Source organism: Dromiciops gliroides, chromosome 2, assembly GCF_019393635.1.
Source record: "Dromiciops gliroides isolate mDroGli1 chromosome 2, mDroGli1.pri, whole genome shotgun sequence".
NCBI lineage: Eukaryota > Metazoa > Chordata > Mammalia > Microbiotheria > Microbiotheriidae > Dromiciops > Dromiciops gliroides.
In genome coordinates, this window is record NC_057862.1 from 103,197,489 (window position 1) to 103,341,667 (window position 144,179).

The window sequence follows — 144,179 nt, forward strand, 5'->3', positions numbered from 1 at the left end:
TGTCTGAGGCCGGATTTGAACTCAGGTACTCCTGATTCCAGGGCCAGTGCTCTATCCACTGTGCCACCTAGCTGCCCCATAGTCGTAATTCTCATAGCTAAGCACCATAAATAGATTCCATGGATAGACTATTGTAACATTTTTGTTCTCTTTACCAAAAATACTTGCCCCATTTCTTACTTATTGAACACCTTTTCTATTAAAGTTATACTCCAATGTCTCATTGTGATGAGGAATTGACCTTCGGTTATTAATGGTTATGCTAGAAAAGCACAGGCTCCGATCAGTGAAAACTGGAAAGCGTTTTGAACATAGGCCCAGTGATACACTCTCTGCTTTAGAAGACCCACCGAACTCAGAAATGTATCACTTGACTGGTATGTTCTGCATTCCATTGAAGCCCCAAAACCTTGAAATGCTAAACAGTTACTATATATGTGGGATTATTTTTTAAATTTAAAAATTATTTTTAAAGAATTCTAGACTTAAAAAGGATATTGAGAAAGAACCTAAAATGACAAAAATAAAGCTCTATCTGCATGCAAGCAAGTCATGAAAAAAATGCCTTGGAGATAAAATTAGTATGAGGGCTTTTCTGAAAGTTTGGTCTGGCAATCTATATTGGTATTACCCTAGAAGGAAAAAAGACATTCTCAAACTGACCTTTTACTATTTTTATGACTATATTGTTAATCTGATCAATTCCCTCTTTTTGGCAGGGCAATGAGAATTAAGTGACTTGCCCAGGGTTACACAGCTAGTAAGTGTCAAGTGTCTGAGGCCAAATTTGAACTCAGGTCCTCCTGAGTGCTTTATCTACTGTGCCACCTAGTTGCCCCAACTCTGATCAATTCTTTAAGGGACTCAATAACTAGGTGGGTTGTATTATATATGTATATAACATTATGAAATCACTAATTAGTATAAATATATTTTCAAGTTCAACTCTAAAGGTAAACATTGTTGGTTGGCATCCAGTGGTTTTCTTGTAAATTAAGCTGAATTTTTATTACAAAGAGATTAAGAGAATGGCATGTGGAATATGAAATACTGTGGTTCTAAGACTAAATCCAGTCGGTTAATCCCCTAATCTAACATTTTAAAAAATTTAAATACCTTTTTAAAGGACACCCCTTCCCCCATCCCCCAACTCTTCTGTTCTGAGAGGTTCAGCAGTTTTAGAGTAAGGACATTTTATGGAATTTCTTGGTCTTAAGGCAAGGACTGTTTCATTTGTCTTTGCATCACCAGCACATAGCTCAGTGCCTAGCACACAGTAGGTATTAATAACAGTTTATTGATTGCTAAGACCCAAGCAATGAAAGGAAGAATAGATATAATGAGGGCTGAGCAATTAATCTGGAGTTCTTGTATTCATCTTTTGTACTGTATCTTCCTTCTGCATAAGAAAGTTGATATTTGTAGTTATCAATGGTAAAGTAATTCTTAGCACTGGTGCTAGGCTTGTTTATCACAAGTGCTGGCAAGGATTCCCACAAAAGCATCTATCTCATTTTGTGATCAAGGTGAATGTCAAGAATAGTGTTAAAGCAGCTAGAAGATCAGATATTTGCTTCTTTCATTTTTCACTTTTCAGTTCCTTGGCAATCTACCTTCACTAACCACATCAACTTGGTGCTTTTTAAAGACCATAACAAACTTGGTAAGTCCTGGGAAATTCATAACTTGTAATCAGTTTCCTTATCAGTGACAGGAAAGGGCCAGTGTAAAAGAAGCCACTGTTCAACTCAGGGAGGAGGCAGGTTCTTTATTTCAAAGGCTACTTATCTAAGCTCCTTGACCTAATGACCTCTCCATCCCTTTCTCCTCTACTTGTTAAAGGTGATATATTCCTTGTCTTCCTTCTCTCTCCAATACCTCCATCTTCCCCTCCTCCTCCAGCCATAAGACCTGGAGAACTCATCAGGACAATGAATTTCTGACCAGAGAAAGAAGCAAGCCAGGCTTGGAAGGGCCAGTTTCCACATACTATAAGATCGGCAGCCAGATTAGTCTCAGAGACAGTAATAATTGCATTGTCCATTGCTCAGAAGCAGAAGGCAGCAGCAGGTACTTCTTCAGTCTCCTTGCCTGGAGTGGTTTTCTTTTTTTTTTCCAGAAGGGCTGTCAGATTTATTTGACCTACCTTTCACTTGGCAGGATGGATGAAGCTACCACAGATGTCACAAAGGAGCCTCCGTGAAGCTGCTGACTTAGAAACAAGCCAACCCTCAAGATAGCTATCTTCAGATATAGCTTTAATCATCACTGCTGTATTTTAAGGAATTTTAAAGTGACAAGTAGGCTAAAATAATGTATTCACAAAAGGTGTAATTGAAAAATGTAAGAAAATAAATCCAACAGGCAGAAGTTGTCCTGGAAATGAAGCTTTGTTTAGGCTCCCCCATGGAGACTAACAGCCTGAAATGAAGAAATAACAGAAAGCTAGCTGTCAATACTTTAAAGAGCCCTTTTCCAAGATTATTTCACCTAAGAAATCCAAGAGTGACAATGCAATTATACTATGGCTTTCAAGTCTAAAGTATACAAACAGCACAATACATAATTTAAAAATGAAACCACCCAATTTAAAAATAACTGTCACAAGAAATTAGTAATCAGAATCTCATTATTGCAGACTAGAGCTGAACCAGTAATATTATTTCATCAAGAACTCATATCCATGTGCTGTACTTCACATTTAATAGAAGTCAGACACCTGGACCCACGCCTTATATTTAAAAGGAGTCAATACCCAGTTCCATAAGAAATCCCATTCCTTAGTAGCCCATCTTTATGGCCATACTCCAAGGAAGCTAATTTTTTCCTTGGCAATTGAAATTTATTCTGATAAAATCTCAAGAATCCTCAAAAGCCCTGATACAATCTCAGGACTCCATGGTACTTCCTATGTATTCTTCATTCAAAATTCCACTCATTTGGTAGCCAATGTCCCTCTACTGGAGGGTGCAACCATTCAGAAGATTAACAGCTTCTATTATGAAATAATATATTGAGACTTGACATTGAATTTGTAGGCCAATGCCAGAAATATTTAACAAGCACACTTGGTTAATGGCAAAATCTTCTTGTGGCTTCAGCTTTGGCCTTTCACAGAAAATGAGAAATGAAATCACCATTGTGGCTCATCTGCCAGAAGGCATTAAAAGTATTGTTGTTATTGTTTTTTTAAAGGAATCAACTTGTCATAAAATTTTTGTTAAAATGAATTTGTCTTGATACCTGTGATGTGAAAATGCTATAGCACCTAAGCACATCCTTTATTAGGCAAGTCAGCAGACTGGTAAAATGTTGAGAGTGGGGCCAGCAGCAGAATGTATCTGTTGTCTAAAGCCAGCCTAACTAAATTCAGAGAGGCTTATTATGGAAGGTTGGCCACCAGGTGATATGTGGGTTGGGGGGAAGAGGATATTGGCCAAGACTCACCTACTTAAAGTATTTGAGAAGGTGATGAACACTATCAGTAAAGGAAGTACCACTGATAAAGTAACAGATTTTTTGAAGAATTCATGGATAGAAACAACAATTTACTGTGCCCAAGACCTGGAACTGATGTAGAGCTGAAGCCTATTTTCTGAAGTGCAACAGCAGGAAGGGGATGGTAAGAGAAATATTTGGAATCTAGGAGGTATTTTGCATCTGCCACCTTCCAACATTCTGTTTTGCAAACTCCTGGATCTGCTTATGCTCTGTTTTGGTGGATTCTTTTGGAATTTAGGGATGCCTAAGGTGACATACGGGCTATAACAGATAAGCATTTGCTACTTACTTGCAAGAGAAAAGCCTTAATTGGTTAAGGGATAATTGCTTTGCATCCAGGAAGAAATAACCCAGAAATGTTTTCTCCTTTTTATTAAATTTCAGTGATGAAAAATACAAACGATCATATTGGCTATTAGTTTCATGGACAGGGACCAAGGAAAGCACTTCCACATAAGGAAGCCTTGCATAGAACTGGCATAAGTGGATCAACACCACATTGTTTCTATCTGTGGAAATTTGTTACAAAATACCATTCTTTCATGTTATCATAATGGGACATTACCTATATACCACTGGGATATGTCATTTTGCAGAAATGAGGGATGGCCTGAGTCAGGTCACTAGGGTAGAGTAGGAACTGGGAGATTTGGAAAGGCTATAGATAAGGTCATTATTCAAGGGCTCCCTAGGAAGCAAGTTGGAAAACAGATAATGAGCATGACAGATGGGTTTGTGTTTGACCTGCAGAAGTTAAGGTTATCGGACACATTAAACCATTTCATGTCTGGTTGTATGGTGTTCTACTATCAGTTGGTCGGTCTAGGTACCTGTTTAAAACCCCAGGTCTGGAAACAACAATGATAATTCAAACTGCCATTAACTCCTGTCTTCTATATATAATATCAGCACATGCACATTTGGGAGGTGAGTGAACAAGAGGAGGAAGCAATCTGTCAATGTCTATCAAAGAAAAGAGTGCTTTCCAGAGTTTTATCTTCACAGAGAAACATGGTACAAAAAGCACTCGGATATTCTTCATTAACAATTTTATTTCTTACAATTAATTTCATTTTTGAATCTTCAAAGTTGATTTGTCTTTTTAAAAAATTAATACTTTTTTCTCATCATACAATTTCCCCCCTAAAAGGGAAATAACCCAGGGAGGGGAGTCGTCTAGGGGCAGTTGAAATCCGTAGTGTACCTTCCAAACAAACACCTTCCAGGCTGGCTTACCATTTTGTGACTGCAACTGAAGAAGATGCAGCAAGATGGTGGCATCTCAAGCTCACCTGAATAATGTCACAAATGTCAAACCTGGGCTAAGTGACTCATCTCAGGGCCATAGAAATAGATATGGAAGTTTAGTCAATGGCTCCAGTTGGATTTCTATGCTAATGAACACAGCCATCAAATTATGCCTCTCAGAAAAGACAGAAATAAGCAAATATAGAGCAGTAATTTGGCCCAGGCATGAAAGAGATTAATAATAAAACCAGAAATACTTCATCTCGGCCACGGCAACATTATTTGTTTTGTCACATTTTCCTTGAGTCCCTAGTGCCTGAAGTTGCATATTATTATAATGGAATTCTAGTTTTCAAAACATGCACTTTTTTAAGTATTCAAACAAAAATCTACTTTAAGAATTTTGCAATAATTTTTTCCACTCAGATATATCACATAATCAAGGTAAGATATTTTTTGAGGCACAGAAGAGTACAAGAAGAACAAGTGTATCCTAAGGCCTTATGTATGACCAAGATGGCAGAACACAATACATTTCATACAAAGGAGTGGTGAATGTTGTTAAAGTGCTACTTATACAGGATAATCTAACATTAACACACAACTCAACTGCACTGCTAAATAAGGTTGTCTTTATTTCTTTTTTTTTTTCTTGCCCAGCCCTACCTAAAACATAAAATAAATCTACAGGACTGAAATTAACAACCCATTAAAATCAGCAATAAGTTATGAAAATCATAAAGTAATTCTTTTAGTAATTAGGGGTAGTTAAATTACTTAAGGTATACAAAGTTCAAACAATGTCAGGGTTGAGGTTGCCACAAAGGCTTCAAGGGGAGATGGAGGGAGGGGCAGAGAAGAAGTAGGGGAGAGAGAGGAAGACGACAGGGTAACTTTTGTAGTCTGCAAGACAAGGGGAACACGAGACATCAAAGTGCAGGCTAAAAATTTCTCCTCGAAGAAAATAACATTGCTGATAATATTTGATACGAGCAATAGCACCTGCACAATGGGACTGTGAGGACGGGGAGGGAGAGAGACTGCCCGGAGGAAGTGGAGGCAAAATTTTACATGAGACAAGTGCTGAACTTAACTATGTTAACTATGATAGTGTAAGGTACCGGTGGTTAAAAGCTGGTCAAGGGGAATGATTCTAAAAAGAAACTAAAAACATTAGCTCTGACCTTTTTCCTACCTAGCCCCGACCTCATTCATTTTGTGCACTATAAAGAGTGAGGTGTGAGGTGTTTGATCATTATCAAATGCTGCATCAAAATAGATGATTTTTTTCCCATGTGTTTTTCCACTATAAAAGACATCTATGTTTCTTATGGACAAGCTTTAAAAAGATGTCGGTTTGGTTTTTCAACACATACAAACATTTATCAAAATTGGAAATAAAAACGCTGCCGTGGCTCAGACCGGGGCCCGTTTCTGCTGTGGGCACAACTCTTCAGGCCCATGCAGACATGGAGGCATGTGGAGTGCAAGCCTTCCTATCCCCAGTGCAGACCCAAATGGGCTCTGGCCCCTTCGGTGCCCTAGTGCTAATAATGCGGGAAGAGGAGAACTTGCTTTAGCATGGAGTCCAACAGAAAGCGGAGCTGCATGATGATCCCTTTCAATAGGCTTCACGGGAGTCTCTCCTTTTGCAGGGCATGAAATGAGCTTTAAAAAAAAGAATTGATCATCCACAGGCTTCATGATAAGCTGTCCCGGGCTGAGCTACAATAGCTCTCAGTTACACAAAATTAATGCCTGATTGTTTTACTGTTTCATTACTAAGGGTTGGTTTGATTTTTTTTTTTTGTAGGATCATAAAGCTCAAGAAGGGCCCAAAGCCCAGTCCTTAAATGTGTCCATTCAATGCAGTGTGAGCAAACTGGAAAAGAAGAGAGAGGGTTGAATCTCCAATGTCCTCTTTCAAATCAACCATATCAAATCAAGGACATTTCACATGAATTCTCTGCTGCCATTAGAAATTATGATTTTTGCAATAGGAATAACAACTAATATGTTGGTTCTCCTGGGGGAGGTCTACTTATACATAGGCCTGTTGGACCCTTTTGTTCAAGTATAATTTTTGAAAGAGGAAACTGCATGATGAACCCAATTTAAGAAACTGGGTTGGCTTGGCCCAGTGAATAATTTGCCCTGCACTGTTTTGTCATGCTGGATTCTAGGAGGTAAATGAGAGTTTGACACTGGCACTGGAATAACCTTCATCGCTCCCAATACTCTGCAGGCTGCTGTGATCGTCAATGTCACTGATGCTGGTGGTGCTGATATTGTCCACTTCTCCATGGGAGAACTCTGTGCTTTCAACATCCACTTCAATCTCCTCTGGCAAAGAGAAAAGTAAAGAAGACAAGAAGACCATGAGCATTTGTTTCTGTGTGTATATACCTTTAAGAAGGAATGCGGCTGAGGAGAAAAGCAATTGCTTTTTTGGGCACTAAACAATTGTTACATAATAAGCTTATTATCAGTGATCTCTCTGGAAAGCAGAAGGGGGTGAGGGTGGAGTGACATAGGGATATTTTTACAAAGGGGAATGTCCGGGATACAGTGGTGGTCTCAATTTAGGGAGCAAGTTACTAAATCCTTTGACGCCAGAACGTCTGGACCTCCCACCAAAAGTACTCAGTCTATTTGGGAATTAGTGCTTAATATTAAAAAATCCCAACCCCAACTGGTTAAACGACATCTGTTTTGCATCACACTAGAAACTAATTCTCAGTGTTGTTTATTAATCAGTGTTGCCTTGAGGGGAAAAAAAAGTATAAACTTAAGTAAACATAAGCTAATGGGAAAATATATTCAACCAGACTACTGGTGGCAGCAGTCCTAAAGGGGAGGAGGTACTACTAACTACCAAGATTTAACATAATGATGTTTGTGTCTAGGCAAGAGCCTATGTTCAATTCAATTCAACAAGGCATGGGCTAAATCTATCATATAATTAATATGGATTACATTAATCATATAATAAACTTTGAGTGACAGATGTCCAAAATATGACATAGTTGAAAAAACAAAAACAAAACACTAGACTTTGAAAAGACTTGGGTTCAAATTACAGCTGTGCTGCTTACTAGCTCTGTAATGACAGTAAGCTCTATGAGCCTCAGTTAGTGCTTGTGTTAAATGGGGAAAATTATTCATGCCCTCATCACTGAGAGATGCTTTGAGGATCAAATGAGATAATATATACAAAACACTTTGAGATATTGTTACTAAAATTTAATTGTATCAACTATTACTTGAAATTAAGTGCCTAAGGATTTAGAGATCATTTGTATTATGGTAAAATATTCATTTTTAATGGTATTTCCTGCAGTGGTATGGAAACCTCTACCCAAACAAATACTTGTGACAAGAAAGCCTATGTCCATGCATACGCATCATCAATTCAAAAGCTAAATATACATGCGCTTGCATAAATAAGCAAACACAGAAAAAAATGGGTTTGAAAATAAAAGCTACTTTAAATTTTAGAAAAAGGCTATGCCAGGCCAAAGTCAATTTAGCATTTTACATTTCTCCTCCAACAAATAAACCCGAGCACTGAAGTCTTGTATTTGGCACCAATTCCATAGATTACAAGAGTGAACCACTGAAGGGAAAACGGAATTCTGACTGCTGAGCCCCGGGGGGTTAGGATGAAATTCATTTCACAAGGATTTGTTGCTTTAAAAGTCTTGAAGGTTTACTTCTAAAATGCAGCCAGCTGTCTAAACAAGCTACACAGCATAACTCTTTGCCACATCCATAAGACTTCTGATGCTGCTTACTTAACATTCTCTGATCCAACCCAATCCAACAAGCAGCATATGTTAAGTACCTACATGTGCATGTCATTGTACTGGTACTGGGGAAACAAAGACAAAGGAAGAAACCACAGTAGGAGTCCTTTCCCTCAAGGAGCTTATAACTTATTAGCTGTAAGATTCTGAAGAACAGGGTGCACACTGAGCTTATGCTCTGTACAAAGGACTGACTCTGAGGACACTGTCCAGGAGGTTAAGTTGAACAGAACCAAGTCAAAAATGAATTCATCCCTCAAATGAGGCTTAAATGAGATAACTTCATAAAGCGTTTAGCCTAATGCTTGGCACACAGTAAGTACATAATAAATGATTCATCCTTTCCTCTTTCCCTATGAAGTCAATAAAAGCTCCTCTTAGGAAGAAAGAAGGCATTTGAATAAGAACAGGGTGCACACATGCAGCAACATTAGAAGATGAAGATAAGGATGAAGAACATAGATACAGTACCTTTTCTTGACTTTTTAAGGAAATCACTAAGATTTACACCTTTGCTTGGGAAACAGCTCTGGACTGTCCCAGATTTTACTTGAGAGTAAAGAAGGCAATGTCATCGTTTTGGGGGAGATGCAGTTTGCCTACCTCGCTCTGAATCAGAACGATCTGAAGAAATGGTGGAGCCAATGCTGTCCATTCGTATTCGTTCCATCTCCTGAGGACCTTGCAGCTGTTCTAGTCGTCGCTTTAAAAACCTCTGTTCTCGTTCCAGGTTTTCAAGCTGGTGCTGGCTCTTTCTCTCAGCTTCTTCAAGTTTCTAAAATGATAACACATTGTTTATTTAAGTTTGTGCACAGAACATCAACAAATAATGGTACTTTCTGATCTCCTACCTAACATCTAAAAGGAATTCTTCTAAGGAAATAAAAAACAAAAACAGGGCTATTTTTTCCTCCTTTTTCACCACAAAACTATGCCTTTATCTTTCATTAATTTTGAGTGTGCAATGAATGCACTGTTTGTACAGAGTGGGGAAGTCAATAAGTAATCTCCTTGAACAAGAGACTTCCCTTGCTGAACACAGATGGAAAAATCCTGAGGGGCAACATCAAATCTGAGCTTTCTCCACCAGAGGGCCTTATTTCTTTCCTTCCTTGGGATAAGCAAAATATCTGGTATTTTCTCACTGTTTGCAGCACTCCAAATGGCCACGTTGTCTAAACAACTTATAACAGAGGGCTGTGCTATTCTACTTTTGCTTAGCTGTGTAGCACTTATTTTAAAAAGTCGCACTTCTTAAGGCCAATAAGCTGCTGACATCCTAACTTCAAGTCAAAGCCCCAAGTGCCTTGAGGAGAAGCTGCCTTTGGCCACCATTCTTACCTTGATGTGCGCTTTGGCTTTGTTGAGCAGGCCAAGCGTCGTGTGCCTGGTGCAGTCTGGTCCAAGTGGGATCAGCACTTTCAAGCGTTCCAAACAAAGGCGAAGATGAGCTCGTCTGGGGGGGATGGAGGAAAGTCAGCTAAGGTGACCAGCACTGCCACTGCTGCCACCTTACATTGAGTGCATTATGAAACTGATCCTTTGCCCAAAGATAAGGGGCCTGTGCTTTTTCCTTTTCACACACACTTTGCCCTTCCTTTTTCTAGTTCCAAAGTACTAAGTAGCAAAGACAGGCTGGCCATATTTTGGGGCCTTAGCCTTTCCCAATTATTTTACGTGACAAACTCCAGCTATTCTAACTCTTATTCCCATAAGTAAGCCCAGGCATAGATGGGCCACTTATTTGTCCTCAGACCCAATAAGCTATTTCAACCCGATAATATCTAAAGTATGGAAAGCGCACTGGGACAAGTAAATATGGTTTTGGCTACCTAAAGTCTAACGCTAGTAAATGTATGGGGGGTGGGGGTAGGGGGCCTTCAGCTTGTCAAGGTATTTTGACAACTGGAGGGACGCCCCCTGCTGGACAGATACTGTAGGAAAGCTCCGCCATGAGGAGAAGGCGTCTGAGGGCAAGCCATGTGACTTGGAAGGTCAGTTCTTTGGCATCAGGAAGTGATGTTTGTTTGTGGGTACTGTCTATCAAAGCTACCAGCCAATTAGCTTGGGGCTGTGTGTGGTGGGGGGAGGGGATGGGCTGTTTCAGTTTTTGAGGAGAGGCTTCTGGGAGGAAGCATCGGGTCCTTTTTTGTTCCTCACCTCACTATGGTAGGTGGGATGATGGGGTCTCTTAGAAGTTAGATTTTTGCCTTTCTCTCCGATCATTAGATCCTAATGCTCTTTAATAAATACTTAAAAGTCTAAACTCTTGCTAAAGCTTCTAATTGGCAACCACTCATTAGATTTTTAGACAGTATAGCTAGATAGCAACTTTTCAGTATCCTGTAGAGGTGTAGAATTTCTCTCACAAAGACTTTCACAGGACTATAGATTGAGAGCTGGAATGGACCTTAGCCTCTATGAACTGGTGAATACTGAAGTGAGCAGAACCAGGAGAACCTTGTGCACAGTGACAATAACATTTGATAAAGAACTGTGAATGACAACTATTCTCAGCAGTCCAAGACAATCCCAAAGGACTAATGATGAGGCCTACTATCCACCTACAAAGAAAGAACTGATATTGATTGAACACAGACTGAAGCATGCTTTTTTTCACTTTAATTTTTTTCTTTTATTCAAGTTTTCTTATACAAAATGACTAATAGGGTAATGTTTTACATAATTTCACATGTATAACCTATATCTGATTGCTTACTGCCTCAGGGAGAGGGCAGGGGAGGGAGGGAAAGAGGAATAGAATTTGGAACTCAGAATTTTAAATAAAAATATGTATTATTTTAAAAAATAGAAGGGACCTTAGAAGAAGTTATCAAGTTTACTCCTCATCATTTTACAGATAAGGAAACTGAGGCATAGAGAGGTTAAGTGACTTGCCTAGTGTATCGCAGCTGATGTCTGAGGCAGGATTTGAACCCAGGTTTTTCTGACCGCAAGGCCAGTGCTGTGTCCACTACAGTGTAATGACTACACCTTACCACCTCTTTTATGCACCAGTCCCCACTGTCCATCAAACACTAAATAAGTGGTAGACTATCTCTAAAATGTCAGTCTTTCTCTAGTGGAGACAAAATTAATTACAATGGAATATTGAGAACCTGTACCTGGCAGGAAAGGATAGGAAAAGATAGAAAAAATGGCCACGGAATCTCCTTTTGGCCCAATTCCTAAAACTACCTTAGGTGTGAATTCCATTTTTCTTTCTCCTTTATAGTTGCAAAAGGGAAAGACTGACTGACAAAGCTGTTAAAAAAGAAAAAGTCACCTGGTTTCACAAACACATTTACTGGAAATTCTGAGACAGATTCTATTCTAAATCCTGACCGATAAACTCCTGCCTTTTCTGGGACTAACAAGCTATAGTTAGGCCAATTTCCAAAGATATGATCCCATCCAACAATAGCAATAGTCCAATGTGAAGCAATCTATTAGTTAGCATTACACATTAAGAGAAAGTCAAAGAACATATTTTTCACATCATATATCCTCAGTATTCCCAGTGGTCTTCTAAGTGAACTTGCAACATCTATTATGAACAGGACAGAAACATCATCCATTTTCTACTCACAGAGGGCATTAATGGCTTTACCAAATCACTAACCCTATGCCCTCTCCATCTAATTGGGCAGAAATATTGTTAAGTAAAATTCCCACTGTTAGAAGGCTGAAGAAGCTTCATAAGTGGGCACTTCTGTCGCTGACAAACAAAGATGGTCAAGGCTAGGGAGGTCAGAGATTTGACTGATAAATTGTCAATATTCTTGCAGCACCCACTAGTCCAACTATCTTTAAGGGTCTGTCAGTATTTCCTTCACAAAATCTGCCAGACTAAACAACTCAATTCCAGATGAAAATGTGGCAAACTCAGTTTTATTAAAGGAATGCTTTACCAAAAGAAAAAAAAATTTAAAAACCCAACTCATCAGCAAATTTCCCCAAATGAGGCTTAAACTTATAATCTTTTACCCGATGCCCCACACCCCCAACTTCATGAAGCCTTCCAATCATTTCCTAAATAGAAATCTCCCAGGTAAGGCAGTTCACATGGTTACAGAAGACCTTTATTCTTATTGGAAGAAAAACAACTACAATGGAAATTTCTATTAGGATTATAACATTCAACAAACAAGAGGCTCATGACTTGATTGGAGGAAGAAGGGAAAAGGTCCACATCTCTCTTGCTAATAATTAGTGCAGTTTTGAAAGCTGCCAAAGAGACCACCAAGAATGAACCATCGTGTAACTGAATGTCTGTGTGTGGGGGTGTTGTGAAAAATTTGGCAACAGTAAAAGGTTATGTATCCCTATTTTATATACCCATATACCCGGGGTCACATAAAAATTGCTTGGGTGAAAAGGGGTCATAAGTAGGAAAAGTTTAAGAAGCCCTGTTTTATACTATTTAACTTGGTGATCTCATCAGCAGCCCCCATGGCTTCAATTATCATCTCCATGCAGATCATCTGCTAATTCAGCCCTAACCTCTCCTCACATGCAGTCTCTCTTCAACTGCTCAATGGAAATCTTCAACTGGATGTTTACATCTTCAACTCAAAATGTCCAAAACCAAACTGCCCCGCTTCTCCCAAAGCCTTCCCTTGATCCTATTACTGTTTGAGGGCACCACATCTCAGACCCCCACACTTACAACCTAGGTATTATCCTAAACTTATCACTCTCATTTCTCCCATATTTAATCTGTTGCCAGTCTTGTTGATTCTACCTTTCTAAAGCTATACGACCACTTCCTACCTTTCCTGTGTTCCACCTTATTCATTCCCAAGTACATTGGCCTTTCTGTTGTTCCTCCCACAAGACACTCCATTCTCCATCTCTGTATTTTCACTGATTGTCCCCCCCCCCAATCCTCTTCCTCCTAGTCTCTTCTCTTGGCTTCCTTTGAGTCTCAAATAAAATACCACCTTCTACAAGAAGCTTTTCTCAATCACCCTTAATTATACTGCCTTCCCTCTGTTGATTCACATTTATATCTTATTTGTACATAGTTATTTGCATGTTATCACCTCCATTAGATTGTAAACACCTTGAGAACAAGGATTATTTTTTGCCTTTGTATCCCCAGCACTTGGCAAAGTGACTGGCATATAGTAAGTGCTTAATAAATGCTTATTGTCTTGACTTATCTACTTACTACTAAGTAGACACACCTGACAGACAATGAAAAGCAGCATCAGTAATCAAACAATATTCATTTTTAAGTGCTTACTATGTGCTAGGCACTATATGAAAGCATATTTTGAACACCTGACTGATTCAGCAAAAACTGTCTTGCATTTCTTTTATATTTCAGTCAGTGCCTGCACAGGGATATATATATATATATATATATACACACAGTAAGTCTTAACAAAATATGTGTTAAACCAACAAATGAGTAATAACAAATCCCTGATACATCTTGGTTTTTCTATTAGTGAATTTAGCATGGGTTTTGATATTTTGTTAATATTGTGGTGGTCAAACCAAACAGAATCCTCAACTGAATTTTTTTCTTTATCTGAAACTATAATCAGGATAAAAACTATTTTCAAGTCTTTATTGAAACCAGAAATTAAAAAAATGTTACCCCTGGGTACTGCAGGTAAATCAGTTGAAATAATTTCTGTCTCTTCTAAACAAGTTTTTCTTTCTTTTTTGTTTTTGTTTGAGAACAAGTTTTTCTAACATTAACATTTGTCATTAACTTAGCTGGCCCACAGTATAGAGGGAGAAGAGAAGAGGGTCCAGGACAGAGTCTCAGGGGAGGTGTGGCCTGGCAAAGGAGACTGAGGAAGGCAAAGGAGAACCAGGACAGAGGAGATTATCAAGGAGAAGAGGAGGATCAACAGTATCAAAGACCACAAAGAGGCCATGAAGGATGAGGACTGAGAAAAGGCCATTAACTTGGGTGATTGATAGATCGTTGACAACTTTAGAGAAAGCAGTTTCATTTGGATGATGAGGTTGGGACCAGACTGCAGAGCTGAAGAAGTGAATGACGGGAAAGAAAGTAGAGCCACTGACTGTAGATGACCTTTCAAGGAGTTCAGCCACAAAATGGAGGAGAGAAATAAGATAATAGCTAGAGTTGCTGGATCGATCAAATAACGGTTTTTCGAGGATGAGAGAGACAGGTGTGTTATTGTTAGGCAACAAGGAAGTATCCAGGGAGAGACTGAACATGAGAGAAAGTAGGATAGAGGGAGCAATTTGCTGGAGAAGATGGGAGGGAATGGGATCACCTAATAAATCATCAATAAATACACACAAGGAGGAAGGTACACAGAAGGCTGAGGCAGGCTGGGGAAGGCTTCCTAGAACAGGCTTTAACTGGGTCTTAAAAATGCAGTGGGGTTTTAGATAGACAGATAAACAGAGAGGAATGGCATTCAGGTGATCAGGAGTGAAGGATAGAGCCTTTAGGCCTAGGATTAAGAGGAAATTAGCCCAGGGGCAGCTAGATGGTACAGTGGATAAAACACCAGCCTTGGATTCAGGAGGACCTGAGTTCAAATCCGGCCTCAGACACTTGACATTTACTAGCTATGTGACCCTGGGCAAGTCACTTAACCCTCATTGCTCTGCAAAAAAGGGAAAGAGTTGAATAAAATGCTACTTAAGGTATAAAAAAGGGGGGGCAGCTAGGTAGCACAGTGGATAAAGCACCAGCCCTGGATTCAGGAGGACCTGAGTTCAAATTTGATCTAAGACACTTGATACTTACTAGCTGTGTGACCCTGGGAAAGTCACTTAACCCTCATTGCCCCCCCCCCCCCAAAAAGAGGAAATTAGCCTGAGATGAAAAGTTTCTTAATTTCTGTTATACATCATTTGCATGATACAAATCATTGAATGATAGTGATTTGGATGCTGAGAATAACCTTGGAAGCAGTAAACCCTTGTGTCTGGGTCTTCAAAGTGGCAAAAAGGATGGCCAGAGCAGTTATAGGGGATGTAATGGCTGCTTTCTCCATGAGGTACCTTGTGCCTTAGGAACGTACAAATACCATCAAAGCGCATGCTCTGTCAGAAGTCTGTGGTGTCACTGTATCTTTCACGAGTTTTAGGATTCAGAAATAGTAAGTCTTGAAGCTGGAAGAAACCTTAGAGATAATCTAGTCAGTATCCCAGAATCTAAGACTTGGAAGGGACTGCCCTCCCAGGCCATCTAATACCTGGCCAACAACACCCCCAATATCTTCACTAAGGGCGGTCATTAAGCCTCTGTTTAGAGACCTAGTCTTCACACCTAAACCCCTCATTTTACAGATAAAGAAACTGTAATGATTGGAATGATGCCACCTACTGGAGACTTGCTGTGGGAAAGCTCTGCCATGAGGAAAATGCCTCAGAGGCATTGTGGCTTTTCCTTGGCGTCAGGAAATGACGTTTGCTCATGGGTGCTGTCTATCAAGGCTACCAGCCAATCAACTTGAGGAGCCTCCTATTTTCTGGGAGGAGACAGGAAGGAGGAAAGAGGGCCTGCGCGGAGAGCTCTCCCGCTTTTGGGTTCCTGACTTGATGGTAGTGGTGGCGGCAGAGGACTTCACAGGAAATTTGAGGAAAGATAGAAATGCCAGGCTGTTGGAATTCTGTTCTCAATCTTTTTCTTTCTATTTTTCAATAAACCCTTAAAAACCTAAACTTGTTTTATCAGTGATTTTAGTCAGTTTCTCCCAAAACTGGGGGAACAGATTAGAATCCACATTTAGAATCTTAAATTACACAAAACTCAGACCTAACTGATTTGCCATGGGCACAGAGACAGTAAGGGGCCACTCTACCACGCTGAGGATGATGCTTCTCTATCCTCATACTCTTCGTGCCAATGTCATTTTTGCGGTCTTCTGTGTTCCTAATTGGGTCAGGCATTTGGAAAGCTGAGCAACCATAAGGCTTAGTAGCAGATGCAAGAGAGCAGCCAATTGGGGGAAGCCACATTTTCCAAAGTCACCCTCTGAATCCTGCCTGCAGGTCTCCAAAAGTGCTTATTTATATGCATGCCACACTTTGGTAAGTAGGCTCTTCCAACGTAATGGGGGGGTCATGTGCCTACATGCAGGGAAGAACCAAATCAGAAAATCCATTTTCTCAATTTAGAGAATCTCTCCCTGGTAGATCTCTAAAACTTTCATTACTGAGTAAAGTGCTTCTCCTTCCCTTGAGGTGGTGCTGCTCTCCACTCTTTTCCACAATCTCACTGCTTGTAACTGGACAAGAAAGGCATATCTCTCAATGCCACCTGGCCTTCTTTTTCTCTTACCTTCATGCTCAAATGATCGACAGCCCAGGGAAGGCATCTGCATACAAGGGCAGGAGGTCTGTGGGTTGGGGGTCTGATGTAGTTGGGAAAGAATACAAAAAACAAGGAAGTGGAACAACCAAGATAGGCAGAAGACATTTAGGGGACAGAGATCCATGAGTCTTGTCAATTTCTTTCAAAACGGGAGCATGCCTGCTATTAGGCAAAATGAAGCTACTCTAAACATTCTGATCATCTTTGAGCTAAACAGAAGGAAAAACGTTCAAGATTAGAAGCTGAGGTTTCAGTTATAAAGAAAGATAGAGCTTAAATAAGGCAATTTTTTGGTTCTTTGGTATTCTCTTAACTTTTCACTCAGATGGCGACTGCTCCCTCTCCCCACCCCCTCCATGCAGTTTCTCCCACCCCACCCCCATTTCCACCCCAATTTCAGTAGAAACCCTAAAGCTGAAATCCTAATTTAGCTTCTGGGACAATAAACCAAAGTCACGAATGGAAGAAACAGCAGGGGGTATCCTGTGGGAAAACTGGAGTCTCCTTAACTAAGAGGGAGGGGGTTGGAGAATGAGAAATACCCAAGTGCTTTTATTTTCAAAGACACTCTGGGGTCTGTTCTAAAATGAGACTAAAGATGGGTTTGTGTTTGCTTTCACCCAGGGGAAGAAGCTATTCCCAGCCACTTACCCTGTTACAGAGGAGAGTCCTGTCAAAATTACCCACACCTTCAAAAGGGGTAAATCCCCTAGTGGGACAAGGAACAATTATGGTCTGTTTGGCTCCTGCTTTGGCAGATTGGGATCACTTTCCCTCGAAGAAACCAATGCTTTTGATTTCAGACCCTGTAAATTCTGCTAGCCAAACTGAACCGATTAAAATGGAGCTGGGAGGGAGACGGAAGGGGAGGGGGAACAAAATCACAGTCTTTTAAGATACTGGCATCAACAACCAAAAGAGGAACTCCCTTTGAGGGAATCTCCATAAACATCATAGGATGTTTTTCAAGTCTCTTGTCTTTCCCAACTCTAATCCCCCTGCCCAACAACAATAAGAAACCCAACCCCAGTCCAGCACTGACAATCTCTCATTGGCTGGTGCATTTGGAAGCACACTCTCTTATTGGAAGCCTCTTCTTTCATTCCTCCACTACAGGATACCAAGAATTTGCCAAGTAACTAAATCAGAAATTGAAAACAAGTCAAGTGTTGGGGACAGAGCCTGTATTTTCCTTGCTGCAGAGTGTTACGTAATGGGCTGCAAGTCCTTGAGCTATGCTCTTTAAAGCTGCTGTGACTTGGAGTCAATGACTCTGAGAACACATCCTTGGAAATGACATCAGTGTGCAGCCCTTATCCTATAGGTTAAACACTGAAATGTCACTGCTGTTGCACCTATCCTGTAAAAATTCTGCTTTCTCAAAATTACATGGAACATACGTTTTCCCCTCCTCATTCTCTTCTGGAAAAATGGCATGTTATATAAATGAAATATTAAAGAAGCTAACACGGATGGAAGTGAACCCACTAATATCCCTGCTCATCACACAAGTGAGCAGCATGATGCTGTCCTATTGATCAACTGACTGTCTCTGAATAGAAAAAGAAAAGTTAGTCACAAGATAGCAGCTTTCAATATAATCTGTTACCTATGGACGAAATACAATCTAATGCACAGAAGAGAAACACAAAGTACAAATTCCCTATTAACTTGTTGGCAAAGGGGCCTGGTCTTTATTGAGGTGTGATCAATTTGACTGGGTTGTCAAGGGCTCAGGGGCAAACTTAACAGACGCCTCCAGGCCCTTTTCTGTTCACATCTCGTAACTCTTCATTTTAATCTTATTTGGTAAAATGTTGAAGCTGGGATAAAGTTGCAATGTATGTGTGTATATATGTATGTACATATACACATACACACATGTATATATGTATACATGCATATTTATGTGTGTGCTATATATCTGTAGCACTTCAGTGCTACAAGCCAACCAAGCAGATCAATTAGAAATGAAACTATAGGGATGGCTTGTAAGCACTGGTCATTTCTAAAAGGCTTTCACAAAACCCACATCCTAAATTTCCAATGTTTAGAAATAAACAGGTTTCTATGCAAGACAACTAGAAACCCTTAACCTATAGTCACAGGGTCTCAACAAAGACTTAGCATACATTAGTTAAATGGTTAATTAATTTTAAATCAAACCATTTAATAATCATAATTGATGCTTTAGACATAAAAACACAATCTTTTTGTATTTGAATTGTGTTCTTATGTACCTGGATATAAAACATATTGAGATATACACACATATATATGTTAAGGTCTAAAATTCTAGCTAAACTGTCTAAAATATCTAATGAGTGGTCGCCAATAAATTATAAGTTTTAGCAAGAGTTAGACTTTTAAGCATTTATTAAGGAGAATAAGAATTTGGTAAAGAGAGAGAGAAAGGCCTAGATTCCTATCTATTAAAGGGAGAGCACATTTCTAGATCCGCTCTCCACCAGAGTCCAGAGGAAAGAGCCAGAGACAGAGCGCTAGTCTCTTCCTTCTTCCTCCCACTAGCCCGCGTCACTTCCTGACGCCAAAGAAAAGACTCCTGGTCTTGCCCTCAAAGACCTTCGCTTCATGGGCAGAACTCTTCTATAGTAAGTCTCCAGCAGGTGGCGTCGTTCCAATCGTTCCATACATACATACATACATATATATATACACACACACACACACACACATATATATATATATATATATGTGTGTGTGTGTGTGTGTGTGTATCTAGAACAACATCTCATAAGGTTGGAATGATACATTCCTAATTTATATATGGGATCCCATATATTTTTAGTTCTCAATAACTTTTTAGATATGTCGATAATAATGACATTCTTTTAACACCCCAAATCCACAACATGCTCAATATTCATTTGACTTTTATTTTTGAGAGATAAGGATTAATAAGTTAAAGAGACAAAAAGAATAGTTTGTCATCATCAAATATCTACTGAGCCCCCCTACTGTGCCACGTATTAGATGTTACAAGGGATTCAAGGATATATAAAACATAGCTACTCTCCCTGTCCGCAAGAAGTCATAATCTAGCAATTATCTTCATTGCTGATTAAAAATAATCAATGAATGACAGAGAAGCTGAAGACAGCAGAAATACTCCCTGAGGCTACAACCATCCAAAAAGGGTAAGGAAAATGAAGTTCTGCTATGAAATTTGCATTCACCACATGTGGCATTTTACTTCCATCCCAGGTATGGTTCCTTCCAGGAGAAGATGGTAGTGGTAGTGGGAGGAGATGAGACAATTATAGAGAACAGTATCCATCACCCTTTCTCTACCTTCTAGACTTGGTCACAGATAGTCACTATATAAAAATTTCACAAAGGATATGATCAGGTCAGAGGCCAGTGACAACAAAGAGAAATAGCAGCAAGACATTTTTTAAATGGAACATGAAATTTAAATAGTAAATATAAGTACTAATTTGTCCCATGGTTTTTTCATTATGCCTTCAATAAATTACCTGATATACAAGCCTACCTGTCACCCAAATGTAAGCAGATTCATGCAAAGTTCATGTTTTGTTCATGAAATGCCAGGTTTCTCATAACTTGTTATTTATGCCAGTCCAGACCCAAGATAAAAAGGGAGGTCAAATGACTGAGTTCTCAACTCACTTCTCAACTTCCTTTCTTAAAGATGGTAACAAGATTCCTTGAGTCTTTCAGAGTGCTGCTGCTGTTCAACTTTAAAGGAGGCAGGTAAAAGTCTAATATAAAAATATGAGAATTAAACTACTAAAGCCAAGCAAACCATAAATTACCTAATTAATTATTCATAAGTGATGCTGAACAGGGATAACGTGTAGAAGTGAAATCCAAAGATATTTTTAAAAACACTCTTATTTTCATAATCAATTTAAGCTTTCTGTCCTCCTTAGTAGAGCTCCTATAAAAGTGGCAATTTTATCCAAGTTTACCCTGTTCCTATATCCTTGATAAGAATGTGAGAAAGGAGAAAGAAAAGTTTGGATAATTCAGAAAAGTTTATAAGAGTCAGTTATACATATACAAACTCACAATGTTTTAGAAAACAGTTTACTAATCAACTGACCAACAAGCATTTATTAAATGCTAACTATGTGGCAGGAATTGCTCTGGGGACATAAAGAAAAGCAAGCATACTATCTGTCCTCAAGGAGCTCAAGGTGACAAAATGTTAATAAATATGTACATACAAGAAATACGGGAGGCAATCTCAATGGGAAGACATTAGCAGCACAAGGAGACTTGGGATGGAAGAAGGTGGAAAGGTGCAGAAGGTGAAATTGAAGCTGAGTTTTGAAGGAACCCAGGCAAACTAAGAGGCAAAGGTGAGGAGGAAGAACATTCCAGGCATTGGGGACAGTGGGCAAAGGCAAAGAGACTATTCATGTGTGAGGAACTGCAAGTAGGCCAGCTACATCACAGGGTCTGAAAAGGGGTAAAGCCTAAGAAGCATAGTATACTTTGTAATGTATAATACAACTATAAAGACATGAAGTTGTGAAGGGCTTTAAATAGCCAAGAGAATACTTTATTTGATCCTGTGGGTAAATATAGAGCTACTGGAATCTACTGAGAAGGAATTTACTGAGAATCTGCTTTAAGAAAGTGACTTTGGCAGCTGAATGGCAGACAGACTGGAGTGGGGAGAGATTTGAGGCAGGGATAGCAATGAGAAGATGACTGCAATAGTCCAGGTAAAAGAAGGACCTGAACAAGATGGTGGCTGTGTGAGTGGAGAGAAGGGGACACAGATGAGCAATGTTGTGAAGGTGGAGATTACAAGATTCATTAAGAGATTAAAAATGTGGGGTGAGAACACGGAATCAAGGATGATACTAAAGTTTTGTACCTGGGTGACTTGGAGGAATAAAAGCACCATCAACCTTAATAAGAAAGTTCAGGAAAGGGAGCATTTCAGAAAATTTTGGGGAAGAGTTCTATTTTAGACATGTTGAGTTTGAGATGCATATGTGATGTTTAGTTAGAGATGTCTAAAAGGCAGTTAGTTGATCTGTAGCTCAAGAAAGAGACTGGCTGGGGCAGAGGGAGCAGCTAGGTGGTGCAGTGGATAAAGCACTGACCCTGGATTCAGGAGGACCTGAATTCAAATCTGGCCTGACACTTGACATTTACTAGCTGTGTGATTCTGGGCAAGTCACTTAACCCTCACTGCAACCCCCCCACCCCCCCCCAAAAAAAAAGGAAAGAAAAGAAAGAGACTAGGGCTAGACCTATAGATCTGGGAATCATCTGCACAGATATAACTTAAGTTACTACAAGCTATAAATACTATTTGATTTCATACTATTTCATTTGAAGTTTCATTCAAGGTTCAATGGCTATTGGTTAGTAAAATGTTTGCAGCTTGGAACGTGTAAACATAGCATTCTTTAGTATTATCGGGCATTCATTTCTAAGGAGGAGTTGACATTCAATAGCCTTATGAATAAACAAACAAATAAATAAATAAAATCTTATTCCCGAGGCATCTGTTCTTCACTGGAACTCCCACAAAGAACCCAGATTGCCTTTTAATCTCCAAAGTGATTTCATAGAAATTGCTCACTTGACAGCTACTCGGCACTAGGTTGAGCTTCTCCATATAAATCCCCTTATAAATTCACTCAATACCTCAAATTCTGGAAATAGGAACAAATCATGGGAGAAAACAGTGGTAATTTGTTCTAAATACAAACAAGCTTATTTTCCTTTGGCAATTCTTCAGAGATTTATAAAGAGGGCAAGGAAGGTTATTCTTCCTGTATATAAAATAGCTCTAGACAGTTCAGGTATCCTTGGAACCTAGCCTAATGAAACTTTGCATGGGTTGTAGGGTAGAGAAGTTACTTTGGGATTTTAAAAAAATCTTTCCCATCAATTTGGAAAGCAATGAAAGATTTTCTCCTTATTAACATTTTTCTACTGCTTGGCCTTTTGTTGGTGTTCATCCTGATGTTGGCAGCCGCCTTTTGCTGATTTAATGGTATGAAGGGGCCTAGAAGTGCTGTAGTCCAAAAAAGAAAGCATTCTCTCACAGGGGCTGGGAAGGCAATCTGTAATCACAACAGTAGCTACTTGTTAATTTTCTGTTTGAAACACAGTGATGTCAATAGTATTGCACCCTGCCAGCTACCATGGGGTAAAGTACATTCTGAAACCAAAACAAACGTCCTACGTGCTGGCAAGTCAGGCTTAAAACACCATGATAAACTGCTGTAAGATATCACCTCTATTTGTTTGTGTGTGTGTGTGTGTGTGTGTGTGTGTGTGTGTGTGTGTATAAAACATAATAAACACAATTTTAATCTGTTGTAATGACCTCCACTGTTGGCTTTCTCATCTTACAAGTGAATTTTTTAGGTAAAGTGAAGGGAAAGAATATGGTTAATCATCTCTACTATAATGGTGAGCTTCAGTAAAAATGACACTCAAGGAATGTCTGCTAACGCAATTATTCTTTTGAAAGCATCAAATCAAAGCAGCACAAACCCCCAAAGTCAGTTCCACTAGTGAGACGTGAGTAGTCCAATTCTTAAGAGACTCTTTAACTCTTTGAGGAAAATATAATGTTTAAACAGAGCTTCTTGGTCTGGGGGAAACACACACACACACACACACACACACACACACACACACACACACACACACACCCCTCCAGAAACTGAACCTTCACAATTGCACTGAATACAGGTAACCTGAAATGTTATATGTTATGCTGAATTATTCTAAGTGGCAACTATGCTTACCACTGGCAGAAGACAAACAGCTTAATGTAACTGGATTTTTTTTAACCAGCCCTTTTTTAGCACAACTACTAGAGAATTCAAATGCTTTTCATGTATTCTTACAGATGGTGGTATTAGGAGCTACAAAATCTGAACAGTATAAAAGTAATGAAGAGTTGTCATCTATGAATCAAACCCACTTTTGTTCACTGTGCACTATGAGAAAATGTGATTAACCGAATTTCAAATCTGCCACAATGCTGATCCAGACAGAAAAGTTAAAGTGTTGAGTCTTACTTTTAAATCACACAACTCTAAGATTTACTTTGAGTTTTCTAGATCACATTTTCTTGATGACCTGGCAACAATGCTCAATCGAAACATTCTGATTTGAGAGTTACATTTGGGGACGGCTTAGCACAAACACCTGGCACCCATCCTAGGCATGCTCTCCTCTGATAAGGCAGACATTTTTCAACACTGAATTGGGATGGTGAAACAATGGAAGACCTGCATTTTTAGGCTGGATGATAGGAGTCATGCGGCAAAAAACAAAAATTTTTAAAACAACACAAAAACCAGCTTTATCTTTTTTAACCCACCTGAAAATGAAAATCCTTCAACAGATTAGCAGTAATATCACTAGTCACCATACAAGGCAATCTTACAACTAATAAAAAGCTGGATTAAAATTTATAACCAGGTTCCATAAACTGTAATTGGTATCTTTTGTTCCATTCTCCTAAATCCAATTTAAAAATCTTGTCCTCTGCGGGGCAGCTAGGTGGTGCAGTGGATAAAGCACTGGCCCTGGATTCAGAAGGACCTGAGGTCAAATCCGGCCTTAACACTTACTAGGTGTGTGGCCCTGGGCAAGTCACTTAACCCCAATTGCCTCACCAAACAAACAAACAAACAAACCCAAAGAAAAAAAAGAGCTGCTGTAAACATTTTGGGGGCAGCTAGGTGGTGCAGTGGATAGAGCACCGGCCCTGGAATCAGGAGTACCTGAGTTCAAATCCAGCCTCAGACACTTAACACTTACTAGCTGTGTGACCCTGGGCAAGTCACTTAACCCCAACTGCCTCACTTAAAAAAAAAAAAAATCTTGTCCTGTGGATAAGTGAAGAAAGAGTTTAAATGAGGCCAGATCTCAATTTTATTATTTACATTTTAAGATCCCTAGAAATGTAGCTTCAAGGTGAAAGGTCAAAAAGAGATCCATTTTTATCATCGAAAAGACTCAATGGATATTTTATCTCTTGATTTTGCCAACAGTTCAACACAGTGGATCTGCAAATTCTGTGGTTTCATGCTCCAGAGTGTCCAATTCTTTGCTAATGCCAAGAAGAGTAAAAATTCTATCTCTATTTATCAGAGAAAATAACCTGGGAACATGATGGCCACCTTTGCCCCAATATAGTCCTAACACAAGGGAGATAGAGATTGATATTGTTTCCACAGAAAATGGCAGAGCTGGACAGGGGGAAGTTTGCCCAACTTGGCTAAATTTCCTTTCATATATTAAGGGCTGAAAGTCCTAAAACATCTTTCAGGACCACTAGCCTCTTTCATCTCACAGAACAAAGTGGTGCTTTGAAAGCATGAAAAAAAAATGAAGCCCAATGGTAACTCAGTATTTTCTTTCCAAAAGCCCCAACATTTACACAACAAAGCAAGCCATTCTGCCCATTTCTCTACCTTTATCTGGGCACAAAATTCCCACTGGCTTTCAAGGGAGTACCAGAAGCCCAGTATTACCAGACTGCTCTTTAGGAAATGGCTTCTCCATTACCAAAATAGCAGTCCTGCTATGCTGCTCAGTTTTATCTAAATTGTGCTAAGTGTTTACAAATATTTTAACTGTAAAGATGAGATTTTCTATGGAAGGATCCTTATTTAGTATATACTGGCATTTTTACAGCTATGTAAACTACAAGCTGTTCTGAGGAGAGATAATTATGAATCAGGGTGGAATAAACAAACTAAGAAAGGAGGGCATAAGAACTTTTAAATCACCAAAACAAGAAATGCTACAAGAGGTGAGGCCCTTTATCAATTTGCCTAAGATTTACTTTCTAAAAGTGACACTGAAGGATTATTTATAGGCTAGTATGATAGCTTGAGTTAGTACAAAATATCTGAATATAAGAACACTGCCTCATGGTCCTTTTGAACCCAGCAGTGTCTTGCACTAAGCCTACCTTCCTTGTTTTCCTTAATGAGCTTCAGCTGTGGACAGCTCCCAGCTGGAGGGAGCATTTCCTATAAGGAAAAGAGTTGTACCTGAGTGGGTTTGGCAGGTCACTTTCACTCCGACACAATATTGTAAGGGCTGGAAAATAGAAAAAGTAGAGGAATGGTCCATGTACAAATGATCCTATTGCGTTAAATGATTATCTACCATTTGTCTTAATATCGTCATAGTATATTTGTTCTGATTTGTTTTTGGTTTTTTGTTCCCCAGCAGATAGAATCAGAAGCAATAGTTATCTTAGGTGTCATTAGAACTGTCAAAAAGTGGAATCAGGGTCTTAATACAGGGATGGAGGCCTGGCGGGGAGGAGGGTGATCCCTCTTTGGAGGTCTTCAAGTAGAAAGTGGATGATCACTCATTTTGTGTTATATAGTAGGGACTCCTTTTGGGCATGGAATGAATTTGATGGCCTTGAAGGCCCTTTCAACTCTCAAAATCTGTGATTCTGTGATAACAGAAAAATGATGAAATGGAACTGGCATTAGGTTCTAAAAAGAGAAACATGCTCCTCTATGAATAGTTGTCTCATAACCGAGTCTTTCCCGAATAGTTCCAACATATATTGATGATATCCTCTGAATTTCTATTAGATTTTAGCATACACCATACAATTTAGCACTTAATTATGTACTGCCATGTCCTGTTCTCTAAGTCGTTTCATAAACACGTGTTGCTTTTGCTTTTTTCCCCTAATGGATTAGCTCAAGGAGAGAACCATGCTTTCTATTTCTACATTTTCCATAATGCTGAGCATAAAGCAAGCTCTTAATATGTGTTTACTGATTGATAATCATCTTTCAAAGTCCTTTGCAAGAGGCCAGAAATGAGCTGCTACAAACAAACTGTGCCACTTCCACCAAAGATCTCAAATGGGAAAACATGATCTCATGGTTGTCAATAGTACTGAGGGCTGTTAAGGGACCTAAAAAATACTAGCATGGACATCTGGCTGCTATTACTTGGAGAAGGGTAGCTTAAATTGAAAGAGGTAAATTAAATAAAACATTAATTCTATCTTTTAATAATTTCCCCTTTACCTCCCCCTATAAAGAAGAAAGTTAAAGGCTAAGTAACAATTTGGTGGAAAGAGTAATACTAAAAGATGATTTTTTTCTAACTATTGCTTTGAGGAAGAGTGTAGCCACCCAATCCTTTTGTACAGAACTAATGTCAACTTGACCAAAATGTCAACTTGAGGAAGGATGTAGCCATCCAATCCTTCTGCACACAACTAATGTCAACTTGACCAGAGACATCTCTGACTGAGAAATCATTGGCTAAGAGGAAGAATGGGGCCATTCTGTAAGTTGTGTCCATCAAGTTCCCAGACTGTCCATTAATTTGAGCAGCACCTTTTCCACTTTCAAATTACATCTATGTGGGAGCTGAATCCAGTTTGTGAACCATTTACCAGGCAATAAATGGTCTTCAAGTTAACATTTACCAAACCGTCTTTGTTAAATCAATTACTAATACATGTGGTTTTGAAGTGAGAGGCATCCTACTACAGCTATTTCTAATCCCTCCTTTTTAAAAAACATCACCTTTATCCAATTACTGTTTAATAGCCATTAACTTTGTCATTTAGGAATTTATCTACATAAGCAATATTTATTCTCCAGAAAAATAAAATTTTGGAGAAATCTCAGGTACAATGAAAAGTTACCAACCACTATCTTTTCTTTCAAGTATAGCAGATAAGAATGTGCAATACATAATTATTTTTTAAAATATCTAGTAATATTCAACAGAGCAAGAACAAGCTAGCTTAAACACTTCATGATCCAAATTCGCTAAAATTGATATAGATCACTTCACATTTCACAACCTTTCATTATCTTTAAAAAATGATTTTACATTTTAAATTATTATTATTATGGGGTTTTTTTTGGTGAGGCAATTGGGGTTAAGTGACTTGCCCAGGGTCACACAGCTAGTAATTATGAAATGTCTGAGGTCGGATTTGAACTCAGGTCCTCCTGAATCCAGGGCCAGTGCTCTATCCACTGTGCCACCTAGCTGCTCCAATTTTACATTTTAAAAGCATTCCAAACTTACAATTGTTTTTGTGTAAATAAGAAATGGAAATTCTATTCTGGCAATTCAAGATGAGTACAAATGCATTACCCAACACACATAATACCCAGCATTAGGAGCCTGCTTGTACAGTTTAAACAGCAAATTCTTAGGCTAGAAACATTTATGGAAATTCACTAATTTACTCCTTTTAATACTATGTTTTCCTAAAATCCCCCATCCCAAGATAAAAGAGTTCAAAACTTTCCAAAGAACAGTCTTAAATCTTCCCAAAGCTCCTCCTAGCTGAGTTAAGTTTATCAATCATGGAAACTTCCACAAGGATATCTAACTTGTTTAATTTATTCCATAAGATTGTTTCAAATGATATGTCTGTTCCAATAAGCCAAGCTCAAAGATTTGAAGTAGAACTGTAAATACAACAGCAGATGAAGAAATCACTGAAATGCCTAGAACCCTCAACAACAAGCTAGACTTGGCATTAGATAATATGCAACTTATAGGACACGCATACAAAGTGTATCAATGATGCTAAAGAGCAAGAAAATTCTATGCATTCTAAATATTATGAAAAATACTTTATTTTCCACAGGATTTATGCCACTTATGTTCAAATTCTCAGTGACACAATTCTGGGTCTGCTTAACCAACTCAGAGAAACTGAAAGTGCCAAGCTGAGAGGCCCTTTCCCATGCCACCATAAACCAGAAGAGGTTATATCAGGAAGCACAATCACTACATATTTCCTAAGTGGGTCATATTACCTAGAATATCCTATCAGGACAAACTGTGCTCTCTGAAACAGGAGTGGAGATCAAAAGAACAGAACTCTTTTCCTTGGAAGGGGAAGATATTTGCAGGGAAACACATCACTTCAGCGTGTGCCTCCTTGAGATATTTTCTATTCTGATGAGGCAAACTTCACAGAAAACAAAATCACTGCTGTTTTGGTTTTTTTTTTTTGGCTTGGCATTCAATCATTTTTTCTTAACTTAAGAAAAGCGGCACATAGCCTATCTTGAAAACATTATTCCATTAGGTCGACAACCATTCATCAAGCATACTGCATTTAAGGCACTGTAACAGGCAGAAGTAAGGGTTTACAAAGTTGTACAAGACAGTCTCAACCCTTAATGAGCATACGATTAATGAAAAATAAATACACAAAGGGTTACAATACCAAATAATATTTAAGTGCCACAAAAGTGGTTTTAAAGGTTCCAAAGATAAGAGTTCAAAGTCATGAGAGCTCACTTCAGTCTTGGGGATTCATGGAGAAAGTAGCTTTTTGAGTTGGGTATCTAAGGATGAATAGGATTTCAAAGTGGAGACTGGGTGGGGGAAGAGGAAAAGGAATGAGAGAAGCATTCCAAATGGAGGGAGCAGCAGAAACAAGTCACAAAGGAGGAAAATTTAAGTAATGTACGAGAAACAGAAGGTAGTTCAGTTTGGCCGGAGCATAAAGTACACACAGAAAAACAGTTAAGATACAGCACCTTCTCTGCATTGTGGTTGTAGTTACCTACTGCCACCCCTCTCTCATGTCCCACTCTTCCCCTGCATCATCCTCCCTCTATTTTTCCAAGGTACCTGGCTCACAGTCTTCCTCTTCACCCTAGACCTTGTCCTTACACTTGGGAATCCCAATATGTGTGTGTGTGTGCGCGCGCCTTCCTGCCCTGGCCTCCCAGTTCATCAACTTCCTTGGATCCCATGACCTAGACCACCTTTCCATACATAAGGGATGGTCTGACTCTTGATCTCACCATTATCCCTAAGTGTTTAACTTCCATGATCAGGAAGTTAAATTCTTCTGACCATATCTCTTTATCCTTCAATTTTTTCTTATGCCTCACTCCTCTTATAACTCTTTCAGGCCACCATCCCTACTCGTTTCATTTTCATCCCTTCTCCATCCTGACCCTACCGCTCATCAGTTTAACTCTATAGTGTCCTCTACTCTTGAATTCCTTTCTCCTTTGTCCTACTTCTACTCACACTTTGCTAAATGCTAACCTCAGAACATTTCCACCAAATACCTTCTCTGTTCTAACTCAGATGCTGCTTACAAAGATGCTTATATCATTAAAAAAAAACCTTGACTCTACTATCCTCCAAGCTATTAACTTACAGCTCTCCTCTTTCACAGTCAAATTCTTAGAAAAAGATGTCCATACTTACTGTTCAAATTCCTCTCCTTTGACTTTTCAACCCCTTGAAATCTAGCTTCTGATCTCATCACTCAACCAAAACTTCTCTTTCCAAGGTTAACAATGATCTCTTGGGGCAGCTAGATGGTGTAGTGGATAGAGCACCGGCCCTGGAGTCAGGAGGACCTGAGTTCAAATCCGGCCTCAGACACTTAACACTTATTAGCTGTGTGACTCTGGGCAAGTCACTTAACCCCAATTGCCTCACCAAAAAACCAAAACAAAACAAAACAAACCCCCCCCCCAAAAAAACCCAATGATCTCTTAATTGCCAAATCCCATGGCCTCTTGAAGGAAGGAAACAAATATTTATTAAGTGCTTACTACATATGCCAGGCATTGTGATAAACATTGGGATACAAGGACAAGCAAAGACAAAGACAGTGTCTCTCTTCAAGGAGTTTATATCTTAATAAAGGAAAACACATAAAAGGGATCTAAAGAGGAGGGGTCTAAAAAGGGGGTGAAGTGGGGAGAGAGGTGGTACCCAGCATGGAGGCATGATTTTGAAGTCCAGAAAGAACAGACAGGATGGAGGAAAGCTGGCCAGGACTATTCATAAAATGTAGGTTCTAGGAGAAACTCACCAATAGGAAAAGGGTGTGTGTTGTGTTGTGGGGGGGTGGGTGGATGGATTTTGCATAGTGGTAGCATGTTGCAGGACATAGAGGTACCTTAGGCACTGAGGGAAAATACAGGATGAGCGGCAGTAAAGACATGACTGTGAAATCCAAAAAGTTAGGAACAGGACTAGGAGGGGAATAGAGACAGGCTGGCCTGGCCCCTTCAGGGAAACTTCAGGAACAACCCACCACTGGAAGAAGGGAAGGAGGGCTCTTCTCAGAACGCATCCTTCCTTTTCCCCCGCCAGAATGGTTCATTCTTTTAAAAAAAAATAAACATTTTCATTTAAAGTTTTGAGTTCCATTTTTTATCCTTCCTTCCCTCCCTCCCTGAGGCAGTAGAATCCATAATCCTTAACATGTCTGCAACATCTGACAGTATTGACAACCTCATCTTACTGGATACTCTTTCATTCCTTGGATTTTCAGGACACTGATTACTTATGCCTCTTCTCTTACCTGTCTGCCTGCTCTTTCTTAAACATAACCCATTTCCTACACATGGGTATACTCTAGTTTTTTGTCCTGGGACCTTGCTCTCTTGTTTATCTCAGCTCCCACGGCTTCAACTACCATCTCTACGCAGAAAACGCCCAAATATAATATACATATTCAGCTCTTATCTTCTAAGTTCCAGTTCTTCATTACCAACAGCCTATTGAACATTTCTAACTGGATACCCCATAGACATCTTTAACTCAACATGTTGAAAGGAAAACTTGTCTTTTTTCCAAAAACACTCTTCCACACCCACACAATTTCTCTTTTTCTGTTGAAGGTGCTGCCATCTTTCTAGCTATCCAGTATCTTCCCTCTTCTTTACCTCTACCTCCATATCCAATCAGTTGCTTCGGTTGCTGAGTATTATCAATTATACCTACACAACCTATCTCAAATTTATTCCCTTTTCTCCATTCCCATGACCACTACCCTAGTTCAAAAGCCCTGATTATATCTTGCTGGGACTATTTCGACAGCCTCTTAATTGTCCATTTTATCTCTAGTCTCCCCCTTCTTAATACAGCATTAACATAAATGCCAAATTGATACTCCTAAGGTAGAGGACTGACATCCACCCTTGATCAAGAAACTTCATTGTCTTTACAGATAAAACACATTTCTGTTCATCATTTGAAGCCCTTCACAGTGTGGCTCCAGCCCACTTTTCCAGGCTTACTGAACCCCCTTTTTCCTGTACTCTATATTCTAGTCAAACCGTCCTACTTGCTATTTGTTGACAACATTACTTCTCTTGCCTCCATGCCTTTGCACAGGCTATTTCCTATACCTGACACCCATTCTTCTTTTTCGCCTCCATTTCTTAAGGGTCTCTAGTCCTCCTTAAGGTTCAGCTCAAATGCCACCTTCTATCCTGACACCCCCTTGCTAATCCTTCCCCTTGAAAATGACTTTGTAAATACAAATTACCTTATTTTTACTTGTCTATGTTTATGCTATTTACCCCAATAAAAATAAGTTCCTGGAAGTCAAGGACTGTTTTATTTGTCATTGTACCCCCAGCACCTAGCACAGTGTCTGGCATATACCACATGCCTAATAACTCTTACAGAATGAATGTCAAGCTAAGAAGTTTCGACGACTTTGCTGAATGTAGGTAATGGAAATGCACTGAATATTTTTGAGCAGGAAAGTAAAATAATCACAGAGGTGTCATAGGAAGATTAATATTGTAGTTATGTGTATGGGATAGACAGGATGAGGGGAAAAACTAGCAATAAAAGCAAATTTGAAGCTGGGTTGATAGTCCAGAAATTAGCAAAAAAGAACATAAATTGCAATGCTGTCTTTGGAAATAGAAAGGGTAAGATGAATGGGATAACTAATAGAAATGAAGAATCAGTAGGAATAGGTGACTAATTGGAGGTAGGAGAAATAAGAAAGGGTAAGAAGTCAAAGTTAACTCTAAGATTTTGAACTAGTTGGTTATAAGTATGATAGCATCATTAATAGAAACAGGGAAGTCAAGAAGAACAGGTGATTTGATAGGGAACAGAGTGAGTTCAGTTTTTAATAACCCCTATTACATGCACTCAGCATCCCCTTGTCCACTAGCCACCATGATCTGAGGTTTTCAACAGAACTCAACCCTGCCACTTTCCTCCTTGCACCACAGAATACCAAAAGGCAGAAACTTGTCCAGGTTGGTAGCAGCTCTCTACCATAACAGTATTCAGCCAGAAAACTGAAGAGCAGAGGGCACTGAAACAGGATATCTGAATGTGTAATACTCCACTTTTGGCTGAGGAAAAGGTGATTTTGGTCCCATTAGGATTGTGTCTGCCTTTCTAAAATCATTTTAAGGCAAAGACCAAGGCTGGTGAAACATCAGTTCCCCTGTGTTGGAGGAGGCTGAGACAGTTTTGATGGGGTAACCACCATCAAAGAGAAAAAAGGAGGGGGCAGCTAGGTCGCACAGTGGATAGAGCACCGGCCTTGGATTCAGGAGGACCTGAGTTCAAATCTGGCTTCAGACCCTTGACACTTACTAGCTGTGTGACCCTGGGCAAGTCACTTAACCCCAGTTGCCTTACCAAAAAAAAAAAAAAAAGAGAGAGAGAGAAAAAAGGAGTCAGAAAGTGAGCAACAGAGGAATATAAGGGGGAAATGACTGAAATTACCAAAGATAACCAGGAAGGAAAAAACCTTAAAGACTTCAAGTATAAGCAGATAAACCAATAGAGAGCATATTAGTAACAGGAGAAAATATGGTTTCCTGATCTAAATGAGCTAATCCAAAGCTAAATGAGTCTAGATATTAATGAACATATATTCATTCAAATTTATTCCAATGAAAATGAATCAACCCTGATGAGGTAAAAGATCCTGTAGATTTCCAAGAGAGAAAGGAACCACAGCAAAATGTTCCTGAATGGTTTAAAAAAGAAATAGGAATTGTGAAAGCAGATTTTATGACCCACACTGTAAAGCAGTAAAGAACAAAAAAAAAACTTCAGTTCATGGTGGCAGACCTCACCAGAGAGAAAAATGAGATAACAACTAATTAGGAATTCAAATATATAGCAGTGGACAATCTATAAGGAGAGAAGCAAAAAGGCAACCATGTTAAAAAGGAAATAGAGACAGGCAGTTTTCTGATGAAGAAACCAAAGCTATCTATTCCCATATGAAAAAATGCTCTAAATCTCTAATGATTAGAGAGATGCAAATTAAAACAACTCTGAGGTACCACCTGACACCTATCAGATTGGCTAAAATGACAAAAAAGGAAGATAATAAATGTTGGAGAGGCTGTGGGAAAATTGGAACACTAATGCATTGTTGGTGGAGCTGTGAGCTGATCCAACCATTCTGGAGAGCAATTTGGAATTATGCCCAAAGGGCGATAAAGCTGTGCATACCCTTTGACCCAGCAATCCCACTTTTAGGTCTTTTGCCCAAAGAAATCATGGAAGGGGGAAAGGGACCCACATGTACAAAAATATTTATAGCTGCTCTTTACGTGGTAGCAAGGAATTGGAAGTTGAGGGGGTGCCCATCAATTGGGGAATGGCTGGACAAGTTGTGGTATATGAATACAATGGAATACTATTGTGCTGTAAGAAATGATGAGCAGGAAGAGTTCAGAGAAACCTGGAGGGTCTTACGTGAGCTGATGATGAGTGAGATGAGCAGAACCAGAAGAACATTGTACACAGTATCATCAACATTGAGTGTTGACCTACTGTGATGGACTATATTCTTCTCACCAATGCAATGGTACAGAAGAGTTCCAGGGAACTCATGATAGAAGAGGATCTCCAAATCCAAGAAAAAAAAAGAAAGAAAGAACTGTGGAGTATAGATGCTGATTGAACCATATTATTTCTTTTGTTTTGGGTGCTGTTGTTTTTTTTTCTATTTTGAGGTTTTGCATCACTGCTCTGATTCTTTCTCTTGTAACAGGATTAATGCAGAAATAGGATTAATGTTATTATGTGTATATATATGTGTGTGTATATATATATCTATATGTATATGTATAGATATATATAGATATAACCTATATCAGATTACCTGCTGTCTAGGGGAGGGGGGGAGGGAGGGGAGGGAGGGAGGGAGAAAAATCTGAAATTGTAAAGCATGTATAAACAAAAGTTGAGAACTATCTTTACATGTAACGGAAAAAATAAAATATCTCAAAAAAACAAAAAAACAAACAAAAAAAAATAAACAAAAAAAAAAAAAAAGGAAATAGAGGCCTACAACTTAGGATAAGGGAAAAGTTGAAGGTAAAAGATTTGGAAACTATCCACATATAGTTGTTAACCAAAACTGTTAGAGTTTAGAGTGGTTGAGATCACTGAAGGAGACCATGAAGCAATCCATCGACATGTACCACCTTCTTAGGTAGGAAAAGACTTCTGGCTTCATGAAAGCTGGTTAACAACATTGAATGTACAGAAGTCAAGGATGATAGGGATTAAGAAAAATCCACTGTGGGGCAGCTAGGTGGCTCAGTGGATAAAGCACTGGCCTTAGATTCAGGAGGACCTGAGTTCAAATCCAGCCTCAGACACTTGACACTTAACTAGCTGTGTGACCCTGGGCAAGTCACTTAACCCTCGTTGCCCTGCAAAAAACAAAAACAAAAACCAACAACAAGAAAAAGCCACTGAACTTTGGTGATTTTGAAGTTTGTGTTGATATGGAGAGAGTGATAGGGTTGTGGGGGTGGAGAAAATGGTGAGAAAAAAAAAAGAGGAAATGGGTATCAATTACTCTTCTGAATATTCTGTTGGTAGAGGAACAAGGGATAACAGATTACAGAGTACGGCTGTTTTGTTTGTTCCTAAAAGAGGAACTAAGGCATATCTGTAGTTGTTTTTGTTTTGGGGGCAATGAGGGTCAAGTAGCTAGTAAGTGTCAAATGTCTGAGGCCGAATTTGAACTCAGGTCCTCCTGAATCCAGGGCGGGTGGTTTATTCACTGTGCCACCTAGCTGCCCCAGGAATATCTGTAAGGAGAGGGAAAGGAGCTAGAGGAGAAAAGATAAAAGATGTGAGGGGGTAGAAAGGGATAATTGATAGAGCAGGGGATAAAGGGGCAGCTAATCAATTTTGGGGGTGAACTATGTTAGCTGAACTCTGATCTTTTTTAGGTGATAGGAACACTATCTGTTTTGTATTTCCTTGGCTTTCCCTTGACTGGAGGAAGGGAGAAGTTAGTTAGCCACATATTATCATGCAGTAATTTTGCATGGAGTATTACAAGTCACCATGCCATTATGAAATTTCATGACTGGGAGTAAGCCTGTGATTGCAAGAATGGCTCAATAAGCTTGGTCTAATGAATACAAGTGGACAAATCCCATCATCAACTTGGGGGTGTTCTGAAGAGAAGATACCTTTCTCATCTGGGGCCACCAGATAACAAGACACATTTGGGATATGAGGGGTGGAGCTTAGGATGGGCAAGCCTAGTCCTGGATAATTTTAGATTAGAAAGCTTAAGTATCTGTCATTCTGGGGCTGGGTAGATTATACGTGTGTATGTGTGTGTGTGTATAAATACTTCTAATTATATTAACTTATCATATTGTTTCTGAAGTTGTATCATCTCTTTTTCTCTTGCAGGTAAACCTTCTTGTGGTCTAGAGTATATAGAGTACATTGGGGTAAAAGGTCCCTTTATAGGTTAGAAAGAACTAGGACAGCAACTAAGGAGATAGGACTTAGGTACAACAGATCTCTGAAAACAAACCAAGGCAGCTCGGAGGCCATTAAAGGCCAGGAGATTCAGTGATCTTAGTTGAGGTTCTGATATCAGGCAAGTTTAGAAAAAAGTGAAAGGTGAAACCTCTCAGGCCAGAAGGCATTGCTAAGGCCCAGGTTTGGATTTTTCATCCTTTGCATAGGTCCTGAAGAAAGTTTGAGAAATGGGATCAAAATCATGAGTAGAGAATGATCTAATCTTGAGAAGGAAGAGAGAAAGCTCTATTGAAGCAGGAATGGTGGCTGGGAGAGCAAAAATCTTAATAGTGAAGATATTTTCTCAGTAAAGTAGATATCAAAGTCAAATGCTAGAAATGAGAGGAGTTGGGGGCGGGGCTGAGGAATATGGACAAGAACTCACATAGCCATTGTGAGGAATGCAAAAGAGGTTAACAAAACATTGGGAAAAAAAAGAATGCCAAGCAGCTGTGAAGGCCCAACTGCAGTTAACATTAATTCCTAATAATTTCATGACTTTCTCCAGCCAAAAGTTCACAGGAGCCTGGGAGCACAAAGAGATCAGGGTGGGGTCAGCCCAGGTGAAGAACTGGCAGAAGATCAAGGGGGGAGGGGGCAGTGATGAAGACATCTTGAGTGAAAGGCATTTGTTCTCTGAGCAGAAAAGAACAGGGAGTTAAAAAAACAAAGTGGCTTTCATTTATTTCCTCCTCAAAGTTGTTTACAATCAGATATTTAAAATAAGCTCAGACCTTCCTTCCCCAAGTTGTGTCACAGCAGTGTGATGTTTCCTCCCGGGACAGCATACATCACCCAGTGATCTCTGGGGCTTGTTAGACAGAATGATACAATGCAGCCGTGGGACAGTTACAATCCAGAAAGTTGATTTTTGGGACTCCAGCAAATGTAGACTACTCAGAAAGCAGAGACGCTTTGGGAAACATGACCATCTAGCTAAAGCACAATATACTTTACACAGGAATTTAGGTTATAATTCCTAAAGTACTACTAGTAGGGTTTGTTTTATTTTGTTTCAGACAGGGAAAAAGTTAAGATATTCAAAAACAATTGTATAATTAAACCACTCAGTATTAATTTTTGTGCATGTCAAATATATGACTTTATATGAATATATAAGAAAGCATTTTTAGTTTAACAACAAATACCTGAATTTTAGATAAAATTCTAGCATTTTTCAAATATTTATTGTCAATCTACTTTTTAATCAAATGGACTCAAAACAGTGTAGTTCTAGCACCATATGTTAATACAGATATTTTATAGCATATTTTTCCTAGAACAATCAACCAGAGTATAGAAACTTGGGGACAGATGGGGTCTCTGCTTCTGAAACCAATTCCCCCCCAAATTACTTACAACTTGGACCTTTTTTCACAATTATCTTTTAAAAATTGAGGAGGGGGAAAGCAGAATTCATGATAGCCCAAACTTCCAGAATGGTTCTTCCAAAAGTTATACCTGCAATTACTGAAGTTGGAATGCATAACCACAGAAATTTAGAACTATAAGGCTCTTTGGAGATGATCTAATCCCACCCACTTACTCCCACTGATAAAGTATTAGCTCAGGAAGGCAAAATGACTTCGCTCTGGTCACACAGCTAGTTGGCGGCTTTCAGAAACAGAACCCAGGCTTCCTGATTTTGAATCCATTGCTACTTTACCATATGGCCTCTCTTCAAGGAAATGACTACTATTTTATCCCCATAAAATTCTGAACTAGTCCCAGAAGTGGAATCCAAACATTCCTTTTGACAATATGATCTAGGGGCCTTTGTATCATTAAAATTTGCTGTCCTTCAACACTAGTTACCTTAAAAATTATGTAATTTACAACTAAGAGGTTTTAAGTCCACTCAGTATCAACTTTAAAAAATTATACAGCATGAAAACAATAAACTCTACTTGTGGTTCAGTTTTGGAGTAATTATTTTTGAAGTAAATTTGTCTTCTTACCTTATTGTTTAGCAAGTACTCAAATTAAGAAACTATATTCTCATTAACTCATCCTCTCTTAGCATTAGTGGCCTCCCCATGTGGTTTTTCACTAGTGACACCCATGGGTTTTTGGGTAGTTGTTATTCAGCAGAGTAAGTGGCATATGCTAAGTAGGCATGACATAACTATCTTCTGCTACTAGATATCAAGGTAGTTTTATGGTCAGGGGACTCTGATCTCTAATTCTTGTATGCCTGAGGGAAAAGGAATATCTCTTGAAAGGTCTGGTTTAGGTTCCAACCTTTGCTGACCTTGTTACATAGATTCATCATAGCTAAGTGCCTTTGTGCTTAAGACTTTTGAGTAGCTCTCCACAAGACCCCTTGGGGAGTACTAATAGCCCAGGGAAAGATACACAGAGCCCTAAAAATCAAGAAAAAGGAGCTCATCTGACTTCTGCAGCTAGACTATCTGTCACAACAAAGTTCCCACTTGTCTCCAGCTCTCTCTCTGCACTCTTAAGGATTATCATGTTCTGCACAGGCTATATTATTAGGGATAGTTTCACAAACAACAGTAAGGAAAAACTTGCTTCCCTTGCCTTTACTGTGACAACTGCAGGCAGCCCCAGAATGGGGAGTGAGACTGCTGACTGCAGCTTCTGCCTTCCCATTTCCCAAAGCTCGGAAATATTATTTTTTCTTTCTGCACTAACACCTATCTTCTACTAAGCACATCTCTCGAAATGACTGAAAAATGATTGGGAAGTCTCTTCTTTGCTTAAAAAAAAGGTTGGCTTTACAGGCTTTACAGAGTTAGAGCTGGAAGGGCTCTTTGAGGTTATGTAATCCAACCTCTTCATTTTACGGACAAGTTACCAAAGGCCCAGAAAGTTTATGCCCAAGGTCATACAGGTAGTAAATGACAGAATCAGGATTCAAACCAAGGGCCCCAGACTCCAAATTTGGACTCTTTCCATTGCTTCTATACTGCTCACCTTTGTGCCTGTCACCATGTTCTAGGGGCAGCTTATGACTGCTAGAAACCAAGGTCTCCATAAAAATGGGGATTTCCTTAAATGAATATATAAGTTTGAGAACTACTAGATTCGTGGTGAAAAAGACATCCACATACATATTATCATCATCATTCACTGTTTATCAGCTTTATGACCCATCATATTTCTAAAGAAATTATAAAGACAATTTCCTTATATTTTAGTTACTAATTAAGATTGTTATTTTTCTGCCACACAAAAGTTAAAAACTTTTTAAAAAGTTTAATGGGTTAAATACAGTCCTAAAAAGATATATGTAAACTAAAATCTTGAACATCAATTCCTATTTTGAATGTACTGGAGCATTTACTACTTAAAGGAATCTGCTTATGAATTTTCACAACAGTAAGTAATAATTTCCTGACTTTTCTTTAGTGTAAACTCTATTTTCATATCACGTTTTCTTAATGAAGTACAATTGTAGAGTTATTGACAATAAAGCAGCATTTTGATCAAGCAGCATTTCTTTTTTTTTAAGTAATAAACATTTTTATTTGTAGTTCTGAGTTCCAATTTTTATCCCTCCTTCCCTTCCCTCCTTCCTGAGGTGGTAAGCAATCAGATATGGGTTATACATGTGCGATTATGCAAAACATTCCCATATGAGTCATTTTGTACAAGAAAACTTGAATAAAAGAAAAAAATGAAAGAAAGTGAAAATAGCATGCTTCATTCAGTCTGTGTTCCTTCAATACCAGTTCTTTCTGACTTACATGTGTTAGGGCTAAGTGAAATGAGCAGAACCAGGAGAACATTGTACAGAGTAACAAAAGCATTGTGTGATCAACTGTGATGGACTTTGCTCTTCTCAGCAATACAATGATCCAAGATGATTCCAAGGGACTCATGATGGAGAGTGCTCTCCACATCCAGAGGAAGGAACTGTGGAATCTGGATGCTGATTGAACCATGCTGTTTCTACTTTTTGTTAGGTTTTCCCCTTTTGTTCTGATTCTTCTTTCACAACATGACTAATTCAGAAATAAGTTTAATGAGATTGTACATGTATAGCCTATACAGATTGTCTTGGGGAGGGGGAAGAGAGGGAGGGAGAAAAATTTGGAACTAGAAATCTTATAGAAACAAATGTGGAGAGCTATCTCTACACCTGCCTGAAAAATAATAAAATGCTTTTATGATTAAAAACAAAAAAATATTAGTTCTTCTTTGGAGGTGGATAGTATGTCTCATCAATAGTCCTTTGAGATCGTCTTAGATCACTGTATTGTTGAGAATAGTTAAATCATTCACAATTCTTCATCAAACAATTTTGCTATTTCTGTGCGGGTCCTGCTCACTTCACTATACATCAGTTCACACAAGCCTTTCCAGGCCTTTCTGAAATCATCCTTAAAGCAGCATTTCAATAAAGCTGCTAGGTCCTTGCATACAGCTTCTGTATTGAATACCTGCCACCAGTTATTTAAGGTGTGATGTAACTATGTATGCTCCAGAGATCATTCTAGCAAGCCTACTTTTTTTTTGTCCTAGCACTCAGCACCACTTATATCTAGTTCACTGACTCTCCTCCAAGGCATGAGTTCAAGTACTCTCGAAAACTAAAAATCATGTAAAAGACAATTTTTTGTTGTTTTTTTTTTTTTAAAGAAATTGAAAAAATATATACTTAATTTGCACTCAATTCATCAGTTCTCTCTCTGGAGGTAAACAGCATTTTTCATCATGAGTCTTTTGGAATTGTCTTGGATCATTGTATTGATCGGAGTAGCTAAGTCTTTCATAGTTGATTGTCATTACAATAATGCTGTTACTGTATAATATTCTAGTTCTGCTCAGTTCACTCTGCATCAGTTCATACATGTTTTCCAGGTTTTTCTGAAATGCCCCTTGTCTTTTTTTTTTTTTTTGGCGGGGCAATTGGGGTTAAGTGACTTGCCCAGGGTCACACAGCTAGTAAGTGTTAAGTGTCTGAGGCCGAATTTGAACTCAGGTCCTCCTGACTCCAGGGCTGGTGCTCTATCCACTGTGCCGCCTAGCTGCCCCCCTTGTCTTTTTTTAATAACACAATAGTAATTCCATCACAATCACATACCATAACTTGTTCAGCCATTCCTTATTTGATGGGCATCCCCTCAATTTCCAATTTTTTGCCACCATAAAAAGAGCTGCTATAAATATTTTTTGTACAAATAAGTCCTTTTCCTTTTTAAAAAAGAATCTCTTTGGGATACAGACCTAGTAGTGTTATTGCTGGGTCAAAGGGTGTGTACAGTTTTATAGCCCTTTGGGTATATTTCTAAATTGTTCTCTAGAACAGTTGGACTAGTTCACAACTCCACCAACAGTGCATTAGTGTCCCAATTTTTCTACCTCCCTCCAGCATTTGTCATTTTACTTTTCTGTGTGTATAAGGCAATTATGAGAAGGCTTTGAACTATAGAATATGACATTACTTAGGTGGCACAGTGGTTAGAGCACTGGCCCTGGAGTCAGGAAGACCTGAGTTCAAACCCAGCCTCAGACACTTAACACTTACTAGCTGTGTGACCCTGGGCAAGTCACTTAGCCCCAATTGCCTCACAAAAAAAAAAAAAAAAAAGAATATGCATTACTGTGTCTTTGAGGCAACTACTGTAATCTTGCAGCACACTGAGTTAGGGCTAGGGAATAGAACAGCTAGTAATGATGTGCTATTTCTGACAAAGGTCAATTTTGCCAAAGCTTCATAAATGCTTACAGACTTAACTGCAGTGACTTGATGAAATAAAATGAATTTTAGAAGTACTATGCTATCTTGGTTATGCTGCCTCAGTTAATCATAATACTTTTAATCTATAAAACCTTTTCATTACTTGCTCTTTAGGATAACTGTCAATTCTCATAATTGTACTCTAATGGCTATTTTGAGGTTGATTACATATATTCAGCATTTCTATCCCTTTATAAACACAGCTAAATCCTTTTATAAGCAAAATGAATCAGTTACATGCTCCTGGAACATAATACTTGTTGACTAACTGATTTTTGACAAAAAATGAGGTTGCTGAGTATTATTTTCTGGTGTTTAAACTTTCAAGAAAATATAGTATTTCAAAGTTGGAAGGCTAACTCTCTCATTTTTCTAGATGAAGAAATGAAGGCACCAAAAGGCTAAGTCACTTTCCTAAAATTAGGAAAAGTTAAAAATTATATATAGTTAATTTACATGAAGCCACATGATGGATTTCAGAGTCACAAGACTTTGAAATCACAATTTTGAGATGCTTTATTAAGGATTTATTAAGCCAGGCACTGTGTAAAATGCCGGGGATACAAAGGCAGTACCTGCCTTCAAAGGCACTCACATTTTCTGAAAGATACTAAACAAATCATTACTATTATTATGACCCAACATTGTTTGTTGAAAGAGAAATGTGGTACAGTAAAAGAACACTGTGTGTGGAGTCAGAAAACCAGGGTTCCAACATTGGTTCTTCTATTTACCACCTGTGTGACTTTAGCTAAACACTTTAACTCCCTGGGCATGTTTCCTCATCTGTAAAATGAAAAGGATGGACATTTCAAGGTTCCTTCCATCTCTAAATCTGGGCTAATTAGCCAGATTTTGTCAATCCCATTAACTGATCCCTTTAAGATGTTTTCTAAGGCACTGTTTTGGACCACACTAAGACACTATTCAATTCTTTGACATAAGACCTTTATAACCCAATATATTTAACTGCCATATTTTTTGCCTAAAAAAGTAAAGGCACCTCCCAAAGTACTTATCCTATCTGGTGCCCACTTAAGCAGTCTGTCATAGAGGCCTCTTAGTGTTATATAACTGGGATCAAATATAAACTATAAAGCCAAGTACTATACTCAACTTCTTTATTGACCAAGTCAGAGAATTGGGCTCACTAGTTATTTCACTGGTCATTACAATATATTTTTTAAATTTCTCTTAACGCACCCTCTTCCTAGCCCTATAACTAATTTGGATTATTTTGTTTGAGATAACAAATTTTATTATCTTTTACTTCAAACTGACAAAAACATTTCTACCTCTTGCTAGTATAAGAGCTTGTTAACATGGCATGTTGTTGTACAGATCCTTCAAATCTGCAAAAATTAGAGTCCAAAAATTAGTCTTAATCTCTCCCCACCTCCTTTGATGCAATTTGGAACTCAAACATTTGCTAACAATAAAGTATTGCAGAAAAGTCACAGATGAATTCCTGTCTAACCAAATTAGAGAATCAAAAAATCGAAGAATGGAAGAGCTGAAAGGAACCTAAGATGTAAACTAGTCCAACCTCTATCTAGTCAAAAATCTCTTCTAAAACATTCAACACAAGTGATCACCCGGCCTAATCTACTCTTGGTCACCAGGCAATGGAGCAAGCTAGAAGGGGGTTGTTATTTACATATATAGATAGGAAGTTCAATTAGCGAATCTACTTTTCTTTTTCTTTATGCATTTAGAACAATGTTAATAGAGCAGTCACTATCATGTTTGGTATACCAAAACTCCACTTTCTCTAGCAACAAGGAAGTCATTTAGATGTTATTTATATTTCTTAACCACCATAGTGACCATATCCTTCCAATAAGGCCAAGATTAAGGAAATTATTCTAACTATCTCTGCAATCCTTCTAACACAAAGTAACTAATCAGGTACAGTAATCACTTAATGGTTTCAGTGATACCTTAAAATAGTTCAGTGGAGTTTTTAAAAATCTCCTACAAAAGTCCTACTCATTTGCTATGTATGTCCTATATCAGCTAAATTTCACTACATCTTAAAATACATATTTTTTCAATTTTGCAACCAAATGTATAAGAAAGGCTTAGCTCTTGCCCACTTATAAAAAATAGCAAATACATCTGTTCTTCAAAATTCAGACTCCCAGACAGTATTTTCACACTTAAAGCTAGATGGTGCACTCTGAATCTCAGACTAGGGATGGGAATTTGGTAGAACTGAAACTTCCGAAAAAACCATTAGGCTCAATCCCATAGTTCTGACATTATGCCCATTGATGATCTTTGGATTCAATTGTAATTTAAGGACTGTTTTTCTCCTCTAAAAGCTTTGCCAATCTAATCTTTGTCTTAATTAGCATAAAAATAAAACAATTTGGTAGTGTAGATACATTGTATATATAAGTGAATAGTATTTTAATGTATCTTATACTAATATAAAGAATGTACTGTCAAACCAAACAAATTCTGCCCCTCTTATGAAGTCATTCTGACTGGGCAGGTGTTGTTTGTGGCATACAAGCTGGTACAAGTAAGGTAGACCAAAATAATCTATCAAAATATCCCTTCAAACAGTGTCATAATAGGATCCCAAAATAATACAGGGAGAGCTGGAAGGGGATTTGGAGGTCGCAGGATCACAGATTTAGAGCTGGAAAGGACCTTTGACCCTCTTGTTTTACAGATGAAGGACACTGAGGCCTAGGGAGGCTAAATGAGCTGCCCAATGTCACACAGAGCTGGGATTTGACCCCTAATCTCCTAGCTTTAAATTCAGTGCTCTTTCCATTGCACCATACTGCTTTAGAAGACATACTTCAAAAGACACTATATTCATTATCATGGCCAAACTATTCATTTATCACCACATATCTTTAACATATACAAAATTCTTTCATCAAAAAATGGTGGGTTTTTTTTTCCTTTTTTTTTTTTTTTGGTGGGGCTATGGGGATTAAGTGACTTGCCCGGGGTCACACAGCTAGTGTCAAGCGACTGAGGCCGGATTTGAACTCAGGTCCTCCTGAATCCAGGACCAGTGCTTAATCCACTGCGCCACCTAGCTGCCCCAAAGGTGTTTTTTTTTTTTTAAAAAGGATATTTATTGCTCTTCACAAATCTACAACTTCTAACAAGGTTCATTATTCTCAAATGTTTGTGTGGGGGAGATGGGTGAGAGGATAGAAGAGGAGTAAGTGATTCACAAGAGGGGCAAAACTTCAAAAGAGAAATAGACCCCATTTGCAAAATGACTTTTCCCAATATGTTGCATGGAATTCTAATGGTCTGAAAATGGTCAATATTCTTCCAGAAAAGCAAATGATTGGTTCTGTTTGTCAACAGATTCAAACCCAATACAGAAAAATCCACTCATTGCTTTTCCATAAAACTTATTCATATTTTATGGACATATTACCCCATTACATAGAGAAAATTCTTTTAATACTTGCAGCAGTAGCAGTTCTCAAACTTTTTGGTCTTAGGACTTAACACTCTTAAAAACTAAGGACTCTCAAAGAGCTTTTATTTATGTGGGTTATATCTAGCTATGTTTACCTTATTAGAAATGAAAATATCTTAGCATTATTACAAAAGTAATTTCAACCTAAGAGACTCCCTGAATGTCATTTGGGGACTACCAAGAGATACTTGGGCCACGCTTTGAGAAATGCTGGTTCTTTCAAAAAAAAAATCTCAAGAGTTTTTACTGTATCTTTTTCATTTCTTGTGATCAAGTCAGTTGCTTCTAAATATTGAAACTGTAAATTTCATTGATTAAAGAATCATCCATCCTTTGCAAAGTCTCTCAGACTCATCCTTTGCTTTCCATTTCCAGTGCCACTACCCTAGTTCAAATTCTTAAATCTCATAATGAGACTATGATCAGAGCTTCCTAACTCATCTTTCTGCTTCCAATCTCTCCAATCTATCATATATGCTACATGTCAGATCATAGCCTCTGAAACAACTCTAAGTCTAACAGTACACATATAGCCTGATGCCAAATAGAAAAGGGGTACCTAAAGATACCTGCAGGCTGCATATTTACTTAGAAAACCATGTATTAACATTATCTAGTGTTCTATTATATTTTTATTTATGTTGTTAAATATTTCCCAATTATATTTTTATCTGAATCAGACTGCACTTAGGAAAGCTGATACCATGTGTAGGAGTGCTGTGTCTTTGACACCTTGTCTGTACACTCTTGCCAGACTGAGATTCCTAAAATATCACTTGGTGATCTATTCCAATGTTGAAAAACCTTTTGGTTGGTGGGTCACCCATTATCTAAGGGACAAAAGCTGAACTTGCCTGCCATTCCAGTCCATTCACTGAACCCAAACCTACCTTTCCATCCTTATCTCCCACTTCTCTTTGCTCCAGCTAAAACTATTTATTCACTGTCTCTTGCTGTGTTTTCTCTGTCTCTACACCTTTACTATGTAAAGTAGTACCAATTCCTTGTCAGGAATGCCCTATTTACTGCCCATCTAAATCTTAACCAACCTCTCTGAAGCCTTTCCTAACCCCAGGTAGAAATGGATTTTCTCGCTGAAATTCTAGAGTATTTATCTGGCTGATTATCATTTCTTGCCAGGCATAATTTATGATTAGTTATCATTTCAGCTTCTGAATTTTCTATATGGTAGATACTCTATTCATCCATTTCACATATATACTGTGTCCCCCATATAAGAAGTAAGAGGCAGCATAGTGTTATACAGACCTGACCTTGGAGTTGGAAGACATGGGTTCAAATCCTGCCTCTGCTCATATACAAGCTATGGGATCATAAATGGGTTAGTTAATCTCTCAGGACCTGAGCCAACTTTCTAAGACTGGAATTTATAAATGAATTATCAATCTGTGTGGTTCCCTACACAAATAAAATCACTGGTTTGAATAAAAAGAAAGGAAGAAAAGGAAAAAAGAAACACTGTGCTAGGTGCTGGGGGAGATGAAAAGATTAAATAAAACTCAGTCCCTGCCCTTTGGGAGTTTATAATACATAATAAAGATATATAACAGAGTTGGTTGAATAGTTTGACCCAAAGAGTAGCCATTAACGGTTTGATGTTAACTTGTACAGAAGTTTCTAGCAGAGGGTACAGGAATCTGTGCTTAGCCCTGTGCTATTTCACATTTTTTATTACTATCTTGGATAAAGGCATAAATGGCATGTTTATCATAGCAAATCAGGATCAAAAAACATCATGGCTGGCTAGAACAGCAGGCTGATTCTAATAAGAATGAATGAAGAGGGTTACACTTTTGTACAGGAGATGAAGATAGCAGCATTTCATCTGAAAGAATATATGGATATTTTAATGGCTTGCAAGCTCAATGTGAGTTAACAGTATGCTATGGTGGCCCAAAAAGCCGACGAGATCTTAAGCTGCTTTGAGAGGCAGAATTAAGCAGCAGAGTTCTGCTACACTCTTTCTTGATCTCTCCATGTTTGGGGTATTAGGTCCAATTCTAGGTACCACATTTTAGTAAGGGCAATGATAAGCTGGTGAGTGTCCAGAGGAAGGTCAACAGGGTTAGATTTGTCCTGCCTGGACTCTGAGAGCAGAACTGGAAGCAATGGGTAGAAATTTCTGAGGCAGATTTTGATCTGATATAAGGAAAATCTTCCTAATGCTAACTATGCAAAAGTGGAATGGATTGCTTCTGAAAGAGATAACCTTTGTTGAGAAGACATTCCTACTCATATATAAGGTGGGCCAGACAGCCTCTGAAGTTTCTCACAACTCTGAGGCTCTATAATACATACACAAATAACTATAATACAGAAGAATATGTGGGGTTTTTGTTTTGGGTTTTTTTGGTAAGGCAATTGGGGTTAAGTGACTTGCCTAGCGTCACACAGCTAGTTAAGTGTCCAATGTCTGAGGCCGGATTTGAACTCAGGTCCTCCTGACTCCAGGGCCGGTGCTCTATCCACTGTGCCACCTAGCTGCCCCAGAATAATATGTGATAAGCACATTAAGAAGCAAAAGCAAAGTAGCATATGATGTCAAAGAGGGGAAGATCATTATTAACCAAGTATGGGGAGAAGATAAAGGAAGGCCTTATGGAGGAGGTGGTATTTAAGCTGGCTTTAAAAAATGAGTAGATTTCAATAAAAGATTTATGGGTGACTGGTTACTACAGAAAAAAAGTTTAAAATTGGACACCCTCAAAGAACATAAAGAAGTCCTCAGAATGATGATGCTTGTCATCTATTAGCCACTTGTTTCCTTTATAATACGCAAAAACTCTCAGGAACTTTTGTATTGCCTAGCCAAGCATTCATTTCTTGCCCTGTGTCCTTATTTGCCCTCTCCCCCCCCCATCCCCCAAGCTTGCCAAAGATATAATCAGGGTGAGCCTTTTGTTTCATTGGCATGACAGCTATTAAGGTTGAATGGCCCCTCCTGCAATCAGCGCTAAGACTCCTGACCATTAAAGTCCTGCTAAAGTTGTTGACTCCTTCCAAAACATCATCAGTAATTTGAATTAAGAAAATGAAAAAGCAATGAAGCATCTAAAATCTGCACTGAATGGTTTATTCTCTGGCAGAGGAATCAACTTCACCAGTTGATCCAAACAGCCAAAGCAAATTCTTAATTCTAAATCTAGAAGGCCAGCTGAGCTCACCATTAGGCTGTGCATAGGTTTCAGAGCAGTCAGGCAGTTAGCCAACAGGTATTTGTTAAGCACTTACTATCTGCCAAGCTATGTGCTAAGCACTGGTTATAGGAACAAAGGCAAAAAAGAATCCCTGCCCTTAAGCAGTGTCCATTCTAACTGAGGGCAGCCTTCAGAAAGATTGTTTCCTCTCCATTTCCATTTCAGGGTTTGTCAGAACACGTAGCTGACATTCCTCAGATGATCAGACGCTTGAAACCACTTTAAAGCACAGCTCTGGTGTCTTTGAAGATATGGAATCAAATTCTCAAGTTTTGCCTGAGCCTCTATATGAAATTCTGAAGTTTCATTCACATTGTGCAGTGGCTCTTTTGGCATGGCTTATGGACCAAGGATAGAGTGCCAGGGCTTGCCTGCTCCACCTAATACCTGGCCCTAAAGATGTCTTCTAAAAAGAATAGCCAGCATTTACTTTCATGTTTCCCAAGTCCTGTAAATCGATTATCAGATGTGAACCTATATACCACCTCCTCAAAGTCAGACCCTGGGCTTTAGCAATCTTAAGGGTCTGCCTCAGGTAACTATCTGGAATTTATGAACTCTGCCATTCACTATTAAATTTAAGCCTTTAAATCATCTACTCTGATGCTTGCTAAATTCGGAATAAAATGAAAAAATACTATGTGATAGTATTTATACTAGCTTTATATGCAAGATTTAAAAACCTAGATGAAAAGAAACAAATCAATTTCTGGCACGAAGATGAACATAGTAGCAAGTCTTCTGGAAGTGGAATTGCTTTCCTAATGCTAATGCCTCTCAAAAGAACTATATGGAGGTTGTTCTGAAAGAAAGAAAAATCAAGCTAACTGAGTTAACATTTGAGCTACTTTCCTCACACTGGTCAAACTGAAGACAAATGAAGTTAGTCATTAAAAATGTACTTCTTTTCAAAGTCAGAGAAGCAAGGAGATCCCTTTCTAACACATTAAGCAAATTTCTCCATTTTTGAAAGCACCAAAACACTGAACTATATAAACAATATCAAAATGTTGTCATTGTAAAAATAAGCTAAGGTGTTTTTTTTTTCATTCTGTCTTTTCTTGTTGGTCGTTGGCCAAAACAATTCCCATTATATTTATGTCTATTATGGCATTTCTTTGCACTTAGATCAGGGCTCAGCAATGGGGTACGGGCTACTGACCACAATATTCTCTTAGCTGGAAGGAGAATGGATAGAACAGACAAGGGGTAGAAGCAAAAGAAAATTCTCCAGCTCAGAAATGCTCCTCCCACACTTTGCCAGTTCAAGATTCAATAAACTTACTGTTTGTTAAGGTTATACCTATTAGCCTTCCATACCTTGGAATGAATTGTTTTAACTGCCTGATCAAAGTTGGATTCCTCTAAATCCCTAACAATTCAGGAATGTTCTAGAAGTGGGAAATGGCAAGAGGCAAAATTTTTAAGAAAGGGTACTCCTGGGGAGAGCAAGTACGTATCCCCTCTTTATTATTAATACTGCTACAAAACTAGTATAGGTGTCTATTACCTATTATTTCCATTAGTTCAGTGTCCCAACAGGACATCCCACCAGGGTGTTTTCCTACTTCCTTCCAATCCATCCTGTATGCACACATGTACTCAAACATACACACTCCAGACACACACACACACACACACACACACACACACACACACACACACACACACACTTTCCAAATCACTTCACTTAATCCAAAACTTTCCAGTTTCCCTTTTGTCTATGGAAAGTATAAACGTGGTATACCCACTCAATGAGCTCCCTATTACCTCTAGGATCAATTATAAAATGTCCTTGTTTGGCATTATTTAAAGTGCTTCATTTCCTAGATTTTCTTTTCTTTTTGGTGAGGCAATTGGGGTTAAGTGACTTGCCCAGGGTCACACAGCTAGTGAGTGTTAAGTGCCTGAGGCTAGATTTGAACTTAGGTCCTCCTGAATCCAGGGCCAGTGCTCTATCCACTGCACCACCTAGCTGCCACCTAGCTGCCCCCTAGTCTCTTTCTACCTTTCCAATCTTCTCACATTTTATTCCCCTCTAACCAGGGGTGTGCCAGTAAATGTTTAACAACCATCCTCTAGGGGGGAAAAAGTATGCTGGACATATTTTTAAGTTTAATATACATTATTAACATTTCCTCTATTACATTAAGTATGGACAATTAACAAAATAATAAATCAAGCCCTGATTTGTAGTGTTTGCTAATTTCTGAGGTATAAAAATACTTATGTTGAAAATTTAATAACAGGATGTACTGGAAAGAGCTGTTTTCAGCACTTCCTTGCCTCTACTGCATTTTATGATCCAGTTACATTGGCCTACTTGCAGTTCCTTGAACAAAACACTCCATGCCTGTGTGCTGGCAAAGGAATGCAGGTATCTAATGCCTGAAAGGCTCTACCCCCTCACCTCTGCCTCTTGATTTCCCTGGCTTTCTTCAAGACTCCTTCTTTGGAAGGCTTTTCCTGATCCCCCTACATGATAGTCCACCCTCTTGGATTACCTTCCATCTAACTAGTATATATCTTGTATATACTTGGTTATTTACATGTTATTTCCTGCCATAGAATGTTCACTCCTTAAGGGTATGGGGTGTTTTTTGCCTTTCTTGGTAACCCCAGCATTCAGCACAGTATCTGGCAAAAAGTAAGTGCTTAATAAATCCTTGTTTACTGACTTTATAGACATAATACCCCGGTACTGAGGCAGCATGGTATAAAAAATTTGTATTTGGAGTCAGACAATCTGGGTTTGAATCCTGCTTCTTACACTGAACACCTTACATGGTCTTGACTTAAAACATTATTTTCTTTGTTTGCTCATCTGTCAAATGAGTAGTTTAGACTACATGAGTTTTCTTAAGGTTTTTTGTTCCACAAATTCCTTTCAACAAGAAAAACAAAAAAATGTATTGTGAACCTGCAGAATAATTTAATATACTACTCATTATCTTTTTTGTTGTTCAAGTCATTTTTCAGTTGTGTCTGACTCTCTGTTCTTGGTGAAGATACTGGAGTGGTTTTCCATGCCCTTCTCCAGCTCATTTGACAGATGAGGAAACTGAGGCAAACATGTTTAAGTCACTTGCACAGGGTCACACAGCTAGTAAGTATCTGAGACCAGATTTGAACTCAGGAAGATGATTCCAAGTTCAGCACTCCAACCACTACCCCACCTAGCTATATATTCTTTTAGATTTATTCACTAAGCAATTACAATAACAACAATAATACCTTTTGTCCCCAAAAGCTCCAAGTTAAAATATACTTTATATAAATTATAAGATAGAAATTGTATTCTATGTATCATTATGAAAAAATCTAAATACAAAATTATAATGGCACCTTCACAAAAACTGACTCTGTATTAAGGCATAAAACCCACAAACCCAAATGCAGAAAAGCAGAAATATTAAATGCATCCTTTCCAGATCATAATACAATAAAATTACATTCAATAAAGGGCTATATAAATATAGATTAAAAATTAATTGTAAACTAAATAATCTAATTCTAAAGAATGAGTGGGTCAAAGAACAAATCATAGAAACAATAAATAATTTCATTAAAGAGAATGACAACAATGAGACAACATACCAAAATTTATGGGATGCAGCCAAAGCAGTACTTAGAGGGAAATGATCTCTCTAAACGCTTACATCAATAAAATAGAGAAATAAGGGGTCAATGAATTGGGCATGCAACTAAAAAACACTAGAAAAAGAACAAATTAAAAATCCTCAATTAAACACTAAATTGGAAATCCTGAAAATCAAAGGAGAGATTAATAAAACTGAAAGAAAACCACTGAACTAATAAATAAAACTAGAAGCTGTTTTATGGGGGAAAAAAAACTGCATGATAAAATAGGTAAGCCATTGGTTAATTTGATTAAAAAAAAGAAAAACATATTGCCAGCTTCAAGAATGAAAAGGGTGAGGGACAGCTAGGTGGCGCAGTGGATAGAGCACCGGCCCTGGAGTCAGGAAGACCTGAGTTCAAATTCAGCCTCAGACACTTAACACTTACTAGCTGTGTGACCCTGGACAAGTCACTTAATCCCAATTGCCTCACTTAAAAAAAAAAAATTCTGAAAAAAAGAATGAAACGGGTGAATTTACCACCAAATGTAGATGAAATTAAAGCAATTATTAGGGAACTATTTTGCTAAATTCTATGCCAATAAATCTAACAAATCTAAATGAAATGGATGAATATTTACAAAAATATAAATTGCATCTTAGAAAAAGAAACTGAACAAGCCATCAATGAGCTCCCTAAGAAAAAATTCACAGGACCAGATGGATTCACAAGTGAATTCTTCCAAACATTTAAAGAGCAATTAATTCCAATACTATATAAACCATTTGGAAAAATAGTCCTTTCATGATACAAATATAGCTAAACAAAGAAGAGCAAAAACAGAGAAAGAAAACTATAGACCAATTTCCCTAATGAATATCAATATGAAAATTTCAAATAACAAACTAGCAAGGAAATTACAACAATATATAACAAACATCATACAATACGACCAGGTGGGATTTATACCTGGAATGAAGGGCTTGTTCAATATTAGGAAAACTATCAGCATAATTGACCATATCAATAACAAAACAAACAAAAATCATACGATTATATCAATAGATGCAGAAAAGGCTTTTGGACAAAATACAACAATCATTCCTATTAAAAACACTAAAAGGCATAGATATACATGAAGCTTTCCTTAAAATGATAAGTAGTATCTATCAAAAACCATCAGCAAGAATCATCTGTCATGGGGATAAGCTAGAAACCTTTCCAATAAGATCAGGAGTGAAGCAAGGATGTCCATTATTACCACTATTATTCAATATTGTGCTAGAAATACTAGCTATAGCAATAAGGGAAGAAAAGTAAATTGAAGGAATTAAAATCAACAATGAGGAAATAAAACCATCACTCTTTGCAGATGATATGATGGTATACTTAGAGAATCCTGGAGAATTAACTAAAAAACTAGTTGAAATAATGAACAACTTCAGCAAAGTTGTAGGATATAAAATAAGCCTACATAAATAGTCAGCATTTCTATATATTATCAACAAAGTTCAGCAGGAAGAGAGAGAGAAAAAATTCTATTTAGAATAACTGCAGACAATATACAATACACAGGAATCTACCTGTCAAGATAAACCCAGGTATTATATAAACACAATTACAAAATAGTTTTCACACAAATAAAGTCAGATTTAAACAACTAGAGAAACATTAATTGCTCATGAGTCGGCTGAGCCTATATTGGCATAAAATGACAATTCTACCTAAATTAATTAATTTACTTAGTGCCATACCAATCAAACGAATAAATAAATACATAAATAATAAATAAAATAGTGGAATAATTTAGGTGCACAATGCACAGTAGTAAATGACCATAATAATGTAACATCTGATAAACCTAAAGATCCATGCTTTGGGGACAAAAATTCATTATTTGACAAAAATTGTTGGGAGAACCACAAAGTAGCTTGGCAGAAACTAGGTATAGACCAAAATCTCACACCATATACCAAAGTAAAGTCAAAAATGGGTACATGATTTACACATAAAGGATGAACCATAAGCAAATAAGGAGAGCATGGAATAATTTACCTGCCAGATCTATGGAGAAGGGAAGAATTTAGTACCAAAAAAGATACTGAGAGCATCACAAAATGATAAAATAGATAATTTTCATTATATAAAATTTAAAAGTTTTTGCACAAACAAAACCAATGCAATCAAAATTGGAAGGAAAGCAGAAAACTGGGAAGGGGGGATTTGCAATAAGTATCTCTGATGAAGCCTCATTTTTCAAATGTAGAGAAAACGAAGTCAAATTTATCAGCATATGTCATTCCCCAACTAATAATGGTCAAAGGATATGGATGGTTTTCAGACAAAGAAATCAAAACTCTCTGTAGTCATATGAAAGTGATATAGTCATATGCTCTAAATCACCACTGATTACAGAAATGCAAATTAAGACAACTATGAGGTACCACCTCACACCTATCAGATTAGCTAATATGACCAAAAAAAATGACAAACGTTGGAAGGGATGTGAGAAGACTGGGACAATAATGTGTGGTTGGCAGTGTTGTGAATTGGTCCAGCCATTCTGGAGAGCAATTTGGAACTATGCCCAGAGGCCTATAAAATTGCACATACACTTTTTTTTTGGTGAGGCAATTGGGGTTAAGTGACTTGCCCAGGGTCACACAGCTAGTAAGTGTCCAATGTCTGAGGCCGGATTTGAACTCAGGTATTCCTGACTCCAGGGCCAGTGCTCTATCCACTGCACCACCTAGCTGCCCCATGCACATACACTTTGACCCAGCAATACCACTACTAGGTTTGTATCCCAAAGAGAAAAAAGAAAAAGGGAAAAGACCTGTATGTACAAAAATACTTGTGGCAGCTCTTTTTTGTGGTGGTAAAGAATTGAAAATTAAGGGGATGCTCGTTAATTAGGGAATAGCTGAACAAGTCATGATATATGTTTGTGACAGAATACTATTGTGTTATTAAGAAATGATTAGCAGGGTGCCTTCAGAAAAACCTTGTAAGATTTCCATGAACTGATGCAAAATGAAGTGAGCAGAACATTATACACAGTTAACAGCAATATTGTAAAAATGACCAACTGTAAGTGACCTAGCTATTCTTAACAATACAATGATTCAAGAAAATTCCAAGGGACTTATGATGCAAAATGCATACTATCCACCCCCAGAGAAAGAACTAATAGAGTCTGAATGTAGATTGAAGCATATTTTTTAAACTTTATTTTTCCTGGATTTTTTTTTTGGTCTGTGTTTTCTTTCAAAACATGATTAATACGGAAATATGTTTTACATGACTGCACATGTATAATCTATATAAAATTGTTTACCTTCTCAATGAAGGGGGAACAAAGAAGGGGAGATAATTTGGAACTCATAATTTTTTTAAAAATATGTTAAAAAGTAGGAACTACTCTCCAACATGGGAGCAACCTATACAGTTTTCTCAATTCACTTCAAGTCTTCAACAAGCATTTATTAAGTAATAACTATATGTGACAGGCACCATACTAGACTCTGAGGAAACAAAGACAAAAACAAAACAGTCTTAAGGAATTTACATTTTACTGAGGAAAAGCACCATGTACACATATATTCAAAGTGAATACAAAGTAATTTGGGGAAGGGAGAAATTATTTTGGGAGAGATTAGTAAAGGACACCTGAAGGAAGTGGCATTTGAGCTGAGCCTTGAAGGAAGCTAGTGATTCCAAGAGAGAGGTGAAGAGTGTGAACAATACAGGCATGGGAGACATCAAGTCTGAAGATGGAATCTCTAGGACAGGGAAGAAAAAGTAAGCCAGTTTGGCTAGAATGCACAGTGTGTGAGAAAAGACAATATGAAATAAATTTGGAAATGTAAGCTGTTACAGGGTTTTCACAGGTTTTAAATATCAAGTTGATTTATATTTTAATCTAGAGCTGGGGTTAACCTTTTTTGTGCCATGGACCCTTTCAGCATTCTGGTAAAGCCTATGGACCTCTTTTCAAAATCATAAAGTAAAATACACAGGATTACAAAGGACTCTACTGAAATAAAGATGAAATTTTTTTCTCATCCAAGCTCATGGATTCCCTGAAACCTGTCCATGGGACCCCTAGGTGGTCTGTAGTCCCCAGCTTAAGAACCCCTGTCCTAAAGGGATTAAGGAAACTTAAATTTTAGTAACATCAATGTGGCAGCTATGAAGGATGGATTGGAAAGTGGAGAAAGTGGTAGGAGAATGACAAATTAAGAAGTTACTGAAATACTCTATGAGAGAGTAATAAGGGCCCAAACTAGATTTGTAGCCATGTGAATGGAGAGGACAGATGTGAGAGATGTACAGGTAGAATTGACAAAAGTTAACAACTACTGGATATAAAGGGTGAAGAAAGCAGAACAGTTGAGGATGATGACTCATAGGTTACAAATGTGGAAGATTAGAAGACTCTTGACAGAAACAATAAAAGTGGGAAAGCAGGTAAGTTTAGGAGGAAAGATTGGAATTCACAATTTAAGTCTGAGTTGTTAATGTATAAGTTTGAGATGTATCTGCGACATCTAAGTGGAGATGTCCAGTAGGTAACTGGTGATGTGAGACTGAAGACTGAGAAAGAGATACGGCTTGATATGTAGATATGGGAATTATCCACAAAGACCTGATCACTGAAGCCATGCATACTAACAAGATCACTGAGAATACAGATCAGAGTGGGCAGGCAGACAGGTAGGCAGGCAGGAAGGAAGACAGACAGACACAGGCACACACGGGCACAGAAGAGAGCCTAGCAAAGAAGAATGAATTATGCTTCAGCCAAACTGAACTGATCCTCAAATGTATCTTATGTTTTATTCTTCCCCACATCTGCATCTTTCCTCCTGCTGTTCCTTATGTCCCGAATGACCTTCATCAATCTGCCTGTCTACAATCTGTCCATTCTTCAAAGCCTAACCCAAATACCACTTATATATCCCATGAAACTTTTCCTTATCTCCCAACTGAGAAGAAAGGCTTCTTCCTTTTACAACAATAACTTCTCACATTTATAGTGCAATTAATTCAGTGCTTTCCTCACATGAGATAGATAGAACAAGGATTAACTCCGTTTATTTATATGTGTGTGTGTGTGTGTGTGTGTGTGTGTGTGTGTGTATGTATTTATGTATGTATAAAAGCATACTGGGGCTTAGAGAAGTTAAGAGTGTTAACTACATTAGAATCCAGTTTAAGTTCATCAAGAACAAAGCCATACAAGACAGACTTCCTAACTTCCTTAAAAAAAATTAGAGTAGATGTAGAAATACTATAAACATAGTCTACCTCAATTTAAGTAGGAAGTGAGACAACATTTTTTAGGATGTTCTAGGTGGGTTTCCTGCCCAAGCAATAGGTTAGATGACAACATAGCTGAGATCTCACACTGCTCTGATTCTAGACTACGGCCTCTCTGGGCTTCAGTTTCCTCATTTATAAAATAAAGTGCTTGGTCTAGATTATCTCAAAAATCCCTTTCAGCTGAAAATTCTAAACTATGCTTCATTCACATTTGCATTCAAACATTCATTCAATAAATCTTTAGTGAGTCTGTACCACGTTAGGCACTCTGGGGAATAAAACAATAAATAAAGACACGGTCACTGCCCAATAAGTTTATAATCTAGCAGGGTATGTAAAATAAATAAGCACATAACACAGAACATGATAAGTACCATAAAAACCACACATACAAGGACAGCTAGGTGGAGCAGTAGATAGAGCACCGGCCTGGAGTCAGGAGGACCTGAGTTCAAATCTGGTCTCAGACACTTAACACTTACTAGCTGTGTGACCCTGGGCAAGTCACTTAACCCCAATTGCCTCACCACACACACACACACACACACACACACAGAAAGTATCTTAGGTATTCAGAGGGAAAAGAACAGGGAAAAAGGTAAAGGGTGCTGGCTAAAAATCTCTGAACAACTTGACTAGTTTAAGAATGGCAAGTGGGGTGAATACTCTTTATTTAATACTAATTTTTTTTCTTTACTGCAGAGATTATGATACTCCTATCAAGGAGAAAAGAAACTCATGGGCTCTTCAGTTTGTGATAAGGAGAATTAACTGGTGCCTCAGAAATCTGATACCTTAGTAACATTACACACAGACCACTATTCATGACACTTAACTTTTACTGGGAGAGTGGAATAAAGGGGATACCATAAATTGTATGGGTCACTTCCTTTGGTTTAGACAGCAAAGCTTATTTAGGGGGTTGTCTTTTAGAGATTATTGGTTAGGATTACGATGTATACCTTTCTTTATAATATTACTGTTGCATATACCATTATCAGCATCCCTTCACATGAAAGTTGTTAGTTTTTTTTAAAAATTACTTATTATGTTTACTTTATCATTGACTCACCGATTCTTTTCCAGCTCATTGTGTGTAGACCTGAAAGATGAGTGAGAGAAAGACAAAGAGAGGGAGAGAGAAGGAGAGGGAGAGAGAAGAAAGAAAAGAGAAAAAGAAAGAAAGGGGAAAAAAAAAAGATTAGCCAAGTTCTATTGCTGGGGGAGCAAGTCAATCACTAATGATACTACTAGCACATTCCAGTGAATATTCCTGATAGTAAAGCATATAAGTACCTCTCTAATTCTACTTGCTAAGAGTGTTTATTCATCTAAATTTACTCATTCAGATTCAATGTTTTCTGTTTTCAATGGGGAAAAATACCAGTGAAATAGTAAAGCTAAAGATATATAGTTCTATTAATAATAGCAGTACTGAATCTTCTGAAGCTCTTTCTTGCTATGGAGAAAAATTGTATAACAAGTACAAAATGAACGTTGTATTGAAACCTCTAAGGTAGAAATGTGGTTTCTTAAAATGGTTAGGGCTATAGCTGAAAAGAAAAGGGTAAAACTGAATAGCTCAACAATTGAAGATCCCAATGCCAATTATTGGAATAATTGAAATCTTTAATAACTCTTAAACACTTTAGTTCAATTCTGAATCCTTCAAAATAAGACTATCAGGTTCACACCATACAACGTCAATATTGTGACATTTTCATCACGCTACTGATAGTTTCAATAATTTCAGTTCCATTTAACAAACATTTATTAAGTGCCTGCTATGATATGGGTACCACTAAGCTAAGCACTGAGGATACAAAGACAAAAATGACAGTCCCTAAGAGCTTACACTCCACTGGAGGGATACAAAACACACACTAAGAAGTAAATATAAAATTATTACAGAAAGAAGAATGGACAAATACCTGGGGTGGAGTGGAGAAAGATCAAGAAAGGCTTCCCATAGGATGTAGCACCTAAGTGGGGTCTTGAAGGAAACCAGGGCTTCTAAGAGGCAGAAGTAAGGGGAGTGGAGGAGGGCGCTCTTGACATGGCAGGTGGCTTATGTAAAGTCAAAGAGACAGGAAACGGAAAAGCCAAACGCAGAGAACAGCTATTGTTAATCCAGTTTGGCTGGAGTGTAAAGCTCATGAAAAGGAGAAATATGGAATGTCTGCAATAGTGAGAGCTAGATTATGAGAGCATTAAATGCCAACCTAAGAGGTTTGCCACTAAAATCACTAAAGGTTGAGCATGGGCAGCACCATAGTCAGACCTGTAATATAGGAATACTAGTTTGACAGTGGAGGATGGGTTGGAAAGGGAAGAGACTAGAATTAGGCCAAATAGGAAGTTATTAGAATAGAATAGGGAAGAGATAATGTGGGACTGAACTAATGTAGAAGTTATATGAGTAGAGAAAATGAGATAGTTGCAAGAGATGTCATGGAGGTTGGATCTTGGCAAGTGTACCTCAAAGGAATAGGGGAAATTTTGGGAAAAGGTAGGTTTGAGGGGAAATGAGTTTTCTCCTGGATGTTTTGAGTTTGAGATGGTGATGACAGGAACATAATGGAGATAATGACATCAGACAGATGGAAATGCAAGGCTAGGGGTCAGGAGAGAGATTAGGAGGACTATGGATGGAGATATGAAGTAATTTTCATGAAGGGAAGAGGCTGGTGTGTGATAGTGAATAAGACAATGAACTGGGAGTCAGGACAACCTGGGTTTAATCCTGCCTCAGTCACTTACCAGTTAATGACCTTGGGAAACTCACTCAACCTTTCTGAGTCTCAGTTTCTTAATCTGTAAAATGTTAAGATAATCACTGAACCCAAAGAATCTGATAAGATCAACAAGATTAAGTATTGAGAGGGAAGAGAAGGGGGTCCAGGACAAAGCTTTAGATGTCATTTACAATAAATGGATGATGATCCAAACAAGGTCAGACAGACAGGTAGAAAATAAAAAACAGAATAACATCAAAGAAGAAAAATATCCAAGAGGAAGTATACAGATGGTCAGAAACTAAAGACATCAAATTAAATCAACACAGAGAAAAGAACACTGATGGAGCAGTTAAGAGATCCTTGGAAACCTGAGGGAAAAATTTTTGTAAAGTAGTAGCTTTGGAAACTAAATTTCAATGGATTAAGAAGTGAATAAAAAGTCAAGGAAAGGGAGGCAATGGATTTAAATGACCCCTTCTAGGAGTACTTGGACTATTGCAATAGCCTTGTTGTTTGGTCTCCCTGCTTTTCTCCCAATTCCAGTCCATTTTCCACTGACCTGACAAATTCTCCTAAAGGGCAGGTCTGACCATGTCACCTCCTCTCCCATTTCAAAACCTCTAGTAAATCTCAATCACCTCTACAATCAATGATAAAATCCTAATTTTCCATTTTTCTTAAATCTTACTCCCTTCCAAGTATTCTGGGATCCAGTGCCACCAGCCTTGCTGATCCTCAAACAAGACACTTCATCTCCAGATTCCAGGCATTTTCACTGGCTGTCCCCCATGCCTTCAATGCCCTCTCATTGTCTCCACCTCCAGACTTGTCTGACTTCCTTCAAGTATCTCCAATTCACCTTGCATATATAGTACTTTTACATAGCTGTTTTCATATCGTCTCTCCCATTAGAGTTCAAACTCCCTGAGAGCAGGTATTGTCTCTTGCCCACCCCCTTTAAAATATCCCCAGCACTTAGCACAGTGTCTAACACATAGTTGGTGCTTAATAAATGCTTGAAGAGATACCTGATTATAGCTTAAAGGGACATAAAGGTTAAATAAAAGTTCTTCTGAAGGGTGGGGAGACCTATGAAAGGACAGCTAGGTGGCAAAGTGGATAGAGTGCTGGACCTGGAATCAGGAAAACTCATCTTCCTGAGATGAAAACTCATCTGCCCTCAGACAGAAGCTCTATGACCCTGGGCAAGTCACTTAACCCTGTTTGTCTCCATTTCCTCATCGATAAAATGAGCTGGAGAAGGAAATGGCAAACCACTCCAGTATCTTTGCCAAGAAAACTCCAAATAGAGTCATGAAGAGTTGAACATGACAGATAAATGACTGAACAAATGGCCCTATGAATGTTTATAGGTAGAAGAGAAAGAACCAGTTAAGGAAAAAAATTGAAGTGAGAAAGAGAGAGATTGAGGGGACAAGTTCTTAGACGAGACAGGAGAATAAGAATACAAACAGAGGGGGCTAGCCTTGGCAAAGAGAAACCCCATCTTTCTCAGACACTGTAGCAAATGGGGAAAGAATGGAGATTACTGTAGATGATTTGAGAGGAACAGAGGTTGTATCATGGACTCTTTGACAGGCTTCTCAGAATAATGTTTTTAAATGAAGAAAATGAAATATATAAAGAAGAGTATATAAAAGAGAATATACAAAGAAGTCCAATTCTATTGCAATGTACTCAATCAAAATATTTACTTTTTTAAAAAGTTCATGGGGCAGCTAGGTGGTGCAGTGGATAGAGCACTGGCCCTGGAGTCAGGAGTACCTGAGTTCAAATCCGGCCTCAGATGCTTAACACTTACTAGCTGTGTGACCCTGGGCAAGTCACTTAACCCCCACTGCCTCACTAAAAAAAAAAAGGTTCACAGACCCCAAATTATAAAGCCCTGGAATAAAGGATAAAAGGTACTCATATTGGATAACTTCTGTTTTCTCAGTAAAAATAGGTCCTGGTCTAACAGGGGTTAGGGAAAAGGTTATAAGATTAAAGATCACAGATTTAGAGCTGGAAGAAACCTTAGACGTGTCAATTTTGACCTCTCTCATTTTCCAGGCAATTGAGGTTGAGAGTAACTTTGCCTAGAGATAAATGACTTGTCCAAGGTCACATAGCTAATGAGCATCTAGTGCAAGATTTTACTTTGGGCTTTTCTGATTTCAAAGTCAATGTTTTATCTACTTTACCAGCTAACTGATTCTATTCCATAAAAATCTCAGGTCCTATGAACACAGATTTAGAAGTAGAAAGGATCTTACAGCACCTTGAGTCTAACTCCCTTCATTTTACCGATAATGAAACTGAGGTTGAGATTATGCCTGTATTCACAAATTAATAAGTGGTAGAAGCAATATCTGAAGTCAGTTCTTCTTGACTCCAAACCTAGACCTACCAGTCTAGGTGGTTCATAGGGCTTAAAGGGAAAATGTTTAGAATTGAGTTTGGACTCAATCACGGAAGAATTAAAAAATTTTGAGCAGCAGTGAGAGCCCAGATGAAATGCAAAATAAATGTGTAGTGGAATCAGTTAAAACAGCTTCATAACTTTCTCGGGCAGCATGCAAACAGGTGTAGAGACAAATGCGGGGTTGGAGTTTGGAAAGGGGTGACTAGGGATGCAAACAGGGGACACAGGATGCAGGGGAAGAGAATAGTTTGTAGCTGAACTGGTCACCTACAGAGGTGTAAAGGACCTTTTCCCCTGAGAACTGCCACTCTCCCACAATACTTTGGAAGAAAAGAGACTTAACTCACTGGAGAGAAGGGTTGTTTTTTTTGTTTTTTTTTTTGTTTTTTTTTTTTAGTGAGGCAATTGGGGCTAAGTGACTTGCCCAGGGTCACACAGCTAGTAAGTGTTAAGTGTCTGAAGCCGGATTTGAACTCAGGTACTCCTGACTCCAGGGCCGGTGCTCTATCCACTGCGCCATCTAGCTGCCCCGAGAGAAGGGTTTTAATTGCCTGTCTGAGGAGGCTATGTATAGGCAAGGTAGCATGGGGATGTTTCTTGGGTGGAAAATTTTGAAAGAACCTTTGGGAAACTGGAAAAGGGTAATGGTCACAGAGCTAGGAGATTCCAGCCTATGTCACATCTCATCACATTGAGGTTTGTGGACACTGAGACTTCCCTCATATCTAGACTTGCTTGTTGTTAATAGTGAATCTGCTAAGGGCAGCAGCAGGAGGTTTCTTCTTGGTTCTAGTTCCCATTCAAAGAAACCATGTTTGCAGGCTTCAGTGCAGACAATGAATGCATTATGGTTTCCTGCTACTCATCATGAATGGCTGAGCTATCCTACCTGACACTGTGTTGGGAATACAGGTTATTTGTAAAACTACTTGTATGCTAGGTTTACTTTGGGAATTAAGGGTTGGAAGTGTTTGGTGTTGTTTCATCAAGCAAACATGTTTTCCAAAGAAACAAAGGGGGGGAATGTGGTAAAAATTATTAGTGATAAAATTATTATTGCAGTTTTTAGCTGACTCATTTGGGAGGGGCCACATCTGGCCCACCCTGAAGTTACGTATACTACTGAGGTCAGGAGAGCTCTCCATAGGCAGTTTTTTGAAGGACCTCCCCTTTTGGGGGAGGAAAGATTGATCCTTTGAACTACCTTAATTGTAAATGATCTGGGGACTACATAGGTTAAGTTTAGAATTAAGAGTATTTATCTGTATTTCTTTTTTTCCTATTTCCTTATCTTTGATTTTTATTAGTTTTACCTTTGTTGTTTAATTAATTCCCAAGTAATAAAATCTGATCCTTTTGTGAATTAAAACTTAAAGGCTCCTTTCTTATTGGCCTGGGAGAAATATCTAAAAAGGGCAGTTCAGAAGGGAGGGTGAACCTAAAAGGTCCCTCATTATTTCCAGGACCCCAATATTAAGACGAGTCACCCAAATAACGCTCCATATATCAAATTTTGGCCCTCACAGTGTTACATATTATTTTACTGATATTTATGCTACATTTCAATTTAAGTTGCCCATTTTCATCACTACAATGTGATGCTATGTGATTAATATTGGCTGGCTGTGGAAAAGAGATTCAGAAAGGGAAAAATGGAGCCAAAGAGGATTTGATTCTCCAACAGAAAAGATGGTGTCTAACTCCCTGGTATATATATATATCTTCCTTCTCTCCACTCAAATCTTGGGGCTTCCTGCGCCCCCACACACACCAAGCTAATCCCCCAGTCGCAACAGGGCTGTGGCTGGGGGGAGAAGCTCAAGCATCCCATGCGTACCACACCCAGGGCTCCAGAGGCTGGTGCCCCTGCTGTGCGCCCAGGGATCTCTGCACAGGCTACACCAGAGGCTGGCCTGGATGAGCCTAGGATCTCTCAGATAGATCCTTTCAGGGTGGAGGGAGCTGGGGATCCCTCCCCCCAGCTGTCTGACTTGGTGTCTCAGCCCATGGGGCTTTTTGGCTCAGCTGAAGCTGAGGGGGAGGGGCACCAGACCCTCCGACAGAAAAGACTCTGAGGGCCTAAGGCTGTTTAATCTCAGTCCAAAGGTAGGGTCTCCAAATCAAAATAAATTTCCACAATGGAAAACCAAGACAACTATTAAGAGCCTTGGGATACGGGGCAGCTAGATGGCACAGTGGATAAAGCACCAACCCTCAATTCAGGAGGACCTGAGTTCAAATGCGGCCTCAGACCCTTGACACTTACTAGCTGTGTGACTCTGGGCAAGTCCCTTAACCCTCACTGCCCTGCCAAAAAAAAAAAAAAAGAAGAAGAAAGAAAGAAAAAGAGCCTTGGGATAGATAAGGGTATCTCCGCTGTTATAGAAGGAAAATGAAGATACTGTAGATGGTAAATGTGGACTAGGAAAGAAAACAGTGAGAGGTGGAGAGCCTGGAGATAGGAGAAGCTAAATAACAAATTTGGGAGGAAGGAGACAGAGGGAGAGAGGAAAGACTAGGAAGATACATTTCAGTATTTTGCCACTGGATTCCTAGACCTAATCAACCAAAGTGTAAAACTATGCCAAATCCACCAATTCTTGGGAAAATTCACCTTTTGCTGTCCAAGAACTAAAAGATTTCCTTAAGTCTAATTTTCCTGTTCTTGATTTGCCCTTTGAAAAGATTTATGGGGGCAGCTAGGTGGCGCAGTGGATAGAGCACCAGCCCTAGAGCCAGGAGAACCTGAGTTCAAATCCAGCCTCAGACACTTCACACTTACCTTGGGCAAGTCACTTAACCCCAATTGCCTCACCCCCTGTCCCCCAAAATAAAAGTTTTATGAGGTTTTTATTGGAGTGAGAGGAGAGGACTGAAGGAAGGCTAGTGTACACTACCCCTCCCACCCCCCACCAATTCCCTTGAATTGATGATGATGCTCCTTCAAAAGAAATAAAGTATTCTGATGATGTTAAGAAGAACATAGACATCAACTATGAAAACATTACCAAAAAAGGGAGACAGTTTCAAGTTTAGCAGGTAATGCAGAATTAAATACTATATATTTATATACCCATATATGAAACATTTAAAAAAACACAAAAGAAGTTTCTGTTTCCACTTTCACAATATTTCCTGTACCTTTCTCACACTAACCCTAATAATATTCAGGTTTAAAGAAACTTCTGGAAAAATCAGTGAGCTGATGGAGGGGAAGGGTACCTAAATAAATTTCAAGTTTTTTTAAGTATGAAGGATAATCAACTGAAAAATTAAACCCCCCTTATGAATAAAAACTTTTTATTTAAATGCTTTTATAAAAAAAAACAATGAAAAGTGTGAGATATAATCTACAAATAAAGCAACTGGACTTTTGGTAAACAGAACATTATATTTATAGAAGAGTAGACTTATTTACCATAACCTCTCAACATTTTGGTAATTCTAGAGATAAACAGAAATGCATAAGATATATAATAGTCAAATTCCAATATTATATTGAACTGATTATCAAGGCCAGCACCAAAAGATCAGAGTCTGACCTACTGCTGTGAACAAAATTAAAACAGCAGGTTCTCCCCACTGCTTTCAAACAGGCGACTCTTTATTATTTATCTCCTTTCTAAAGAACAAAATGATTGCTAAGGGTGTAAACCTTTTAATCAAGTCAGGAAATTTATGCCATTTTTAGTTGTGTCACTGACAAAATTTCCAAATGCCAAGAGGCAAAAATGGCACTAAATGCTCTAATCTAATTCCTTTTCAAAATGTTCTTTTCTCTAACTGGAAAAAATCACAAGGGGTTGGGGGGATGACAGAAACAAGACTCGTACCTCCCTCACATCAGATGAAGTTTTACCCCTAAAATTTAGTCAATAACTATTTATTGTATATCCGCTGTGTGCAATGCTTTCCGCTATGCAGGATACAATGATCAAAAATACACGGCTCCTATTCTCTAGCTCACTACATTCCAGCAGGACTGATGGCATATAGACGAATAAGCATTTCAAAAGGGCAACACAGGATAGGACACATGCTGTAAGAGAAGTCCAAAGTGCCACGAGTGCATCCTCATTGCCCCCCAGCCATCCTGGACTTCTCATACTCTCACCCCCTACTGTGGTCCCTGTTACCAAGTCCTGTCCATTCTGGCTTTCCAGCATTTCTCCTTTCTCCCCTCTGACACTGCCCCACCCTGGTGCAAGCCTCCATCTTCTCATGCTGTGTCTATTCTGCACTGGCCTTGGGGTCGGGCTCCTCAAAGCCAGGCCACCTTCCATTCAGCTACTGCAGTCCAGAAGGGCAGGCCTGACCCCATCGCACTGCCCTCCCCCACTCCCACCCAACAAGCCCTCCTGGCTCCTATTGCCTCAGGCTCAAATATAACATTTTCTGTTCGGCTTTGACGTCCCTTCTGGACCTGACCCCTTCCTTCCTTCCCAGTCAACTTACACCTTAAGATCCCCACACACTCTGGGATGCAGTGACACAGGCCTCTTTCCCTAGTTCTTGCCCATGCCTGGAATGCTTTCCCTACTCATCTCTTATCTCTTAGCTTCCCTGGCTTCCTTCAAGTCTCAGCTAAAATTCCACCTTCTGCAGGAAGCCCTCTTTAATACTAGTACCTTCCCTCTGTGATTATATCCAACTTATCCTGTATATAGCTTCTTATTACACAGTTATTTATATGTCGTTTTTCCCATTACTTTGTAAACTTCTTAAAGGCAGATACAATTTTTTGCCTTTCTTTGTATCCCCGGTGTTTAGCACAGTGCCTAGCACATAGTGGGCGCTTTATAAAAGTTTGTTGACTTAATGGAGGGAGGGGATAGGGAAGGCTTCATGGAAGAGGATGCCTTATGTCTTAAGAATGCTCAAATTTTTTGACAGGGATGAGGGAAGGTATTCCAAAAGGAGGAAGGTACAAAATCTAGGGCATGTTTCAGATAATGTTTATTTTCATTCTGATAACAGGGCTAGACAATACATTATCTAAAAGCACTGCTGAGCATATGAAGAAGGGCCTGCTTGAAAGCTGGATAAAGAATTTTCTTAGAATCAGCTTTACAAAATTAAGCATGAGAGGAAAAAAAGGGCAAGAAGTTAAAAAAACACACTGGGGTAAATAATAGAGAACTGCAATAGTGATAAAAGTGATTGAAGCATCTTTGTCTAATCATCTAGCTGTTCAAAACAGTGGAGGGGGAAGAGGAAAAAGGAGAGGGAGAAGAGAAGATACCTAATTATGTGTACAGAGAGAAAATGAAGATCAAAACAGTGATGACAATAAACCATTAATTTAAGTATCATACTTGAGCATGCTCAGAAATAACCCTTCTGCTTCTCAGAGCCTAAGTATCAGACCAGGCCCTTTCCAATAATGTGCCACTAACATATTCAATTATACTAAATTCCCCATAAGGTTGAGATGTTTTGAATAATACCGCTGCTTGTCCTATTTTATTATTGCAATGAAATATACCTCTGAGGACAAATACTAATGAGCTCTTATCCTTTTTGCCACCATTCTTTTGCACGCTTAAAACCTTCCAAGGACAGAGAAAGACATTTCTATTATTTTATTATTGAGTCACATGTAACCTTTTTCACAAATAACATTCCTTTGAGAGAGGCATCCTCCTGCACTTCCTCTTTGAATGAAAGTTGTTATCTCAACCAGATCTGTGACTTTTCATTGAATACAACACAGTTCTAATACATAAACTTGTAATTCTACAGGGTGCAGTTTGGTGGCATTCAAGGAAATGAAGCATAGAATTGAAATTGTATAAAACTCTCCACTTTGACTCAAGAGCCAGGCCAAGACTGGGAAAAACAAGCCCAAGGGAATCCCCTTCCAACAGGAACACTGTTTCAAAGCATAAGAAAAGACTTTTTTCTTTGTTGAACTAATCAGTACTTCCTCGATTTTGTGGAAATGTTTGTTTCACCTAGTCTTTCATCAGTCATGTTTCCTCACATAAGGTCCCTTCTGAACTATACTTTAGTATAACTGAAATACACTTTGCAGAGAACCAAAAGATCAAACTGCTATCCCAAATACTGTACTTCAAAAACATATTTCAAAGGCAAGAGACAGAAAAACATTACCTGGATTAAGTTAGAAACCATTCCCACCGATACATAAAGGCAGTTTTTAAAAAGGTAGTTCTAGACAGTTATTCCCACTAAGTGGCACAGTACATCTCTTACACAGACCATATTACTTCTGCTGAAAAGGACACACTGTACAAAAAAGGGCAAAAAAGAAGGCATCCAATCAAATTTATATTAACTATGGCTACAGACAAAATTTCTATTATGCAATAAATACTGCTGAAAATCTATATGTAAAAAAAGAAAATCTGTATGTTAACTGAATTCCTATAAATCAAATTATATTTTAAATGGAGTGGAAACCCTATTTGAAGAAATTGTGGCTACAAAGCTCATAGTTTGGTAGTCAGAGGACTTAAGTTCAAATTCTTTCTCTGTCATTTAAGTGTAAATTGATTTTGGGTAAGTCATAACATTTTTGAGCTTCAATTTCCACATGCATAAAATGAAATCGTTAGATTAGATGGCCTCTAATTTGCCTACAAGCTCCAAATCTATTATCCTAGGAGCTCCTAATTTATGTTTCATAAACAAAAATTTTCATGCATTGGGTTTGCCTAAAGCAAGGTATGCAGTTTTGTAAAAAAAAAAAAAAAAAAAAAAAAAAAAAAAAAAAAAAACCAAAACCAAAAAAAAGCAAAAGCAAAAGTTGTTTAGTTGATGCTAACATCTGATTACACATAAAATGGTTGTACTTTTTCACATGGCCAAATCATATTTTGACCAGTATTTTTCTCTAACTTGTTTCAACTATTAAAAGAAGCACCACTGAGATCTTCAAAGATAATAAGAAACAGAGCCACTCTAATCTTATCTAACCTAAAAGAAAGAGGCTGCCACTCTCCAATAATGAATTAACAGAGAAAATAAATAAGTTGTTGGAAAAAAAGTCTGAAGATCATGTTTTTAAAATCAATCAAGATTAACCTAAGAGTATAGTAACCTATCATAAAAATACTACACAAAAGAAATAAAGTCTAATTAAATCACCTGTGAGTTGATAATTTTATCAACAGCAAAATCTGTAATTTAAAGATTCAGAGAGCACCAGCTATGAATAGAGCTTCAAAGAAAACCACTTTGATAAAGAAAATCCCAAATCACCCATCAAAAAACATCGCAGACAAGTTCAAGAGCATTCACTATTACACTTAAACATCTCTAAAGAATCATACCAGGACAAGAAACAAAAGTAAGTAGTCAGGGGGGGAAGCTAGGTGGCGCAGTGGATAGAGCACCGGCCCTGGATTCAGGAGTACCTGAGTTCAAATCCGGCATCAGACACTTAACACTTACTAGCTGTGTGACCCTGGGCAAGTCACTTAACCCCAATTGCCTCACTAAAAAAAAAAAAAAAAGTAAGTAGTCAGTCTAATTTTCAAATCACACCACCAGTCTATCAGGGATATACAGGGACTGTGGACTACGGAGGATAAGGTGCACTACGTAAGAGTATTGCAGGAGCAGTTAGGTGGCGCAATGGATAAAGTACCCAGCCTGGATTCAGGAAGACCTGAGTTCAAATCTGGCCTCAGACATTTGATACTTACTAGCTGTGTGACCCTGGGCAAGTCACTTAACCCTCACTGCCCCACAAATAAAAAACAAAAAAACAAACAAAAAACCCCAAAACAAACCAAAAAAAGAGTATTGCAATTTTAAAGAAATTTAAGACTCATTTTCCTTAAAAACGTCTATATGAAGGAAATGGCCTATAAGAAATAGGGAAAGAAGATTCTTGGTGAAACAGTCACCTTTAAAATATAATAAATGGGCAGCTAGATGGCGCAGTGGATAGAGCACCGGCCCTGGATTCAGGAGTACCTGAGTTCAAATCTGACCTCAGACACTTAACACTTACCAGCTGTGTGACCCTGGGCAAGTCACTTAACCCCAATTGCCTTACTATAAAAAAAAATTATATATATATATAATAAATCAAGCTAGAGCAAAATGGTAAAATTGTATTGAGGCAATGTTGAGATATGTTAGAGACTGAGAATTGAATCTGGAGTTAGGAGACCTGGGTCCAAATTCTGTATTCAACACTTATTATCTATGAGACTAATAATAATCTGTAAAATAGGGCTAATGATGCTTGCACCACTGAAGGAGAAAACTACATCCTTTAAAATACTACAAAAATAACATTCATTCACATTCATTCAGGAACAGCATAGAATTTGTGAATTCAATATTATTGCCCTTTTTCAAAGCTTTCTGATAAAAGGTTAAAAAGAGGAGATTTAGGAAAACAAATTATAAACTACAATATTGAACAACTATATTTTTTAACTAAATCTATTAAACAATCAACACGCATGTATTAAGCACCCACTAAATGATAGGACTATGCTGGGCATGTGGGAATGCAAAGACAGAAATAAAATGATCCAGATTGCCAAGGAGCTTATATTCTGTAAGGAAAGGCTAACAAGTCAATAAACATTCATTAAGCACCTACTGTGTACCAGGCACAGTGCTTAGTGCTGGGAATACAAAAAAGACAAAAGACAGTCCTCGCCCTTGAGACTGAATCCAAAGGGGGAGGCAAGGAGCAAACAAATATGTACAAACAAAAAATATAAAGCATAAATAGGAAATGAGGAAGAGAGGAAGACACTTAGAATCAAGGGAGCTGGGAAAGACTTCCTATCGATTTTCATTGGGGCTTAAAAGAATCCAGGGAAAGCAATAAGTGAATATGAGGAGGAAGAGCACTCCAGGCAGGGACAACCAGAGAACATGCCTGGAGCAGAGAGATGGAGTGTCTTGTTTCTAGATTAGCAGATGGGTCAGGGACACTGGATGACAGTGTACAAGGCAGGGAGTAAGGTGTAAGAAGTCTAGAAAGGTAGGAGGGGGCTCAATTAGGAAGGGCTCTGAATGTCAAACAGAGCATTTTGTATTTGATCCTGGAAGCAACAGGGAACCAATAGTAAGGGGGTGATGCCAGACCCACACTTTAGGAAAATCACTTTGACGACTGAATAGAGGACAAACTGGAGTGAGGAGAGACTTGAGACAAGCGGACCCATTGCAGACTACTGCAATAATTCAGGCATGAGGTGATGAGGGCCAGGGTGATGGTAGTATCAGAAGAGAGAAGGCGGTACATTCAAGAGATTGCAAAGGTGAAATAGATGGGTCTTGGTAACAGACTAGATATGAGGGATGAGAGATAGTGAGGAGATGAAGATGACATCTGGGACTGGAAGGATGGCATTCTCCTTGACAGTAATAGGGATGTTAGCAGGGGAGGGAAGATTAAGGATGAAAGTCGATGAATTCAGTTTTGGACATGTTTGGTTTAAACTATATCCAGTAGGTGTCTGAAAAGCAGTTGGATCTGGATGAGGAACCAGCAAAGGACACTAAGAAGGTGCGGTCTGATAGGGAGGAAGAGAACCAGGAGAGAGGGGTGTCCTGAAAACCCAGAGAAAAGCCTATCAAGGAGAAGAGGGCAACATTTACAATGTCAAAGGCTGCAGAGGGGTCAAGAAGAATGAGGGCTGAGAAAAGTCTGCTAGATTTGCCAATTAGGAGGAGGTCAATGGTAACCTTGGAAAGAGAAGTTTTGGTGGAATTATGAGGTCAGAAGCCAGATTATAAGAGGTTAAGAAGAGAGAGGAAAGGAAGTAGTGGCACTTACTGTAGATGGCCTTCTCAAGGAGCTCAGCCACAAAGGTCAGAAGAGACAGAGGACCACAATGGGGACAGAAGGATCACATGAGGGTTTTTGAGGATGGAGAGATGAGGGCAAGTTTATAGGCAGTAGGAAAGGAGCCAGTAAGACACTGAGAGATTGAAGATAAGTAAAAGAGTGGGTATGACAGAGGGGACCATGTGCTTGTGCAGGCAGAGGAGTTAGCCTCCATAAGGAGTAAGACTACCTTGTTGGATGAGATAGGAATGAAGGAGGAGATGGAGGCAGAAGGCAGGGGGCGATCTGAGATAAGGAAGTGGAGAGAAGAAGGAGCTCAATTTTCTCAGCTGACAGGATAGGAGCAGGTGGAGCCTGGGGAGATTTTAAAAAGGATGTAAAGGTTTGGATGAGCTACTGTGGAGAGTGGAATAGTGAGTTGAAAAAGGAGGTGTAGGAGGACCACCTAGCAGCAGTGGAGACCCAGGTGAGGTCACGTAATGTAAATGTGTAGTGGACCCAGTCAGAATGGCTTCGTGATTTTCGCTACCTTTGTTCAGCAGCACATGGGTAGGAACAAAAATGGTGGGAATGGCCAAATGCTGAGGCCTGACAAAGGCGCAATCAGCAATATGATCAGGGGCTAACGGGCTAGAGACTCAAGAGAAGAGGAAAACTGTAGAGCTGAGCTGGCTCACCAGAGGGTCAAGATGGGGAAGGAAGAAACAGTGGCTAGTGAAGGAGAGGTGGTCTGGGAGGAAATTGAGGGGTTGAAGGATTAAAGCTTATGGTTTGGACAGAATAGGGTTTGGTAAAAGAAGGCTGAAGGAGAGGTAGAAAAACCAATCAATTATGATCAGATAAGAGGATTTGGGAATTCTTGGACATGGGGATGTTGTATTTGTGGGTGTTGGCAAGACCAAGAGTATGACCACTTTTGTATATGACTAAGGTGGGGTGGAGGAGTAGGTCACAGGAAGTAAGCAGGCTGAGAAATTGAGTAGTTAGGATATTTGAGGGAGAGTCAATATTTATCTTGAAGTCCCCAGTTATGATGGCAGGAATTGGGGAGGAGAGAAAAATTATGAGTCAGGCATCAAATTAACAGAGAAAAGAAGTGGTGTGATCAGGAGGTCTGTAGACAATAGCTACTAGGATTCTGACTACCCAGTAGAGGTGAATTTCATGAACCTCAAAGGAGGAAAGGTATATACAAAACATACCCAAGGTAAATTTGGGGGGACGGTACTGGCAGCTGAGAGCATCTGCAAAGGCCTTGTATACTAGTGCTGTATCACATGACTGGAATGCCACAAAACTCTATGCCCCTTGAAAAGTATTATGCACCCACAGAAGAGCTCAAAAAATATTTGCTGAATGAACAGTGCTAGAACCATTGGCAGTATTTTTAAAAGTATATGCTCAAGTACGATCCAGTCAATCTTATTCTTGTCTAATTAATCTACTCAGTTCTTTTCCTTAGTGCAGGGAACAGTTCTTAACATCTATTTCACAGATCAAATGGCAGGGGAAAACATCAGAATGTATGTGGAAATATATTCCATATATTCACACTAGCTGTGTGACCCTGAGCAAGTCACTTAACCCTCATTGCCCCACTTGAGGGGGGAGAGTCATCCTAAAAAATTTCTCCATTTTCTGAATTTTTGTAGAAGGCAGGAATTATTCATCATCATCATCATAATTCACTTTTATATAGCGCTTTAATATTTACAAAGTGCTTTCCTCACAACAGCCCTCTGAAGTAGCTACTACAGGTATCATTCCCATTTTACAGATAAGCAGATGTCTACAAGGTTGTGACTTGTCCAAAGCTAGAAAGCTAGAAAATGGCAGAAAAGAGACTTGAACCCATGCCTCAGGATCTTATATGTCTAATATCCCATTAGGATGATGGGATATATTCTGTTTCCCCTTAGGCAGGATGGTGAAAACTATGGACCACTTCTCAGAACAGTACTTTTAAATGTGTAAAATAAAATATGCAGAATTACAAAGAAAATCAATTCTACTAAAATCCAGTTATCAAATTAAAATGTAAATATTCATGGACCCCAGGTTAAGAACCCCTGGATTACATTAAGGGGAGGTAAGAACATTATACATTGCTTGATATTTTTTCATATTAAGCAACAATTTAGGTAACTGACTACTACTTTGCCCTGTTTAAATTACATTTGTTATCAATTAAACAAACCTGTCTAGTCATCCCAAGGTAATGAAACAATTGAGGCTCAGCATCTTCCATCCATTTTTTTGTGTGTCCTCCATCTTTTGTTCTCTTAAGTAAATGTTTTACATGTTCTGACTTGGTCCTATTATCTAAACTCCCTAGAACAGGGATAGACAAGGCAGCACTGTTCTTTAACAAAAAACAAAAACAGAAATCTTCCTCAATCACACTTTCGTTTCAATACTAAGTAACAGTTACTCTAATTTTATTCTATACTCTTATCAGTGCAAAGACAAGCTTCTTCATGGTTTCTTCTAATTAAAAGTGAATACTAAAGTAACTTTGTCTTGTTCACTGAAACAGGAAATGAAGAAAGCCAACTCTTTCACAGCAAACAAACAAAGCTACTGGGAGTGTTTTCAGATTTAGATTTTCAACAACTAGAGAATATTCATGTAAACATTTTCAAAGTTTTGGCCATGCTGTTACCTACCCTTCAGAAAAATGAACTATTTTTGACATGTTCTCTTCAAGTCTCAGTCTGTGTGTGTGTATGTGTCTGTCTGTCTGTCTGTCTGTCTCTCTCTCTCTCTCTGTCTCTCTGCCTGTCCATTCAATCTTTTTCCATGCTTGCTTTTCCTGATCTGTGATTTCATTCCTGTAGGGAACTTTAGGTGAAGAAACACCTTCTTTCAGGGCAGAGTAACAACTGCTCTACAAATTACTGTCTTCCACAGCTGCATGGGGCCTTGAGAAGATGGGGGATCTGTCCAAGGTCAAATAGCAGTGTTTATCAGAGGTGGAACTTGAACCCAGGTTTTCCTGAATCCCATGATGAAAGATATAATAAGAAAATATTTTTCTCTTTTACATAAAACTTTAAGGAAAAGAAAAACCCAAGATATTTTTTTTCTGCAGTAGTTTCTGTGATAACATTCATTATGTAAGTTATCCTCAAATATTTCACATGACCATGTTCCACTGCTTTGCCATCATGTTTACATATGTTTTCTGCAGACAATAATACCTCTGCTGGGAAAATTTTTCATTACACACGTTGCTGCTGAACTTTTAGTTCCAATTTGAAATGCTTGATGCAAAGTCAAGGTATGCTTACTGTAAGGAATCCATAAAATTCTGAAGGGAGAGTCACTTGAATTCAGTTATATTATATATGTGTCTCACTCCTTTGTGCTTTAGTATTTTGAGGTCTCCAGGTAAATATATTCCTCTGAAAGGCTGAACCACCAAAATGTGAGGAAATTCTAATTGAAAGCATTGCTGACACCATTAAGAGCTTAACTGTTACTAATTTTTCATATTTCCCAAGAAATTAGAGAATTCCCCTGTTAAACTGACTTGGACTATGGCAACATACATTTTTTCAACAAAGAAATAAGATTTCAAACATGCGATTCCCCTTTGAAGTATAAAGCTATAAAAGAAGTATAAAAGATATAATATACTTTTATAAAGTATATATGCACAAAGTATAAAATAAAGAAATCTCCTATTACTTCCCATTAAATAAGACAAAAAAGCAAACACAGTCTTCAGGAAGGAGGGTACCTAACTGTCACCCTTCCCAAAAGTCCATACAAGAGAGATGAGGGTCTAAAACTGATAACACAGCAATTAATATAATTACCCTCCCCAAAATGAAGGACTGAAACAACTCTTAACTCAGAAACTGCAATCTCAAGAAACCTTAAATTACAGCTTTATAAGCAACAGGAAAATCTTCCAAAAGGAGGCCACCATCTTAAGAGCTGGAATTGAAACAGTGCCATTGTCTTTAAGGTTCCTGGCCCTGAGAATAAACATCAACTCCAAAGGATATTTAGAAGGCAAAATAATATGCTAGCTTCAATGCTGTCCCCAACTTGAAATTCAGACTAAAACACTGACTCCTTTCTGGTTTTAAGACATACTTCCAACATTTCAGATCACTTTGTAACAACCTGACTGATGTGTGCCAAAGGCTCACTTTTACTCCTGGGTGCAGAGAGACTTTTATTTCTTTGTCAAATACAAATTTGGGTATCCTTTTACTCTTGTGGTAGGTTTGGCCACAATCTCTGAATGATGGTCTCTGTTTTAACTACCATATCGAACCTGTCTAGGGACCTCCTAGACATCACAGATTTAGAGCTGGGAAGGATTTTGGAAGTTCTCTAGTCTAACCTCATCCTTTTACCAATAGGGAAACTGAGGACTAGAGAGGTTAGGTGATTTCCCCAACTTTACAGAGGTAGTAGGCTTTCTAAATCCAGGTCCTATAGTAACCAATCTGACTCAAACTATTGAGTGGGTACTCATCTAGTAAATAAATATTCATTCCCTCCCAAATTCCTCCCTGGTAACATTCCTTAGGAAATCAATTAATGGAAAATGGCTTCCAGGAAAAAAGTTCTATCTTACTCCTTTGACTTCCTTCCCATAGTGTTTCTTTGGTGCTCAGCACATGAGAAACAGTCAGTAAATAGCTGGTACAGATTGGGTTTGGGATGGAGGACATGTGATAAAATTTGGTTTGTGGCAAGTAGGATTTACTAAAACCTAAGGGTTTTGTTAGTAAAATCAGAGAAAAGCGGTGAGACAATGTGTCACAATTAGACAAGCTTGGGGAGGGACTTTGTGCTTACCAGATGGCTACTACAGCCAGATTCTCTAATAGCTGTGACATCTTAGCATGGGGTATTAATATTTAAGGAAGAATCCATGTTGCATTATCCAGGATTAGAACAGCTAAGTGGAACATATTTTAAGGAAATAATAATCTGCATTATGCCCTACCTCACACCTGGCTGTTGGATTCAAAATGATTATATTATTGGTTTATAATGTTCTTTTAATGTCATTTGCTTTCTCTCCTTCGCATTTCTTTGAACATTGTCCTGCAATAAGTTGAAAAAATATTGACATTATAATAGCACAGTGCAGCTAGGTGGCACAGTGGCTAGAGTGTCAGCCTGGAGTCAGAAAGACATGAGTTCAAATCTGGCCTCAGACACTTACTAGCTGTGAGACGCCGGGGAAGTCCCTTAACCCTGCTTACCTCAGTTTCTCATCTGTAAAATGAGCTGGAGAAGGAAATGGCAAAGCACTTCATATCTTTGCCAAGAAAACCCCAAATGAGGTCATGAAGAGTTGGACATAACTGAAATGACTGAACAACAAATAATAGTGCAAATCTACTTTCAGCATAAATGTGTAAAATAACACTGGTGAAAATCAAGAAAGAGAGCCACAATTTTTCTGTTGTCTCCAGGATAAAATATAAATTCATCAGTCTGGCCTCTGAAGTCCTTCACAAGCCTATTTTTTCAGGCTTCTCCAGACAAACACTTACCTGATGCTCCCTGAAGGCTACGCTCTGTCTCCATCCCACACCTTTGCAGAGGTTGTTCCCCATGCTTATAATGCATTCTTTCTTCACCTCTACATCTTAGAATCTGGAGCATTATTCAAGGCACAGCTCATGTGCCACCTCCTACAGAAAGTACTTCCTGATCGCTCTAGTTGCTAGTGCTTTCCTTTGTGTCAAATTATCTCACACACATACCCCTCGGTTTCCATATAGATAGTTGGTCCAGAGGCTAGAGTGTTAGACTTGAAGTCAGGAAGACCAGAGTTCATATCCTCTCTTGGATGTAGCTGTGTGGTACTGGGCTAGTCACTTAACCCAATATCTCCTGAGGCAGATATATGGATTCCCCCATATGTAAAATGGGAATAAGAACAATACCTACTTCACAGGGTTGTTGTGAGAAAAAAAAAGGAAGTAACATGTAAAGTGTCTTGTAAACCTTAAAGTGCTATATGAACACTCTTATTTATATAGTGTGGATCTCAGTATAACCTAATTATGCCCTCGTGGGCATGAACTCAGGTAGTTTGCTTTGGTATTCCTACTGCCAAACAGAGTGCCTTGAACTTAGTGGGAGAAAGTTGAGGAAGAGAATTTCTACAGTGCCACTTGGTAGAAGCCACTGCGCTGAGCATTTTACAAATACTACTTATCCCCTGAGCTAGTTTCAGAGCCTCAGTGGCCTGTTATATTGGATCTCTTAGATGTGGACACTGTCTTCACAGTGTAGGGCACAACCCATTCACACCTTCTCATCTGATGTGACTCTTGTTCATGTCCTCTAATAAATCATCTACGGGGCTCACCTAACCCTAGCAGGGATTTCCTTTATGCCTCTTGATATCATATAGGTACTACTAAAACTATATAGGTCATGGAAATCTCTACAGAATGCTAAAGGTTTGCTCCAGCCTCAGTGAATCAATTGATATCTTATGACCTATAGAATATCAATGTTCTTGATGGAGATTATGAAAAATAATGGCTAGACAGAAGCAACAGAATTTGAATCATTAAGAATATTTGTGGGGCAGCTAGGTGGCGCAGTGAATAAGGCACTAGCCTTGGATTCAGGAGGACCTGAGTTCAAACCCAGCCTCAGACATTTACTAGCTGTGTGACTCTGGGTAAGTCACTTAAACTCCACTGCCCTAAAAAAAACCAAAACAAACAAATAAACAAACAAAAAAGAATATTTGTGTGTATTACTATATCCCAGTTTATTAAAATCCTCACTTCAAATGATTAATAATGGAAGTTTTTACAAATATTACTTTCTGCTTTAAGTGAGTGACACTGTGGTGTACAGGATAAAACCTAGACTTACAGTCAGAAAGATCTGGGTCCATGTCCTGCCTCAGTTACTGGGAGGCCCTAGACAAGTTACTTTTCACATCTCTGAAACTCAGTTTCCTTATCTGTAAATGAGTGATAATAATGGCAGTGTAACTCACAAGGTAGTTGTAATCATCAAAAGAGATGCCTGCAAAGCATTTATACTATGGAATGAAAGACAATTTCTGTTTTCATATGTAAAATATAACACAAACCTACAAAAATAAAAGTTTTCTTTAAATTTCACTCCAAAAAAACAGCCAAAATTATACTAGGCCGTTACACTTCTATCCAGTTCCACTTTTCTACACGAGTTTAGTTCTGTTGCAAATGAACATAACTCACAGGCTGTTAAAATAAAGCATATGTGCTATGAAAATGACAGTAAAATTGCCTTTAAATACAACAACTAGCAGACAACTAGGAGAACTCTTATGGTAGCCCTTAAAAGCAAACATGACTCCTAACAAATATGGGTTTTTCCTAACAAACGCTATAGGTCAGGTCTGACAAGATTAAATTTACTAGAGATAATGCAATATCCTTGCTTAGTTTAAAAACAAACAAACAAACAAACAAACATGTATGTGATAGGCAAAGCATGGTTTAACAAGAGTTCATAGAAAAAGCACTTAGAAAGCTTTTATCAAATGTATGCATCAACAATGTTTAAAACAACTGCTAAGAAAGCTAATATAATCTTAGGTCACATTAAAAAACATATAAATATATAACAAAGATCAGAATTCCACTAAGTACTTGGCTAGTCAGTCAACATCTGCACTACTATATTCTAGGAGCTACATTTCTAAAAGGTACACTAACAAAAACTGGAGTCTGTACAGAGAAAGGCAATCTGGATGGTGAAGGGACTCAAAACTTCATCCTATGAGGAACTGTTGAATGAACTGTGAAAGTTAATCTGGAGAAGGAAATACTAAAACAGTACATAAAAGATGCATTCAAATATGTGAAGGGTTAACTCATGGAAAAAAAGACTAACCTTCCTAGAGATTAGAAGTCCAACATCAAATTTTGGTTCAGCATAAGGAAAAACTTTCTAACAATGAAAGCAATCCCTTTCACTGGAATTGATTTTGCAGAGGGTATTCCTCGATTTGATAGTAGATTAGAGTAGATGACCTCTGAGGTCTCTTATAATTCTACGAGTCATCTACATATTTGAATTTGGGTTTCTTATCACTGCAATTGAACATCCAAAGTTTTTGTAATAGACATTCTACTTCCAAAAGCCAGGAATTTTGAAGGAATGAGTAGAAAAACCAGCTCATTCTCAATACTTCATTTTAACCAATGTATTTTCTCAATACAACTTTCTCAACAGTGTGAGGCTACAGTCTGAATATGTGCAAAGCATTATGTTAAGTTCTGAGAATACAGAGATTAAAATTGAAAACATCCTTGCCCTAAATAACCTTAAAGTCTATTGGTAAGATTATGAAATCTTTCTTCATTCCTTCCTTCCTAAAGGAAAATTATTATACATAGCCTAGGTGGTCTGGTTTGTGTAAGGACAGCCATTCCCCTCAAGTATTAGTAATAGCAACAACAACAAAATGCTTGTATTTTCAACCAAATTCCAAAGGCCTTAGACAAAACAGACAGTAAAAACACTGTGGTCCCCCACACAAATCCATAGGTCTAGCAGCTTTGTAAATCTAAAAGTGCTGTATAGATGTGATTCACCATTATTATTATAATTACCAGGAATCCCCAGAACAAAGAAAAACTACTTGGTCAAAAATCTAGACTGAGCAAAATGTTCAAAGTAAACAATAGTGGACTTTTCAAAAAAAGTCTTCCAGTATCATTAGTACATTACAACAGCATATTTTTATCATTTAGATATTAGTGGAAATTCTAAATATGAATTTACTGCTATAATTCTAGCTTTCTAATATATACAGAATCATGCATTTGTAGAGCTAAAAGATGCCTTAAAAATTATCATAGCATCCTCATCTTACAAATGAGGAAACTGAGACCCAGAAAGATGAAATTCTTTCCCCAAGACATGTGATTAACACTGATAATGGTAGCTACTTAACAACTAAGTTGGACTCATAGATTACTTCCCATCCTCCTACTTGTTAGTCCTCTGCCTTTCTTCAAAGTATTTTCTATTTACTTATCTGTATAAATGTCATATCCCCTTTAAGAGAATGAAAGTTCACTAAGGATAGGGACTGTGGTTCATCTGTTTTTTTATCCAGTGCCTGGCACATAGTAGGCACTTAATATACATAGAATATATTAATAGAACCAATTAATGAATTAGAAAGAAACTTAGTCTTTGACTCCCAGTCCATTACTCTTTCCATTATCCAGGGGTTCTTAACTTTGTGTCAATGAACTTGTTTGGTTATTCTAAAATATTTTGATAATTATATTTCAGTGGAACTGATTTCCCTTGTAATCCTATGTTTTATTTTGTGCATTAAAAACATGATTCTGAAAAGGAGTCTATAATGCTATTGCCTGAATAAAGACTGAAGCATACTATTTTTCACTTTCTTTTTTGTTTGTCTTCTTGCACAAAATGACTAATATGGAAATAGTTTACATGATTGCACATGTATAAACTTATATCAGATTGCCTACCGTCTCAGGAATGGGGGAGGGAAGGGAAAGAAAAGGAAAGGAGGAATGGAATTTAGAACATAAAACTTAAAAAAAACCACAGGTTAAACATTGTTTTTACACGTAATTGGAGGAAAAATAAAACATAAGTTTAAAGAAAAGAAATAAAAGGAGTCTATAGCTTTCACCAGACTGTTGCCCAAGGAGTCCATAACACAAAAAAGGTAAAGAACTCCTAAACTATACCATATAACACAATATTTTAAAAGTGTTATATCCTTGAAAGCAATGTGAGTTCCTAAATAGGATGAGGGTTTAAATATCTTGACCAGAAAATGATAAAAAATAATGTTGCCTCTAAAATAATAATGGCTAGCATTTTATAGTCCTTTAAGGTTTGCTAAGCACTTTACAAATATTATCTCACTTGATACTTCACAAGAATCCAGGGAAGCAGGTACTCTTCTTATCCTTCCTTTACCAATAAAGATAGAGAGAAGTTAAATAGCTAACCCAGGATCATACAGCTAGGAGGTATCTGAGGTCACATCTGAATTCAGGTCTTCATGACTCCAGATATATTTTCATTTTTAACCCTATATAATGTGACGAGCAAACCTTTGCCATTTACAACTAATTACACAAAGACATCAGGTCAATTCACACCTACCCATATTTCTTTCTGACCTTGAAAGCAATGATTAATTTTACACAACTAATATATGTGTATCCCATTATTTTTAAAAGGACCTCAGTTTTCATGGAAGTACTATACAAAGGCCCTCATGGAGTCTGTGATTTAAAGCTTCAGGCTAAAAGGAACATGGAAAGCAGTGAAGGAAAAGGTCCAGGGTGGTTAAATACCCTAGCCAAAGCACACTGTGTTTCTCCCACCCCAAACATATTTTCAGAGAAAAGCAGATTAAAAATGAATAATATAGCAGCTATAACTGGGAAGAGAAATCACAAAAAGGCAACACGTATCCTGAGAGGAATGTGTTATAGGAGAGAATAGTATAGATTGTGTTTTGGTAATATCTATACTATATAGCTATAGTTAGCTTATAATCCCCTCTTTTTTAGTAAGATATGTAGACACATATGCCTAAATACATATATAGATCTGATCTTCAAAGCATCAATAAAAAGGAACTACCCCATTTTTCCTCAAAAGTTGACTACACAGTCACTGACCAAACCAGCCGGCTAACAACACCTTCCAAAACATAGGGCTGAGCTGTGTGAACCTAGAGATGGTTTTATACTGTCAAATCAGAATGCCTCACATTATTCTCTAGAGCCTAGCATTTTAAACTGGGGGTAGAAATCCCATATGGGGTCCTAAAAGGTTAAGTATACCTATTTTATACACTTATATACCCATGGTCACATAAAAATTTTTCACGTGAAAAGGGGTTTCAAGTTTAAGAAGCTCTGCTCTAGATGATACTTTAGGAGCCTATGATGAAATCTTACTGAGTTTTTCTCTTATCAATGGGAAAAGCAAGATGTGTGTGTGTGTACACATAAGAGGGGAAAGGGAATAGAGAATCTTAGAAAAAGCAACCAGAAAAAGGAAAAAAAGAGAGAAAGGGAAATCCAAGGTGGATCCTTGAAAATCACTGGTTCCCAGGAACAAAAATCTGAAGAGGCTGCCAGACTCTGCCAAAAAGTTTTCGAAAATGGAAGCCAACTATGTCTGAGTACACCCAGACAGGCATTTTCAAGGGATTTGTTCCGCTTGAAAAACAAGCAGCTCCTTTCAAAGTGTTTTTTTGCTTTAAGGGTCTCCTGTCTAGGTTACAACACAATCCAATCTTGTTTATTATTAAATAAGAAGCTATACTTCCATTTATTTTACCTCTTCCATTCCCTATCCCTTCCCTCCCAATAGGCCTATTTCTTGTTCTACCCAAATATCTTCTTATTACTTGACAACAAACCAAATTCCTGTTTTCTATCTTGCTTGGGATATTTTCGGTTTTTGGACTCTTGTTCCTGACAACTAGAATGAATGAGAATCAGATACAAGATTACTACTTGCAGTTGTGTGCATGCATGTAAACATATGCCAACTCTCTTGACACATTATTTTCTTAGGTCTATGACCTCTTTTAATAATCCCAGCAAGAATTCCTAAGGTCACCTCCACTGTTTCTGTTACCTTGCATCGTCACTAAGCTACATCATGGGCTTTCTGTGTCTAACAGCTTCTTCTCTTAGAGGACCCAACTCTTGCTTCCCTCGAAATTCCTCTAGGTTTGGTATCTGGACAGAACTAAATACAGAGGATGTGACACTGCTGCCTCCTTGACTGCCCCTTCTTCTAGGATCCTCAGAATGGTACCTGTTGGCAGTGCTGGTGTTGCTGCTCCCACTGTTGTGTTTTTGTGCCCGGCTCAGTCTCCGTGGTGGCTTTGAGTGTTGCATTCGAGGACTTGGCACAGAAGGGAAAGTTGAGGCATAGCCATGTTCACACTCTGCAGGAGACAGAAGATAAAAGGGTAATGAGAAATGCGCCTGAATTCATGGGGCCAACAAGTTGTTGAAACAGAAAAAGATGGAAATGGCATTCCAATTCACAGGATAGCTGCACATAAAGTAAATACACTGCACACCCTTGTCATTTGAGATGGAAACTCAGAACCCAGTACAATGTCCGACACATAGTAAGCACTTAAAATATGTCTATTCAATTGAATAATTTCTTTCCCTATTACTAGCACATCTCCCTCTTCACCCACACACACATCCACTGCCTTACCTTTCTGCTATCACCCTCTTATCCCTTCCACTAAGAGTCCTCTTTTTTCTCTCCTCATAACCTTAACTTTCAAGTACCCAAACTCCTCAGAATTCCATTTTCTGCTCCTCCCTCTCCCTCAAAATCCCCATCCAGAGCAGATTCTTCTCCTTTTGGGCACTCCAAACATACATTTATCCACCAACAAATATCTATTAACCACTAGTCACTATATGAGATGCACTCTATCAGGATTTAAGCAAAACAGGAAAACAAGACAGATTCTCTTTCCCCTTACTTTTCTCCTCCATTCAATGGTTCGTTCCCCTCGCCAATCCTTTGGTCCTCTCTTTCCCCTTTTCCCACCTTTCCCACACGCGTCCCCTCCCTCTCATTCCCTTCCTCTACCCTCCCATCCCGAAGTCCCGTCCTTCCCCAGCTGTGGTCCCCACACGTCCCTTCTTCTACCCTCTCCCCCCGTATCCCGTGGTCCTCTCCTCCACTTCTTCCACTATCCCTCATCCTTAGGTCCCCTCTCTCCCCATCCCACGGTCCCATATCCCCATTCTTCCACTTTCAGTCCATGGTCCCCTTCTTCCCCATCTCGTGCTCCCCTCTCCCCCTCCCCCTTTGCACGCTCCCTCTCCGTGACCCCCTGGCCCCTCCCCCAGGACCTCCCCCCCCCCGCCCCGTGACCGTTACCTCTCTCCCTGCGCTCAAGGAACTCGGCCGCCTCCAGCAAGCGCTGCACGTTGATCATCCGCACCCGCTCCATGAGCTCCGCCGGGGGCACCCAGAGGCGGGGCTGACCTCTCTCCTCTCCCCCTTCCCTTCCCGGAGCGGCGGCGGCGCCCACGGGTGGCTACTCACCGCCGCGGGGCATGCGAGGGGCGGCGGGGAAGCCCAAGCACGCCCGGCCCCAGCGCAGCCACCCCCGCCCCGGCCGAGGCCGCCTTCCCCCGCCTGGCTTCCCCCCCAGCCCCGCTTCGCTCCGCGCCGACCTCGGCGGCTGTCAGGTCAGCGGTACAGTTTGTTTACCTCCCGGGCTAGAGCACGGGCGGAGGAGGGAGGGAACATCAGCCCCTGGGCCCGCCCCCTCCCCGCCTCTTCCACTGCCCCCTGGGTAATGTAGTTTCCCCAGATCCCACGCTTGAAGTGTACGCCGGGAAACGTAGTGCCCACTCTGTCTTGGTGGGCCGGTGTCTGTAAAGGTTTCTGTAGTGGGTCTGGGAAATGTAGTTCTGCCTGAGAATCCAACCTGATCCTTGGATTTGTGATTTCATTAGTATTGTGGAAACCACTACCCCTTTCAGGGGTGACGCAATTCTTAGCCATTCTTTTCCATAAACCCTTCATCTACCTAAGATGCTTTCTTCTGGTTATTTTTATATTTTACCCGTATTTGGGAATGGCTTGCAATAATAATAGTGTTTGTTTTTTTTAATAATTCATATTTCCTCCTACAAAGTTCTACTCTTTGCTACATTCTGTAGTGAAGATGATGCTGGGTTTTCAAAGATTATGCCAAAAAAGAGCAAACCCTGGCAGACTCTACTGTTCTGGAAAGGCTTCCAGTATGGATACAGCATCAAACCATGACTGCTTTCCAAACTTTCTTAGCTTAGGGAAGTAAGGGGAGACTTTTCATCAGTAAGTTATCCATTGTCATGTCAAAAAAAAAAAAAAGACTCAGATCTATTCAGCTCCCCTTCTGCTTTTAGAGTGGTGGTGGCAGAATGGCAGAAAGGGGAGCAGAGGGTGCTAAGACACACTGGTTTTAGGTCACAGTTATAAAATGAACTTAGTTGTTGGTAACCTAAACATGAAATCCTTCTCTAGTGATCAACAAGTTGATATACTGCCTTAAGAACTGAGTCACAGTGATGTTGACAATCTTGCTATAAATAAAGCAGAAGAAAAAAGAAGATACATTTAAATAGAAGGAATGCACTGAAGTTCTCTTTGAAGAGGAGAATAAAGGAGTTAGTAGATTTGGGTTTATTGTGCATCACAGGGCAATGAGAAACATGACTTAATTGTTTAATACTGTAGTGCTCTTGATAAGCATTTTCAAGAAGACAACCCTAGTATAATTGAAATTTATGTACCAATGTCAATTATAGAAGATGAGGTTATATAAAAATTGATAACCTGTTTAAAATTGAATCAGTCTCTACATTATTTGGTGACCTCATTATAAAGGTGGAATATAACATCATTAAGGGCAAGGTCTTTTTTCACATCATTTTTCTGCATAGTGACTTGCGAGTAGTAGGTACTTAACAAATGCTAGGTGGATTGGCTCAGAAAGGAAAGGGGGGGCATAGGAAAAGGCAGAAAAAAATTTTTAATAGTTTAGGAATATGAAACATCATTGAAACACCAATGCTCTGTAGACTGTACAGAAGTCTCATGCCTATAGACACAGGAAGTGTTAGACATGGTAAGCATGGTGGACATGGTAAGAAATATAGTCATTAAATATGAAACTGATTTTAACAAACAGGAAAGGATTGCTAATTAATGTGGGAAGTCATTTTTCTAAATCAGCTGAATTAGACTATTGTTGGAGAATAAAATCAATAACAAACTAAAAAAATTTAAAAGAGGATATCATGTAATTGAGACAACTACAACTTGACCTTCTTTAGCTATTCATACCAAAATATGAATAATGGAAAAAAGAACAGATATCAACAGTCTTCCATTTCCTAAGGAAGTTTAATCAAAGTAGTTAAATTGTCACAACAGAAACAAGAAGCTAGAAAACATGTCCATCAATAAACACATGCTTAGCAGAGACATACAGAAGCCAAAGGCAAAACTGATTTAGAGTATAAAATTGTTTATATGGTTTTCAGATGAGGATAGTATTGGGAGAATATGAGAAGTACCACCTACAAAGAATAGGAATTAAAAAAGAAAAGAAGTCTATAGAAAACTTTCTAAAAGGCCCAATTGTCCTAAGGTAATTTAAGTTTGAAATTAGGAGGGTGAGAAACAGGTGAAAAAAATGGAAACAATTCTTATAAAAATTATTTTCATCAATTACAATGTAGCCACAACATTTGGATTCCAACATTACAAACCCAGTATGCTACATACAGAAGAAAACGAATGAATGATAAAAAAGCATTTATAAAACATCAGCTGGGAATACAAAGGCAAAAGTAAGACAGTCCCAGACATCAAGGAGCTTACATTCTAATGGGGGAGACAATGTATATAGGGTAGTACAAAGCTCTGGATTGAGAGCTGGGAAGATCTGAATTCAAATCCTGCCTTAGACACTAGCTGTGTGGCCTTGGAGAAGTCACTTAACCTCTGCCTCATTTTCCTCAATTAAAAAATGGGGATAACAATAGCATCCATCTCCGAGGGTTGTTAGAATAAATGAGATAGTTTGTAAAGTGCTTTGCGAATTTTAAAGTGCTTATATAAATGTTATTTTTGTTTGGGAAATCACGGGAATGATGGAACCACAGAGACAGCCCTTTGTTATTCCCTTTCCAGAATCATAGTATAGACTTCATCACTGTTTACAGGAAAACAGGTGAAAAATAGGGGGGTTCGGGTGGAGGCAGGATTATGCAAATAGATTTAAAGAAAACAAAATGAGAAAAGCTGATTAAAAAGGAATTCTGTGCCAGATGTGACACAATCTTGAGGGTGATGAGGGATTGATTATTAAAGAATATAAAAGGGGCAGCTAGGTGGCGCAGTGGATAAAGCACTGGCCCTGGATTCAGGATGACCTGAGTTCAAATTTGACCTCAGACACTTGACACCAGTTGTGTGACCTGAGCAAGTCACTTAACCCTCATTGCCCTGCAAATATATATGAGGCAAGCATATTAAAGGATGAGAAAAAATCTTGGATTTTATTGTTAGCAAAAAAAAAAAAAGGGTAAGTTTGTTGTTAACTACTGACCTATAAACTACTTTACCTTTTTTGTTTTATTGATGTTTTGTTTTTATATTACAAACATTTCCAAATTTTCCCCACTCTGTGACTAGTGTCTTGCAAAAGAGTAAAACAATTAAGCAAAAAAATATCAGCACACTGGCCTCATCTGAAACTACATGCAACATTTCACCCTTATCTCTATATATTTTAAATTATTAAAAATTAATCAGGGGCAGCTAGATGGTGCAATGGATAGAGCACCGGCCCTGGAGTCAGGAGTACCTGAATTCAAATCCGGCCTCAGACACTTAACACTTACTAGCTGTGTGACCCTGGGCAAGTCACTTAACCCCAATTGCCTCACTAAAAAAAAAAAAATTAATCAAAACTTATTTTCCCTCCCTCTTACTCTCCAATTACATTGAAAAAATAGAAAAAAAGTCCTTATAACATATGTATGTATGTAACATATGTATAGTCAAGAAAAATTTCCTAATTGGCTGTATACAAAAATATGTCATTCTGTACCCTAACTCTGTCTCCTCGTGATCAAGAGGTAGATAGTATATTTTATCATTAGTCCTCTGGAATCATGAATGGACATTATAATGATCATAGTTCTTAAAGCTTTCTAAGTTTTTGTGGTGTCATCTGGAAAATGTTTATTAAAATAATTTCCACATGCATCCATGATGCAAGAATGGGAAGGGATCAAGCATTTTCAAACACTTTTTTCCAGTAGATTACAAGTTTCAAGTCATATAACTGAAAAATGTAGAGAATGCATGACACCACCCTTTTTGAGTACAAAAAAACCCATTTTACTTAGTAGAGTAAAATGATGCCTTAATACCTCTCCTCTAACAAGATGTTTCCCCTGCATATGCCAAAATCATACAAGATTCCTTCAAAGATGTAATAACAGAGAAAGTTTCATTGCAAGACTATATTCAGGAATAAAATGGAGATTTAAGCTTGCCAAGGGGACTTGCCAATGTCAAGGAGGATACTCAATGTAGAGTCCAAATAGAAAAAGAGATTGTTTTTAGATGAAATTGCCGTCTGGCTCCAGAACATTGCAGAGCTTCCAAAATGAGATCTATAATCATTCAAAAGATTTTGGCCTAATGTAACACTGGAATGACTAAATAGATGAAGAATGCTTATTTTCTACCAGTCCATATATATTGGATGACAAATGTTCATTGATTGGGGAATGGCTAAACAAATTGTGGTACATGAACATAATGGAATATTACTATGTTGTAAGGAATGACAAGTATGATGAATACAGAGAAGCTTAAGAAGACTTACATGAACTAAACAGAGTGAAGTAAACAGAGCCAAGAAAGCAATAAACACAGTGGCTACAACAATGTATATGGAGGGAAAACATAAAACAATTTAAGTTAAAGAATTACAAACAAACATGGCCCCATATATAGAGAACAGATACTTTGCATGGAATGAGCTGTGCCCAATGAGCTGGGTGGGAGGAGATCAAGCTCTTGGGAATTTGTCCAGTATTTTTAATAACCCCAAAATATTTCTTAAAATCAAAATCCATATTTTTTTAACAATGATATTCTTCTGATAATGCTGTATGCCTGGGAATCATAGAATACTGCAGCTTCTGAAAGAACTGAAATTATAGTTCACTCAAAGGATAATGGTGGGTATGATTAGTCAGTTTTTGAGAACCTACTATGTGCTGGGACTATGCTAAGCACTGGGGATACAAAGAAAGGTAAAACAAAACAAAACAAAACAAACAAACCAGTACCTGTTCTCAAGGAATTCCATTCACAATCTAATAGGAAAGACAATATGCAAATAATTATGTACAAACAAGCAATATACAGGCAAAATTGGAAATAATCAACAGAGGGAAGGCATTGAAATTGAGAGACTGTGATTAGCTTCCTGTGGAGGTGGGATTTTAGCTGGAACATGAAAAAAGCCAAGGAAGCAGGGAGGCAGAGATGAGAAAGGCATGGGGAACAGCCAGGAGAAATGCTCTGAGTCTGTCAATGGAATGTCTTGTTCAAGGAAAAGCAAAGAAACCAATATCACGAGATGGCAGTGTATATGGTGGGGTGTAAGAAGAGTGGAAAGGTGGGGGCAGCTAGGTGACTCAGTGGATAAAGCACCAGCCCTGGATTCAGGAGGACCTGAGTTCAAATCCAGCCTCAGACACTTGACACTTACTAGCTGTGTGACCCTGGGCAAGTCACTTAACCCTCATTGCCCCACCCCACCCCAAAAAAAGAAGAGTGGAAAGGTAGGGGTGGGAGTGGGGTGTGGAGGGCAGATTATGAAGAGTTCAGAATGTAAAACAAGATTTTATATACTGTATTACCAGCGAAGAACTTCACAAGAAGCCCCATGAAGTCATCAGATGCAGACCAAGTGGTAAGAAGAACTTATGCTCTAAGTTACACACTTGGTGCTAAGAGAATTAGAGGAAGGCCTTTAACACATTACATATGTCCACTATGGACATGGACAGGATAAGAGTGCAGGGATAAGTTAGGATCTTTATCAATGGAAGGAGTTCTGACATTGATAAGGGTGAAGGAAGGAGTTACCATACTGATGATGTGATTCACCAAAGAACTAAAATATTTACAAAACACTTATCCTATGACAACTTTGCAAAATAAGGAGGAGACTTCCTGCTGTTCTTTGGCAACTGTAGTAGGAAAGAGTGGGTTCAGTAAGGATTGAGTTCAGTGCCCAAAGGTGGGGGGGGGTCAAGGTATTTCTCCCTACCCTTCAAGGTTTCTAGGAGTGTCCTGGCCCTACAGAAGGGGTGAAATGGGGTTTGGGACATCAAAAAAAAATTTAGGTCTCACTGCTTTGTCACTAATGATGTGACAGTGTTCAATTTCCCTAACTTCTCTAGGACTCAAGTTTCTTCATCCATAAAATAGATATATCTGCACAAAATTGCTGTGCAATCTGAGCAGATAAAAATGCCTTATGAAAGCCAAAAGTACCTCACAAAACTAACAATCCAAAAGTGAGAGGGACTTCATTCAAGAGCTCCTGGCTTTGGGTAGGCTTCTACCCAATCTACCTCAGATTGGTGGTTTCTAATCCCATTCTTAAAGATTTCCAGGATCCAGACTGTCCAGATTGGCTAACAGTAAACAAAAAGCCCACGGTCATGACCAGCAGGCATCTGTCCTTTCAAATACAAGCATATTTGAGCCTCATCACCTCTTGGGTAGTAATAGAAGCCATAATAAAAAGTACCCACCAGTCTCCACAACCACCAGCCACCTTTAGTCATAGCATAAATAGCTGCTTAAAGGGAGGAGTGGGGAGAGGAAGGTGAGGAGCGTCGTGGCTACAGATTCTAGGAGTACCAGAAATGACAATCTGCTTGGGGGTCACTTCACCGCCTCTGTGCTCTGGAATGTCCTGAATGTTAGCCCCAGAAGGAACATTAGAGATGAACTCCTTGTAAATAAGCTGAGGCTCAATAGAGAGGTAGTTGCCTTGGCTTCAGCAGAGCTGGGACCAGAACCCATACTTCTTAATTCCAGGACTGATGCTTTTTCTACTATATACCACACAATAAGCAGACAGTGAAAGCAATCTCCAAATGAGTTCATGGGGTTGCAAACTTTTGCCAATGCTTTTAAATATTATACTTGGCACCACATTTAAGAATTAAAAATATGGTCCCTAAAATACAGAGAGACCCAAAATGTGTTCATAAACCACAGAAGATATTTTTTCTTTAAAAAAAAAAAAAACCTTGAACGGTTTTGCTTTCTCAGCTGGTAGTTCCATACTCTCTGATCTGGGTTTTCCCATTATGTGTCAGTAACAACCATCATCAAGAAGGAGGCCAGAGGGAGGTCAGTATGGGACAGAATTACCTAAAAGGAATGCTCTACTGCTTGCTTCCAAGGGGGAAAGAAAAGCTGGTTTGCAGAGGTCAGCTATTTGGAGTGAGAAACTATTAGCATGCAATTTAATTTAATCTATTTACAAAACACTTTACAAATCTCAAACTGCTTTGCTTCCTCCAAGAAGTAGCCTGAAGAACTTACAATGCACGCTGTCTGGCAACAAAGGAAGGAAAATACTACTTTTTTTTTTTTAATCATAAAAGTGGGGGCAGTTAGGTGGTGCAGTGTATAAAGAACTGGTCCTGAATTCAGAAGGACCTGAGTTCAAATCCGACTTGACTCTTGACACTTACTGTCTGTGTGACCTTGGGCAAGTCACTTAATCCTCATTGCCCTGCCCAAAAAAATCATAAAAGTATTTTATTATTTTCCAGTTACATGTAAAGATAGTTTTCAACATTTGTTTTCATAAGATTTTTAGTTTCAAATTTTTCTCCCTCCCTCCCCTCCCTTGCCCCTTCCCAAGACAGAAAGCAATCTGATATAGGTTTTATATGTATAATCACATTAAACATATTTCTGCATTAGTCATGTTGTGAAAGAAGAACAAAAGGGAAGAACCTCAAAAAAGAAAAAAAGTCAAAACAGTATGGTTCAATCTGCATTCAGAATTCACAGTTCTTTTTTCTGGATGTGGAGAATATTTTTCATCATGAGTTCTTTGGAACTGTTCAATCATTGTGTTGCTGAGAAGAGCTAAGTCTATCACAGCTTACCATCACACAATGTTGCTGTTACTGTGTACAATGTTCTCCTGGTTCTGCTCACTTCACAGTAAGTGTATTAAGTTGAAAAAATAAATAAGTTCAAGATGGGTTTAGATGGGTTATTAGGAAAGATGGTATATTTGGGGCAATATGTCTGGCCCCAGAGAGTTGACAAAAAGGACAACAATCTTGATGCCCTTTAGGGCCATGCTTCTAGCAATATGGGTGGGGTAAATTACACTGTGTGTTGACTGGGGAAAACAGGTTTATATGGGTGAGGACAGCTTTGTATTATATTGATGACAGAGTATCAAAGTGTCAAGCATATTTGTGTGTCTGTCTGTCTGTCTTATCTCCCCACACTAGACCCTGAGTTCCCTCTGGGCACAGACCCTCGCTTACCTATCTTTTCATACTCAGTTCTATAGCAGTGTGTTACTTTCCACATAGAGGCTCTTAATGTAAGGAGTGTATGGCAAGACTGAGGGGTATGGAAAGCTTGTATGATGATTATATGTCTGTGACTGAGCCTCTGGTAATTAGCACCAGTTGGGGAAGCCACCTTCTCCTCATGTGGCTGCCCTACTTGAGTCACTGCCCAGCTGTGGGTAGTATGCTCCCCACCCCACCCTTAGAGGACTAGGCCTGGTGCAAACACCTCAGTTACCTGTCCTCCATCCCATGTGACCTGATGGAACAGAATCCTATTGGGATGGGACCATGGGAAGAATCACATGTGGCACTTCCGATGTTCTTATGATGGAGCAAGGTACATTATGAATTCCATACAGCAGATGGGAAAACTAAGGACAAGAGGGGTGTCCTCTTATTGATAAGAGGCTCCCAGGCTTCCTCGCTATCAGCCCTCTCCTGGCACAACACTGTCTCTTGGAGGAGTCTCTGTACAAGTGTCTCATTATTTGAAGATGGAAAGTTCCATGTTTGTGCCAAGCTGAGTGATCCAGTGGCCCTAAATATCAGTTTTATATGGAGTGAAATATAAAAAGCTCTGTGTTTCAGGAGTTCAGGCTCTTTTCAGTGTCCAAAGTGCAGGTTGCCAATAAGAGTTATCAACTATTCAGGGCCAATAAATAGTGTGTCTATTTCATGGATGGAATCAGGAGTAGAGGCATTACAGGCAGATTAAATGACTTTCCCAAGTGACTTGTCTGAAAAGCAGTTAGTGTGTAGAACAGTTTTCTGCAGGTGTAGTGAATCAATGATAAGCTTAATCAAGGCTAGAAATGTATAGGGCTCTGAAGATCAAGGTCCCCAGAATGAGGAACAGGACAATAATAATGGGTCTGCCTTATTTTTCACCTCCCAGTACTAATTCCACCTTGACTTACACACACACACACACACACACACACACACACACACACACACACACCCCACCCCTCCCACTCCACCCTCCACTCCTCCCCATGCTCAAAAAGCTCAGGGCAGCAGAAAAAGAAACAGAACTCAGTCCATGAGTCAGACATCCCTCACTCCTCATGTGAGCTCTTTCAAAGCCAGCCTGCAGTTAGAGTACAGCCGGTCTGTATGCATAGAGATAAATTTGGGTCTAAAAAGAGTGACGTAATGATCTGCCGGAGAAGTAGTCTGCCAGATCCCATTCACCCATGCTGGCTGACAGCTCCAGTCCAGGACCCCGACGCGCTTAAACAAATCAGGTGCCTGGGACACAGGAGAGGGGAAAAGGGGAAAGAAGAGGCATGGGATTCTGGGGAGAGGGAGAGGAAAGGAGGGTGTTCATCTGACATCACAGAAAATGGGAGTTTTAAACTTCGGGTTTCTGATGGTGAGATCAGGCTGCTTGGCAGGGGTTCCAACAGCTGCACTTGACTCCTAGGCTGGTCTCTCTCTTCCTCTTTAGAAAAGGGCTTTAAAAAAAAAATCCCAACAACAACAAACAAAAACCATTTTATTAAATGGCCCTTACACAGCAGCCGATCTTCAGTGATAATAATGGATTTGTTAATCTCACTGATGTCCTCTTCTTATTCAGAACAAGTTGAATCCAAAGAGGAATCTGCATTGCAGAAATCAATTAATATGCACATCTGAGAGACTTGCTAGGTCTTCATAACATACGCATGGCATATTATTTTTCATCTGGTTTTAGGTGTCTAGTAGAATTCTGCTCTTCTGTGCCAAAGTCAATGTTCCACAAATAGTGTTTAATAGAGTTTCAGAAGGCTTTAGAGGTTATCTACATCAGCTACTTTATTTTATAGATGAGGAAACAGATCTAGACAGAGAAAGGGACCACTTCAAGGTCATGGCTGAGAAGGGATTAGAACACATGGCACTTTCCCCTACACTGCCCTCCATCTTCTCTGTATATAACTTGTAAGTACCTAGTTATTTACCTGTTGTTTCCCTCATTAGAATATAAGCTCCTTGAGCACAGGGATTTTTTCTTTTCTTTGTATTTAACACAATACTAAGCCCAGAGAAAGTTTTAAATGAATGCTAGCTCACTGATTGCCTCTTAGTATTCTATTAGAATTCACTTATGTCTTTAATTTTTTTAAATGCTTTCTATGTTTTACATAATTGCACAGGTATATAACTACTATGTCTGCTTCTGCCTCAGTGAGGGGGGAGCAGAGGGAACGAAGGAGGGATAGAATTTGGAACTCAAAACTTTAAATAAAAATGTTATTTTAAAAAATGTTTGTTAGTCTTTTCAAATAGCACTGGGGGAAAGCTTGATGTATAAATATTCAGGTGAAGAAAGCCGCATTCTCAAATCCAACTCCCAAGTTAGTAACTACTTCATTCTTCCTTAGAAAAGGGATCTCTAAATCAGCTCGGGTCTCTGTTGGTAAAACCAGTCACATTAACCATGCCTCTTCCAATGAAGAAGACCACCGAAGACCTTCCCTGCAGGGAAGGAAACTCCTGCCATTCCTGGCAGAGTGCTTATTTACTCTGTTGCATCTGCTTGGGCCAAGAACCAAGTTATTTTTTCTCCTATTTACCACTGACTTCCTGGTCAACAGAAACTGACCAAGGCCTCTCAGAGATACCAGGCCCTTGCACAAAGTGGACAAGCAAATGAATCTGAACATCCTGCCTCAACTAAAATTCCACCTTCTACAGGAAGCCTTCCCTAAACCCCCTAATTCCAGTGCTTTTCGTCATTTAGTTATTTCCTATTTATCCTGTATATAGTCTGCTTCATAAATATTTGTTTGCATGTTGTCTCTTCCATTAGATTGTAAGCTCCTTGAGGACAGGGAATATCTTTTGCCACATTTTGTATCCCCAGCACTTAGCACAGTACTTGGTGGGAGTGCACCCATCTCTCTCTCTCTCTCTCTGTCTCTCTCTCTCTGTCTCTCTCTCTCTCTCTCACACACACACACACACACACACACACACACACACACACACACACACACAGTAGGTACTTAATAAGTGTTGATTGGTACAGTGCAAAGAATATTGTAAGAGAAGTCAAGAGACCTGGCGCTGACACTGAGAGAATATGTCCCTGAACAAGTCACTCCACTGCTTTGGCCTCTGTAAAATGAGGATTTTAGCCTGTGACCTCTGGACACCACTCCAGCTCTGAAACTGTCTGACTCTATCCCCTTTTCTTTTTTGCTGTGGGTCTTATATGCCTTATCTGTAAAACAGAGATGATATAACACTGCATCTGCCTTTAGACCAGATGGCCTCCAGCTCTGACAGCTCTACTGTACTTGGCTCTGTCTATTTCACTAAATTCTAAGCTCCTGTACTAAGATCCAGGAGGGCAGAAGCCAGGTCATAACGAGTTTTGTATCTCACCCAACACTTATCATCATGCTTTGAATGTAGTAGGTTTCTCTTTCTCTCTCTTTTTTTGGGGGGCAATGAGCATTAAGTGACTTGTCCAGGGTCACACAGCTAGTAAGTGTCAAGTGTCTGAGGTCAAATTTGAACTCAGGTCCTCCTGAATCCAGGGCCAGTGCTCTATCCACTGCACCACCTAGCAGCCCCCCATGTAGTAGGTTTTTTTGTTTGTTTGTTTGTTTTTTGCTGGGCAATGGGGGTTAAGTGACTTGCCCAGGGTCACACAGCTAGTAAGTCAAGTGTCTGAGGCCGGATTTGAACTCAGGTACTCCTGAATCCAAGGCTGGTGCTTTATCCACTGCGCCACCTAGCTGCCTCATGCCACCTAGCCGCCCCATGTAGTAGGTTTTTAATAAATGATGGTTGAATTCTAGAGAGTCTAGGGTGGGACTACTGTCATATACAAAATAATTTACTTCAATTTCCACATACCACTCATCATTCATCATCCTATGTTCTTTTTCAGTATAAGCAGCACAAGACTTGGAATCTGGAGAAATATGGGTTCAGATTCTGCTGGAGATGACTCACATAAACTCTCTGAGCCTCAGTTTCCTCATCTGCATAATGGGGAATATAATACCTCTAGTCCCCTTCCCTCTAAGCACAAAACCACCACCCCAATTCAGGACCCTCATCACCTCTTCCCTGCCTTCAAATTGGTCTCCTTCCCTCTAGTCTCTCCATATCCCAATCCAACATCCATTTGGCTACCAAAGTGATTTTCCTAAAGCATGGGCCTAATTATGTTATCCTATTACTCAATATACTTCAGAGGCTCCCTATTACATTTAGGATCAAATATGAAGCCCTTTCTTTGGCATTTCCAACATTTATACTTGGCCCCTTCCTATCATTTAAGTCATTTAAGTCTTCTTCCCTTCTTTGTACTCTATGACTCAGCTCCTCTAACCTACTTGAAGTTCCTCTCACAGACACTCTTGTCTTTACATTGGTTGTGTGACATGCTTGGATTACTCTCCCTCCTGACCTGCACCTCTTACCTTACCTGGCTTCCTGCAAGACAAAGCTCCAATCTCTCCTCCAAGAGTCCCTTCCCAGTCTACCCAGCCTTTAGGGATTTCCCTTCTGGAATTACTGACCTTCTGTCTTCCTTGTAGGTACCTAGGTGGAGCAGTGGATAAAGCACTGGCCCTGAAGTTGGGAAGATCTGAGTTCCAGTCTCACCTTGGACACTTACTAGCTGTGTGACCCTAGGCAAGACACATAATCCCAATTGCTTTAAACATCCAGGGCCATCTCCAGTCATCCTGATCTTTATCTTGCCACTGGACCCAGATGGCTCTGGAGGAGAAAATGAGGTTAGTGACCTCAAACAGCCCTCCCTCACTTAAATACAATTCACTTCAAGTCATGACATCACCCCGATGTCATGGTCCTCTTTGTAAATGGACAAAACAACAAGGTACCTAGTTATTTATCTCCTGTTCCCCTCATTAGAATATAAACTCCTGGAGCAAAGAGACTTCTTCCTTTTCTTTGCATCCCCAAGATTTGGCACAATGCTAAACCGAGAGCAAATTTTAAATTAACTGGCTTACTTATCTCACAGAGTTGTGGTAAGGATTAGTTCATCAACAAAGACTTATTAAGCACTTCCTAAGTGTCAGGTACTGTGCTAAACTCTGGTAATAAAAAGAAAGGCAAACCCCCCCTCCAAAAAAACCCACAAACCCAACACCAAAGAAACCCAGTCTCTCCCTCTGGGGTGGGGGTGGGGGTTTAGGAAAGGTTTCTTTCCAGAAGGTTGGAAATTAGGGGAGAGTTTAAGGAAGTCAAGAAGAAAGAAAGTGGGGAATAATAAAGGAAGAAGAGGAAAAAATCTGTGGAAATTTGATCAAGTAAAAGAGAAGAAAAAATAAATAGAGAAAATAAAATTACATTTAAAATATCCCAAGAGTTAATAGCTGATGTGATTATACTATAAGCCAAGCCTAAAATGAGATGTAAAAATAAAGTATATAAAGCAATTTGCAAGCCTTAAAATGTTATATAAATGTAAATTATTATCATCATTATAGGGACAAGTGAAATTCTGGTTTCTCTTTTGAGAGGCAGAGGGTTGGGAACTGTCCATCTCTATTTCTTTATTCCCCCTCCCCCCATTCTTCCTCCATCGATTTTCCTCCCAGTAGGTGGGCCCAACCTAACCAGTTCATTCCTGTTCAGGTTACCTGAACCTCCTGATTACAGCCAGCCCCCAGTAATACAGGTCATTGCTCCACAGCAACATGTCCAGAAGCCACAGTGAAAAGTTAGACCCCTTAAATTCAGATCTGTCTCCTATCTTCATACTAACCCTGACTGTCATATCTAAAAAGGGAGTGCTTCAGACCCTTAGTATCCAGAGCAAAGCTTTTGTTGACCCTTGTGACACTACTTCTTCCTAATCTTTTAGATGTTCTAAAGGCCCCAGCTGCTTGACCAACTGGGATACAGACACACTAGACTTAATGAGGTGAGCACACATGAGACTGGCCCTCCCAAAGCTTCCCCCAGAGGAGAAATGTCTGGGCAAGTCATGGGGAGGCCACCAAGGGAAAGCACTTGAGGAATTCCAAGACTGCCATGGACTCACTGAGTTTGGCTCCCACACAGGTCCTTCTGTTGCTCCCAAGCCATCCCTTCCTTTGCCCTGTGACAGTGACAGAATTCCTAGAGCTGGTGTCAAGATTAAAGAATGAACAACAGGAATGTGGATTGCTCCCTGCAGTGTAAATACACTGACTGACTACAGAAGCAAAAGCAGCCCAAGGGAGCTTTCCAACCCATGTGTGTCCTTCCTTCCTACCCCACCCCCCCAGTAGCTACCCTGCTCTCTATGCTTGCCTAACACACCCCACCCCAGTTCTTCTGCATGAGCTACTGGCTCAAGCCATAGGCCTGGCAAAGTTGTCCTTCAGGAAGTCAGACATAATCCACCTCATGAGGTGTCTCATAAAGGCTGTACTGGTTGGATGAGTTTGCCAGAGGATGCAAAGCAGCATGGAGATGACTTCTCCCTCAAAGGGAAGGGACCACTTTGTCCTCAATTTCAATGCCTCAAGAAGCACACAACAGGTTTTGGCTGTCCTGCGCCCAAGGATGACTAGCAAGAAAACAGGTTAGAACATATGCCAAGACCAATACGGCCTGGCCAAGGGGGAACACACCCTACCTAACTGGGGCCTCAGTGGGGACTTTACAATTCCAGGTTTAGTTTACTGGCTTTCCTGCTGATTCTCTCCTTCCTCAGCTCTCTTTCAGGGATCCAGTTTCTCCCTCTGAAAATAGAGAGGAAATACTTGCTAGGGACCTCTTTGGGGACTAGTTGCTGGGTGTACAAGAACTCGATTTGAACTTGTGGGAGGGACAAAAGAAGAATGAGAGAAGAAAGAGGCTAGGAAGGACAGGATCACTTTAAGACTTTATATTGGTACATGGTTTTCAAATAAAATTGAACAGATACATTCCTAGATGATCTGGAGCAGTAGTGCCAAACCCAAATAGAAATAGATCTCTGCTTGCTGCATACTGACTCAGAAAACCCCCCCCCAAATTAACATTATCTATATTTTATTGTAACTTTTATTTATTTGTTAAAATTTTTCCAATTCCATTTTAATCTGCTTCGGGCCTCACTCAGGAGTTTTGCTAGTAGCTTATGGCCCATGAGTGCTGAATTTTAAACCTCTGGTCTAGAGATAATCCTCACAACTCCTGGAAGTAGGTCATGCAAGCATCAAGTTCTCCATTTCACAGATGATTATAAGATCATAGATTCGGAACTTGAAGGAGCCTTAGAGCTCATCAGGCCCAACCTCCTCATTTTAAAGATGGGGAAACTGAAGCTCAGAAACAACTCCAGGGGACATCACTAGTGGGATTGGAACCTAAGTCTGTCTTACTCCAAGTCAAATGCTCTATCCAGGGTCCAACCATGGGCCCAGAGAAATGAAGGAAGCAGTGTTGGCTTGGCCTTGAATAGGTAGGAAAAGGACTTAGGGATCTCACAGGGCAATGATGGGGACTTATATAGCCTAGGACAATGACTATACCCTCTCCTCATGCCCAGGAAAGCAGAGCTGTGAAATGTCAGCCCATATTTACAGATCTGCCTGCAGAGAAACATAAATCAAAACAGTAAAATATTTATGTTAAGTCTTAAGTCACTGCAAAAGAGCCAAAAAAACCGAGGTTCAAATAATACAAGTTCTGCCTGTCCAGTTCCTACCTATCCTCACTGGCCCAGATGAAATGTCATTTCTGAAGGAATCCTTTCCTAATCCCTTCTGCAGGAAGTGATCTCTCTTTCCTCTGCACTTCCATAACACTTTTTTTTTTTTTGGTGAGACAATTGGGGTTAAGTGACTTGCCCTGGGTCACAGAGCTAGTAAGTATCAAGTGTCTGGAGGCCACATTTGAACTCAGGTCCTCCTGAATCCAGGGCTGGTGCTTTATCCACTACACCACCCAGCTGCCCCCTTTCTATATCTTTTATGAACATACTAATTTTTATCTTGTAGCATAGTTATTGGTGAATTCTTATTGTAAGTCCAGAGTAGTCAGGGACTAATTTTATACTCCTTTGTGTCCTTGATAGCACCTAGTATTGGCCCTCGCCTATAGTAAGTGTTCAGCAAATACCTTTTGAATGAACGAATAAATAAATATTAAATTATGATTTAGTGAAAACAATAATCTAAAAGTTATTTGAAAGGTTTTTTGGTAACAGCATTTATTTTAGCCCTACCACTTATATTCTGATCAGAAAACTACTAAAACATGCTTGTTCTTCCTAAACATGTGCTGGAGTTGGTTATCGGGACTGCCTACCAAGTGGTTTAAAAGTATCATGGTAAGGTGGGCATACTATGAAAAGAGTGCTTCAAAGAAGCACAAAATAAGTAACAGAGAATGGAGATGACTTGATGCCACCTTACTTGCCTGGCAAGAATAAAAAGTGGAGCTGGATGAATGGTCGGGGATAGTACAAAAATTATATAATTTAAAAAAACCACACAGGAGTGGCAGGGAGAAACACCCTTCTTGAAACGTAGGGGTTTTATGCTATTGATAATGCTTAGAAATCAAGGTGAAGTTATAGACAGAGTGTCTTACCCCAAAATGGGCCCTACTTTAAAAAAACTAACACAATAACCAAACAAACAACCAAATTCCCCCTGCTGGAAGTGATCTCTCCTTAGGAAGCATAGCTTGTTAGAGCTTAAAAGGCTCTTAGGGGTTGTCTAGTTCAATCCACTTATTTTTGTTTTTGTTTTTTCCAAACAGCAACGTATTTAATTGAAACAGCAACATAATAACAGGGGGAAAAAATCAAACAATGGAATCATTCTTAGCCCACCCATACTCAAATCTTTACAATCTCCCACAGATTCACATGCAAATGAGGAAAGGAATAGCTCCCCAGAAAACTCACATTTCGGGAGGTGAGGACATTGCAAAATCTCTGGCACTTCCCTGGACCAAAGTTTCTTCAGAAGATTGAACTGCTGGGGTGTGTGCCACTTTTCACTATCTCTCAATTGCTTTATTTTTACCGAAGAGCATGTGGAGGGCCACAGAAAGAAAATAATTTATACAAAGTTATACAGCTAGTTGGTGGCAGGACCAAAACCAGAAACTGTTCTTTCTGTTACTACAGATTAGGGGAGAATCACTAACATTGAAAAATTATTTCTCATTTTACAGAAGCATGAAACATTTACCTTAGCTCTCCTTTTGAGCATCCTTCTGATGAAGGTATAAATCTAAGTTGACTTATATAAACATCACCTCCCTCCCTTCTTCCCCCTTATCCCCAGCAAAGAACAAATCTATGCAAAAAGCAAAGTCTACCTGTATTTAAAAACCTTCTTTCACAAAAGAGGGGTTCAATTAAGCAAGCAAAGTTGGATTCTCAAGTCCAAACTGGTGGCAAGTGGACAATATTTTCAGCCAGAGGGATAAAGACATCTGTCCTAGGCCTTAACACCTCTGGCCCAGGATGAACCAGGGACAATTATTTCAGAGACAATCATTTCCATTAAGTCTTAGCAACAAAGCCAAGCAACAGGTGTCTGTCTGCACATGGGGACTGTCCATTTGCAAAAACACAGCTTACTTAGCACCTGACCTAAATGTCAGTGAGGTGCTTTCACCCAAATGTCAGCGAGTGGTAAAATGGTGTCAAGAATTCGGAGATCTAGGTTCTTTCCAGTTCTTACTTGGACACTCTATTCGGTGAGTTTGGTCATTTCCTCTTTCCTTCTCTCCAAAAATGAGGGAGAAGGATAAGATCTCTAATGTCCCTTCAAGTTTTAACATTCTATATCTTTTATGAGTTCCCAGGAAACAGGGCACCAATGAACATGGTACCTCATTCCTCAATGCTGCCTTTAATTCATCTTCCTGAAAATAAAAGTATTCACATTTCCATGTTGTCACATGATTTATGCTCTATCCCAATCCTATGCCCCCCATAAATTTTTTTTTTTTTAGTGAGGCAATTGGGGTTAAGTGACTTGCCCAGGGTCACACAGCTAGTAAGTATTAAGTGTCTGAGGCCAGATTTGAACTCAGGTACTCCTGACTCCAGGGCCGGTGCTCTATCCACTGCGCCATCTAGCTGCCCCCCCCCATAAATTTTTAAAACATGTTTTAAAAATTCCATAGAATTAAAATGAATTTTATTTTGGACACTCAACTAGGAGTTCATAATAGTCTTTGAAATGAGCAGAGCTATGCTGAGGTCACTGACTCAGGTTTGGGAACCATTGGTTTGGGTATCAGCCAACTCTTACAGCAAAGTACCAAGTTCTATATAATATGCCTCCCCTTCCCCCACAATCCAGCTCCCAGAGTTCTGTCTCTTGTCACAGCTCTTTAATTTAGCTTCTGACTGCAAGGGGAAAATTCCCCAAAGAGTAGTAGAAAGAACCCTGGACTGAGTCAGGACATCTGGGTTTTAGTTCCAGCTTTGTTAATGGCTGACTTTGTGGCCATTGTCAAATCACATAACCTCTCTGGGCCTCAGTTTTCTCATCCATGAAATGAAGAGGTTGGAATAGGTGATCATTAGAGTCCTTTCCAATTCTGAAGTTCTATGTTCCTATGTGCCTGTGTTTTTAAATGGGTAAGAGAGGGGAGTGGTTCCGGAGGGTCAGGCTAAGACAAGCTTTACTCCACTTCTTCCTTCTGAAAATAGCTTTCTGCATTATTCAAACAAAGTTCCCATTTCTTTTAACTCCAAAACCACAAAACCATGGTTCACCTCTCAGAAAGAGGGTCATTTGGAAGCCAAAGTTGTGAGGGGGCTTAGGTGTGTCAGCTCTGACTTGGAGGTGGTATCTTAGCAAAGATCAGGCCAGGCGAAACATGTGATCCTGCTCTAGAAACCCAGTTTAAATCAATATTTATCTAACTATATTTATAGAAAGTGTTGGTAGGGGATGGGGTAAGAGGGAAGTAGAGGGGAGGAATGGATCTACAGCAGAGGATACCACAATGGACATGAAAATCACTGTGGCAAATTCATTTCTGCAGGTCAGATGCTTAAAAAAAAGGGCAACCAGCTACTTTTGACAGAGTTGTTAATTCAGTAAACATTTTACCCAGTGTCAGTTCGTAATAAATCCCTCACTTTCTCCATTTGGAATGCCAGGGGTTGGAGTGGATTATTTCTATGAGCCCTTCCAGCTCTATAGTTTCATAACTCTAAGGGGATACAACCTTCTGACCTAGTGACCCATTCCCTCCCAGGCAAAATTCAGGAAACTTCCCTGCCTACTGGCCTCAGATTTTGACCTAAAGGTGTCCAGCAACCAGAGACACAGCTTCCAAATGTGTCACCAAGCACAAAATTCCCTTCTAAAAAGTAAACTTGCCTCCAGATAGAATAAGTCCACCCCCACCTGAGGCAGGCTGAACAGTGGCTTGGTTGCCACCAATGTCACACTTTCCTTCAGTCTTTACTTTTATTTTTATTTTTTTTGGTCAGGCAATGAGGGTTAAATGACTTGCCCAGGGTCACACAGCTAGTAAATGTCAAGTGTCTGAGGCTGGAGTTGAACTCAGGTCCTCCTGAATCCAGGGCCAGTGCTTTATCCACTGCGCCACCTAGCTACCCCTCCTCCAGTCTTTAAATGGCTCCTATGTTTTCACATTCAGTCCCTGTCAAGCTTTGTGTTTCTCTAAGATTTAGTAGCTGTTATGAAGAGAGACCTTTGAATTGAAAAGTCTGCAGGTGCACGATTTAATAAATACCTCCTTTTCTTTCGAAACTAAGGAAAAAGAGACTTGTCTTCTTACATTCATTGGAGACTATGTACCTTTACCAGTGTCCCTTCCATAATGTACCTTGTCTCTGGTACTTTGAGGCCTTAAATGCTGATTACATCTTCAAAGCCAGCTATCCAGCTTTGACCAGGAGCCAACACCCTCTACTTGACACCAGCATTTATCAGACAGGCTTGCAGAGATCAAAATCTAGAACTAAGAAAAATACCTAAATACAAGGCTCTTGCAGCAGTGTTGGGCCTCCTCACTAAGGAAGCAGGGAAAGCAGGATTGCTGCTGAAGAATCCTCATCTCCAAAACAAACAAACAAACAAAAAATCCATAGGGTTTTTAGAAAAAGGCAATTAGTTCAGGCAGCTCAGTGGTGGAAATGTGATCTGTTTGAACATCAGCTGCTAAGAAAATTCTCAGTTTTAGGATAAGAGGACCTGACCCCAACTTGGAGGTACCTGATCCATTCTCATGGTTTTAACTACCAGGTAGATGCAGAAACATTGTGGAGACAGCTCTCAAGACCTGACCTCACTACCTCAATCCAGGCTCATATCTCTTCCAGCTTAAGGGATAGTTCTACCTCGTTTTCCCTGAGCTGGCTAAAGTCAAATGTGGTGCAGAGCCCCAAGCCCCAGACTGGATCAGTTGCTTCTGAAAACACTGCTATCCAAAGCACCTACCTGGTTCTGAACCTTGGGGCCCAATTCTATTCCTGCCTGTAGTTAACCCTCACTTCCATTCAAATGGATGTATATTTGCTGAACACCTACTGTGGGCCCAACACAATCTTTGCCTTAAGGGGTCCATTGTAAATGGAGAGAGAAATAACACAAGGGAAAGGGAAATAATCTGAGAAAAGATAAATGTTAAATTATATGATACAAACTCTTAACTGCGATCGGAGTTCCGAGGATGGAGGATTTAGTGTGGGCGGAAGTAGTAAGAAATGGAGATGGACCAGTCTTGAGTTGGGCCTTGAGGGATATATATAGCAGAAATAAAGACAAGTCCGAGTACAACATTGAGAAAAAGTAAGTAGCTCAGTCTGGTGAATATGGGTAATAAAGTTAGAAAGACAGGATTAACTGAATAATATAGATCTTTCAGCTTCCTTTTTTTTTTTTAAAGAAGCCCATGTCCCTTCATTCTTCCTATGTAGTATTAACTATATGGGATTTGAAATTAGACTGTCCAGGTTCAAATCTTGGTTTTCTGCCTTACTGCTTGTGTGAGTTTAATGTAAGAACCCTTCCTCCTCTGGATTCTATGATCCTGAATCTTACTCAAGACAGATTTCTTCTCACTTCTCGTTCTCCAATCTCTCCAGTTTCCACCTAAATGGGCTTTCTCAGGTATTCCTTGGGTTATTTTTCTTCTCTAAGTACTTATAATACCCCCAGAGCACTGTTCCCCCCAAACTAGACAAAACAACCTCTTTTCTTCTGTCAACAGTGATTTATCTGTTGTTGTTTTTGTCTTCCCCGGCTTTTAAACTGCAGGTTAGTATCCTGTGTAAAATGAGAGGGTTGCCCAAGATGATCCCTAAGGCTCCTTCCACCTCAACACCTTATGAGTCTCTCTCTTGGAATTCTCTGTAAGTCCTACACTGCCCCTCCCCCCATCTTTAGCTGCTGATGAAGACTATGGTTCTCTAAATATGATACACATTATTCCTTTAATTTTCAATCAGGTGTGCATCATACATCACTCTTGATTTTTGTTCAGTCGTACTAATTTGCCTATGTGGCAATTACAAACAGAGGAAAGCTGATTTATAAAAAGACTGGTTCCTTTTTTGGCGGGTAATGATGGCAAACCGTAAACCCGCTTCCTTCCAAAAGAGTCCTTATTTTATATAGTAACATGCAGTCTTGCACGTAATAAACGCTTGATAACTATTTGTTGATTTGATCACCATGCAAAAATAACAAAAATCCACCCCATCTACAAAACACAATATAGCATTTGGACTAAGCCACCAAAGTTTCTAGAGCTAGATTCTAATTCTGTTACACAAACACACACTCTCTCTCTCTCTCTCTCTCTCTCTCTCTCTCTCTCTCTCTCTCTCTCTCAACATCCCCAATATTTGTAAACAAGAGTAAAAGTAGAAATATAACCCGGGATGGCCACAGGTTTGGGAGATCCCCATCCTGTGACACTCCAGTCCCAGCTCATACAAAAGTGACATATACTGTAAGACATTTATTCGCTGGGCGTTCTTAATGGAGCCTGGCACTGCTCTTGGAAAAAAGATTCACAACGGCTCTGGAGAGCCTTTAAGAAGAGGATAGACTGGCAGCTTAAGCACTACAGTTCCCAGAGACTCACCGCCTGGACTCCTGGTCCCACCCACCGACCTCTAAGCCCTAGCAACGCGTGACGTCAGGAGAGGCCAAAGTTGTCAATTGGCCAAAACACGCAGCTAGGTCAAGTCCAGTCAGAGGAAAGAAGTTTGTCTCCATGTGGAAACCACGTGTCTCCAACTGGGAGGGGAGAAGCGGGGAGAGGCGGAGAAACTGAGATCAAGTGACTACGGGGGAGCGGGCTGTAATGCAGGCAGGGAGGTTATGCACCTGAGCCAGCAGCATTCTATGCAGTAATGTGACCTAAAAAAAAATACCATGCAAGAAACTGGGAGGAAGCTTAAAGAAAGGAAAACAACGGCGTTTTCCTTCCCAAAATATCCCAACCCTTAACCCAGTGACCCTGTCGGACCCCATCTAGAATCTAAAACTAATTTCCTTTCCCCCCTCTCACTTTTTGCCAATTAAGATGTTCTCTTTAATCCAATCCGTGCGCTGTAGCAAAACAAACAAGCCGCACCACTGCCTGCGGAGGATGGAGAGGGGTACCATGACCCTCCTCAGCAGCTCAGTGTTTCTAGGCACACACCGGTGACGTGACGTTGGGCATTGTGTGGAGCAAGAGGAAAAACAGCAGCCAAGGGCCGCGAAGATCAAGAAGAAGAAAGGCCCTTCCAAAGGGCCTTGCATTTCTCTGGAGAAGGGGGGCGGAGGGAAAAAGTAGGAAAGAATTCGGTGATATTTGCAGGGGATGATGGCAAGGAGCCCAGGGTAACAACAAGAAGGGCATGCCACTCGGGTGGCGCTGGTCTGAGAGCAGGGAGGACCGAGAGACTTCGGATTATGTCATCCCCCACAGCACCAACAATGCGTGGGAGGCCGGGGGCGGGGGGAGGAGGGGGGAGGGGGGGGAATGTGCGCCTCCAGCTCCTCAGCGTTTTCAGCAATCCAGCCCCGCTGCCTTTTATTCCTCCTCGCCACATTATTTCACGCTCTGCGCTCAGCACATCTGCGGAAATCAGGGTGCTGTTTGCAGCACGTCCTGTAAAGCAAAACAGCAGCAGCGAAAAGGGAGAGCGAGATCTAAAAATATTTCACGGGGGGGGGGGGGAGGGGGGGAGGAGTGGGTTTCTGGTGCTGACACAAGACTGAATAAGTACATGAAGTTGACTTTGACCGGGGAAAGGAGGCTACTGCTGAGCTAAAGCCCTACTCCAAGGAGCAAGTCAGGTTTTGTTTAGTTTTGTTCCAACGACCTCCCCACCCAAACAAGAGCACGCGGACTAGCTCAGCAGGGAGGAGACCTTTCCCTCCTCCTCCGCACTCCCCACTGGGCAACCCGGCTCGCTCGGCTTTTTGCCTACGTGACTTGCGGCCACGCCAAGGATGAGGAAAGCGGATAAACGAGAAAACGCCGAGCTTTGGGTCCTCCATTTGTCTCCAGGGATAAGCAGGGGAGGGTGTGGGGAGAGAGAAAGGAGGTTAAGTTTAGGGGTAGCAAAAGGAAAAATAAGGTTTCAACCCATTTCCAAAGTCCCTTCCATAAACACTTGCAAAGAACTGAAAGAATTAGCTTCGTCAACAGAAGACGCAACTCTCGAAAGAAGACGCTGCGGGTGAGGGAGGGAGAGACCCCCAGTATGTCATCCCTTAATCTGCACTTGCGAAACGAACACAAAAATCCTTGCTGCTCCCCCCCCCCAATCCGCATACTCTCTTACTCCAGTTTCTCAGAAACTACAGCCCTAGCCAATGCATTCCCTACCTCCCCACCATGAATAATCGAAAGAGACACGGTAACTCGGACATCAGAGCTTTTCTCCTTTGCAACCTAAACGCTAAGAGCGTTTTGGAGTAGGAAAAAAAAAGCCCACCGCAAACCTCTGAAATGCGATTAAAATAAAATAAAGAATTCGCAACATTTCTCGTGCTTTCATAGGATTACTTTAACCCTGGAAGTCGATGCGTTTGTTTGGTGGGGGTGTTTGTGTGTGATGTTGTTCTCGGCGTGTGGGAGCGAGAGTGTGTGTTGGGGGAATGGTGAGGGGAGGGTTTCAAGATCTGACACGTTGCAATCTGTGTGTGTGTGTGTGTGTGTGTGTGTGTGTGTGTGTGTACACGTCTTGCATTGATCTTCCCTGCTTGTTCGGACAGATGAAATAGCCAGGGTTTTCTCAGTCTCTCTTTCCCCCTTCCCCCTCCCTCCCATCTTTTATTGTCAGTGACTGTGTTCTGAGCCGAGCACTGGCAAACGCATGCACCCGTTAGGGATGGTTAGTCTGCTGACTGGGGGGGGGGGGTCGTGAGCTGTACAGAGGAAAAGGCTAGCACCCCCAAAACCAAGGCCAGTAGACCCAATTTATCAGGAAGACTATCTACTTCCTAGACTGCCCAGGCAGCTGAGTTGGAGACGTCGTCTGGAAAATAAATAAATAAACCCACCTCCATCAAAACAGCTCAAACCCTAGTCAACTATTGTTTCCTACAAGATCATAAAGTTTCCTTTTAGCATCGTTCCCTTGGCCAACTTCCTACTGCATAAGGCCTTATTTTTTTTTTTTTGAAGGGGGGTGGTGGTGGTGGTAAGGAGACTCTTCAGGCTAAACACCGTAAGGCTTTTTTGTTTGTTGTTTTTGCTAGGGGTCGTGGATGAGAAGGGGAGATTAACACCACCGCACACTTGTGCCGGCAGCAGCCCCGGATGGTGTCTCAGGACGTGGGTCTCTGGAGAACAGCGCTCACAGAAAGGAAAAAAGAGACGGTGGAGACAGAGTGCGAGAGCCAGAGAGACCGAGCGACAACGCGAGAATGAAAGAAAGCAAGGAAGAAAGAACAGGGTTTTGTTCTGGAATCTCCGTTCTCTACCCTCCGCTTCCAACTTTAGCCTGCTAATATACCCACCCCACCCAGATCCAGGCGATGGCAAAACAAACACCCGTCCGGCCAAGGAGACTGAAAAAAATGAGAGAGGAAAAACGACCCCGAGGACACCCTGCTCACTGCCGGGTTGTCAGCCAAACAACACTTTGCAGTCTTCTCCACAGCCCCAGCCGACAGACACAGAGACGCACACCCTCGCTCTCTCTCCCCCTCTCTTTGTTACATCTCTGTGAGCCCTGAGTGCCTGTCCCTTCCTCTGGTGTCAGTCGCTCACAGCTAGGAGCTGGGGGAGGGCTGGGAACGGGCAGCGGCTTGTTCTAGGGGCCAGGAGCAGACGGAGGAGAGCGAGAAGCTACCCCCTAAAGCCGCAAACTTACTTTTGTTCTCCTTCTCTATCTGTTCCAAGTAGCTGGCGGCCTCGAGCAGGATCTGCACATTCTGCAGGAAAGTGTTGATATGTTTCTCCACCGAGCTCTCGCTGGTGTTGAAGATGTCACTGAAGGGGCACCTGAGTTGGGCTGCCACGGGCGCCCCAGGTTGGGGCTGCGATTGAGGCTGAGGCTGGGGCTCAGGAGAGGCGGCCGGCCCATCCTCCTCCCCGCATCTCGCCTCTTTCCTCGGCCTGCCGCGTTTGCCCATGGTGGGGGGGTGGGGGGGGAAATCTCCGAGCTCCTGCTTCGGACGCTCTGAGAGGAGGCTTGTTGCTGCCAAGTGCAGACAGGATCTGGGGAGAAGAAAATGCGGCCGCAAAGAGTCGCAGACTTTCCGAACCTCTCCTGGTTGCAGTTGTGTATGTCTGCGTGCGTGTGTGTATGTGTGCGTGTGTGTGCGCGCGCGGGTGTGCGTGTGTGTGAGTGTATGTGTGTGTATGAGAGATTGAATGAACCTACAGGACGACTGAGGCTCTCTGGCTCCTGGGTCCTAGCGCGAGCCATGTACATCCGTCTGACCAGTAGGGATAAAAGGTGGGGAAAAGAGTCTCTAGACTGGCCCCCTCCCACACACAGACACACACACTTCTGAATCCCTTTCTCGGTCGCGTTTTCAACCTGCTTCTCCTCAGTCCTTCACGGAAATTCACCGCATTTGACACGAACTGGAAAAATCCATACGGCGACTGTTTGTGTACACCTGCACAAACAACACACCGCAGTCTGGAACTGGGCAGAATTAAAACCATCCTAGGTAATGGAGAACTACTCCCCCCGTCACAACCCCTGCCCTGCCACCTCCTTCCTTTCTCACCGCGGAATGCTATCCCAAGGCTAAGTCTAGGTCACAATCCCTTCAGTGGACATCTCTACCGCCTCCCTCCCCCCTCACCCCCCAAGCTTTCAGTGTAGGAGAAATGGCAAAGGTTAGTTTCGGAGAAGTTAGATTTGCTTTCTTTTTCCTTTAAATGCTGAGTTATCTTCTGATCTTGGGAGGTGGGGGTGGGGGAGGGTATTTCTCTTGTTCCTCCTACACCTGTGATCTCTAGCCCAAGTTGTGCAAAGATCATCTCTGGGATTCCCTACTATCACCTAATCATAGGATCTCAGAGTTGGAAGAGACTTTTTAGAGGTCATCAAGTTCAACCTGTTATCCAGCATCCATGCCTGGTGGTGATCCAGACTATGCCTGAAATCTCCAGGAATACCCTTCCAATTAAATTGTAAATGTTTTGTTTATCCTTAATAAAAAGTTTCTCGCTGACCACTTCTACCTCCCCTTCCCCACCTCCTCCCCTCCCCCCCCGCCCCTGAGTTTTGAGGACCTGGTTTTGTTTTGTTTTTTCCTTTCTTTTTAACCTTAGCATCTATAACAATGCCTTGGCGATTAAAATTATTGTTAAATGAATTTAAGGAGGCAGTTTATTCCCTTGATGGGTATAGCAATCCAACGCCCTCTCCCCCTTTCCCATCCTGTTAGGGCTTTCTCTTTCCTCAAATTATCATACTTTGTATCCCTCTCTCTCCTAACTAGTACAGTTCCTTGCACATAGTAAGTGCTTAATAAATGTTTATTGAATTGACCTATTGTTTCTGAGGACGACTCTCCCAATCCTTATTGCTACTTGGTAGCTTTAATTGTTAGAAAGTTCTTCTTTCTGTTGATCTCCACGTAAGTTCCTAGTGCTGTCTCCTGGAACCACAAATAAGTCGGCTTTCTTTTCCATGTGACAGCCCGTCAAATATTTGAAAACAGCTCTTCTGTCCTTGGTAAGTCTTCTTTTCTCCAGGTTAAACATCCACAGTCCTGCCAACTAGTTCTCTTGGCATAGTTTCCAATGTCCTCCTCTTCCCAGTAGATTTCTGTAGACAGAAATATACGCTCTTCATCTAGCTTGTAATTGTTTTGGGAGGGGGGTAGACGACGAGGGAGGGGATCTGGACCCGTGGATTTTTACCGTGTGGGGAAGCTAGTCTGTAACTTAGAGGCTCAGAAAATCGCCTGGGGCAACTGGGATATTAGGTGCCCTCAATCACTTAGCTAGGATAAGTTAGCTAGGGACTTGAAGCCAGGTCTTCTTGACTGGAAGGTAGGCTCCTCTAGCTGGTCTTTTTTGGGGGGGGGGGGAGGGGGGTATGAATATGGGATTTCTTTGGTATAGGGAACTTCCAATATGGAAAATACTTTCTGCCAATGCAAATCTCAACCACTCAGAGTTTACTCTTGGCCTACCGTTTAGACAGCTGTGTGTATTGTAGGGGTGGGGTGGGGCAATGGGAGATTAAAGTTTGAGGATCACACAATCAATATAGGTCAGGGGTAGGATTTGAATCCAGGTCTTTCTGAATCCAAGTCTAGGCCTTTAACCATTATGGCATACTGGTTCTCAATGTTCCTCCTAAAAATATGCCTTGCCTTCCTTTAAAAATTGAAGGTCTTTGGTTTGGGTAAGAACATAAAAATTATGTGCTCAAAGGGAAAGTTGGAAACTTTTAAAAGCAGGTAATCCCCTCTTCCATCCCCATCCCCAGCCTTCTAACTGTTAGAGCTTTCTCTTTCCTCAAATTATTCTGCTTTTACTAATCTGTGTAAATGTTGTAACCCCAGCATAATATCCTGAGGGCAAAGACTGTTTTTCATTTTGTCTTTGTATCACTCCTCCTCCCATCTAGCACAGACCCTTGCACTAGTAGGGACATAATAAATGTATATTGAATTACATTGTTTCCAAGAGCCACTCTCACCTCCCCAACCCTTATTGCTTCTACAAAAATGAATATGGTCCTGGACTATAGGGCCAAGGGATTTTATACTTGCTCCATAGTGGGCCTGAACACATCCCATTAGTGAGTAACACACTGTCATTTTTGCCATTGAATTCAAATGAAGGCTGATTTTCTTTCCCCAAACTATAGGCCTGGCCCTTATGTACTTCTTAGTGTGTGACCAATGTCTCTGGGAGAAAAAACCCAAACATTCACAGAAAACAGCTCTGTATTTTTGCCAGGAAAATCAGCATATAAACTCGTTTAAGAATTGTCACCCACAGGGCAGCTAGGTGGTGCAGTGGATAAAGCACCAGCCCTAGATTCGGGAGTAACCTGAGTTCAAATCCGGCCTCAGACACTTGACACTTATTAGCTGGGCAAGTCTGGGCAAGTCACTTAACCCTCATTGCCCCCCCCCCAAAAAGAGAATTGTTACCCAAGTGACACTTTCATAAGCAGTTGCCCTGAAAGCTCTCACTGGAACTGGAAACTTTATGAAAAAAGATAAGAGGAAAATAAGTTTGTCATATACCTAGGTATACTATATATACTGAATCTGGAAACACTAACTGGGTTCTCATAAAGTCCTTATGCCGTTTCAAAATGGAATAAACTTAGATTGTAGGTTGAATATAAATTTAAAAGATATCTACAAGAAAATTTATTTATGATTAGAACAACTCTATGATATGATTGTAACTAACATATTTTTTGATTAGTAAATCTTAAAGCACTATATAAATGCTACTTATAACATCATTACTGTAATTAGCACTACCACTACTACCGATACTACTACTACTAGTTCCCCCACGACTACTACCACTACTACTGTTACTACTATTATTTCTATCCTTCTGAAAAAAATGTTAGATGAGAATCTACCGATATATTATCTATCAATGATATATGAGAATGTAAATTACATCCTGGTGAACAGAATGACTGTCTATATCAGTATTGAGGGGAAAAAAATTCCTACTCATTTCTAGAGATTAAGGACTCTACCATCACTACACCAGGACCACTAAAGTTTAAAAGTTTAAAAATATACAAAGCTTTTATGAAGACCCCGTTTCAACATGTAGAACCACCCACTTAGAACAGATCCCTCCCCTAAAACATAGCGAATCAATGGGATCTGTTCAAAATGAAACTAGGTTTTCCCAGCCCCCAGTACAAGGTGGAAGGGTGAGGTTGTAGGAAAAACCTGCTTTTGCTTCTGTGATCTTATGGATACACAGTCCATGGAAATACAGATTGCCCATGTGCAAAAAACTCCAGTCATGTCAGTGTGCACACCCACAATAAGTCCTCGAGTTTCTTCGTTTTGAAACTATCCCTTCCCATCTCTCAAAGGTTTGTGGGCTAGAGCTGGCCTGGTGGGAATCTGTGAGCCAGGCCACAGATCTGACCAAGGCCAAGAGAAACAAGGACTAGTAGAAAATCTACAAAAAGTGCTGATTTGCACTCTCCCACAGTCAGTCAAAGCTTAGTCCCCAAGATTATTCCCATGGAAAAATGATACTATTGGTGCCAAATCAAGTCTCCCTGTCTCACCCCATCATCTGAGTATTGTTTTTTGTTATTCTGCAAGTCCATAGCCTGGAACCTTGGCACCACAAGAGGCACCAGAGGGGCAAGAGAAATGTCTGTTTGTATTTCAAAGCCCAGCTCTGTCCTGCCCTGAAATTTTCCATATGTTTAGTACAGTATAGTTCTATTGAATATATTCATTTCTGGAATGCATGTGCAGGGTCACTAACATGCCAAGGTCTCTTGCAGACTTGTTCTTTGTTTGTCTTTCTTTTTTTCCTTCTCAAAGCCCATCAAGTGTTAAATGATATTAGCATAGCATAGGTCTCCTCCCCTTCCACAACGAAAAGATTTCTGTAATGAAGTCAGATTGGACACAGGCAGTGTTGCTAAGTGGATGGCTCACTGGTTAGCTAATAGTATGCTGGCTTAGGGTCTTTCATCCCATTTCCTCTTTACTCTGTTTTTTTGGCTGTGGTCTCTGAACCACTCTGAACCTTGGTTTCATAAACTCTGAATTTAGGACTAAATGGAACATTTTGGGAATGGGATGGAGATTTCTGTAAAAGGGGGAAGGGGCATAGGAGAGAGTAAGAAGATGAGAAACTGACCTGCTAAGAAGAGCTACTTGAAAACACTTGAGCTGTTTGAAAGGAAAGTCTTGATGGAAAAGCGCCATGTGCCTAGTTGCAGATGCTCCCTAAGGGAGCAAAGCCGGCTTCTGATGCTTGCTCAGCCTGGTTTGTTTCCCCGGCCTTTTTTCCCCCTTTGTTTGCCTACTTTGTTTTCTTGGTAATATTTTTTCTTCAACCTTGTTTGCATATTAAAGCAAGATTGTTCGCTGTTTTATTTCTCCCTTCTTTTTCCCCTAGTAATTCTATACTCACACATCAAAGGAGTTGTTTTGCCTGTAATTATGCCTTTATGTACACAGAGGCAGGTTAATTACTGAAAAGGAGATAGGAGAGTTTCCACTGAGACCTCTCCTTCTTGCATTCAGATGGGATGCAGGTCACCTGTTTAACTCCGACAGGATAATTTTTGACTTTCCTGGGTTTCCTAATTGATCTCAGTTCTTCACTTCTTTCTTCCATTCTTGCACACAATAAGCCTCTCTCTGTCTCTGTCCTTCCTCTCTCACTCCTCTCTTGTCTTCTCTCCTCTCCCCCCTTTCATTCGCTCTCTACTTTTCTCCTTTCTCTCCCTTTCTCTCTCTCTCTCTCTCTCTCTCTCTCTCTCTCTCTCTCTCTCTCTCTCTCTCTCTCTCTCTCTCTCTCTCTCTCTCCTTCTCTCAGTGTCTTTCCATCCACTGTAGTCTGGACTCTGCCCTGCACTCTTCACTGTTGCTTGGCAAATGTTAGGAAAAAAATGTTGTTTCCCCTGCCCCACTAAAGCATTGCTAACTAAACTTCTAGACACTCTTTGCTTTGGAAGGAAACCTTCTAGCGAGCCAAGAAATTGCCTCAGAGCTCAAGGACCGGGAGTATTCATCTCCCTGTGGTTCTCCTTTCAGGTTCATTGTGTTTAGGGGAGAAATATATTCAAGTATGTCCTACAAGGGAACTTTAAGAACTAAAAGAACCTCCTAGGCTTCCTAACACTGCTGCCCCTGTCTGAATCAGAAATAAGATATAGCTATAGGGCTTTGGTTCTTCCCATAGCTATAACCTTTCAGCTCTGGTCCCTTCCCTGGCCAATGCATTAGGGAATATAAAAGAGTAAAGAGAAGATAGAGTCTCTGCATTAGCATAGGAACTTGGTTTTTGTTTGTTTTGGGTTTTTTTTGTTTCCTGTTTACTTGTACCCTGATTGCTGGAATCCCAGAATTCCAGTCAAAAGAGATCTCAGAGATCATTTAGCTTAAGCCTTACTGAAGCTTCTACAATATGCAAACAAGTGATAGCCCAGCCTCAACCTAAACATTTCAAGTGACAGTGAACTCTGTTTATCCTAGAGTTGGAAGGGAGATCAGAAGTCACTGGGTTCAATCTGTATCTGAGCAGGAATCCTTTCCTTCCCAACAAGTAATCATCCAATCTTTGCTTAAATGCCCTCAGTGATGGAAAACTCACTATCTACTGAGGCAGCCCCTTATACTTTCGGACAGCTCTGATTGTTAGGAAGTTCTTCCTTATTCTTAGTCGAAATGTGCCATTCATTCTTCTATCCACCCACTCTACAAGTGCCATCCATTCTTCCTACTTCTATTCTCTGGGGCTGTGCAAAATAAACCTAATCCATCTTCCATATAATAAAACCTTTTCAATCCTACAAGATGCCTATCACCTCATTTTTCCTCTCCCAAAGTCTTCCCTTCCTTAGGTTAAACATCCTTGATTCTTTCAATCATGTTGTCTATCTTCCTTTGTAAAAGATTTAAAAATGCAACTTCTAAAAACAGTGCAACTGACTTTATCTGTATTTTGTATTTGCTTTTGAAAAATAAATCCTTGTTCAATTTTTTGTTTTCACATTGCTTATATTTCCCACTGTATTTCTCTCCCCAACCCGTCTCAGAGAGCCATTACTTCTAAGCATAACTAGAGGATTGGACAATGAAGGCCAGTCCTGGAATTGGGTTCCCTAAAGCTCTATAGTTTTATAGACTCTGGGGGTTCTGATCCCAAATCCCACTCCCACAGACTAGTTAGATCCCCAGAGTATGCCTGGTTACATTCCCCGCCCCCCCCATTTTTAGGAATAACTTTGAAGGGCAATGATGTTCTTCTAATGCTGTCAGCTTAAGCCACCATTCTTGTGTTTCCCCTCAACATCAATCATTAGTGACTATTGCTACAATATTAGTGAGCCAATTAACATCAATGAACTTTTACAGAAGGTATTTACTGAAAAAATAAAGAACCAAAGTATAAAATCATTCCCCTAAACCAAGTTATATATTCTTCCTTACACCTCAGTCCCTGGGGAGAGTGTGCTCAAACTTAAAGTGTTTGCTACAAACATTTTCATCATCAAGTTCACTTCTGGGTGAGGCCCAGTCAATGGATGACTGGATTCCTTGCTGAATCACACCTTTTGATTTATGGCTGGACTGGATTCTGCAGGTCATTCCTTGTTGCTCTGCTCCTCAGGAGACTCAGCTACCAGGAAATTCTGGTATGGACTTCTATGTCTAGATATTTGGTGTCTTTTCTGACCTCTCAGGATCTCACAAGACCCTGTACCAATGGAAAGAAGACACAAATAGGAGGCAGCCCTGTCCTAGATGTAGGCTTGCCTAGGAGGCTATGTGCTCAGTTGTAGGCCCAGAGATGGAGTAAAGGAGGGAAGGGCTCTCCTCTATTAACCCTCCAGAGGTCAGAGAGGCTTTTTCCTTGTGGCCAGCAGGAAAAAAAAAAGATGCTTTTATTTGGGAAATTCGTGATTCTTGTATGCATACTTAGTTCTGGCTTAGTAGGTAATTAAAAGGCTTTTCTTCATCATTCAGTAAGTAGACAGAAAACAGCTACCCAAAACATGTTCTGAATGGAGGAACCAGACCCCTTCATTAAATGTCATCACAGTTTTCCAAAAGCAGGTCCTCCCAGGCACTATGTAGGCTGTTACCAGGAAAAGCCTGGGCCCTAAATTGCCAGTCCTCCAGTTAAAGAAAAAAAAATAGAAGGAAAAAAGTTCAACATAAGTAGCCAATATATTGGGAAAAGTATGACTTTATAATGCAGTGTTCCACACTTATGGTCCTCCACCTCGACAAAGAAGGCAGGTAAGGTGTCTTCTTACAGCTCTTCTTTGGGGCCTAGGTTCATTATTATAATCTCAGGGTAATCAGTTTAAATGGGTTTGTTATTATTGTTCTTTCCATTTAAATTGTTGTACTCACTGTTTATGTTGTTTTCCTGGATCTACTAATTTCACTTTTCATCAGTTCATTCAAGTCTTTCTATACTTCTTTGGATTTGTCATATTCATCATATTCATCTTTTCTTTCATTCCTGTACCAAATTTTTTTCTTAGCTATTCCTTAATTGTGAGGCATCTATATACTTCCTAGTTCTTTCTTTCTTTTAAATTATGCATTTAGCAAATAACAAATAAAGCAAGCATTCTATCTGTTAACATTTGAACAATAGGAGAGGATTGTACAGGAATCTGTAAATCTGTTATATAGAGCTTCCTTTTATGTTTAAAAAAATAATAAATTCAAAATGTAACTTTGAAAACTCTTATGCTTGTCTGTGATTCCTTATGGACTTCTTTCTTTTCTCTTCATTTGAGGGAGGGGAGCCTTCCTACTGTTCGCTTTCCTCTCCCATATACCTCTGCCTCCTCCATTAAAAAAAAAAAAGAAAGAAAAAAAGAAAACTAAAACCTATGTAACAAATATGTAGAGTCAAGCAAAACAAATTCACATTGGGATATCCAAAAATGTATCTGTCATTTTGCATCTTCAGTGGATCACCTCTCTGTCAGGAGGTGGGTATCTCACTTCATCATCAATACTTGGTAATCACATTGAATAGATGTCTACAGTTTCTCAAAGTTGTTGTTTTTAACATTCTTGTTATTGTATAAATTGTTCCACTCATTCAGCTCACTTTACTCTCCATCTGTTCATACAGGACTTCTCAAGTTTTCCTGAAACTCTTTCTTCATTAAAAATAATCTCATAGTAATATTCTACTTCATTCATATACTATAATTTGTTTAGCTATTCCAGCACCCTTTTAGTTTCCAGTTCTTTGCAATTATAAAAAGAGGTGCTATTAATATTATTGTACCTATGGGCCATTTTCCTTTTTATTTGAGTTCCTTGAGGTATCTGAACCAAAGGGTAAGCATGGTTTAAGGATTTTTAGGAATAGTTCCAAATTGTTTTCTAGAATAACTGGACCAATTTATAACCCTATCAACAGTTCATTAACAGTCTTGGTAGGGGGCAGCTAGGTGGTGCAGTGGATAAAGTACCAGCCCTGGATTCAGGAGGACCTGAGTTCAAATCTGGCCTCAGACACTTGACACTCACTAGCTGTGTGACCCTGGGCAAAGTCACTTAACCCTCATTGTCCTGAAAGAAAAACAAAAACAAAAACAGTCTTGGTACAGTGCCTGGCACATAGTAAGTGCTAAATAAATGCTTATTATTGGGTTATTTTTCTTGACATTCTAGATATTTTGTTCCTCCAAATGAATTTGGTTATTTTCTTATTTTCCTATAAGTCTAGCTTTCTTTGACTGGAATAGCATAAAATTTGTAAACTAACACCAGTGGTAATGTTGTTTTTATCATGTGTTTGTTGACTCATTCATTGTTTAGAATTTAATTATTAAATCCCTGTTTAGGTAAATGCCTTTTTTTTTTAAGCAGATGTCTTTTGCTTGAGTTTTCTCAGTTGGTTATTCTTTTTTATTGTGGAAAATCTATAAAGGATGTGTTTGGTATTTCTGGTTTTGGCAATTTTTCTGAGCTCTACTATATGCCATATGGAACTGAGAAATACCTATCCATCTGTGTCTGTCTGTCTACCTACTTATCTGTATGTGTCTGTATGAGTGTATGTATGTACATCTATGCATATTCCTTAGTGGTTTCATTCAGAAGGTGCCATAAATATCTACTTCACCAAACATTTGTTAAAGTCTATACTTCCCTTTATTTATCTTTCTATTATATTTGTCCATTTCTGAGAAAGGAACATTAAAGTCTCCTACTAGTGTTACTATCTAAGTCTTTTTGGCAGCTTAATTATTTTTTCCTTTATGAATTTAGATACAATTTGGTGCAAATATGTTTAATATCAATAATAATAATTTATTATCTATGATTAATTTAACCATGATATGCAATTTCCTTATTTGTTTCTACTGATATTTGAATTTTTGGTCTTTCCTTTTCTGATAGTGTGACTGTAACTACTGAGTTTTTGAATTCACCTAATGTATAGTAAATTTTGTCATAGCCTCTCATTTTGCACTTATATATCTTAGCTTTTTAGATATGTATTTGTTTAAAGTAACTTCTTTGGAAACATGTTCTACTATGGATTCAATCTTTTTATTTTGATAATTTAAAGTTTATTATTACTGCATTGAGAACTATAACTTCTGAGACACACATATTCATTCCTAATTTCTCCTCTCATGTATTTAATTTCTCTGTTGAACTATTTACTTTGTAATATCTAAGAGAGCTTTATAATCTTTTCGAGAGTTTAGTATCCATATTTCCTTCTAGTTTTCTTCTTGAAATCTCCAGGCCTTTTGTCTAATATTCTCCTGTCACTCACTTTTAGATTCATCCTCTTCATTTTTTTTTTTTAAGAGTGGGTCTTGGGGGCAGCTAGGTGGCACAGTGGATAGACACTTAACACTAGCTGTGTGACCCTGGGCAAGTCATTTAACCCCAATTGCCTCACCAAAAAAAAAAAAAAGAGTGGGTCTCCCTATTTGACCCAGACTAGAAGTATAAGGGCTAGTCATAGACCCAATCCCACAGCTGATTGACACAGGAGCCTTGATCTTCTCCATTTCTACCTTGGACTGGTTCACTCTTCCTTGGTTACTCTGGGGCCCCCTACTTCTGCTCATAAAGGTTCACCATATTGTGGCTGAACTTAATGCAGATACTTGCTTTGCTTAGCCCGCTATAGCTCAGAACTCCTGAATTCAAAAAATCTGCCAGTCTTACGCTCCCCAGTAGCTCGTATTAGAGGCATGTGTCACTATACCCACTTAACTCTTCCACTTTTACTGGTGGGCATACTCCTGTGTCTAAACTGTAAAACTACCTCAGTCTCCTTTCATATTAAGGGATTTCTATCTCAATGGCCTTGGTCCCTGCCCCTAGTAGCTGTCAGAGGGAATATGATTGGCCTCAGGTGGGTTTCAGTCTTCTTTTCATCAGGCCCGGTGTGGTCATTCATGCTGGCCCCCTCCTCCATTTCCTATGTTGGCTCTCGTTCTTTTCTTTTCTGGCTAGGCTGATTCAGCATTTGGTGGTGGTGGTGGTGGGTTTGGCAGGGTTAGGGAAAGGGAAGGATAGATTTTAAAAACAAACTCTAAAACTTTGAAAATGTCCCTAAACTTGGGACTGCTCCTGGCACCAGATAGCAAATTCCCATTCCTGTCTCCTTAACATGTCTGGGAAAAGTCAGTAATTTCTGTTTGTTGTGGGGTAGAAATGTACAGGGGACAAATTGTGCTCTCAAAGTCTCTGCAGAAGGAGGGGATTCAAATATAGGCTCCAGGAACAAGGTTAGTTTGTGCCAGTTTCTGTATTCCTGCCAGGATCATGGAAGTTGGTAGAGGAACAATGCTAAGTGAATTGTTAAGGTTGTTTTTTTTAAACATCTCTAGTGTTAATTTATAAGCATTTTACCTTGTTGGAGTTTTCTCCCTGTCCCCCTCTCCCCCCCCAATAAATTCAGCTGTAATTTGCACTACACCTGGTTGGGGGTGGGGGGGAGGCTGGAGGGAGAGAGGAACCTGGCAAGATCAGGGGAGCTGTTGAGAGTTAGTAGGGACTAGGAAAAGTGCCTAGTCTACCATCTTGTTTGTCAGATGACCTGGGACCCTTGTTTTTCTTGGTTTCTAAAAGTGTCAACGAGAGAGATGCCAAGTCAAATACTTCATCGAATTGAAATATGTCCAACTTGGCAGGGGTAGAGGGTAGGGATGGGAGTGAGAAATAACATTATAGGATTGTTTTTAGTATCAAAAGATATGAAGGATGTGAAAATAATTTGTAAAGTTAAAGGATTGTATGTAAGGCCTTGTTATTGTTAAACTCAATGACATATCCAGCCTGTTAGTAGTTTCTTACTCATTTTTCTAAAAATGGCCAAGTTTACTTATTCAATTTTTGCAAGTCAAAGAATCTCTATGATGAAGATCATCTCAGTGGAAATGACAGCATAAAGGTACAGTTACAGGAAGGAGTTATTGTGGCATCCATTAGGAATCTAATGTTTGAGGGGACAGAGAAGGCTATATTAATACAGAAAGGACCAAGTGTGTCAATTGACACAAAAATTTGCTCGGTCCTAAATCTCACCTCAGACATTGACTAGCTGTGTGACCCTGGGCAAATCACTTAACCCCAATTGCCTTAAAAACATCTAGGGCCATCTTCAGTCATCTTAATGTATATCTTACCAATGGATCCAGATGGCTCTGGAGGAGAGGGTGAGGTTGGTGACTTTGTACAGCCCTCCCTCACTTAAATCCAATTCACTTCAAGTCATGACATCACCTTCTGATGTCATGGGTCTCTTCAGGAACAAAGCACAAACAACAACAACAGTTGCATATATCAGTCAATCAAAATACACATAATGTACTCTTTTCTAAGCCCTTGAGTTTCTCAACCTTACTGCAGTCTTTGACATTGCTGACCATCCCCTCCTCCTGGATGTCTTCTTTGCCCTGGGTTTTTGTGACACTTCCCTCTTCTGGTAATCCTACTACCGGGCTGACCTTTGTAAGAACATTACCCATGTCCTCTCCCAATGAACCCCAGGCTCTATTTTGGGACTTCTCTCTTTATATGCTCTCATTTGGTAAGAGCTCCCGAGTGGTCACCTACTATATCTACACAGCTAACTCTCAAATCTACATAGTCAACTCTTATCTTACTAAGTCTTATTGATTCTCCTTCTCTATGTCACAGAATTTTAGAGTTGGAAGGAACTTCATCAACCATTTAGTTGAATCCATACATGAGAGAAATCTTTACTATATTATTCCTAACAAGTATGGTCATCAGACCTCTGCATGAAGACCTCTAAGGAGAGGGGACCCATTACACCTTTGGATACACTCCATCCCACTTTGGGAGAGCTCTAATCTTTTGGGAAGTTTTTTTTTTATATCAAACCTAAATTTGACTCTTTTCAACTTTTCCTTGCTTGTGCTTTCTGGAATCAAAGAGAATATATCTAAACTCCCTTCCACATTACATGACTGCTCATCAAAAACATTAGGACAGCTATCATGTCTTCCACCTTCCTGGGCTTCTGTTTTACAGGCCCCAAACCCCTGGGTATGTCAACTGAGCTTTAATTTTCATGGATTCAAGGACCATCTAAATTGTCTTTTGGATGCTCTCTAGCTTAGGGTGAAGGAGGAAGGGAATTAGCATTCATATGATGTCCACTCTGTGACAGGCACTATACTAAGTGTTTCTACAGATATTTTCTTACTTGACAGCCTTGTGAGACAGGTGCTATTATTATTTATAGCTGAGGAAACAGAGGGAAACAAAGGTTAATGACTTGCCCAGGATTATATAGTTAGTGTTTGAGGCTGGATTTGAACTCAGATTTTTCTGGCTCCAGTCCCAGTGCTCTATCCATTGCCCTGCCAGCTGCCCAAGTTATCATGGGCACAGTACTCCAGATGAGGTCTGATGAGGACATAGTATAGTGCTCCTATTACCTCTCCATTCCTGGAAGCTATGCCTCTCTTAATACAACTCTAATGACACTGGATTTTTTAAAATTTTGGCTGTCACATTATACTGCTGATTCATCTTGAGCTTGTAGTCCACAGTTTTTTTTTTTCAGAACAATCACCATTTAACAACCATGCCTCCCCCATATTGTACTTGTCATTTTTTTGTACCCAAGTATAAGCCTTTACATTTAACCCTGCTGAATTTCATCTTATGGATACAGTCCAATGCCATAGCCTATCAAGATCATTTTGAATGCCAAGTTATCATGCATCGTGTTAGACATCCACCCCACCTTTGTGTCAAATGCAAATATGATGAACCAGCTAATTATCGTTAGCAATAGTTAAAATGTGAAATTGCGCAGGACTAAGCACAGATCCCTGAGATATACCCCTGGACACCTCCCTGCTATGATGGCAATGAATCCAACCAGTTCTGAATCCTTCCAGTTATATTAGCAACTAACAGAGCTTTCTATCTTCCCCACAAGAAGAGTGAGATACTTTATTAAAAAAAAAAAAACCCAAACCAAAACAAACACCGCCCCCATCTTTGATTAAATCTAGGTGAACTATAGCCATAACATTCTCTTCATCTACTAGTTTAGTAGTTCTGTCCAAAAAGAAAATGAGATCAATTTGGCATGACCTGTTATGGATGAAGCCATTTTAGCTCTTTGTAATCACCACTTCCCTTTCAAGATATTTGCAAACCGTCTCTTTAATGATCCAGTCTAGAATTTTACCAGGGTTCAAAGTCAAGCTTACTGGCCTCTAGTTTGCAGACTCCATTCTCTTCCTTTAAAAAAATCATATTGTCCTTCCTTAATCTCCTATCTTCAATGATTTTCAAATATTACTTAGGGTGGCTTAGCAATCACATCAGCCCCTCTTTTCACCCCAGTACCTTAGGTTGTAGTTTAGCTGGGTCAGGTAACTTGGATTCATCAAGGGTAGTTAGGTGTTCTCTTTCTACCTCTTTACTTATCTTGGATATCAACTCCTTGTCAGTCATTTTTTTGTTCTTTCATTTCTAGTGCAAAGGTCATTCTCTTTGGCAGAGAGAGCAGAAACTGAATAATAAATGAATATCACTGCCTTCTCTCTGATGTTATTTGTGATTGTCCACAGGACTTACCTACATATCCTTCTCTTTGCTAGCTTGACTAAAATCCCAATTCAGATCCTCTTCTTCTTTATTGAACTATTGCACTATCCTTTTTATTGATTTTTCTGCCTCTCTTCTCCTCATTCTGTCTTCCACATATATATTCCAAAATCATGAATCTGACCATGAAACTTCCCTATTCAAGAAGCTCCATTGGTTCCCTCTTGTCTCTGAGTTAGGATGGACCGTGTTTGGATAAAGCCCTTAAAATTCTGACTCATCTATTTTTCTAGATTGATTGCACCTTGCTCTCCCTCATGTATTTTACATTCCCGCCCAACTGGTCTACTTACTGTTCCTGTGAATAGTCTATTTCTCATCTCTATTGCTTTACACAGGCTATTGTCCATGCCTACAATACCCTCCCCCTTGAACTCTGGTTCTTAAATGTTTTGTCTCCCTCTAGGCAGAAAAAGTTTTCTATGAAGTTCTAGAAGAGAGAAACAAATGACAAAGAGTGGAAGTTATAGGGAAGAAGTTCCCCTTAGGGCTTAGCTCAAGTGCCAACTCCTTCAAGACACCTTTACTGATTTCCCAGAGGTTAATGTGTTTTATAAAATTGCTTTGCACAAAATTATATTTGTACATATTTTGTCTTTACTTATCTGTGTACCTAGTACCATTTTCCCAGAAATTGTGTCCTTCTCTGAGTCTTTCCTTCTCCAGGCTAAATGCCCCTAAGTCCCCTGGTCCCACCAGAGGTAGGGCTGGGATGAGGCCAGCTGAGGGCTCTCCATACGCCATACTCAATTTTCTTGAGAAAGACAGCAAGGAAAAGCCATACTCAAAAAACTACCATCCAGGGAGGGGCCTAAACCACCAGGTCAATGAGGTCAATGGTTTTGAGCCAATATTTGATTACTAGAAACACAGGGTGCTGAATCTAGAGGCTAGATGAAGGGTGTTGATCAGGATTCAGTACCAAGATCAACAGAGTTTAAAGTATAGACTTACAGCTGTAGGCTGGGATCAGGAAGAAGGCTGTAATACCAGAAGAATGAACAGAGGTCAGAGGTTAGTACAGAGTCCAAAGCAATTTGTCTCATTTGGCATCTTGTGGCCGTGTGTCTGTTCATTTGCCTGGGCTCATGAGACTGGCTCCACCTTCTTGCTCCTTCTTAATAAACTTCAGTTGGATTATGGCTCCCTGCTGCTAGCATTTCATTCAGGACAAGGAGCCATACCGGGGTAAGGGGCATTTCCTGAAATACACTGGCTTCTTTCACCCCTGTCTACATCCCATCCAAACTGATCCAAACTCTTCTCAGTCTTAGGCTCTTCTAAGAATGGGAGTATCCCATTCTCTGGTGTATCATGAGTGGGTACTTGTAACTTGTTGCAAAGGCAATCCCAGATCACTGGCACCAAAACTTTAATCATAAATACCATTGATGGGTTCATATAGTTCTTTTTTTTGTTTGTTTGTTTTGGTTTGGTTTTTTTGGTGAGGCAATTGGGGTTAAGTGACTTGCCCAGGGTCACACAGCTAGTGAGTGCTAAGTATCTGAGGCCAGATTTGAACTCAGGTCCTCCTGAATCCAGGGCCGGTGCTCTATCCACTGCGCCACCTAGCTGCCCTGGTTCATATAGTTCTTATAGTTGAGGGGAAAGTGGCCTTCTCCTCTACCCCCAATATAACATTCCAGATACCCATACTCCCTCTTAGCCTTTCTGCCTTTACTCATTACTTTGTAGACCTGGGAAAATATGGGTCCCATATGTGGAATTTAATAATCCACAGCTTTACAAAGAGTTATTTTGTTAAATTGCTAGCCTCATCTAGTCTTGTCCCCTTCTTTTACAGAGAAGGAGACAGTCCCAGGGAAGTGGACCCAGAGATTTGTTAAAGGTCTCACAGATAGTAAGTAGTAAAGACAGAATTTATATCCGGGTCTTCTGACTCTAAATCGAGACCTATTTGATCTTCTGTATGGTATCCCCTTCCCACTGTCTCAGATATACTTTGACCACATATTCTCCCTTTCCCTCATCCTCTTCCCACAAAAATCTACTATTAGGAAAGGATCCAGAAATTCATGCCTACTCAGATGTCAAAAACTGATAACAACTTAAAATATTATGCTTTCCATGGTGTGGTAGAAAGGAGGGTTGAATTTAGAGTCAGAAGACTTCAGTTCAAATATCAGCTGAACCATTATTTGTGTGACCTTCAACTTTGGATTTGTATTCCTAGTGTCTGGCCTGGAGTTAGTGCTTAACACATTCTTTTTCATTCATATCAGGCCTCAGTTTCTTCATCTGCAAAATGTGCCTATTGAACTAGAAGACCACTATGCTTCCTCTCAGCTTTAAATCTGAACTCTATCTTTTCTCCTGCCATCTGCACTTTAGCAGGAGTCGCAACCTCAAGCCAAAGGAGTTAAGCCTGTATGGTGGGATTTTAGACCCTAAGTGGTAAGTGTGTTTTGGGAGCAGAAGGGTTTTGTACTCAAAGAATACCATTTTTACTAAAAAAAATTTTTTTTCAGCTAACAGATATTTATTTTCTCTTCCTCCCACCACTCCTTCACTGGAAAAAAAAGAAAAACAAAACCATTTAAATAAATATGCATACTCAAACAAGAACAGATTCCCACATAAACCACCTCCTAAAAATATGTTGTCTTATTCTGTGTATTTAGCTCACCACCTCTCTGTCAGGAGGTAGCCAGCCTTCTTCATTAGCAATCCTCTGGAATCATTGTTGATCCTTGCACTGATTAGAATTCTCCAGTCTTTACGAGTTGTTCATTTTCATGTCATTATTGTATAAATAAACAATACCTTTTTGGGCAGTTGCCTATTCCAGCTATGTGTTGAGCTCATCTTGGCTGTTGAGATTTTATCTGGCCTAGAGAATCTATACTGGGTCCTCACACATACATTTGGAGCTACCAGCTCTCTTCCAGTTATTCTACCTTCAGGTAAGTACCCAGTAAAACTAATCAAGAAGGCAGTAGAACAAAGAGACAAAAGAATCAGTTTCTTCCCTTTTTTCTGATCCACTCCCACTGCCCAGCTAGAAGAGATGCCACTCTGCTATGGGCTTTTAGAACACTTTGCGCCTTTCACGTCCATTCACACTTTATATTATAGCTGTTTATGTGTATACTATTTCCCCCTACAATACTTTAAGTTTATCTCTAATATTCCCCACATTGTTTAACCCTGAGCTTTAGGAGTCATGCAATGACTCGGGTGTCACACAGTCTTGTTGTCCTGGCTTTTTTTTTTTACATCCAACCTAGAGCCTGCATGAAGCCAGCATTGAGGGCTGTTTGAAACACAACTTTGTAGCAGCCCAGAAAGTCATTACCCAGGTGGCTCTGCACCACTTCCTGTCACACACACACACACACACACACACACACACACACACTTCTATCTCTCTTTTTTTTCTCTCACATCTTACTAGCTAGACTCATCCTAGATCAGTCACTAATGAGCTGTTCTGGGAAAATCATTTGGGCAAAATGTCCTCATCTCTAAAATGGAGTTGGGTCTTTAGGGCCCCTTCTAACAGTGATCTTCTGTGCATTTTCTCCTTTTTTTCCCTTTCTCCCTCTCTCCCTCCCTCTCTCCCCCCGCTTCCTCCCTCCCTCCCTCCCTCCCTTCCTTCCTTCCTTATTTCCACCTACTTAGTTGTTAGGTCTAGAAAGGTCACTGATCCTTGTGCTAGCTCATATCTATAGCGGATAGCACTGAGGAATATTCTCGGACTGCTTGAAACTGTTGACCTCTTTCTTTCTTTCTTTCTTTCTTTCTTTCTTTCTTTCTTTCTTTCTTTCTTTCTTTCTTTTTCTTTTTTTGCGGGGCAAAGGGGGTTAAGTGACTTGCCCAGGGTCACACAGCTGGTAAGTGTCAAGTGTCTGAGGCCGGATTTGAACTCAGGTCCTCCTGAATCCAGGGCCGGTGCTTTATCCACTGTGCCACCTAGCTGCCCCCGACCTCTACTTTTTATAACATCTTAGCCCCAGGTCTAAAAGGAAGAAACTGTGCAGTGTTCTTTACCTGTACCTCTGCATTAGGAGCTTAAAGATGGCAGTAATGACAGAGAGGAAGAGGTGAGAAAGTAGGTTCTCCAATTGTTTACCTCTTTCCCTTATTGCTGATGCTAGAAATGTATCGGTGTCTGAATGGAATAAATCCTTGGCCCATTTCAACATCAGGAAAGCATACTTGAAGTTGTGCCAGAGTGGTTTAAAAATATTTTTATTTCTTATGGGATACTAATTCACAGAGGCAAATAAGGATATCTTTTTTATAAGTGCACCCTGCCAAACACTCATATTAAAACAATTGCATGAAATTATAACCTACCTGGAATAGCCAAAAGTGTAATCAGAGGCTATTTCCGTATAACTACAGACTGAAGGGTCTAGTCTTAGACAGGCAGGAACATGACAATAAATAGTAGCAAGAAAACTGCCCCAGACTTTTGATACCATTGCTTCATCTTTTAGGTGGAATCAAGCTTATGATTCATAGGCCCACAGAAAGTCAGAGCTGAAAGGGCCTTAGATTTAATCTAATTCAATCCCCTCATTTGACAGAAGTAGAAATAGAGGAAGTGATTTACCCAAGGTCATGTGGCTAGTCAGCGGTAGAACCAAGATTAGAACAGTGATCTTTCCAAGGTTCAATGATGTCATCCCATTCAGTAATACCATTCAATTTAGGCAGCCCTTTCTTCCTGCCTTGTTTTGAGCTTCTCCGAATGCCCTCCCCCACCCCACCGAAAGGTCTGATATAGTGTAATCCTGCCACCTCCTTAGTGCCAAGCTGCACAAAAGGGTGACAGGTTGATGGCCAGACCAGAACCATTCCCTTTCTATCTGAACATTCTCTTATGATGGCTCCTACCTGACATTTGTAAATTTAGGGAATGAGGAATATGAATATGTATGCCTACAAGAACTTGGTTAATTGCCTCATTTATGAACCATTTTGACTTTTGAAGATCCAAGCAAGCCCTTTGTGTTACACACTGATGTCAGCCATGTGGGCCTAACTAAGAATAATTTTATATAAGAATAGATATGACTACCTGTGTTTGACAGTTGAAGACTCACCAGCAATGAGATTTATGATGTTATCCTAAGCTTAGGGGCTCCTTACCAAGGGAATTTTGCGCTTCAGGCTGCTAGGGAGTTAATAGCCCTTCCTATAGGCCACATCTGCATCATTCATACTAGTAAAGAGAAGTTAGGTCCAGTTATGCTCCTCCTGACATCATGGATCAGTCCTTATCCTGCTCCATGGACTCCACGGCCATGTGCTTGCTCTTCTTTCTAGAAGGTTGAATCTAGGCATTCTTGATCCTCATCTTTGGGGCCATATGGTTTCTTTTCTCCTGGGTTGATCAGGCTCCTCTTCCAGGAACTCTGAGGCTGCAGCCTCTCTAAGCCGTCATCTCTGGGACCAAAAAGTTCTACCACTGCCTCGGCAAAGCTGCCCCATTCTTGGTTTTAATGGCTCTCAGGGAGACAATGGATCTGTACAAGTTCACCAAAGGGAACCTGCAAGTCTGCTTTCATGTGTAAGTTCTCCCCTGCTACTCTAATCTTTTTAGGATCCATCTGCCCCTTTTTATCGGCCTAGGTTCAAAGATGTTATTTAGGATATCTATACATTCCACAATGAGATGTCTTCAAAAAGCCAGAACAAAAAGAAATTTCATTCTTTAACCATGTCGAGCTGACAATACCACTCATTAATATGCCATCCATCCTTCCAATGAGGATGCCCACATCTTATATAGAGATATCTTTAGACTACTCTTAGTCACATCCCCTATATTTTTTTCCTTCCAATTAAACACTTTATGATCCATGCAAATCACACAGAGGTGTTCCTGGGTGTATTTACTAGCATCTAGCAATTCTGTATTTCTCTCCGGGGGCCTGGGAAGACTCTAGGACAGCGATTCTTAACTGAGGTCTCTCAACCTGTTTTAAAATAAATAACTATATTGATTATAATTGATATATAATTGATCACTAAATTTGTTTTCTTTGTAGTCCTATGTATTTTATTTTTATCTGTTTAAAAACATTATTCTGAGAGTGGTATATAGGCTTCACCAGACAGTGAAAAGGGGTCTATGATAAAAAAAAAGTCCTTGCTCTATGGTCATACAGCTCACTAAATATGGCATTTTTCCTTTTTTCCTAAATACCTCAATCAGTGCCTTACCTCCTTCCAAGGTATCCACAACTTTGAGGCTCTTTTCATAGTTCTTAGATCCTTCCAAAATTAAAACTCCTTTGTGAGGGTACATGCAACTGGGAGAGCCTGGCACTTACATTCACACTTAGTATACACAATAATATAGTGTTATATATTACTATATACTATATATGTTACATATATAATATAAAACATGTTATATATACAGTATGACAGTATAATCTACTAGTCTTATAACTACTTTGATGCTTGCAAGGATCTGTATTAAAATTTTTAAAAATAAGAAAAGTTGAAGGCAAAAGGAAAAGGGGAATGGTGGAGGATGAGATGGACAGATTATATAATGGAAAAGACAAATGCAAACTGACAGATTTTGAAAGATAGTGGAGTATAGAAGGGCCTGTCATGCTATGGTCTATGGAGTCATGAAGAGTGAGACACGACTGAATAACAACAAAATAAATAAAATAAAATAGTAACAAAAAGAAATAAATAACAAATGGAGGGAAAAGTCCACACCAAAATTACCACCCTTTCCAAGAGGGAAGCAATTGGCATTTGCTAAGGAGTCAAGCAAAAATCCTTCCCACAGTTATGGCATTCATAGGGATCCCAGATAAGGCTCCACAGTGTAACATTCCACTTATGTGTTTAGGTTACTGGAACTTGTTCAGATTCATAATTTATTCAACCATGCTCACAAGCCCCCATTTCCCTCTAAACCTAGATAAAGCTAATACCCTAGATAAATCACATGATATCATAATACTGCCAAACAACATTTACCTAAAATAGAATGCAAGGTATATAATAAGAAATATGCATCCAGCAGGGAACACTCTCACCATCCATTTTCCAAACTACAATATCGAAAACTTTCCAGAAGTGTAGGTTGTGAGTACTCTCATTTCCAGTATCCTTGCTGATTTGTCTCTTTAAACACTATAAAGCAGCAGAACAGGAGAAATAGTTTTTTAAAGTCTTCTCTCTTTGTACTCATTCTCCTTTCTGCAATAATATCAACCTGGGGAGGATAAGTGGCACCATGGATAGAGTCCCACACCTGGAGTCAGGAAAACTCATTTCACTGAGTTCAAATCTGGCTTCAGATACTTACTAGCTGTGTGACCCTGGGCAAATTGCTTAACCCTGATTACCTCAATTCCTCATCTGTAAAATGAGCTGGAGAAGGAAATGCCAAACCACTCCAGTATCGTTGCCAAGAAAACCCCAACTGTTGTCACGAAGAATTGGACAGAACTGAAATGACTGAACAAGGGAAGGAAAAAGGGGTGTTGGTGGTTTGCCCAGTGACTGAACCCAAGAACCCTAAGATCTGAAAGGCATCAGATCCTGGCAACAGATCTGTGAAATCTTGAAATCTTGTACATATACCTTTACAGAAAAGGAATTCCATCTGGGAAAATGTCTGGAACCATTAGTTTTTAGCTCCAAAGAAGGAAGGTCTCCTGTTAGTAGCAGCAAGAATTAGACACAGCTATGGAGTGTTTTTCTGACTCCTCTTCTTCCAATGCCCTGCTCATCTCTTCCCATGTCCTATATTTCTCTCACAGTTCATGCCCAGCCTTCCACCTGCAGACACTCTCATCCAACCAGATTCCATGTGGGCATAGCATCATCACTTGCTATGCTCCTCACTGATTTTTAGGGGATACAATTTTCCAGGAGAATATAGTCCCTCTACCCTACTAGAAATGGAAAAACTCTCCTAAGTTTCTCATCTAGCCCCTTTCTAATTGTTGTGGGAAAATTTATCTTTATAATTTCTTTGTTTGTTTGTTTGTTTTGCGGGTCAATTGGAGTTAAGTGACTTGCCCAGGGTCACACAGCTAGTAAGTGTCAAGTGTCTGAGGCCATATTTGAACTCAGGTCCTCCTGAATCCAGGGCTGGTGCTTTATCCACTGTGCCACCTAGATGCCCCTATCTTTATAATTTCTGGCTCGAATCATGACAAAGAAAAATGCTATTCTTAGGATACTATAAGGGTTATCCTGTACTACCTCCAAGATATGAAAACCTCAGAGCTGTATACAATATATTCACACATTCCCTGAATTCTGGATTGTTCAAAATCTTTAAACACATAAAGAAGTTACTAGGGGATTGCTACAGTGAAACAAATTTACTTCTTACATGCTTAGGTCCTTATATTTCTTTATATTCCACTCTTTTCAGTGAACATCGATTCTCTCTCATTCTCACCCAACTTCTTAACTTTTTCCTTTTCTAATTTAACATACCATTACCAAGTGCCTGCTATGCATACCACTCTGTTGGCTTTAGAATATTTGTGACGGGGAGGAACTTCAAGATCACATAGTTCAATGCCTCAACCTTGGAGTCACTCTTGGCTCTTTCCTTTTCCTTGTCCCCCATATCCAATCAATTACAAAGTCACATTGAGTTTAGCTCCTTGATATCTTTACCAGTGTAAAGAACCTGGATATGAAGCTGGAGGACCACAGTTCAGATCTGAGCTCTAAAACTTATGTCCTTTGTGACTTTGGGCCAACACTTAATCTTTTTATGTGCCTCAGTTTCCTCATATATAAAATGAGGTGGACATGATCTTTATATGTTCCTTTCCACTTATACTATTTAGTTCAGGTCTTCATCACTTCTCCCCCAGACTATTGTAGTAGCCTGCTAATTACATTTCTGTTCATCAACTTGGTCTTTGTCTGATACCAATTATATTATAGCTTGGAAAATCTATCAGGACAGCAACTTTCAGCTCAGGACCAAATCTGGCGACCTGAATAGCAAAAAGCCAACACATGCAATGATTTGAGAAGCACCACCAGGTCTCCAGATATCTCACCCAAATATGCCACAGCACTACACTTTCTGATTAAGTTGCCAGAAAGTCCCACTATTTGAATCACAAATAGGTCAGACAGCAATAATAGGGACCCTGTCTCCTGTGAAAATGTACCAAGTTCACCTGGACAAGTCACAGACCAGAGGTCTTAGCCATCCCCCATGAACACACATGGATTAGCTGATCAGATTAGATATCTGTCACAGAAGTCAAGGTCTTGAGATCTGAAAGAGGCCTGAGGCAAATGACATGATTGGAAAGGTACTTCTCTCAGGGAAGTGATACTGTGTATTAATGACTGACATTGCTTCTTTCACAATTCTGTTTATGGCTGGCCAACCCTGTTGTTGTAGTTAGGGTGAAGGAGATGGCCCTTTCACTATGCAGTTCACATCTGGCAATTAAACTGATCATTGAAAAAGAAAGCTTGGAGCATCGGTGTTTGCAAGCTTAAATGGTTTTCATAACAACACCACACTATTTATATATTTATTCATGTATTCGTGTATTCATTCATTCATTCATTCATTCATTCATTCATTCATTCATTCATTCATTCATTCAACACTTACTAAATACCTACTATGCCCAGAGAGGCAGAATTGTGCAGTGGAAAGAGCCCTGTACTTTTTCTTTTTTATTATGAACTTAAAAACCAACATTAACATCTTGGTATACAGAATGAAATGAAGAATTGTGAACTTAAGTTTAGTATAGCTTTTTAAAAGTATGTATTAAATTTAACATGGTGTTCCCATGTTATCATATAACAAAATTGTCAAGCTTGTCCATGCCTTCTGAACTTGCTTCTCCTCTCTTCTATTTTTTAAATGTTTGATTGAAGAAAGATCCCTGTACTTTTCAGCAAAACATTGACAAGGTTTCTCATGTTATCCTTCTGGACAAGACAGACATATGGGTTAGAGGATTTGGGTTACAGGTGGATATGGACCTGGTTGGATGAACAGACCCAAATATCAACTTGGAGTGACTTCTTTAGTGGAGTATCCCAGGGAGTTGTATCTGGCTGTGTACTGTTCAACCTTTTTAGTGGTCACTTGCATGAAGCTACAGCATATTTATCTTTCTTAAAAATTCAGTTTTATTTTGTTTTCAGTTCTAAATGATCTCCCTCCCCACCCATTGAAAAGACAAGAAATACATCAATTGCACATAGGCATATTTATTAAAGTTGTAGCCGACACAAAGCTGGGAGAGATTAGCCGATGAATAAACTGGATGACAGAGTTTAGATCCCCAAAGATATAGACTGAATTGAATAAGATAAAAGGAAAAGAAAAAGGGTCAAGTTCTACATGGGTTCAAAAAATCAACTTTATGGACAAAGGGTTGTGAGATATGGCTAGAAGATACAGTGGGAAAAAAACAACACACCACCCCATCAGGATTTTAATGTACTACAAATTCAATTTGAGTCAATAGCATGACATGGTGACCAAAAAACCATAGTGTTATCCTAGACTGCCTAAGCAGCATAATGTCTAGAACGAGGGAGTTAATAATTCTGCTTTATTCTGGCCTGTCCGGCAACATTTAGAATACTGTGTTCAATTCTGGGCAGCACATTCAGAAAGAAAATGAATGTATCCAGAAGAGGACAGCCAGGCTGGCGCAAGGACTAGAGAACATTCCATAAGAGTCATCAGTTGAAGAGACCGGAAATGTTTAGCTTAAAAAAGAGATTTCAGGGATGAGGGCATAATAGTTGTCTTTGAATATCTGGAGGACTGTTTGTCCCCAGAGAGAAGGATGGAGCACTAAGTAGAAGGTGCAGAGAAATAGTTTTATGCTTAATGTCAAGAAAACTTTGTAACAAGAGTTTTCCAAAAGTGAAATGGAATGCCTTGGAAGGTAGTGTGTTCCTTTTTTACTGGAGGTTTTCAAATAGAGACTCAATAATCATATGTACATAGACTTAGAGCAGGAAGGGACCTCAGGGACTATCTAGTCTAATCTTTTACAAATGAGGAAACTAAGACCCTCAAAAGTTAAGTGACTTGCCCAGGGTCATGCCCACTAGGAAGGAGCAGACTGGATTTGAACTGAAGTCAGATAGCTCTCCTCTATGCCTACCATACTGCAATTACCAGTTGGAAAGATTAAAGAAGAGATTCTTGCTCAGGTATAGTTTGGACTGGAGATCCTTTCAGCTCTTATACTGTAGGAATCAGAAGATCTAGACTGGAGTCTGTGAAACCCTCTCTCTTGGGTTGTTCAGTTGTTTCAGTTGTGTCCAACTCTTTGTGATGCTATTTAGGGGTTTTCTTGGCAAAGATACTGTAGTGGTTTGCTATTTCCTTCTCTGACTCATTTTACAGATGAGGAAACTGAAGCAGACAGGGTTAAGTGACTTACCCAGGGTCACACAGGTAGTAAATGTCTGAGGGTAGATTTGAAATCATGAAGTTGAGTTTTCCTGGTTCCAAGCCCAGTGCTCTATCCACTGTGCCACCTAGCTACCCAACTCTTAGGTTACTTAATGAATTGAGTGTTGTGCTTTTGCGCACCTTATTTAACCTTTCTCAATCTGTTTCTTCAACTGTAAAATAGAAATAAAAATACTTGTCTTATCTACCTTACTGTGTTATTGAGAGGAGAGGACTACAAATTTCCAAATAAGCTGCCAATGATTATTATACAAAAGCCCTTGGACTTTCACTAGTAGTAGGTACTACTTCAGGTAGAAAAATATATGTGCTATGGTCCTTACAGAATTTACAGCTTAGAAGACAAAATGGCATGTCCACAAGTAACTGTAATAAAAACTGGCTTATGATGAATGCTTATGAGAGGCATGAACTAAGTACTATAGGAATTTTAAGGAGAGAAATATCACTTTTAACTGGAGAGAAGAGGCATTTGGGAAGGCTTCAGCCTAGAAGTGGCATCCAAACTGGGACTTGAAGGATGTGTAGAATTTCAAGTCAGATGTAAGAGGAGAATTCCTCAGGTGTATAGGATGGGAAATTGTGGTAAATAGAGAACAACAAGTCCAATTTGGCTGGAGTTTAGAGTACATTATTGAGATTAATGGGAGTCTGGAAAGGTAAGCTAGAGAAAGATCATAATGGGCCTTAGATGTCAAGCAAAGAAATCTCAATTTTATTTATTAGGTTTTAGGGAACACTGGGAAGTTTTTTTTTTTGTTTGTTTGTTTTTTTACAAGGCAATTGGGGTTAAGCGACTTGCCCAGGGTCACACAGCTAGTAAGTGTCAAGTGTCTGAGGCAGGATCTGAACTCGGGTCCTCCTGACTCCAGGGCAGGTGCTCTATCCACTGTGCTACCTAGCTGCCCCTGGGAAGATTTTTTATGTTTGTTTGTTTTTTAGCAATAGGGTGCCATAATCAGAGCTTTGCTTTAGGAAAGATTACTCTGATTGCAGTGTTAGGATGACTAGGAAAAGAAACACTGGAATATGGAAAGTAGCAAGGAGATCCAGCTCTAAGGTCCACGAACATACTGGATTGTGAGTTCATTAGGGTCAGGTATATGTCTTATTTAATTCTTTGTACTTCTACCATTGCCCACAGCTAATTCCCCTCTCTTCTACGGGACTTCTCTGCATTGAATCCATGCACATGGTTACTAGGTTTTGTCCTTTTACACCTATTTTAAAGAAGGGCTTTCACTCTTTTTCTTTGATTCTTTATATCTTACCCCAGAAAAATTACTTAACACTTAGTTTTTGGCCCATGTCTAGCATCTCCCCAATGGAAAGGTGAGAGAAGCAAAATACTTAACTTACACTAAAGGTCTGGGTAGGACAAATATTTATTTTCTCTACACAAAAGAGATGCTAAATATAACAGTTCTCACAACCATGAATTAACCAAGATTTAAAGCAAGGTACAATAATACATAACTACTGTTATAATCTCCCAGTAGGTTAAGAATGAAATATTAGAACATAATATGGGAATGCTGTATAGGAATTTTGCAATTCACCTTGGTCTTGCACCATCCAGATAAAGTCCATGTTTTCTAGCAAGGCAGGCCAAGAGTAGAGTTTCTCTCCCTGTCAGTGTTCATCTTTTCTAAAACGGAAACTCCCGGCTGATGGAGGAGGCTAAAAGGGTTAACAGGCTAAAAGGGCTATCAATTATAGATAAAAGGGGGTTAACAGATAAAGGGAAGCTTGAGTCCTTATCAATAGTACCTAAAAGGGTTAACAGAGAAACTAAGGTTTGTATTCTTATCAACAGAACTGTAACCAAGAGGGTTGGAGTCCCTATAACCCTCACCGTCAACAAAGACAGTAACTAGGGACCATTAACCATTAATAGCCATTAATATTCCTAGATGACAGGACACCTAGAAACCAGATCTAAGTAAAGAGATAAACACAGAGACCCTCTGGCTTTAACAAGTTTAAGCATGTCTTTAGGAACATGTGCAGAAAGGGCCAAATATGTCCTTAAGTTCACCTTAAGATGTGTAAACTCCAAAAACACACTTCCAAGGAAAAAGGTACCCACCTCAGGGGTTGTCTTAGGACCCCAAGAAGTCCAAATTAGGATAAGACCTCCCATGTACCTCCTTAAGGAGGAGATTAAGATAATGAGGAGATAACCTACTTTTTCTCCCTATAAATATAACCATTTTCATCCCCCTATTCGAGACACTTCCCTGATGCTCTCCTTGTGGTCACTCACAGTGTTCTAATAAAACTTAGGAAACTGAGTCACTGAGTCTTGTAATTCTTTGGGACACCTCACGACCAATTTGATCAATTAAATCCATCCCCTACTTCACCTGCCACTGGTCACCTCTGATCAAAGGGCCCAGGATCTCTAGACTTCTTGAACTCACAAAGTTACCTCTAAGGCTATACACAAACATCTCAAGATCACTGTTCAGTCACCTATGTTCAGGGAAAGAAATACAAATTAGAAAAAGTAGCCAGGGCCTCAAAGCTCAGGCTCAAGCTTACCTAAATCCCACATGTGCTTTAGCTGTGATGTACTTAACACTTTACTATTTTTCCCAGGGTATGGGAAAGGGTGCCACCTTTCTCTCACCTTTTCATGGGAAGCCAGGGAGAGCTGCTTGCCTCATGGTACAGTCAAAGGAAGAGAGGCAGAGGGCAGTCACAACCATTTTAAGTTCCTTTGTGCTAGCCACTCCTCCTGACTTAGTGGCCAATATTAACTGTTGCACCTTTTTCAGCATTCTGTTGTCATGGGTTAGGAACCAAGGAGGCACTCAGAATTTGCTAAGTTATCCCTAAGTGACAAGTCCTTCAGACATGAATATACATCCCCACAAGTGGTCAGGGAAACTCAGTGTGTTAAAACTACTTTTATAGTCAACCCCATTTTACCAGAGAGTGAAAGTTGAGAAGAGAGTTAATAACTCACTTTTGAGTTAATCAGTAAGGCACAGAGACAGAAGTCACTTCTTTCAAAGTCAGAAGCCCTGCCCTGAGGACTCCCTACTTTCTCTTCCCTAGATTATGAGGACATTTGAACCCTAAGGGAATAGTAGTGTTTATTGGTCCATGTGGGTGGTGATCAGTTATGGCTTTCAGAGTTGACAACTGGATTTACTGTTGGACAGAATCTCATTTTTATTCCAGACTCCCCATTAGGAGAACTGGGATCACCCTGGATCCTTCTGGGCCTTCTCCCTGGATTGTTAGCATAGGATTCTCTCCCAAAAGATGATTTCTTATCATTTTGTCCACATCAACTCAAAATGGAAGTAGATGGGGTGAGGTGGGGTGGAGTAGGGAGGGGAGGAGAGTCATGTACTTAAACCCTTAATCACCTATATTACTGTCCTCCACACCCACTCTGATTTGAGTAAATCTGCTTTTTTCTGAAAAATGCCTTCTTATATGAGGAGCAGAAAGAGCTAGGGAAAATACCCATTGAACCTGGGCCAATGAAAGGGCTGAGATAGATCTACCAGAGATAAGAGAGCCAGAGCTAAGAGAGCTCTGGGAAGGGCCTCCACACAATGCCAGAGTTCAGGTCCTATTCCATGCATTAGATTTGAGACCTTGTGCAAATTATGCCACCTCCCCGGCCCTGTTCTCCTACCTCTATGGTGATCATGATCCACGGAAAGAGATTTGGAGTCTGAGTTTGATCTGCAGCCCTGATGCTTACAATCCGCATGACCCTAAGCAAGTCATTTAACTTTTTTGGGCCTCACTTTCCTCCTCTGTAAGATGAGGGGCCTGGACTCCAGGACCTCTCTAGTCCTTTGCCACTCTCTGGCCTATCATTCAATGGTTCTATGACTAGATTTCCAAGGTCCCTTCTAGCTCTAAATAAATAAATAACATCTATTCATTCCAGTTCTAAATAAATAAATAAAATATATCCAATAAGTGTATGTTCCTATGATTCTACTAAATAGAATTGTTTGACAGATCTATCATTCAATTAATCAACATTTATTAAGTGCCTACTATGTGCTAGGCACTGGGTTGCAAAGTAAAGAGGATGTAATAAACCCAATTTAGAATGAAAATGTGACTCACTTTACTTTGATATTTTAAGAAATCCATGATTTAATCTCCCTGGAGGAGGCTGATTACAAGCAACCCCCTGTCACACCTTCTCACTCTGTGTAACTCTTGTTAAAGCTGAACCATAAATCCTTCATAGCTGGGTAGAGAAGAGTATAAAGGCCCCTAACGGGGTAAAGGTCTGCATAATGGTATCATATTATCATTGCTGTAGTTAGTCTGACTGGCAAAATTATTCTAATCATCCCTTTCCCATCTAGGGGACTTGGGGTCAGAAGACCAGGGCCCTGGCCCCTGGGCAGGAGGAAAGGGGTGTAGTTCACCAGCTTTCTCTCCAGCTGGATAGACTGGCACCAATGGTAGAGATAGGTCTTTCCAGTCTGTCAGTATTGGTGGTTTTTTGTTTTTCTTTCAAAGAAAAGAGTATGTGTGTATGTGTGTGTGTGTGTGTGTGTGTGTGTGTGTGTGTGTGTGTGTGTGTGTAAGTTTCTTCAATCTCCTGGGTGACCTGAAAATACCCCCAATATTTACCACCACCAAGAGATTCTGACCAGGATTTATAGGGACTATTTTCAGGGCATCGTTAAAATCTGCCGAAGATTTCTTTTTTTTTCTCAACGGATCACCCCTGATGCACCTGCTCTTTTTCTTTTAGAGATAATCCTTTTCTAATCCTTTTTCAAATTTCACCTGCCGTTATGAGTCCACTGCTGTTGTCATTTTTGAAGGACAAACCTGTTTTTCTAGTGATAATTGCATTGGCCATCTGTCTACATCAGCTACCACCCCTATCTTCCCTGCCCCCCACCAAATACAATGGGAATAATATTCTGATGGAAAAATCTGTTGGAAGCCCTACAACATTTGGTCCATGTTTAATTATATTGCCATTCAAGATGATGGTGACACCAATACACATTTCCTCTTTGGACTTCCTGAAATCCCCTGGCCACAGATCTAAAGAAACAATGACTCCACATCTTATTTTGTGAGTTTGTTTATATGCAGGAACTCCAAGGAGTTTCTCTTGCCTCTATTTTGCAAGGAATTAGCCAATAGAGGCAGACTGGTGTAGTCCAGAGGGTGTTGATCACAGAGTGCTAGACATCTGATTCAAATCCTACCTTTGAGACATACTGGCTGTTTGACCCTGGGTTGTTGTTGTTGTCAAGTTGCTTCAGTTGTGTCATGTCTGACTCTTCGTGACCCCTTTGGAGGGTTTTTGGGGGTAAAGATAAGTGGTTTGCCATATCCTTTTCCAGCTCATTTTACAGATGAGGAAACTGAGGCAAACAGGGTTAAGTGATTTGCCCAGGGTCATACAGCTAGTGGGTGTCTGAAGCCAGATTTGAACTCAAAGTCTTCTGGACCCTAGACCTGGTTGGTCCTCTCTCCACTGGGCCACCTAATCTCTCAATGCAACAAACAACTCTTTGAAATAAGTTGCACTGAAGGTGCCAACCTATATTGGTAGAGGGAGTTTCCTTATTCATGAGTTCCCTATACCCATGAAGTCACAGATTCCTTTCTCTAGCTAATATCCATTTGTGTAAGTGCAAAATCTGAGAATGGCTGTTTTGGGATGAAGTCTTAATCCAAATTGTTATGACCTCCTTTTGAAGATCCTCAGGAAGTCTCTAGCAAGCACAGATACAAAAAAGTGAGGAAACTTCAACTATATGAGTAATATTTATTGAGTTGCTCCGAATTCAGTTTAGGAAAATAGAATGAATTGAATTTGTCTCTCCTGAAAAGCCATAAAGTCACAGACTTTCAGAGTTAGAAAGAAAAGGAATTAAGAAACTAAGTGGGTAACTAGGTAACACAGTGGATACAGCACTAGCCCTGGAGCCAGAAGGACCTGAGTTCAAATCCAGTCTCAGACACTTACTAGCTGTGTGACCCTGAGCAAATCAGTTAATGCTAATTGCCTCCAAAAAATGCCTACAATGTGCCAAATACAGTGTTAAGTACTTTATAAATCATAACAACCCTGGGAGGTGGGTGCTATTATTATTTTCATTTTACAATTGAGTAAACTGAGCCAGACAGTGGTTATGTGATTTGCCCAAGGTCACACAGCAGCTAAGTGTCTGGGGCTGGAGTTGAATTTATATATTCCTGACTTCAGTCTACTATCTACTCTATCTACTGTATCAGAGATATTCTGCTGTCTCAGAGATTTTCTTTTTCTTTTTTTTTAAATATAATGGAGTTTTTATTAAAAGGTAAAATAATGGTCATTCCCCTGGGTTACTTTTTTTTTTTTGGTGCCTTTTTTTTTTTTTTTTGCAGGGCAATAGGGGTTAAGTGACTTGCCCAGGGTCACACAGCTAGTAAGTGTCAAATGTCTGAGGCCAGATTTGAACTCAGGTACTCCTGAATCCAGGGCCGGTGCTCTATCCACTGCGCCACCTAGCTGCCCCCTCTCAGAGATTTTCTGATTCAATTTGTACCTGATCAAGGATCTCTTCTGTAACATCCCTAAGTGGCCATCCAGACTCTACTTGAAGACCTCCAATGAAGGGGAACCCACTGCCTCCATTCAACTTTGGGA

At 39.7% G+C, this 144,179-nt stretch overlaps 1 protein-coding gene across 4 annotated transcripts; it reads right to left on the reverse strand.

The window, feature by feature from the left end:
* Positions 1-4,538: 4,538 nt before the first annotated feature.
* MXI1 (MAX interactor 1, dimerization protein) lies at positions 4,539-112,407 on the reverse strand. Of its 4 annotated transcripts, none has more exons than XM_043985385.1 (6): positions 111,156-112,402; positions 84,516-84,648; positions 58,815-58,844; positions 9,897-10,011; positions 9,159-9,330; positions 4,539-7,092 (listed from the first exon to the last, which is right to left on the reverse strand). In XM_043985385.1, exons 1-6 carry the CDS (start codon positions 111,415-111,417, stop codon positions 6,929-6,931), a joined length of 876 nt encoding a protein of 291 aa, XP_043841320.1. In that variant the 5' UTR covers positions 111,418-112,402; the 3' UTR covers positions 4,539-6,928. The 4 variants fall into 4 exon arrangements, with proteins under 4 accessions (XP_043841320.1, XP_043841322.1, XP_043841323.1 ...); XM_043985387.1 differs by lacking the exon at positions 111,156-112,402 and adding an exon at positions 85,614-85,978; XM_043985388.1 differs by lacking the exon at positions 111,156-112,402 and adding an exon at positions 85,210-85,306.
* Between the last annotated feature and the right edge of the window lie 31,772 nt (positions 112,408-144,179).

Coding starts and splice junctions, on each gene's coding strand:
- MXI1 (XM_043985385.1), bottom strand. CDS start 111,417: ATGGGCAAACGCGGCAGGCCGAGGAAAGAGGCGAGATGCGGGGAGGAG. Junction 9,331..9,896: donor AAGCCAAAGCGCACATCAAG/GTAAGAATGGTG, acceptor TTATCATTTTAG/AAACTTGAAGAAGCTGAGAG. Junction 7,093..9,158: donor TCGTTCTGATTCAGAGCGAG/GTAGGCAAACTG, acceptor TCTCTTTGCCAG/AGGAGATTGAAGTGGATGTT.